This window comes from Styela clava, chromosome 9, assembly GCF_964204865.1.
Source record: "Styela clava chromosome 9, kaStyClav1.hap1.2, whole genome shotgun sequence".
Classification (NCBI taxonomy): domain Eukaryota; kingdom Metazoa; phylum Chordata; class Ascidiacea; order Stolidobranchia; family Styelidae; genus Styela; species Styela clava.
Genome location: NC_135258.1, coordinates 14,686,923 through 14,802,423, shown reverse-complemented (window position 1 = coordinate 14,802,423; position 115,501 = coordinate 14,686,923). Strand labels below are relative to the sequence as shown.

The 115,501-nt window shown below is 33.8% G+C and overlaps 13 protein-coding genes across 16 annotated transcripts; 4 read left to right on the top strand and 9 right to left on the bottom strand.

Moving 5' to 3' along the window:
• The first annotated feature begins 1,636 nt into the window (after positions 1-1,636).
• Positions 1,637-17,182, top strand: LOC120339672 (ras-related and estrogen-regulated growth inhibitor-like). The gene is made up of 4 exons (XM_039407837.2): positions 1,637-1,839; positions 4,180-4,236; positions 13,925-13,998; positions 14,602-17,182. Exons 1-4 carry the CDS (start codon positions 1,776-1,778, stop codon positions 15,226-15,228), a joined length of 822 nt encoding a protein of 273 aa, XP_039263771.2. The 5' UTR covers positions 1,637-1,775; the 3' UTR covers positions 15,229-17,182.
• A 998-nt stretch (positions 17,183-18,180) lies between these two features.
• Positions 18,181-36,554, bottom strand: LOC120338759 (PHD finger protein 12-like). Its single transcript, XM_039406697.2, has 17 exons — positions 36,331-36,554; positions 35,907-36,091; positions 35,404-35,482; positions 34,939-35,096; positions 31,420-31,600; positions 30,434-30,566; positions 30,107-30,230; positions 29,063-29,195; positions 27,757-27,866; positions 26,107-27,104; positions 25,827-25,916; positions 25,322-25,428; positions 24,345-24,712; positions 23,805-23,907; positions 23,221-23,425; positions 22,412-22,543; positions 18,181-22,067 (listed from the first exon to the last, which is right to left on the bottom strand). The coding sequence occupies exons 1-17, from the start codon at positions 36,379-36,381 to the stop codon at positions 20,767-20,769; spliced, it is 4,458 nt and encodes a 1,485-aa protein (XP_039262631.2). The 5' UTR covers positions 36,382-36,554; the 3' UTR covers positions 18,181-20,766.
• Positions 36,555-39,903: 3,349 nt separating this feature from the next.
• Positions 39,904-43,107, bottom strand: LOC120339861 (uncharacterized). The gene is made up of 5 exons (XM_039408084.2): positions 42,048-43,107; positions 41,450-41,553; positions 41,234-41,291; positions 40,597-40,715; positions 39,904-40,162 (listed from the first exon to the last, which is right to left on the bottom strand). Exons 1-5 carry the CDS (start codon positions 42,051-42,053, stop codon positions 39,934-39,936), a joined length of 516 nt encoding a protein of 171 aa, XP_039264018.1. The 5' UTR covers positions 42,054-43,107; the 3' UTR covers positions 39,904-39,933.
• A 10,972-nt stretch (positions 43,108-54,079) lies between these two features.
• LOC120339530 (uncharacterized) lies at positions 54,080-60,329 on the top strand. Its single transcript, XM_039407678.2, has 4 exons — positions 54,080-55,387; positions 55,818-56,273; positions 57,467-57,745; positions 58,879-60,329. The coding sequence occupies exons 1-4, from the start codon at positions 54,111-54,113 to the stop codon at positions 59,444-59,446; spliced, it is 2,580 nt and encodes an 859-aa protein (XP_039263612.2). The 5' UTR covers positions 54,080-54,110; the 3' UTR covers positions 59,447-60,329.
• A 218-nt stretch (positions 60,330-60,547) lies between these two features.
• LOC120339531 (claudin-15-like) lies at positions 60,548-62,749 on the bottom strand. Its single transcript, XM_039407679.2, has 6 exons — positions 62,451-62,749; positions 62,136-62,235; positions 61,717-61,881; positions 61,323-61,494; positions 60,976-61,067; positions 60,548-60,897 (listed from the first exon to the last, which is right to left on the bottom strand). The coding sequence occupies exons 1-6, from the start codon at positions 62,583-62,585 to the stop codon at positions 60,797-60,799; spliced, it is 765 nt and encodes a 254-aa protein (XP_039263613.2). The 5' UTR covers positions 62,586-62,749; the 3' UTR covers positions 60,548-60,796.
• A 433-nt stretch (positions 62,750-63,182) lies between these two features.
• Positions 63,183-64,935, bottom strand: LOC120339532 (uncharacterized). Of its 2 annotated transcripts, none has more exons than XM_039407682.2 (6): positions 64,880-64,935; positions 64,474-64,565; positions 64,241-64,396; positions 64,011-64,163; positions 63,827-63,941; positions 63,183-63,410 (listed from the first exon to the last, which is right to left on the bottom strand). In XM_039407682.2, exons 2-6 carry the CDS (start codon positions 64,544-64,546, stop codon positions 63,275-63,277), a joined length of 633 nt encoding a protein of 210 aa, XP_039263616.2. In that variant the 5' UTR covers positions 64,547-64,565; positions 64,880-64,935; the 3' UTR covers positions 63,183-63,274. The 2 variants fall into 2 exon arrangements, with proteins under 2 accessions (XP_039263616.2, XP_039263614.2); XM_039407680.2 differs by lacking the exon at positions 64,880-64,935 and adding an exon at positions 64,688-64,719.
• A 129-nt stretch (positions 64,936-65,064) lies between these two features.
• Positions 65,065-69,200, bottom strand: LOC120339674 (uncharacterized). The gene is made up of 3 exons (XM_039407841.2): positions 67,878-69,200; positions 67,048-67,189; positions 65,065-66,814 (listed from the first exon to the last, which is right to left on the bottom strand). Exons 1-3 carry the CDS (start codon positions 68,088-68,090, stop codon positions 66,642-66,644), a joined length of 528 nt encoding a protein of 175 aa, XP_039263775.1. The 5' UTR covers positions 68,091-69,200; the 3' UTR covers positions 65,065-66,641.
• A 147-nt stretch (positions 69,201-69,347) lies between these two features.
• Positions 69,348-71,018, bottom strand: LOC120339673 (dnaJ homolog subfamily B member 1-like). Its single transcript, XM_039407838.2, has 3 exons — positions 70,258-71,018; positions 69,909-70,061; positions 69,348-69,708 (listed from the first exon to the last, which is right to left on the bottom strand). Exons 1-3 carry the CDS (start codon positions 70,933-70,935, stop codon positions 69,481-69,483), a joined length of 1,059 nt encoding a protein of 352 aa, XP_039263772.2. The 5' UTR covers positions 70,936-71,018; the 3' UTR covers positions 69,348-69,480.
• A 2,485-nt stretch (positions 71,019-73,503) lies between these two features.
• Positions 73,504-86,188, bottom strand: LOC120339017 (rab11 family-interacting protein 2-like). 2 transcript variants are annotated; one of them, XM_039407057.2, is made up of 11 exons: positions 85,971-86,188; positions 85,303-85,447; positions 84,770-84,859; positions 84,052-84,185; positions 83,494-83,611; positions 83,082-83,203; positions 80,225-80,371; positions 78,571-78,688; positions 76,634-76,763; positions 76,240-76,355; positions 73,504-74,792 (listed from the first exon to the last, which is right to left on the bottom strand). In XM_039407057.2, exons 1-11 carry the CDS (start codon positions 86,152-86,154, stop codon positions 74,681-74,683), a joined length of 1,416 nt encoding a protein of 471 aa, XP_039262991.2. In that variant the 5' UTR covers positions 86,155-86,188; the 3' UTR covers positions 73,504-74,680. The 2 variants fall into 2 exon arrangements, with proteins under 2 accessions (XP_039262991.2, XP_039262992.2); XM_039407058.2 differs by lacking the exon at positions 80,225-80,371.
• A 3,226-nt stretch (positions 86,189-89,414) lies between these two features.
• On the bottom strand, positions 89,415-96,030 carry LOC120339317 (uncharacterized). Of its 2 annotated transcripts, XM_039407416.2 has the most exons (6): positions 95,983-96,030; positions 95,308-95,655; positions 93,885-94,054; positions 92,076-92,173; positions 91,318-91,462; positions 89,415-91,013 (listed from the first exon to the last, which is right to left on the bottom strand). In XM_039407416.2, exons 2-6 carry the CDS (start codon positions 95,605-95,607, stop codon positions 90,116-90,118), a joined length of 1,611 nt encoding a protein of 536 aa, XP_039263350.2. In that variant the 5' UTR covers positions 95,608-95,655; positions 95,983-96,030; the 3' UTR covers positions 89,415-90,115. The 2 variants fall into 2 exon arrangements, with proteins under 2 accessions (XP_039263350.2, XP_039263348.2); XM_039407414.2 differs by lacking the exon at positions 95,983-96,030 and having other exon boundaries at positions 89,418-91,013; positions 95,308-95,753.
• A 549-nt stretch (positions 96,031-96,579) lies between these two features.
• On the bottom strand, positions 96,580-98,889 carry LOC120338931 (pachytene checkpoint protein 2 homolog). The gene has a single exon (XM_039406942.2). It carries the CDS (start codon positions 98,860-98,862, stop codon positions 97,624-97,626), a length of 1,239 nt encoding a protein of 412 aa, XP_039262876.2. The 5' UTR covers positions 98,863-98,889; the 3' UTR covers positions 96,580-97,623.
• A 6,475-nt stretch (positions 98,890-105,364) lies between these two features.
• Positions 105,365-107,864, top strand: LOC120339157 (partner of Y14 and mago-like). The gene has a single exon (XM_078115966.1). It carries the CDS (start codon positions 105,444-105,446, stop codon positions 106,116-106,118), a length of 675 nt encoding a protein of 224 aa, XP_077972092.1. The 5' UTR covers positions 105,365-105,443; the 3' UTR covers positions 106,119-107,864.
• Positions 107,864-115,144, top strand: LOC120339561 (protein FAM50A-like). The gene is made up of 10 exons (XM_039407718.2): positions 107,864-108,022; positions 108,501-108,585; positions 108,843-108,936; positions 109,333-109,430; positions 109,514-109,590; positions 110,290-110,356; positions 110,436-110,497; positions 111,274-111,358; positions 113,430-113,596; positions 114,237-115,144. The coding sequence occupies exons 1-10, from the start codon at positions 107,912-107,914 to the stop codon at positions 114,366-114,368; spliced, it is 978 nt and encodes a 325-aa protein (XP_039263652.1). The 5' UTR covers positions 107,864-107,911; the 3' UTR covers positions 114,369-115,144.
• The last annotated feature ends 357 nt before the right edge of the window (positions 115,145-115,501 follow it).

The window sequence follows — 115,501 nt, the reverse complement described above, 5'->3', positions numbered from 1 at the left end:
GCTTAAAGTACTAATTATGTATTCATAACCATCAATCCGTTGACACAAACACTATTGTTTATGATATTCTGTCGCGACTCTGGCATGCGATCTCTCTGCTTTCGTGAGGGAAATTTGAACAGATAAAGAATTCGGATGTTTTTATTTATTAGATACTATTTTTAATTTGTAATTGGGGTGGCGGATGTTTTGAAAAATATTTCATATTTAAAAAATATATATATTCTTGAGTGGTAGACGAACGACGCAGCAAGACTTTGATTTTATTGTAACAGTCAATATTTTTGATGCTATATATATTATAATATGCTAATATAATATTCCATACACTACAGTAGAAAGATATTTCATTTTATTTAAAAAATATTACAAGTTTTAGCTCTTCAAACCAGCCTACATTAAATCGAGTGAGACGGATTTCAAAGCACGATATTTGTATACCCAAGAAACTTGAACAAAAAGTATTCTGCAGTGTGTATGACTTATAAATATGGAAAATCAAACAACTCTTCTTTTATAAGGAAGATAATTGTTTTCAACTTATTGTAAGAATAAACAATCTCAAATCGGATTCAGAGGCGTTGGTACTAACGTTTTAGACCACCTATACAACAATATATTCCCACATTACAGTAACTCATTATGGCGATCCGCTTATCGAGTTTGTCTTTATGTAGAAGACAAGTAACAAAAAGATAATATGTTACATGTTAATCATTTTTAAATTACTGTATTATTAATTATTTTGGATTTGTCGACCAAAATATCGTAAGAAAATTATATCTGTAACGTTATCCATCTTTCACTTGAGTCCATATCTTTTGTAAGTGTTGACATGTTTGACCCAATTTTCCCACTTTTACTGCGGAAGTCACATTTTTCTTAAGTGGTTTGTAAAGTATGTTTTGTGCTACACCAGATTATTTGTAACTTTGTCAGGGGGATTTTATGTAATCTTGTTTCAGAAATGGATAATCCGAAATCGGTCACAAAAGCTATTAGAAAAAATGTAAATTGTAGTAAATTTTAATGATTTTCAACGCAAGCTTATATTTACTTAAAATTTGAACTTCTTAATTGTAAAGCTTTTTCGTGGATGTTACGTGGTATTATCTCCCTATTCGCAATTTTACAGCAAATATAAAATACTTTAAATAATATTGTAACTTGCACATTTAATTTACATACAATTTTGAAACGCATGGTACCCGTATTTTATAGCAGGCTACATTTGTGCCATCGGAAAAAATTGTAACGACTACTTTCATTTCATCGTCAAGATTTTGAGACCTAATATTTAGTAAAGCATTTACGACTACAAATCTACTGCCAATAATTGAAAATTGCATCGGTGGTTAGAAAAATAAACATGAACTATGAGAACTATGAAATAACCATAAAAATTGAATTTTTATTAGTAATTTCACCCAATCGTATGAACAATTCTTCATCAAGCATGATTCATAGACGGACCGCGCTTCAACGGCGCGTTCCATCAATGAATTATCCTTGGCCGTGTATATTGCCTAACATAATATCGCATTGACGACAAAAGAGAAAAACCATAAATCAAACGATATTCTTCGCCGTCGTTGAGAGCAGTTCAAATATATATATAGCGGGGTCCCATCTGCCTAGCAGTTAGTCTTAGTCTAGCGCTCTTCAATGTCGGTCGGGAGCGCAGAGAAGTCGACCAGAACTTGAAATCTGGGCTGAGGTCTATATCGGAAGAGACGCTTGTGGATATTACCAATTGAAACTATATTTATGCGAAGATGTCGCCTAACGCAGATAGTCTACGAATTATGGTGGTAGGATCGAAGCACGTTGGCAAAACAGGTATGTAGATTTTGAAACTTTACTTCGAGTTTTTCGGTTTCGATTTTAAGTTACATCTTTTACATTACAGTAAGGTTGCTTTTCATAGTAAGAGTACTATATTGTTCATAAAGGCAATGTAGTAGACTAAATTTCGCGTAATTAGGCCGGGTGAATATTCATCGAAGTACCGGTAACCTAAATGTTAAATTCCATCTCGCCTAATTTACAGACAGACAAGCATTGGTAACAGTAAATACAGATTGGTTTTGGATGCAGCAATTTACCACAAATTATATTTTACATCTTAATTACATCTATTTAGCGCTGAAGCTCATAAGTTGTTATTGAATAATACCTCACACTTTGACAATATATAATTGGCCGAAGTAATACATTTATGCTGACTCATAAGTGAAGATATTATTGAATTGTTCAACTTACAAGCACCGTTGTGCACCGTTTCAAGTTGTCGTTTGACAGAAAAAGAGATTCCCGCAGTATGTACATACATAACATTTTATTGTGTTATACAAAATAAAAATTGATTGCCTAATGACGAGTTGCCATCCGTTTTTTACAAAAAATTAATCGATAGTAGTATATCTATAAATCAGCAGTATCCATTGGTAGAGTGAGTGCTATGTGGATAATAATTACATTGTACTATACAGTACTTATACTAAACTTCAATACTGTTCATCTTATCCGTACAGTTGAGGATAGAAGCTTTCTTGTACCTGTATAATGTAAATATAGCGGTTAAAAATCCTACAAGTGAAACATAGGAAACAAACAAAAAGCCGCCATAGATTGTTTTCTGTATTAATACTACAGAAACGCCCACCCAATGTACACTTCGCTTTAAAAGATGTGTCACTCGCTTACAATAAGTGTGACATTTTGACAAGAATAGGTGTGTCCCTTATTTATATATTGTCTGTTACTTAACTATTTGTTGGCAACGTTGATAACATGTTTGACTGGATATTTAAATAACCAAAAATCAAAACGAGACATAGTCTCTATAGAATCATGATCATGTATACCTTATGTTTGTTCTGTGTATTATACACTCTATTCTTCATTGGAAAGAAGGCTTGTTTAGTTATTTTACATTCACAACTGATTGGATTTATTTTTCATTTTACTAGGCATGCTTGGTCAATAGTTTTATGTTACATGGAGATGTTTAGTAATATTTACTGAATATTTTTCTACAGATTTCTATGTTAATATTAAAATTCCATATGGAATATTGTTTGCTTAAATGTTACAAATTAAACAATTCATAAGTTATAAGATAGTATAGTGTCGTACATTCAATACGATAGACCAAACGGTTCTCACATGTTTTTACTTTTTTGTGTTGGGTTTTCAAGGTTAACAACTGTACAGTATAAAATCATCTACTGCCGAAGTATATGAATCAAGATGGCGGGCACCGGATCGTAATATGTTTACCAGGTTAGGGTTAGGCCATAATTTCAGGTGAAAATACTACGGGAGTCACTTGGCTAGTCCCCGAACTCGTAATAGAACTAAAATAAGGGAAATTGGAATAAAATTATGGCCTAACCCTGATCTGGTACACAAACTACGTCCCGTGTCCGCCATCTTGGTTCACATACTTCGAGAGTACCCAAAATCGATCACATTTACACCGTAATATGCTCAAATTTAAGACGGATTCAATTATAAGATAACAAAAACATTGTAAATTTTAGCGCCATGTTAAATTCAAAATTATTGCTGTACCATAAATAGTGTGTATGGATACAATCGTACTGAACATATTTTCAACTCAAAAATTAATAAATAAATATCTTCATTCTTATAATTTTATTTCACAAAAAATCACGACATGAACTCCATTTGAAAAATAGCGAAATTCGTTGAATTTATTAATGCTATAAAACTGGCTTGAGAAGATAAAAAGCCCATATGAAAAAAAAATAGAAAGTGGAATACATTTCCTTTTTGGAATTGAATCACCTTTCATTACAAGTATGTTTTGTACTCTTTCACAATAAATTTTAACAATTCGACTTCATCATCTAGTCAAGCTGTTATAAAACAAACACGAAAAACAAAAACATGAAAGCATAGAATTGACGTATAAATTTTTCATAACGTCATTTCGAACAAGTTTCTCATAACTAACTAATATTCAGTCATACTATGCGTAGACTACTATTACTCAGACTATTTAAAGGATGCTCCTTGTATGTCCCAGTATAATTCGTGAATAATCGAATCTGAGAAAGTATAAACAATTTCTCAATCAAGTACAGTCCATATTTGATATTTTTTGCAATTATTAATTCAATAAAATGATGTCATTCTTATTATATTTTACAGCATTGGTGGTCAAATATTTGACAGGAAGATTTATAGGAGAATACAATTCAGATGTTGGTAAGAATATCAATGATATTTTATGCAAAACAGTATAACTAGGTTGGATGTACTATCTAACTATATTCTACACCGAAAATATTATGTACGTATTATCTAAATAAAATAAGTAGCTTTCTGTGTATATGATGTACATGAACTTGTCCGTGCAGTACATCTTATAGGGAAACTTTGAATACTTAGCGCAACAGTTATTGATAAAAGCATATTTATATGAAACATTAAAAAGATTTTAAGTCACCATCAATAGACTTGCTCAAAACTTACATAGACAGTGTGTAAAATGAGGAAACTGAAAATGCAATTTGACAGTCTTTCCTCGTTTGCGGGGCAGATAACTCGTGTCTTCCACTATTGTTTATGCTTAGCTAGGCGATGGATATTACAAATAATAAAGTCCTGATTCTCGTTGGTAATTGGAATTACCAAACATTTTTAGTTATTGCATCATTTTTCTTCGATATTCTTACACATTCTCATGAAATATTTCTCGCCAAGCATAATTCAGAGCTGTATTTGTTACATATCATGTATCTTGGATATTTTTATCATTGTATATTATATGATTTCCAAGGTGCATTCGACAGTATTTTTGAATCTCAGATCTAGTTATACCTACGTTTTTAATATAATGCCTGGTAAATATTGGAATGGTTTAGAAATTGGTCACCTTTGTCAGCTTGTATACACTATGACTAACACATGAACCAATATTTAGCTAAACCTCATAAACTCCCAATTTTTACGAAGTAGTTAACGACCGGTAGTATTCTATGAGTTTTACAATGTCGGTTATATCCGAAAGCAATACAAAATTTCCGATGTAAAATTGATATTTATATGTTGTGGGAGGAGTTATACGGATAATTAAAGCCTAATCCGGAAGATGACTATACCATATACCTGAAAAGTATTGTATTTTTTTTTATTTAGTCAAGCAATCAATTGCCATTCGGAACAAATGAATGTATTTAATAGTCATCATCTGATATATGCCAAATTTACAGAAAAAAATGATATATTGCACATCAAAACCATTATTATGATTACGTGCTTTCATAAAAGAGTCTTTTTCCATAACATAAATTTTAAATTTTATTTAAACTTCGTTATGGCATCGCTGTGCTAAAGGAAGGAACATGCGTCACCGCCAGTTTGAGAATATAAAAACTCCTACAGATTTGTATTATTCACTTCGTTTGCATGTACTGGTTATGATACTGAAAATTATGCCAGATGAATAAGACATTCATTAGCTTCCTAAGTTAGAGATTCGGTATGTTGTGAATGTAGTATTGAATAATATGAACATGGAGAATACGAATCTATTTAATTGTCTGTCATTGATTGATACCAGACAAAAGTTTTATTTTGCGATGATTTTGTCTTGGCTGTGCTTTTATTTTGAATTTGTTTTATAGGCAAGTTTGTTATAAGGGCACACGGACATCCCGACAAACAGTACGATATAGTTACTCATTGTATTACACTGTAGTTTATTGTTAGCAGCTATTTACAAAATATAACACTATATGTGTTTTTATATTCGTAACAATAAAATTTTGTTATGCCGTAGCTTACTCTATGCAATCACCATTGTTCGAGTATTAACCGTGGATAATATCTACTATTTAAACGCGTTTATAGTTGGGTCATGATAAATATTTTTGTTGCTTACATATCAATATTCATAAAGTTTTATTGGTGCAATAACGCGAATTACATTTCATGTCAAATCATATCATAGATCCTTTCTCATTACTTTTTTATTTTATTATTGGCACCTATAAAATTATTCACTATGTACTTGTATGACATCACTTTAATCATTGACGCCACCAATTTGCATCCAGGTCATATAATTCTGAATAACGTCATGATTACGTCAAATGCCCTTTCTTCCTTATGGCCTGCTTGTCAGTAAATTGTTGATTTTGTCGCTTGGTCCTTGGTATCTGAAGAACTTTTATTTTATGAATTCGCGATACAATGATCGCTGGCTTGCATGTTCAAGAATGTCCATCTGTAAAGTTTAAATTTCAATACCAACTTTTTGCGTGAAAAGTGTTTCTTGAAACTTTGTTTTTGTCGAATTTGCATCCACCGAACAGTTTCTCCGTCACAAGGAATTGGAAATGCGTTAATCAACTAAGTATCTATCTAACAATGACTAAGTGGCAACAATGAATCCATATTCAAATCTTTGCTAGTCTGTATTTGGTACTCCTGAAGTATGCGTGCCAAGATGGCGGACACCGGAACGTAGTATGTGTACCAGCTTAGGCTTAGTCCCTAATTTTATTCCAATTTTCCTTATTTTAGTCCCATTACGCGTTCGGGGACTAGCCAAGTGACTCACGTAGTATTTGTACCTAAAATTACGGCCGTACTACGTTCCGGTGTCCACCATATTGGTACGCATACTTCAGGAGTACTCTGTATTTCACTTTGCCTTTTTTGAAATTCAGTCATCTTTCATTTTTAATTGAAGACTTCTTGTAGCATCGCAATGGGCGAACTTGCTTAAAAATATCATTATTGGAATGTTGTATAATCTATAATACTTTAAGTTTCCAGGACATTTCGTGGAGAAAAATCCAAAGTTATGCATAATCTAGTTGACAGACAGTCTAGATTGCACATACCCTATCACATGCCTCCAGTCACTTTACGGTTTTTATTCACAGACCTACTTGTTATGCTAATAGGCTATTTTCGCAGATGTTCAACCAAAGTGTTCAAAGCGAATCGATTTCCCGCTTTGTCAAATTCTGGAATAATTTTAAACTCAAGGAAAGTGGGAAAGTGAATAAGATTATGCTTATTATGAAGATGTAGCAATATTTTCTAACGGAACATGAACCATTTTCTAAATATTCTGATTATATTAATAGTTGTAATTAAACATGTAGTATAATTACTAAAATATTTCAATGTATAGAAACTTTGCACAATAATTATTTTTTGACGATATGGCCTTCTACGTTTCTTATTTGGCACGATATCGATTAAATTTTCCGGTACTCAACTTGATGCATGTTTTACGAATTTTCGATTAGATAGGGTTACATTCAAGTATTGGAAAATGTCTTGAAACAGCGTGCAACTGTTATATCAGAACTTAACATATGCAGTTACTTACATATTTTGAACCCCAGGCAAATGTGATCAGCACCCAATCCGGAATTAAAATTTTGATGTGTAATAAAGCAATAGTCATGCGTGCTTAGTGCCTTTGTAGAGCAAAACGCTACCCTAGTATTTATAATTATAAACTTGATTTAACATTATGTATGTAAGTCCCAAGTGTGGACCTATGAATCGTTTTGTTATTATTATGGGGTTGTTCTTGTTGGTATTTTTCTTCTTGTTGTTATGTGAAAAAAAAAATTTCTTTGATCACTGGATTTGTAACAAATTAACCAATAATTTGGATAATGGAAGTCAAATTCTATATAATAATTGACGTAATCGAAATATTGAAGAGATCTTTCTAGTCTTTCTCGTGTATGAGAAAATGGATATTTTCCCATGTCGGGTGACCCATAAACAACCGAAATATTGAAGAGATCTTTCTAGATCATTCGAAATATTGAGTCTAGATCTTTCTCGTGTATGAGAAAATGGATATTTCCCATGTCAGGTAACCTATAAACAAGTGTAATTATTGTAAGAAGGGTACCGAACATTCTAGATATGAGCAAAAATTGCTCCGTGGGAAACGAGATTTTTGGATAATAAAGAAAGGTACCGTTTTTGGCGAGCGAGATGAAAAAGATGTTACCGTTTAAATAGACATTTTGATCGTGGTTTTCAGGGCTTTTTCTATTTCAATTCGTTCGATACAACAATGCTAATTCATCACCGACTTGGTTTTCACGATTGTGAGTGTGTTTTATTGTAAGTAAATTTATTGTGATATATTATCCGTGGAAATAAAAATCTTTACAGGCAAATTGGTCAGATCCTTACTGTTATATAAAATTAACAGATATCTCAATTTGAACACGTAACCTACTATATATTCTGTTTTTGGAGTCAGATACTTATCTAATTCGCTTAATTAGAAAGCAAAGACAGCAGAAGTTACAGATTATATATCAGTCAGTTCTATTAGATTCTTTTTGTGTGTGTGTGTGTGTATGTGTGTGCGAAGACATTATCAAAATTAAAAATTGCGCACCTCGTGGCGGTTCCGCACTCGCGGTCGTTGATATCTGGTAGTCAGCAGGCGAAGTCGAGAAGACTACGGTACCGGTAATTAACTGTAAAAGATCCGATACGCATACTACATCGTTTTGGTCCTTGTGTCCATATATTTGAGCATTGTTTCCTTGTTGGTGATGTTAAATTGTATTGACAATGATGTTTATCCCTTCCGGAAATTCATTTTTCTAAACTTTATTTTTTCTTATTTAATTTATTTTAAGTTTATACCAGTCAGTATAAAAATACCCTACGTCGCAAAACTGTCCCCATTCAGTTATCACAATGTTCTCCATTGATAAGGGTTTCTGTTCAATTCAATATTTATCAAAAGGGCGCGGAAAATCAGCACTTGTACAAAGCTATCGTTTGACCTCAAAGTCGGTAAATAAAAAGATCACAGGAACAGCGTGGGTAGTATTTGTAGTTTAATGCCACAAAAGTACAAAATTAAATTTTATTTCACCCATTCCAAGCTTGATCAGATCAGATACAACTATAAAAATGCTTTCGTAAAGTTGAACGGGACACTGTTTAAAAAGTTGTAAATTGATTTGTAATTCTAGGCTGTTAAAAATATTGTATAAAAAGCTAGATTAGTGGCTGAATCATTTCTAATGAATGTGCAATCTTTCTAGTACATGATTATTTATCGACCATACTTTTTGTAACTAGTGTCACAATGAAACCATATAAATAACTGTCAAATGCTAGACAATTTTCCGCGTATTTGTAGCAGTGTTGTATAGACCGGTAAGCATACTCATTGTTAAACGTTTATCACTCGATTAAGCGATTTATAAATGTCATTCATTGTAGATTAGTTCCTAATATTTGTAAAATCTATGTTTGGTTTGAAATACCACAAAGTTAAATATAGAATTCAAAGGATAAGATAATAATTCTGATAAATTTTTAGAGTAAGTATGCTACCACTTTCCTGTGCGATATAATACCATCACGAGTTTATTGTTTTATTCAAGCTATTGTGAGGGAATTACAAAATGCCCATTTCGATCTAATATACGATATCGTATATCGATTCAATTTGTAAAAATATACGAAGGAATAGGTTAAATTGGTGAAAATCTCGTAAGTTATGCTTACGCGAGGAGCCTACGAGAATCGTCTGTCTGTCTTCTCATATATAATGACATAACAACCAGGAAAAGTTGGCTTTAATGCTGTCAATTTGATCCAAAAACGTTTCTTATCTTCGCCTGCATAATATTCATTAGTGACTTGAATACTTACCGTTGATGACATTCAATATTTTATGATTGACAGAGATGGAAATGCGATTTTACGTTTCCTTACCTGGTTAACACACTGTTCATTCATTACAAAAGCTTTTAAGCCTTTCAACAAAGTAACCACTTGTCACATATTATCTGAGTTAAAAAATATTAGGAGATCAAATCAGATTCAGTTATTAATATTGATTTCGTTTAATATCACAATGTCTGTTAGAATAAAATTAAAATTCAACTTGATAATGGCTTACCAGTTGTAGAAATGTAGAACTACTATTTCAAAAGGCAGTGTAAAATTGCAACAAAAAATTCAAATCGAATATTAGAATTTACAACGAACTAAAACTAGGTTGGGCCACCTTATTTTGCAAGGGTATACATTCCACGCGATGATACCAGTCATACAGGTGACTTTTTCTCGCGTAAATTATTTGCTAATAAACGTTTGTCGCTTGGGGTGTTATAATACTATCTCTACAAATCATTATATTGCGGCACGAATGGCAAATAAAATTCCAGGGAAAGTCAATATATGGGCGACAGAATGTCTACTTCAAAAGTTATTGCCAAATAAAATTATTTAACAAAAGTAAATCCCGTCTCAGCATATTATCGTTGTTCTTGTCTCAAGTACGCGATGGAAAAATTGATGCCAATATCTAAAAATGCGTATAAATCTTTGGGTTTCATACATACTTATTTTCTGTTTCAATTAATTAACATCATTTGTTTTTCACCGCTTAATCTTGAAAACATTCGTTTTGACATATTTTTTAAAAATTTTACCCAAAAATCGAATGGTATTTTCGTTCATCGGATTCTCTAAAAAATTCACGTTTATGTTTTTTTACTTTACAATTATCTTATTTTTGGGTATTTTCAACTGACTCATATTGTCTTAATTTTTGATGTATCGTTTAGGTTCAATATATCAAAATTACTCATATTTTTCATTTCAACCTCTTTAGGACTTAAAAATAGGATACCTTGAGATTTTTTTTATTTAGAAAAGTGTATTTGCCGTAAATTTGCTATTATCTGTATAAGTCTGTCTGGAAACGAACCCAATTATTCCTTCGAAAATCGCGATAAAAAAATTCGGATTCCTTAAAATAAAAATAGGAAATCTCTTAATTTTTTTATTAGAAATAGTGTATTTTTATATTTTGAATAATCGAATGCATCTTTTCTGTAAAATTTCCCATTTCGCTATAAATCTGTTTTAAACCAACCTAATTACTCATTTGAAAATCAAAATGAACAACAAAACAGAATTCTTGAAACATTAACTATGCATAGTTTCTGCAAATCGACCCAAAGACAAATAAACTCGAATCTAAAAATGCAAGCAAACATCTGTGGAATTCAACTTCTTCATAAACAACGTTTTATCAGCCTGATTCAACCTCAATATATCTTATCGAATTGTCAATAAAAATATTTGCAAAAATTTATCGGGTATTTATTTTTCAATTAGTTGTTTGACCAAATATTGAAAGCTTCAGAGTCCTCAATCAAATCATGGCAGTTTAATGGAAGGCAACAACCAAAGGGTTTGTCATTATTGGAAATAAAAGGAACATTAAAATAAGTAACATCATTGATGCGTTACCCATGATTTTGTGAATTATTTCATTTAAATTTTAAAACCTAAAGTTCAATTTTGAAAATTGAAAAAACACAATTATGTATGGCTGGTTATCACTTGTGGAAACGTGGTTCTGGAACAATTTATATGTTTTCTAGTCGAAACACATTAGGCAATATATTCCAAATGTGGTTTCCCGCTTCTTCAATCTTAATTACGTTTTGTTAACATTAACGAACGTTATGGTTTTGTACTCTCTCACAAGTGAAAATAATTAGTGAAAAAAATTATTTAATTCATGAGTGTAACGCAAATGCTGAGAGTTTAAACATTTTTTATGAATATTATATTTGTTTTAAATTTTCATTGCTCCACCTCCAAACAATGCTTAAAAAAATTACAATTTGCAAAATTTTGTTTATGGCTTATTTACTTCCAAATTTTAACATGTATATTCGCTCATCCTAAAAAATAGAATAATATTTATTTTGGTTTCTTTCGCACAAAAAATTGTGCGAAAGAATATTCAACAAATCACTCAAAATCAAATTAGATTTGTAACTGTTACAAATAATCTTGGGTGCGTGAAACTTATGAATATTTTTATTTGGTGAAGCGGTATTGTTTGCAAATTTATTACACATTGAAAAACTCGAAAATATAAATTTTAGGCTAAATGATATTAGTCGTCAAAATGGCTGATGAAACTGTTGTTTTGAATATTGCCGCCTATTGTTAGTACAGTCCGCGTATACGGTATCATTTCAATTAAAATACTTCCTGTCATCTCAATCTATTTTAAAATATTCATAAACAGTTCAAAAATATCAATTAATCATTTCAACTTTCTTAAAATATAAAATAGATGGGTCTTCCATTATACTATACCCAGAAACTTGGGTAATTCGACACTTATGATTGATATGGGGCTTATAAAGAAACTTGGAACGCGTCAAAACAGTATCGTACCGTAATCCCCGATATTACCAAATTTTTATTATCTACGAAGTTTTGTATTATTTAATATTTTCTTTCAAGCATGATTTATATTAAATAATCGTTGATAGCATAAATAATTTCATATCTTTTGATTTTAGAGCAGATTTAATCATTTTAAATTTATTTATTCATTCCGCTAACAATACCCTGCTATCCAACAGCGTGGATGTAAGTAAAATCCGGTAAAATCGAATAAAACTAGCAGCTGAGTTCGTGATAAAAATTTCGTATTTAACAAGGATTAGGCTGGAAATACCCGTGACTAAGATCAGGCAGTATGATAAATCTATTACTATAAATGCTTGCAAAAGTTGATACAACAACTCTTCGTATGATGGGAGTTGAACTATGCCGCATATGAGTTACCCTATTTAAAGTAAAAATCCGAAAGTGCAGAAGTCGAAAGGGAAAATAAATTAGAGATAATTAACCATCAAATGAACATGATCATGACGGAAAAGATTCCAAACATTTTCATATATAATATCTTTAATGCACCTGCATTAGGCAATGGTTGATGGAAAAGACGAAGGATTATTTTCAGTGATGAATGACAATTGGATGTATTCCGTTTTTTATGGATATTTACTCGCTTTAAGCCTTTTAGCGAGTGATAAAATTAAATATCAGGCCTTGTGTAGGCCATGACTATTCCTCGTTTAAAAGTACGATATATCCAACGATCATACGTCTTAGAATAAAAGATAATATATATATATACTATGATAAACACCAGAACTAATCTATGGTGCACAAGTAAAAGCATACATGTGGTATGATGATAACCAGTTTGTACACCTGGTGAAGCGGTTACCAATGGGATGAGGGTCGTTTTAAGTGCGTTTACTCAAGGCACGGTCACAAGCAAACTGATGCCCCATCAGTGATATATGATTTAAAAAACCTCTCACGCCACAGGAGCGAAAGTGCAGACAAAACCCAGCTAAGTGAAAAAATATAGTACTTGTATAAAAGTGACTCCCCACATGTCGTGAGATATCACTGGCTGCTTGTATGGGACTATGTTTGAAGCAAAATGCGTGAATAGCCGTCGTATACAAATAGTTGTGAAATGTTATACAAACCCCCCAATTATTTTGGAATATCACAAATTGAGGCAAATTGCTATAAAAATAGCTGGACGACTATAATCAACATAACATAAAAAAGTATCTTATCTATTAATGTATTCAAACTTCAATATTGGCATTGAAAAGCAAAGAAGCATCGTCGGTCGACCATTTACTATTCTAAATTCCGTTATAAAATATCATGGTCAAATATCTGATCTAAACCGTGAAATAAGTCTATTCTACGCTCATTGACCTATAGTTGCTAGAAATTACTATCTAAACTATTTTTGTGTGATATCTTCAAATTGTTCGTGGCAGGTTTAAACTCTCTGAAATTGGGGTGTGTGTTAACAAGTGCTTCCAAAAATAGCATACTTCAGCCCTAAATTTAGCTTCTCAATATTGCCTTATATTCATTGGTCTTAAAGAGGTTTAGCGAATTTGAATTTCGAGTATGGGGGTTGATTATGTCGCTCTGAATAGGGTTGTAAACCTCATTAAGTAGTAATTATTATAATAAAATATTATTGCATTGTAAATTTATTGACCGTCACGTGCTTTGTGTTCAGAGACGAAATACGACAGCAAAATAATAATTGACGGAGAAGAAATTCAAATGGAAATAATGGATTCTATTAGACAGGTGAATAAATATATTATTACCAGTAGTTTTGATCGATTCAAGTCATTATTGTCAAAGATACAAATAAGATAAAATAATTCACACAAAGCAAAGGTCCTTACGGAAATGCTCTTATCATAAAAATGTCATAGACAAACGTTGTCGTTGAGGGTCAATAGAATCAAAAACCCATTTTTGAATCTATGAAAGTCCGTTGTAATACTTATAAAATGTGCTGCATTTACGTCGATACATTTATCAGATTTTGCAAGCCTGGAACAATCACATAATATGTGACATGTAGTATTATGTCATATGAGAGTGACTAAGTATAAAAAAGAAGAACAGTTTTTGTGATTGAGAGCATTCATGGCCAATAATTTTTTTTCGCAATCTGCTAGTGATTATCGAGATGGTCTCAGATATTCTAACCGGAGTGCATTTAAAGCGCGCAAGGTATATGCATTACTGAGAATCACGATGCATCCAAGAGGCATAGAGAAGATTGGAAACACATGCAATAAACAGTATAATTCCCATAGCTCTATCATGAATAGATTTGAAAATTTAAGATTTTAGAATTAAAACAATTTTTATTAATTCTTTTTATTTTGAATTTTTCAGGATGAAAACCTCGTAAGATGGGCTGACGGTTTTATGATTGTTTATGACGTAACCGATCAAAAAAGCTTTGACAAAATCGGACAAATCAGAAAAGACTTGGAAAACGTTAAATCAGCGAAAAACATGTCCTATGTAGTGGTGGGAAACAAAACCGATTTACAACACTGCCGGCAAGTTACTATAGACATGGCAGAACATGTATGTATAAACATGTCTGTTGCTCATTATGAGTGCTGCGCTTGTGCTGCAAACGATGAAGACTATACAATAAGCCTTCGAGAAGCATTTGAAGAACTTTGTCGCGAAATTCAACATAGAAGAAGACTTAATTCACAAGCTCGTCGGCGGAGACGGAGTAGTTTAAGCCAAGTCAAACAAAGTTTCAAATTTTTGGTAAATTCAAATAAGAACAAGACATTGCTTGCTCCGCCAAGTATAAGCAGTGGATCTCTAAGCAGCCGTAGGGGAAGCGCCGCCTCTACCGGTCGCAGAGATAGTCTAGGAAGACTTCTTGAATCGTCAAATTTAAAACAACATAATGGTATCGATGAGATGCCTAAAGCCAGAGCATCGACACTGGGAAGGTCTGTGGGTAGTTATTATTCTGGGTTGGCAGTGAAACTGTAGTAACCCCCTAAATCAAAATAAACTTGATGAGCAACCAACAACACGCGGTATTTGTTGAATTCCATTTTTTTTTTCTTCACAAGCACTTTTAAATGATGTACAAGTTTGATTGCTATTGTTAGGGTTGTGGAGTCGGAGTAACAGTCTACTAGTGTTTCGATGTCATAGTCGATTTCATATTTTAAAATTCAGCTATCCAGAATCTGAATTTCAGTTGAAATGCTAAACTCATTTGATAGTGACAAAGGATTAGCATGGGAAATTTATGTTATCTACAACTCAAATCGCATTGTTTTGCCAGCAGATCGGAGCCGGAGTCGGAAATTTTTGCCATCCGGGGTCGAATGAAAATACTTCGGATTGCACAGCCCTGAAGCTAATAGTGTTGCGTTCGCGTCTTCCCTGAGCTTGTAAAGTTCAATACCATCGGTTTTACCGAGCCACCCACACCGAATATTTAATGGCTATGGTCAAACCGTAACTGCTCACTTTATGTTCCAAGTTTTTCCATTCTGTTTTCAATCTAAATTGAGCTTAAATTAATATATTTTAATGTACTGTACTTTAAAAGTATTTCACATGGGGTCATGGAATAATTATTTTGCCCGGCACACGAATGTATTTTGACATGGACTATCCTGCCAATGTTTTTATGTTGCAAACTTCGATTTCAAATCGGGCGTTTCAAACTTTTGATTTACACTCACTCATGCGTGACGTTTTTGGGCGGTAAAATTCATGGTTGCGTGTGTGTGGCATTTTATATTTCCCACTATATTCTGCGGTTCGGTAATATGATTAGCGAAATAAATTGAGAACCACAAATTGAATTTATACCAGGCATGAATCATCCGTAAACCGATAATATATCGTGGTTTAATTATGGCTCATATAAAATCATGAATACTGATGCTACACCGGTCGGTCTATCGCTAGGTGAAAAAGTTGTTGTCAAGTTCGTCTCAATTAGATAACCGATAATTTAATTGGTGGTAAGGATATAGTTAGCGTGTCCAGTATTTACAAGTGCATAAAACGATGCATGTATGACACGGCATTCCTTTAGTTTATATACAGCTGGTGACTACCCTCAACTTTGTGGGGTGTCATTTTTGGTTATTGAGAATAGCCAATCCAAAATTGTCTTTTTCTCGGCCCACACATGACTTTGTTATATATTTGAACAGGTATTTTCTTACCATCACATTTTTGTGGGTTTGAATATCATGAATACTGTCTATTTTGGGGGACCAAGAACATACTATTTACCATAAATTACCCTTTCAGTTTTATTGGATGCTGACCTATTTATTAGAATCCTGTCCATATTTTTAAGTCTCGGATAGTCGACATACGTTTCGCACAAAACTCTTAAAATTCATACAATCGAAATTAGTACTTTTCAGTGTAGTGTTGAAGTTTGAAGTTTTCATGAGAGCTATCAAATTTTATGAAGTTATATATGGCATAGTACTTTTTTTACAAGTAAATCCTTTTAGGAAATATAAAATTGAAATTAATGGAAGGCAGAATTCTGGGATATCACACAATGTATTATGGCCCTCACCACAATCCAATTTGGTATCTCAAATTTGTCATACATGAAATGCAAATCCATCACAGGGATATATTTTTGGCTTTATCTTGTTTGACATAGCTTGTTCCAATCAGCAAGGCTGAGTATACGATTTCTGTTGTTGCTGATATTGATCATAAAAATTTGTTGTCATTTCTTGTACAATTTTCGAATCAGTTTTACTGCTTTTTTATATATTTTACAACAACGTAATGAATATGTACTGTGAAATTCAATTTTTGTTTTTATACTTAATTTTCTTCAAATAAGGAATGTATCTCTACATCGTGCTTGACTAGATTTGTTAGTTATTAGCAAATGCAGGGTTATCGTTTTTACCATCTTAACGGATGAGTTTGCGCGTCTCGCACACCCACTTACCCCCATATTCATCATAATTACCTTGAGTTAATAGCTCGGACGCTCAAATTCATGCTGTCAGTTTTTGGCTGAATTTGCTTCTGCAACAATTTCGAATCGACGTGTATTGGTTTACTCCACTCGCAACTTTATGGCAATTCACCGTGCGTTTATTTAAGTGAACATGTTGCCACGCTTTCGAGTATTCCATGCGTGATTGTGATATATCCTTGAACTCACTTTTTTATGCGTGAATTAGAAATTGTTATTTTTAAAGTCTTCAAGCAAGTTTCAATTTGAAATAATCGCTCGTTGAAGATCTCGGGTTGAACTTTAATGACCTCTTTCTCGCCGAGGGTGAGATAAATCGGGTACGCAATGCCCGGTCAGTATGATTGCGTACACTCCTTATTTATCAATGACCGACTGTTTGGATACATATATGTGATATGACGGGCGTCAGAATAAGTCTTGAACTCGTTCAAAAATCAAGTTCAAATTGGTGTCTAGGAGAGAATTTTGTTTTCCTTACATCTTTACAAGGAAAAGCATTTGCCATGCTCGCCTAGACGTAGGCGAAAGATTCGAGTTAGCAACTGACTAAAACATAAAAATCCCGCCTGTGATACCGCAAATACTTTTATTAGGCAAGCTAAGGCGATCTGTATGTGTACAAGGTCACGTACGGCAAACGAAAACCAAGCGCCTATGGAAGAAAGTTATGCTCTCGATGTGAGTTGAATATGTCTTGAAAGAAATTAGGAGCTGGGATTATCGCCAGCCACTTGCCATTTTCCCGTTTCAAATTTGCCACCACGCTCCGTTTACCAACATAACTTTTAGTTTATTGAAATCGTAGCAGAAACTATTTTGATCCCAGAGTCGGGGAATAAAATTTTAATCTGTCACTGACGAATTGAACCTCCTCAAAAGCAAAGCTTTCGCCCACCTGGACAAAACTAGTAATAAATAATAACCCTTCTGTCGTAACATATCTATAAAACAAGATCGGAAAATACAAACAGCTTTTCAAATGTATTGAAACAACAAAAAAATACAACATAATTTTTATAAAAAAAAGCTGTCAAGAAAACAGAAATTGAAGCGATAGAGGAAATAGAAACGCAAAAATGCATTTAGTAGTATAATACAACGCCCAGGAAAGGCACAAAAATGGGGTGGTACTGTAGTGAAATTGATGTGCAGTCGATCATGCGGTTGGCATGTAACTTCTTCGTGGTAAATTAGAACTGATAACAGTCAAGAAATTTTTGAAGATAACCTGTTAAATCCTACGAAAATTTCGAATGAACGATCATATTGGGAAACGCATAAAAATTATTAACGACTGAGTCACCATTAATAACTAAGAAATAAAGCATTCAAATTTCCATCAAAAATATATGTATTTATAATATATATAATACAATACCTCATTTAATGCTGTTTTTATTCCTGTCATTTGTTATGATACAATATTTTACAATAAGACGAGATAAGATACGATTTTAATTAGAGTTCAACCATAAGAGAGAATACGTTTCAGAAGAATTACGCAATCGCCGATCAAAGATACCGGATTCGAAGGACTCCGTACACCACTTCGTTCAGGCAGTGATAGGAGATAAGATACGATTTAAATTAGAGTTCAACCATAAGAGAGAATACGTTTCAGAAGAATCACGCAATCGCCGATCAAAGATACCGGATTCGAAGGACTCCGTACACCACTTCGTTCAGGCAGTGATAGGGTGGGAAGGCTATTTTTCCACATATTCCTTAACAAAACACCAACACGCCCTGAAGGAGGCACTAAACAAGCAAACATTGATAGGTAGAAAACTACATTGTTTTGTAGATAACGAAATCTACTTTTATCTATATGGCCCACCCAATTTTAAAAGGCATATAGGGAGGTGATGGAACAAACTATTCGAAAAAGAGTGGATCTGAACCTACATACTGTATGGTTAAAGCATTGTTCAGTTCAAAAATGTGTTAATATATAAGTCAGATTGATCGCCGAAGCCAAATTCAGCTTAAAAAAAATATTCAACCTAACATTTCCAACAGAAAAATATATTTGAAAACATCTGTTAAATTTACTTGAATTTCTTAATACTTTTTGAGAAAATCACCATCCTTGTGATTTCAAACCTAATACATTTGTCAGAGGCTCTAAAATCTAAAGGATTAAAACTGGAAATAGGATAAAAATTATGAAACGAAAAATATTTGAAATGAAATTGAAAAAAGTCTGTCGTGACGAAGTGAAGTACAACAAAACGATTGAAAATTGGCATGAATGGAACAAAAAAGAGCTAAGCTATAAAAAGTACAAAATAGGACCAATTTGCAGAATATAAAAGAAAAGGAAAGTACAGAATGCAACAAACAAAAACAAGTACTTCGAATAACTCATTTGCTATTACTTAGCTTTACCCTGAAAATGCAATGCAATAGGCTTTTTATTTTTAAAAAACACAACCTTGACCTCTGAACTTTGGTACAATGGCAACATGTTTAGTATGGGATTCAATATCATTGATTCAAGTGTATTGGTAATAGGGCTGGGCATTTCGAATCGAATAGTAAATTATTCGAATCGGTTCAGACGGGAATTTCGAATCGCCGCCATCTTGTTTTTTATCTTTCCGCTAATGGTCGAGGCGAATTCCCCAATTTTTTTTTCATTGAAATCATATTTTTTTCAACGAAATTCTAACATATGACTATTTTCTGTAGTGAGTTATTGATAAAACGTGTTTGTTATTCTGTGTGAACGCTCAGTAATCTATCTGAGTGATTTATTCTATGTCTTCAGTAATTCATTTGTTGAGAGGACCAATTACTATGATAAAGTCGCCTACAATTTTATATTTTCAAGTATTCGAGATTCGATTCGATTCGAAAAAATTATTCGATTCGATTCTGAAATCACAAGGTATTCGAAAATGCCCAGCCCTAATTGGTAATGATCGCAGTATTTATACAAAGATGCCCAGATTGAAATTAATTTCTAATATACCTTTGAAATTGGTTATATTTAGTATATGGGGGACCAAAGATACTAGTTTAGAAGAGATTCAATTATCATTGAATTAGCGTTTAATTTACCATTTTATCATTATTTTTCAATTATTCCAGCGAAATCAAAGCTTTGTGTCAACTTTTCTCTTGTATAATGTAGAAATATCATGAACTAGGATTTTACTGTGAAAATACTTCAATATAATAAATTGGTTCTCTTAAAATAAGCTTTTTAATATTATCACAAAAAAATTCATATTTCAAGCAATCCGACAATCATCAGTCTTAAAATGTTTCAAAAATTTTTCGACAACTATAGAAAACCAAGAAATAAGTTTCCCGGTTCTGAATGTTTATTGATTGTTTCGAATGTTCAGTTTGTAAATTCACCTTATTTGGCTTCCATAGCCGTATCTGGATGTATTCATAAAATGATATATTTACCCCAGAAAATTTTTTACTCAGAGCATATTTCATCATGGTGTATTATTTACGACATGGCAGTGGTTGAAACTTGTAACTAATATGTAGAATTTGTATTATTTATTTCGGTGCAAATAATATATTTTGTTTTATGCTTGTTTCATTACAACATCCGCAAGTTGCATCAGTGATGATGCATTTGTGGTATAATAATCGTTATTCATGTCTTGCCGCCTGTGTAAGTCTACGGTAGCCGACTCTTTGTTGTTAGGTATAGGTGATGGTTTCACAACAGATACATTTTGTGATTGTTCGTGATGTACCCTCGTAATGTTTTGTATTAAAACTGGTAAATTACGTTTAGAATTTTTCAATTTCTCTTTGGATGGACTTTCAAAATCGTCAAGTGTTTCAGTGCACATGAGTTCCATTAGTGATCGACTACGCTGCCTTTGTGCCGCTGCGATGTCTTCAGACTGGAATTTGGCAGGAGAATCTTCTATAAAACTGGATGAAGCGGATGTATCAAAGTCCTCCGTGCAAACATCGACTGGAGGTGTCCCAACTTCGTCATTTTCCGATCCTACATCACTGAATTCGCACTCTGCTTCGCCTACAGAAACCGGGCTGCTACGACTCGTGGTTGAAGCGCTACTTGGAGGTCTTTTTGGTTCTAAGTTATTCACATTCAATTTTCGTTCAATGGCTGCCTCCATGATGCTACGAAATGCTGAAGGTGACGAACTTCGATTTCCGACAGAGCCATCATCACTTTCAGAATTTCTTCCCCGGACACCAAGCCTTGCACGTCTTGCAACCTGCCGTGCAGAAAATCTAGTGGCTTTTGGTGCATCAGAAGCACTTGTATCACTGTCGTTAGGATCAGTATTTACAGTTTCTTCATTACTTCGCATTTTGTCTTCAACCTTATGAACGATCGCAACAGGAGATTTGCTTCGAACTTCATTTTTCTCTTCTTTTAAAGGTTCGAATGCTAGTTTTATATGTTCTTTGTGAAGAGATTGTGTGAACTTCTGAGCAGAGAACACCTTTTGCTTCTTTCTGCCTAAATTTCCTTTTGCCAAATCTTTTTTGGATATCACCTTATTCTCAACTTTCTGATATCCCACTGTCTTATACTTTTTAGGACCTTTCGAAGTCATTTCAAATCTTTGACGCATCGGATTGATAACTTTTTTATGATCCACCATTTTGATTTGGGAAATACCTTGTTTGATGGGTTTGTTGACGTTCGGTTTAGTCTTCGTTAATCCTTTACGTTTCTTGATTTGATAAAACGATATTTTTTCAGCAGTTCTCTTCCAACGTGAAGGACTTATTGAAGTCTTTTGTTTTACAGTTAATTTACTTGTTGAAAATTCAGACATACTGAAGACGAACTTGTGACATCCAAAGCGAATAACGGAACCATGGTTGAGAATCGCCCCACCTAAATAGAAGATTCAAAATCACAGTCAAAACCGAAATTTGTTGGAGCACTTATGAGAAGAAAAAAATCGCATATACATAGTAGCAGTTGCAGAAAACCGCTAACAGTTGAAAGTTTTGTGAAATGAAAAAAGCAATCAGAGATTAATTGCTATTCGTAAACGTAACATAATAGACGCAATATGCTATTAAATGCACTAGCATGAAGAGATATGGAAGAATGTTAAATTAAAACAGGGTCAAATCAATTGAATGAAAGAAAACCATTCTTCATCAGTTTTGAATATTGATTTATTCAAAACAAATTTCAAACATATCTTAAAAATTGAATCAGTTGTAGCGTACCTTCCCATCCACATTTTTCTTTTCTTTTGTTTGGGCATTCACATGCTGTAGGTAATTTCGGTACTTTTAGTGCCATCACTTTATCTGATGAAAACCCCCTTGTAGTTCGTTGATGACCAGAAGTTTCTTTGTCTGTGGAGAAAAAATGAAAACCGTTAATATAACAAAAAGAAACTGAACACAGGAACAAGTTAATACTTACAATAGCAAAGTGCAAATAATACCTAGCCCGAAAGATTAGAATTATTGCAAGGGTGGGTGGGAAACTAAACACAGGAACTAGGTATTTACTGACAAGAGTAAAGCAGCAAATAATTCCTAGTCCAAAAGATAAGAATTAGTGTAAGGGCAAGCTGGGCTGCTGATCAGGTTGCCATATTTGAACTAGTTAGTAACTAAACGACAGGCAGTGTTGGACTTGTAACAAAGCCATTTCACTGATTCTTCTCCTCTCCATACATAAGCAAAAAAGTTTCACTGTCAATTTTGAAGTAGTGGCATTATGACAATTTGCAACTTCAAAAAAAAAAGTGGCAAAAATGATGTTAGGATAAGAACTGTTAGAGAAAGTGTTTTCGAACTCAATCGCAAAAAGGTACCAACTTCTAAAAGCTGTGGTTAACTCTTTCTCTAAAGACTTAGACTCGATCTCTTCAAGTTAATCAATTAGGGACACAGAGAAAAAGAAGTACTACATGGCTTCATTTCATGGTAAATTAATCATGAATTGAGATCCTTAAGTCAAAGATGGGTTGCAAATCTACCATTACATGGAGCATTATGGTATATCATATAAAACAACATTATACCTTTATTTTTCCCTTTTTTGATGATCGACCGAACAGTTTTGGCTAGTTTTAAACTTTGAGGTGAATGTAATTTGTGACCACTGCTTATTTTGTGATATTTATTTGCTTGCTTGTTTGATGGAGACGATGTATCGATTCCATATGTGTAACCGTTAACAGACGTCCCATGGCAGCTGTAGTTGAGAAGTTCGTAGCGTTGACTGACCTGAAATAAAGTTTGTTGATTAATGTTAGTATCCAGGGTATCTTTTTTCACATTCACAATATTTCAAGCAAATAATACAATGTATCATTTTTTTTTTCAATTTTTAATATAAATTTAAAAGTTTCAAGTTAAATTTGTATATTTGAAACTCCGTTAAATTTGATTCTGTCTGTAAAATTTGATAGCTTTCTTTTATAGTTTTGAGTCCAGTTTCCGCAAAACAGCATTCGGGGTAACAGTCACTTGATTCGCTTTGTCAGAGAATATGTCAAACACAATGAAGATCAAACATAATTGATAATTGGTAGCTACTCAAGTAAAATTAGTACTGTGCCTAGGTAAGAAATTGAGAACAAATCAATACGCAACAATATCTTACCTCATCATAAAATATCCTTGCATGTATAGGCGAAACGAATTTACAATGGTTGTGATTATTTAAAATTAAATCACATTGCGACGATGTTCCTATAGTACATGACCTGAAAAGTAGATGGAAAAAATATATAAAAAAGTTATCTTGAAAATAAAAATCTTAAGAATATTTTGCCTGAGAAAACTAGGACACAAGAGCTGGATGTTCAAAATTTCAATGAATACAAAGAGAAAAACAATAACTGTCAAGGAATTCGGAAATCAATTCATCTTTTCTCATCAAATTAAACCCATACACTCTACATCTTAAGACACGAGAAAGCAAGATGCATTTTCAATAATAGAGTACACCGTACAGTATAATTCTGCACTCTGCACACAATTTAGACTCAAGAAAAACAATGGCAAACTACATAGTCAAATTTCAATATATATTCCATAATCTGTACATAAATTGCACTGAAACATATTTCTGATTTCCAAGTATATTTCAAGTCAAGTATTCATTAATAAGAAAACAAATGAACAGAGGAACAACAGTTACCTGAATGAAATCTTATGGATCTCATGAACATCCAAATTAACAGAAGATAAACAAGCTCTTGATGCATACGGTTGTGTATTGGATTTCTGTCTTTCTTTACTTGACAAAATTTCAGTTTTGAGGGAAGATGTATCTTTTTCTGGCATGTCCACCTCCATCGGCTTTTCTTCAATAACATTTTCACATGGAACTGGGTCGTGTTTGATCATCGTTCTTGAGTCTGTAGTTTGCTCAGTCATGTTTACTGAGACTGGAGTTGACGATTCTATTTTGATTTGTTGATTGTGTTGCAATTCGAATGTTTTTTGACCATTGTCTGCTTTTGTCAATAGATTAGAGACAGTTTGGGAAATCTCTTGACTGTTCGCCTAAATAATAATATTAAACATGGTATTTATTCGACATACGGTGACAACAAGATTCGCAGGAAGTTTTGAAACCACAATTATACACAAACATTCGAAGCCTCATTCAGACATAGGATTAGGTGAGAGGAACGATATAAAACCTATGTACACATACCATGTACACAAGTATAAGTCATGCCAAAGTCCATGCTTCCGAAAACAAATAACTGGCTAACTAATCCTATACCTAACATGGACTGGTCACCTGACGAGAGGCCGTAGTTCGCCATATGATAAAATCGTCTTATCGTCTTTCTTCTCCCCCGAGATAAATATGTAAATCCTATCGTAATTATCATTACATTATGGGTAAGGTATGCTAATCATTCGAACCAACCAAAACTCAAACTGTCTTGTGCACACAAAGCCTGTAGGCTAATTGCCATGTCGCAATATTATTATTTTGTTTCAAATACATAACTTCATGTCTATCATGAATTCATGATATACCGGTATATAATTTAATAAACCACTAGTAGTAATAAAATCAAGTTAGCACATTACATTGAATACCTCTGCCGAGTTTTACCCAAACAAAGTAATACATAAATAAAATATACAAGATCCTACCTGGGCTATATTGCCACCCAATTGTTGAAATCTCTGTAAAGCCAACAATCTGATGAGATTTTCATCCAAAAACTTCAGTGGATCTGATGGGCATAATTCTGATTTTTCTGCAATGCAAAATATGAAAGTAATCCTCAATAGCATAGTGGTAAACGCTCAGATGAATACAAATAGCATTTTTAAAGTTTTACGTTGCTTTCGAATAAATGTAGCGATAACTTTTCACTCCGAACTATCGATATTTGAAATGAAGCACTTTTACCAACCATACAGGATAATAAGATATGGGAATTGCAAAGTTCCTAACATGTAACATGTGAACATGTTAGGTAGGAATTACATATCACCCCACAAGAACACAGTCTGAGAGTCCAAAGAGCCAGCTCACAGGATTTAAACTTTATATAATAGAAACAATGATCTTGGGTATAAAAACACTGAAATTTATAATATTTTCGTTCTATGAATTTGCGTTGTATTTAAGAAACTAAGATCTTCAGTTTACCTTTTTCTTCAGTTTTTTTACAATCACCATCATTGTAATCATTTTTTATTGATTGGAATAGAGTCTCATTCTGTGTGACCTGCGTATTCACTGTAAAAAGATAGAGCTCAATTATATAAAATGTTTGAAATGTGCTGATGTTTTGAAAAAATAACCAAAATTTGGAATATATCTGAAATTCTACGGAAGATTAACTGTAAAGGGAACTGTTAAAGGGAGAAGGAAAAAAGGAAAAGGGGGAAAAATTAGTAATAGGAATGAAAAATTTCCTATTATTCACCTCTGACTTCACTATCTTTATTCTGTGATTTGTATATATTTTCATCCCAACCATTGGTAATAATGTTATCTATCTCATCTTTAGCTTCAAGGTTGTCTTCAGACGTATCACTATGAACAACACGACCATTCAGTGTAACCTTATCCATAGAAATATTCTTATCTGTTGAAGAATACAAATTCCCATTGCAGAGTGGTGATTCATCTGGAGAGCAGATGACGTTTTCACCACCATTACAAATTATTTTTTGTTGTTTCGCTGGGCTGGGATATCCTGGATCAGAATTTCTCCGTTTGAGAGATTTTTTATTTTGTTTCATTGTAACAGTTTTATCGCAATTTTCAGCGATTGGCGAAAGCGACATCGCACTATTAGGTCTTGTAGTTCCGTTAGTAAGATTTGATTTCTTTATTGGACAGGATTTTGAATTTATTTGTCCATTAATCACTTCTTTAGCAATAGCTTTTAAAGATTTTGGGAAGTTTTCATGTTCGTGTTGTTTCGTGGAAGGTTTCAGTGATTTACTACTATATTCATACATGTCTTCAGAGTCTAAATTAGACAATGGTGACATGGATTCGGTGCCGCTCATTTCCGTGGCACTATGTGAAGTCGTGGCATCAACATTTGGTGCAGAGTTCAACTTTGATTTCTCTAAAAGTAATGCTGCTTCAGATTGTAAACTTATAACTGCTTTAAGCCAAATTTCTTGATCAGATGTCAGATCATTTTGTGGCATGGCATTGGAGTCATCATAAGTTCGTAATGATGCCATATTGTTGTGGTGTATTGATGCCACTCCACTGGTCGAAGAAACAGAAAGATTTGAATTTGTAATCACTAAAGGTTCTCTAGTGTGCATTCCTATCGATTTGAGATATTTCTCTGAGGGAGGAGGTAGAGATGGAGAAGGTTGAGTATAATGATCTTTGATTGACTGAGGGACTTTCATTCTGCTGAATACAGGTTGCTGTATTTTATCTTGAAGGGGAAGAGACCTGAAAAAGAGAGCGTTAGAATAACATAGTTAACACCAACTTTCTGATGTAACCCCGAGTTCATGAACAACTTCGAACTAAGTGAAATAATTGGATTAAAGGCAGACAAAAAAAATTATACATTGGAATTTGCTTGCCATTAAGCGCTGATTGCCCTAAATAGGAGTAGCTGCGTAGACACACAGTTTCAAATTCTGCAAAGAATGATAATGTGGCCGAGGATTGTTGGGCTTCTAGTTCGGAAGCAGGATGATTCATTAACCCATTGGTCAGTACTCCTTTTGCCACAAAAGTCCATGCATCCAGTAAGATCAACTGGGTAACTGAACATGAAGCTGTAGCACAATTTATAATCAGGCCACATTATTGGTCTTTTTTTTTTCAAAATTACAAATGTGCGAAAATTGAACATTACATCATCCAATTATCACAGCTATAACCAAATCAAGTTTTTTAGGTAAGACCACACTGAACCCCAATATGAAAGTGTGTCCACTGTTCTGCATTACACTCAACAGGAAAATTATTTTTGTGTGTGCAATTGCAGGCAAAATGCTATATTGCTATGCCTAAGCAACTTTTAGCAGGCATTAACCTGAAAGCATCTGCATTGTGTTAATAAAATATGTTATTAATCATTATAGAATCTTACCTGTGCATTTTCCCCAAAAACTCAAGTTTAATACGATGCTGATTAATTTTTGAGCTATATTTGTTTAATATTTTAATTCTTTCAGACATTGATTGTCGATGTTCTTTCAACTGCAAATAAAATATATGATCATATTAATACTAAGTAAACTACACGCTGCTTTACAAATTGATGGTAAAAATAAGTGGCCACTAAGCAACGTAGTTCCTAATATTTGTTTCACTATGAGGCATTATGCATTAAAGCAGGGGTCGGCAAACTGCAGCTAATTTGTTGTGGCCCTCGAACGACCTGACAATTAATATATAAAACAAAAATTTAACCTAAAATTATTATCGTCTCTACACTGACCTTATGTGACAACAAATGCTGCTGTATGTAGGACGCTTGTTTTGTAATATATAGCAAGTAGCAACAGTTGTATGTCGTTCGAGTCAATGTTGGTTTTTAAAATTTAAAAATGTCTGGGAAACAGAGGGAAGTTCGCGACGAGGGTCGAACACTCCAAAAGTGTTTGGACCGAAAAATAATTTTTATCCTTACGCATTTCTAAAACAGTTTGCTCGATATGTCCAGTCAGCATCATAGATATCAAGGGATTCAATGTTAAACTCGTTACGAAACGTGTCTTTGAAAATTCGACCACCAGACCGAGGACTGCCCCACAGCTCATCTGTGCGACAGTGCAAAACATGTAATCTACACGTTCAGAAGCTCATATTGCTATGAGCAAGTTTATCTAAAATGCATAACACTTGGAATAAATTTCGCACTCGCTTGTCAGATCGTCATTTGGACGCGTACCGAGGGCAAGTTGCCATAAAAACATCATCCTTCACATCGATAATAAGTAATTGAAACAATGCATTGTTTAATATTATATTAAAAAACGCCACATACACATATCATTATGGCAGGCTTTTAACGCAGCAATAGAAGATGCAAATGCGCGATAATTTTAAGTTTAATGTGGAGATTGTTCGAAGGCGGAATATATTGTGGCCCGTGAGCTACCGAAAAAGTTGATATTTGGCCCGCATGTACAAAAAGTTTGCCGACCACTGCATTATAGGAATTCAATCTTTTGAATAAAGAGTACTTAGAGACTATTCCTCTGTCGAACCAATTTAGAATGTATTCAAAATCCCATATTTGAAAATATTTTTAGAATGGATTCGGAATTGTATATTGTTCAGTTTTGCCCCCTCTATCAACATTGACCAAATTATGGTAAAAAGTTCAGCTACAAACATAATCTAGCTCACAAGATTAAATACTCAGACTGCTAGTATAAAAAGTTCCTAACCAAAGCTGATTCTGCGTGGTTCGGACACATCCATCTACTACCAGGTGGATTGGTTAGTGGTGGATCAAGACAATCAAGATGAAACAAAAGAGGACAATAGTCACAACTGATCAGGATTCTCTTTTGACATGATCTAGAAAAAATAAAAACATTTCCTCAGTCGTACTTTATATATATATTAACAAGGAATGTAGTGTTTATACAACTGATTGCACTGCATTCAATTGATACACGCTATATACTGATTTTACTATATACTACCCGAAGTGAGTAATTTTAAAGTGAGATAATAGCACAAATAGGGGCATCTCATTATTAAAGCATATAATGAGGACTACTATAAGTCAGGGTCGCGCGACATTTTTTGTCGGTGGGCCATATAAATAATAACCAACTTCAGACATCTAGCTGGACCACCCGAAAAGTTGAGCAGCAAAACGGCGAAAAATTTAACGCAGCAACAAGAGAAAAAAATTATGAATTTTCATCCATGTGAGCGCCCTTTCAAACATAAACTGTTGGATTAGGATTTTATGCTTGATAGAGTGTTGACAAGAGTCACACAAAATGTCTTGGTGGGCCAGGCTTTGGCCCGCGAGCCGTCGAGATTCATATTATTGCATTTTGCCATTTTTCTATTATATTTATGACATGAACATGATTGGAAATCATATTTTTGTTTAAGAAAATATAAATATAGACCGCATCATAGTTCTACTGGGATGGATCTTCATTACATAAATGGAGAACACAAAGATCCATGGAATATTAATAAAATGAAGGAAAAAAAGACAATTTAAACCAAAGCAACTTATCCTCAGGTAATCCTCCAAATCATTACAAATTCCACGAGGATGTCAATAAATCAAGGTACAGATTTTTTTTTCGGAGGGGGGATGGGGGTCAATTTACTCAAGGTCATGCATAGTCACTCAGAAATGTAAGAGATGGATATCTGAGCGAATTTATGGACGACCACAAAACTGCTGAGAGCTACTGAGACTATTGATTATTATAGTCTAGAACTAAGCGTTAGTTACTTACCTTCCACATAAAAAACAAACTTTAGCAGGAAGAGTTACAAGACCATTGTGATCTAGTTCATGTGGTTGAGATTTTTTTGTGCGTCCGGGACCTCTATCATTGAACTTTCTCCCTCTTCTGGTGCCTGTGATTGAGAGAATGAATAGATTGAAAAATTTAGGTCACAATTACAGATTTTCGAAAGTCTCTCAAAATATCACACAAAAATAAAAAATACATTTTGAATATATCTTGCATATTTTGAGTTATTCTGTTGACAATTAGGAGGTATAAACACCAACTAAGTTTTGGAATAAATTGTTACAACCAAAAATTTAAATTACTAACCAGGCAAAGGTTCATTTGGCACCAGTTCATTAGGAATCTTGAATAAAGATGTATTATGTAAACATGCTGCTTTTATCAACATTGCAAAAGGACTTTCTTTGCTGATTTTCGGTAGTGCTGCTTCCTTGGCCTCCTATATTATAGTAAAGATGAAGAGAAATTGTCGAAAATGATTTTATAATAGGAGAGATAATGGGTAGCAATTAACCATTAAATTTAGAATAGGATAGGGTTCCATATTTATCCCAAGAGAGGAAAGCCAGTAAGACAGCTTAATTACGTGGTGAATTTTTGTTCGATTACCAGTCCGGGTATTTGAATAGTTAACCAGTTATTTGTTCCAGATGCAAGGACATATTGGTGAAGGAAGCCAGAACTGACCTACCCTACAACAATGACGAGACCTGCAATTATCTCACACATAATTTTTCCCCACAGCAGTCGAACCTGCAAACCCATGCAGGGTAATCAGAGGCGTGATAGCGTATTCTTAACACTCGACAAGGACATGTCAGACCAACTGTTAGCTGTCTGTCAAAGTCAAACTTATTACACTTATAACCAGTGGTACTAGTACTACAGATATTTGAACACCCCTTTGTTTCATCAGTAAAAATTGAGTAAACGGTTCCAAAACTAAAAAGGGGAATAAATTATTTAGAGCGGATGAATTGAAATAGAATGTTAAGTCTCTATAAAATTCAAAATTGAGAGATACATTGGAGTTATTCAAGTATTTTTCAATAATATCCAAGCAAATAGAAAACAATGGACACCATAAGATAATCATATGTAATGACTCTAAAATAGTGAAATATATCTTTGAATGAACACTATCCATTAGATATGAACATAAACAGTTGAATACTTTATCCCTACAGCAAGTAGATTACAGGTACGTTTTTAGAGGCGAGGCGTCCATAAGTAAGCCTCAGGCAAAACTGTCATTTTTCGAACAAAATATAAATATGCTCATTTCGTCACACCTGTATAGCAGCCTGCTGTCCTCTTGTCATAAGTTTAATCACATTTTTTCTCCAATCTTTGTTATTTGTATTAGAATTAGGTTTAACATCCTGTGGAGAAGGATTGTTGTTATTGTTGTTTGTAGCAGATGGTGATCTCACTGTTTTCTTTTTAACTGGTACCATGGCAACTGCTCCAGACCTATTGTGTGAATAGAAATAAAGAAAATTTATTATTACTTATAAAACAAATCATATTGCGATATTGAATAAAAATGTATTTAACTCGACAAATAATGATAATGCATTAACTGCTAACACTGATCAGGTGCACTGGAAACAGTGATGTCCAGAAAGAATCCATTATCAACAAGTTGTTATTTTTTAATATATGGAATATTATTAAACATCATCATTTAAAAATCGTCATTTCGAAGTATAAAATTGAAATGAATTCAACTATCAACTATCCATCTAACTCACTAATAAAACTTTTTTCTAAATGAAAATTTGCTCAAAGCAGGGTCATACAAACAAGAAAATTGTAAGAGATTGATTTCTGAGTGAAATTACTCAAGACCACCAAAGGGTCAATAGCTACTGAGAATATAAATCACTGTAACGTAGAAGTAAATATGTGCGTTAGTAAATACTGATTGACGTGGGACTGAAGCTGTTCATGTCAAAACGAACAGAAAAATAGCTTCGAGGTGATGAATTCCACATAACTGAAGTTATATATATTGACTTTCCTAATGTTAATCTCTTATAATTATGTGTGAGCTTTCTAAAAGCAATGACCGGAGCACTCAACTTAAATTAGAATGATTACTAGAAGAAAATTGCATAAAAGTGCTATATATTACAGATTTATCCTTATGGACAGATGTCAGTAGCTAGAGGTAGACAAAACACTTGAAACAATTCAAATATACACCAAGTAGAATTGTTCCTTGAATATGGCTTACTCGAAAAATCAATATTTTTAAGATGTATTCACATAAAGAACAGTTTTGGGTATTCCCAATCGAAACCATTCTTTGTATATTGCTGCATGATAAATTAACAAGTTAGATTGTCATTTATTAGGAATATACTCTCTCCAGAATAGGTGACAAATTTTTATCCTTTCATTAAATAAAATAAACATAATAACAAATTAATAAAATAGGACTGGATAGGCGCGTTGCAATATCTGAATTAACAATAATAAAAGAGAGATTGATCTCTGATGTTGCCATAGATTACATATAAAAATCAAGAAAATTACAACATGCCCAGATCAAAAACTAGTTTAGTCCAGTATTTTCTAGTTTAATTGAATGATAATAAGCTCGCTTATGAATCTGGTATGAAATATCAACTTAGTTAAACGAATTCTGAATGGCCATGAATTTTAATTAGATATTGGATATGATTAGTCCCATATTGTCCTATTACGTTCTTGTAAATAATTCTGATCTTCCTGATATCAATATAGAATTACTATACAAGGTTAGCAGATTTTATTGATTTTTTAGTAGTGCATGGAAATGATATACCATACTTAATTTGAACCCTACTGTTGGGAGAAATTACATGAGCATTATAGAATATAGTTCTTGAATAAAATAATATGTCACATAAAATACTTCATCCCTGACTGAACACTAATGTACCACAAAATATTTTTTTCTTTTAAAAAGCAAATTTTAAACTGACAAAAAATCAATACTAATCATTACATGATTTTATGATATTTATAAGGTTATTATTTAATAATACTGTATCATCTAAGAATAAAGCTAATTAATTCAGAATATTCAGGTAATAATGGCATTGGAACAAGTTAGACATAATAATAATAAAATTTAATGATTTTTTTCACAATATTCCTTCTACAGTAATCAAACAGTTTTATGTACCGGTATATCTACTACATATAACAGGCCTAATGAAATAATTCTTTAAAGTCATAATAATATTTGATAATGCATTCACTAAATACAGATTTGGGTGGCTTGGGAAATAATAAGTGGCAATTTATCCAACTTCACTTCTCCAAAAAATGATTGATAAAATTTATTCAAATTTTGATATAATACATTCTTTATCCAAACATAAAGAAACGTGCACGCATGGCTGATGGAAAGTGTACTCCGTTTGACACCCTTGGCATAGAAAAAATACACAACTTCATGAATACCAACATGTTTTCTCTACATGGAGGTTGAGTGTGCAAACAGGAAACCAAACTTGAGTGAATGGTTTGTCTGCTGCAATGTGCTCAATACCAAAAACACACGGGAGCATGTACTGACTACTAAGGAAAGAAGTGACGTTAATTAAGTAGCAAATGTCCAAGAACATTTTTGCCTGTTTTCATATTCTTTATAATTTAAATAAGAGCATATAAATCAGTATACCATGAAATCAAATATTCTTTCAGGTATGATTAGGTTGAAATAGGATAGAGATAGTTCACCAGCAACTAAGCTAATTTGAAAATATTCCCAAATTAAACCTTTCGATGTTTAAACTATATATAAATTCACACTGATATTTGTTAGAAATCTCATTAAAACCTAAAATTTATTAACATGTCCAAACACTTCCAAGGCACAGCCATGTCATTTGTAGTTGGATGTAATAGTGTATGTACGGATATTCGACCAAATTGTGGGCACAGCCTGATATCCTTTTCAGTACGGAGCTATAAATTGTACAATACTGATATTTGACCAAACTTTGAGCATAGACTTATATCCTATTTATTATCGGGCTAAAAAATTGTGCAATATAAGAGTTATACTTATACAGGGTGTTCCAAAAGTAGGGTTACAATAAGAATACTGTACATATAAAAATGTATGTAATATTTGCTTGGATATTAACAAAATCATTTTGCACTTCTGCATTATGTTTTACGATTAGCAGAGATAGTACAGAGCATACTGGACCATTTAAATGATTTTAAAATATTAATCACATAATTGTTCATTTTATATTATTTTTAGTTGTACTCCAACGATTCAAAATATTTGAAAGTAAAATACTTTCAGAAACATCTTTCCATCTGAATAAATCAATGAAAAGCAATAATTTATCTCATGTTCAGTGACACATCAAACAAAAGTGATGTAAAACAAGCTTAAGGTAATGTAAATAGATATAGGTATCATTGACTAAATATGATCGAAAAAATGAGGCTTTTCTATCATATTTGCAAGACTTCTAAAAGCATTTGTGAACAGTTCACTATAATTTGAAATTCATTAATTACTTCATATTAATTTTGGGTATTTGGATTTGTTACGTAAACAAAAAGTTACTTTGTTGCCATCCATGAATATTAGACATATACTACTCTGGTATTGACTAAGGCATTGTAGAATATTAGGTATCTAAAACTGAAACGGGTCATCAGTTGGTGCAGTGGCCTTCTGTTGTAGCCACTGCCATCGCTATCTAATCTAATTTTCTTTTGTTTCTTTGAAAAACAAGATTTATGGATAATAAATCCTAATTGATAATGACATTAGATAAAGGGGCTTGACGTACTTTTCAGGCATAATTTTTGAAGTTGTAGTATTTTCAGTTGGCTTTTTCACGTCTGTATTCGTTTGTTTACTTTCTTCATCTTCTGATTTTAAATCTTCTTTTAATAATGCCATTGCGGCGGGGGTCAGGGTGTGCCGATGGTGACCTTCTTCTTTATTCTGAAAATAACAAAAAATTATATATTCACCCACAAAAAAAAAGAAAATTGATCTTTGTTTGAAGTAACTCAAAAAAAGTCTTGTGTTTGCCACAGCTGCTTTGATAGGATAACATTTGTGCTGTTCTATTACGTCAGAAACCAATTAAATGTGACTGACTGACTGATCAAACTGATCATATCTTATTAACAAGACAGTGAACAATTCTTCCATTTTATGCTTCATGTATTTCAAGTAGAATTGGTACCAAGTAGGCTACTTATGCACAGCATCATAGCAATAAAAAATCTATTCTCATTAGACATACCTTGACATTCCCTGTAACCACACATCTATGACAAGCCCATTCACCAGGTGGCACCATGTCTTCTTCTAAAGGTGGGTTGCTGCCGAATAAACAAAAACAGATGAACATAAATAGTGATTACAGTTTTTTTGAGGTTACAATGAGACATGTTTTCACGAAATAAAAATCTTTATATAGTTCTAAGTAGATGTTTTACTGTCAATACAAAAATACAGTCCAGCAACTCATACTCCTAAATAGAGATTTAAAAACTCAAACCAGTCATATAAATAGTTGCATCATCAGCAAATCATTACATATCCGAAAACTTAAAATAGCTCTTTTTCTATAGGCCTAGTTAATTTTGTTTTACAGTTGGTGCAGCAGCCTAGCGGTTTGAGCTGGGTGTATGAATAAGAACAGTAGCTCCCTCATATCAGCAGTTGACTTTATCGAAGACATGGGAATGCTTCATAAATTAAATTAAAAACCATAGGATATGAGTAAATGCAATATATACCAACCAGCATTGTAAATGAAAAGCCGCCGGACATCGATCACAACAAAGTAAATCTCCTCCTTCCCCACAAGCATCACAAGTTTCATGATTGCAACGTTTTCTCCACATTTCACGTTCTGCAGCTTTTAATCTTTTTTCTCGACGAATGCTTTCTTCACTTTGAGGCGGAGCAACAAGAGCCTGAATTTTCTAGAAAAAGAATGAATGGCATTGATAAAATATATTATTAAATATAGTCAATATAGACACATTTTTGTTAAATAGTTTAAAATTTAATTTTGTATAAAATTGCCCTCGATCATTTGAATTGTCCGGAGTATATTGAATAAATTCATATAGCTAATTAAATTTTTCTCAACTAGTAAAAATAACAGGGTAAATATAAACGAACCACAAGTTCGATGCAATAAATAGTAACATCAAATTACCTCCATAAGACCTCCTGTGTAGTCTATATCATAGCACTGTAGATGCGACATCGTGATTATTATAGCAGTGGTACATTCATTCAATTTCTTCCCATTTATGCACTTAAATTATTACTCCTCAAAATTCAGTAAATATGGTTTGAGTGGATGAAGCCTCAAAATGACTATTCCTTTAACAACTATAACAAATTCTGGTTAACGATGGTATACTTAAAAAAAATTACATTATTCAAAGTTTAGTCTACCAACTACATTGACGCCTACGAGCTGATTATTTTAATTGCAAAATTCCTTATCATGACCAACTGACCAATCAAATACAAGTGAGACTGTGAGATGGTAGAAAAATAAAAAGCTATTATTACAGTATTAATATGTTCCGTACTTTTTCTAGATTAGATCAAAACACTTTTGCAGATGAAAATATAAAATATTTTTGATTTTACTGAGAGAATGACCCTGTGCTATGACCAAAGTCCAAGTTACCCCCTTCATTTTGTCATGATCTATATCCAGATATCTGTATACCTGTATAGCCAAGGAGCCAGGAGCCAAAAATTGCAAGCGTGCCATAAAAGTTACATTTTATGAACAATATTTCTGTATTTACAGTATTACAAAAGCATAAGTAGAAATAATAAGCCTTTTGCCAAAACAAATTCAATCACAATCGCAACAAATTCAATCACAATCGCAACAAATTCCTTGAGCTATTTTTACCTAAAACATCAAAATGAATTTAGTTTGGTTGTGGCAGCATCAGGCAGGCCAGAGTGAATTACCAACAGACCGGATTTGGCATGCGAGTTGTAGTTTGGCGTACTACTAAAACTTTTTTCTTTGGCGAATCAGTGAATGAGATTATGTTTTTTTCTCAGAAATCCAATGGCTAAATAGTCAGATAGTGACATTAAAGAACACAAAAATATAGATAAACACTCTCTGCTGATGAACCAGCGTGCATTAATGCAGAAGACATTTTGCAATTGCACAGGCCTTCAATCAGTTACTGTAATAGCATGACTGCATGGCAAAAAGATGGAAACCAGGAAACAGGGGAAAACAGAATGATGGACCCTAATACAAAATTGGTGTTACCATGTTTTGTTTAACCAAACGTTCAAACAAAAATTATAGTTACAGACTTACAGTCACGGATCGGATCTTATGGTATAACAGTCTAGCTAGTGCGATAAAAAAATTGGTGGACCGATATCCGAAAAATACTACTGCTACCACGCCTTAACACTTAGTTATATTCAACATAAAGGTATAAAAAGGCTCCCAACTTAACGCTACCAGTACAACAATATATATTCAGCAGTGAATGCCACGAATGGTACACCGCCCTCAGCGTATATAAGGAAACCACCATTATACAGAGACATGAAGGAAAACCATCGAAATTATTCCCGCACCAGACAGACAAATTCATTAAAATAAACAAACATAACAACCTCGCGCCATCGTCATCATCAAAATATCACATATATTTATAAAACATATGATTCGTATTTTGGTTGATCTGGTACATGTAATATTATATAATTGCATATTAGCATATTGCGTTCTTTCAAATTAATTTTATTTCCATGCATTCCGTTGAAATTACATAAAATACGTCACGGATAATAAATATCCTCTTTACCATGGCATGTCGAAGTGTAGTCTCAAATTAGCCTTCCTACCTTTGACCCTGAATATTGCCGCTCACTTTATTTTTATTCGCGGTCAAGTTCAGCTCCAAACCAAAAAAATTTTATACTCACATTGGCACATAGAGTTCAAATTTATCTAACCAGAAATTGGTCAAGTAGCATAAATTTAGACGGTAGAAGTGTATTAGTATTTATTTACGGTAGAGGTTATCGACCAGCGGTTACGTGAATCAAACTGGCAAACTCTACGACTACGTCAATCGAAACTGGGTACCATTACCCAAGATCTAACGATAAGAAATTTTTTTTGAAATGCTAGTATTCCATTCCCTTATGGGCTGAGTCGCATCAAAAACGTCATTTGACTGATTCAAGTATTTTTTGAACTCCATCATCTCCATTCCAATCAGATTGTACATAGTGTATATAGGTTTTTAAACAATGCGCACTGTGAGTTTAATAAAGCAGAACTTGTGTCAATTCATTTATTTATGTATTTGTATAGTAAATGACTCAGATGACTGTAAATGGTGAAAAGGGTTGGTAGCATAAAAGTCATATTAGGAGTGTCAAATTAGGGCTGGAAAAATACGGACAATGTCTTTCCAAATCGGGATGGTGTAATACGGTCAGTGCATGTCGAATTGAGGCTAGATACGGTCAGTGCATGTGGGCAACTTGATTTCATTCGACACTACCAATTGATATGACTATACTACCGATGATGGGCAGAATGAAAAATCAGTACAGCTTATAGTTCAACATTAGGTGTTCTTTACTCTACTTTTAGATTATTCCCTGTAAATATAAGTTATATGGGCTATGGGTATATATGTTATTGCGAAACACTCGAAGTCACACTTTCATTCTCACTTTTAATGCCCTCGTGTGTAATATTTTGCTTGATGTGTAGTCTGTATTCATTCAAAACAATAATAGTCAATTTATCACTTGTGCCACTTTGGTTAAGACTAAGTGTTGTAGTTGTAGGCATAATTATTCCCCTGGCCATTTGATAGATTATATTCTCACCCCTAATGCCTGTGCCTATTCCATGGTATTAATTAAATTTACGTGTAAATATATATATGTATTTAAAACCCACAAATAAGCATATATTATATTTATGACCGAACCCTAATTTCAATATTGAAATGAATGCATTTTTTATCGTTACCACCCAGCAACCTATCAAAAACGTTTGATTTATTTATTTCATTATTAATATTTATATATTATGTGTTTTCTGCTTTGACGAAGAAAAAAATAAATTCTCTTTCCCTCAAAATTTGACTGAAATTGCTCGGCCCTTTGTCCGTTACTGGTCCAGTGAACTATGGAAATAGTTGAAAAATAATTTGTTGTGCCGTGTGCGTGGACTTAATGCATGCGTTTGAAGGACGACAAACAGCTATGCGAATCACCCGGTAGCAGCAAAGAGTCTACTAGCTGGCGCATAATCGTTTTCACAGAATTCGAACCTGCGACTTCACAAAGGGTAATCAGATAAGATATATTTTTAATCAATAAATAGCGATAAGAATATTCAATAAATACAAATTATTCACAATAATGTTTATAATAATAATTAACAGTTAAGAAGAAAGAATACAAGTGTTCAAATGTTAGAATGCAACATGACGAACATCGTGATTCATGTACAAACAGCAATCACTTAAATGTAGTATATCGTTAGTCAATGTGACTCAATCTAGTAAGTTATATTATTATGACTCGATTCCTTCCTTTAATTTCGTTGAAAAGGTGTATAATCACAATAATATTTTCACAAAAAATTGAATAAATGACAATATATATATATATATTTAAATATTGCAATATATATAATAAATAAAAATAATAATTATTCTAAATCGTATACCGTAATCATAAAATTTGCAAAGGTTTGGTCATATTAATCTAAAAACAAGTAGAATTCAACTTGTCAGATCCCAAATGGTCTATAAACACAAGTGCATCCAACGGAAACTTTAATAAATCTTGGACGAAATCCGTCTTCAGGTCTATAAACTTTCTTTTTTATGTAAACAGCTTTGCTATAATGTTGTGGCATAATTGTTGGCTGTCCATTTTTGGACCTTCTCACACAGTGTAAACATGAACAACATACAACAGGGAAGGCTTGTGGTAATCGAGAGGGATCATAGTCCATCCTGAAATATACATAAAATAGATATTTTTCACAATTATGAATTTATAGCCTTCGTATATTCGACAAAACCCCGACTTTTCTGACTGAGCGGTGCATACAGGTGCAGTCAAAAATTTTTGAACTTTTCTATTTAGCTAAGGAATACAAAAATGTTGGAGTCACAATACGATGTAATTGACATTCCATGCTATACTTTAAGTATTTTTCAGTGCAGCTGGTTAGCTAATACAATATGGCTATTAACGTATAACTGTGATATCTTATTCTATAGTTGTGTTTGCGTCGCAAGAATCTACCAACTTGAGAACCAGTTTGTTTGGTGCAGATTGTTTCGTGTTTTTCAAACAGTAAATGATATTTCAACATAACAAATTGTATTTTTTAAATAAATATTAAATTTTACTAATATTTAACTAACTAGAAGCAAAAAACTACCTTGTAACCCAGGGAGAAATGCTATTTTTCGATCTCTTCCCGCTGAGTTTAGAAAATGCCGTTAGTCCCATCATATATGGACAGTGTTTTGGCGAATCAATCATTGTCGAACAATCAACCTGCAACATATAAATATTTTATTTTATCAGGAACTAGCTTGAGAATACAGATCAGAATACAGGATAAATAGCTTAAGAATGCGTATTAAAATGCAGGACAAAGACCAGACATTTTTTATGGGTTTTGCATGTTCTAGCTTTATTTATTCAACTTTGTTGTAATTTCGTCGATTCACTTAAGACATAGATGCAAGCTTCAATTTGAAATTAGAAAACTCGATAATTAATAACGGCAAACTATTAGGTAATGTCACAATAATCAGCATCATACTCGTGTTCGAGGGTTTAATTCTAATTTCAATTATTAATGCTCGGGAATAAAGGTCGATTATCTACGGTTCAATCAAGAATAGCATGCTGCAAACTTTATTCAATAAAAAGAATCTATTAATTAAAAGAAAACTGGAAAGTAAAGTGAAGAATTCGGGGTTGCGGTTAGAAAGAAACCATAAAGAAACGATTAGCATTAAAATTAATGACATATATATATATATATGATATAGAGAATGAAAACATACCGGCTGTTTCACTAATTTTCTATATTTCGTTCGATGTGTTGATTCAGTTTCGTTACCACTGTTTAAATAAAAAAAAAGTATTAAATACTTCAACTTAGGGTCAGCACAACACATGAGGAATCTAGTTCTAATAAGATTCAAAGTGATCCACAGGTATCAGCATAATTTGAACTTTGTATTTTTTTTGTCGAGATTACTGAATTAAAATTGCTTTACCTTGATAGGAAGAGAGCTTTTGTTTCAGAAATTCGACGTGAGAAGCCCATACTGAATTTGCTTAATAAAACTCCAAGAAGAAGTAAGCTGAGATCGGGAAGAATCTGAAAAACACATTGATAAGTTGTTTCGTCGAGGCAAGCATAAACTTTTACGTTTTGTGGCACTAACTTCTGGCGAACCATAATATTTCAGCCATTATTAACTTTAGAATATTAAAATTGCCGACTCGCACATATACATTATATTTCTATTTTTATCCATATTACATCGCTAATGCTTTATCTGACTGATATCTTATATACAGCATGGGTCAAGAGCCTCGGTGACCTAACAGGTCATGTATACTGACCCTCACAAATAATGATAACCAAATCGTATTGAATTATTATTTTATGTTTCTGTTGCTTCAATTGTTTTATAGTGTTGACATTATTAGTGAAATAAAATCTCTCTCTCGCTCTCTCTCTCGGCTTGGTAAAAAAGCTTTATTGATTCATGCACATTTCATTATCACTATACAGTATATTGTTTAGTACTATTAGGATCCACATCATATGCATCTTTTATTTTTTCCCTATATTCATGGATAACTTACCCTCATATTTTAAAAAAGATCGTGATCGTTGAGAGAGTATAGGAAGTTGTTATACAGACTGCACTTTTCGTTTAATGACAATTCGCTTCAATTCCCACGTTTTATAGTCTCCTCCTCGCTCAAGATGTGAGCATCCTGTATAATCTTCATCTGTCTTCTTTTCTATTTTTTCTTCAATTATACACTTGTAAAACGTAATGCAATCATAAATATTCTTTCATGCGTCATTACCTCTCTTCAAAACGAACCGCCTGTTTCTTGGTGACACTTGATAAAATCCCATTTGAAGCAGCCACGCATCTTCTTTAGCAGTTAGAAAAACCAAACGGTGCTACTGGTATTTTGCAATCATTCTAATTCTTGAGACTTGAATAGCTGATTTTTTCAAAGCTATAAAGCCTGATATACGTGAAAACTATACTGACTCTGTAACATCGAAATATAATTGACGAGCTGCACATTTTTGCAACAACTCTCACGGAGGCTATGTTGTTATTCAACATCGTAGATGATCAGTTATTCTGGTATTAAGATATAAATAGGTGCTGCGGTGGTATGTCACGCAAACATTATTTTATATTTAGAAAGCTCATGCATAAAAATTCAGTGCATTTTAATCATGAAATGGATCTGGAGATTCCTGAATTAAATTGTTGAGTTTTTTTATATTGATGTATTAGAATAATGTTAATTGTACGCGCCTTAAATATAACAATACACAGTCGAGTGAGAATAAGATACACGGGGTCAGGGTTTGACGTAATTGCCAGGTAAATGTTGAAAACTTTTGTTATAATGAAATTCTCTATATCATTTAGGTATCAATGACGTCTATGGTGGCTCATCGTTGTCACTAGTAAAATTTTTGACAAATTAAAAAACTAAAATAAAAAACCGGAAATGAAAAGGCGGCCCATCGTTGTCAACCTTTCTTATTTTCATTTTAGTTGCGTTTTTTTTTTTAATTTTTTTTTTGCATTTTTATTCCGTTTTTATTTTCGTTTTTATTTTTTGTTTTTGTTTTTACAAAAAAAATTTTATTTTTATTTTCAGTTTTTTATTTTTCAAATTTTACTAGTGACAACGATGGGCCACCATAGACGTCTATGTCCACTGACATTTTTCAATTTTATGAATATCTTCCGGAGCATTTTTCGTTTATTGGAAAGAATCTAGGTGTTGGTAGAGCTGAAGTGAATCATTGATATATTTTTTATTCAATTATTTGGATAATTTTAATTAATTTTCATTTAACACTAGGGTTGGGCATTACGAATCGAATAGTAAGTCATTCGAATCGTTTAAGACAAAAATTTAGAATCGCCGTCATCTTTATTTTGCCAAAGGTTAAGGTGAATCCCTCTTTACTTATCGATCTTAAGATCGGTAAGTATGTTGATAGGTATTTGTCTGTCTGTGTCTGTTTGTTTGTCCGTTAGATGAACGCGATATCTCGCGAAGTTGAATCTGTTCCAAATTTTGCATGTGCATTCATCATATCTCGAACCAGAAGATTAATGATTTTGGATGAATTATGTCGTATAATTAGCGAGTTATTAATTAATTAGTGATATTCCGACCGATATTCTTGTTTTTTTATTAAGGCTATATTTTTCAAATGAAATACTTACTTTTCTTTCTAGTGAGTTATTATTGAAACATGTTTCTATTAATGTGAATGCTCAGCGAACTGTCTGAGTGCTGGATTCTATGTTTTCAGTGATTTATGTGCCTGGAGGACCTATTACAATAAAAAAAATCCTATGCAATTACATATATTTTAAGTATTCGAGACTCTATTGAAAAGTATTCGATTCGATTCTGAAATCATCACGTATTTGAAAATGCCCATCCCCATCTACCATAAAAGTATACTAATATATATATATAGAATAAATTTCTCAATCAAAGTATTTTTACAATTTCTGGATATCGCAACAAAATATTATTTGTAATGATTATCCATTTTTGTTCAATTTCATGTATTTGGACGGACGCATCACATGCGCGTTTTTCATTCATTTTTCCAGCTTTGAAAACTGTATGTACATCGCTGTTTGTTCCGTCTTTTGAAATCCAAGAAAAAGTAAAAATTGAAATTAATGATAGCAAGTTTTTAACAGAAAGAGAACATATTTGGTCTTTGCCCAATTTTTTAAATTCCATGACATATTTTTATTTCATAAATTTGCAACACAAATTTGGTAGATGGGAGAGGAAAATATATATGTTTTGTTTCTGAATGGGGCAAAAATGGATAAGACGAAAGCTTATCATCTCGGAACAATCGCGAGAAAAATCTCCGCGTGGAATGAACATGCATTACCACGGTTTTCAAATAAATAAAAACTTAAGGGCTTTTGTGTTCTAAAGTATGTTAATTTCCAAAGTTGCCAATAGACTATAAGCGAACAAGTACGACAATACTTGTGAGACTATACACGGGATGTTTTTAGTGTGTTTTCAACTTCCCATAAATAAGCCCCCGAAAGATGATTGCACTTATATCCAAGCGTACCGCGTCTTTGGTCTCGCGTTACAGACTCATCCTGCGTCATTTTTTAATTAACAAATCTTCTCATCGTACGCGAACATACATAACGTTCCGTAAGTACGTCAAAACGTCTTGTCAGATACGCAACCCAAGGGGAAAGTAACATGCTATCATAGCAAGAAAACAGAGGTCACTGATGTAATTTATCTTGACATCTTGTACTTTGTCACCATGATCAAATGACGAATGAAACGTTGTGAAGCAAGCTAAAAATGAGTTTTTACAAGTGATACGTATGAAACCAGACTACTAAAATATCTCAAATCTCCCTTTTACTGCATTTTTAATTATTAAGTAATCAAAATAGCTTAAAATTATTTAATCATAAATTATTATGTATTGAATATTAATGAGTTTTGTGATAATGCTGAACTAAAGTCATCTCTATTATTTTCAGCTAACAACATGGTTGAAGATTATTACTGACGTGACTTTTTTGTTTTGGAATATTTTCGTTGTGTATTCTAATTCAATTTGGGCATCTATTTCAATATTACGCTGCCTCTGTTAAAAGAAAGAAAGGCGTTAAAATTTTCAACAAAGAATAAAAGTAATTTTTCTGGAGTATATATAATGACCTGAATTTTACCTCAACATTGATCTGACAAAGATCTGTGCACGTGTTACGAGGTTTATCAGTACAAGTATATTAAGAGAAAATTAATTATTAAATATGCATCGAGACAAAAGCCAAAAAAGAAAAATTAGGCAATCTAATGAATTAAAATCTTCCGATAAAAATACAAAAATTTCAACAATAAATTAGCACTAAAACAAGAGAGCGATGCTCAAATATAAGAACACGGAGCAAATCCGTCACAGCGCAAATTTTGATGACGTCATCGCACACAACAACAAGCTTTAGCCACTGAAAATTTGGATTTAATCGGCACTTGTGCAAACTTGTAGCCACATTTTATTTATTTATTGTAATTTTATTTATTTATTGTTTTTCAATAAATAGTCAATTGGTAAAAAACTAAACTCAAAATAATGTTTGCATTTATAAGTAATTTATGTTCAAACACTCACGTTAGTATTTGACTTTTGACCCCAACCATTTTGTTTAACGATTTGAATAAAATTTTATAGAAATTTAAAGTGCTTTGAATTGTTAAATTTTTTATGGATTTATTTCGATCTTACAAAATGCTATCCAAATGCTTACGTCAATCAATTTAAATCCTTCATATCTCCAGTTCGATTTTGCGATTTCGGTGCTCAGACACATTTCCATATCAGTCGCGTAGGTTACCGTCACTGCGGTTGGGTATTGGACCTTTGTGTCTATATATTTGAGCTCTGCTCTCTTGTTTCCTGTTTTAGAAATGAACACATACTTGACTGGCTACTAAATCAAAACAGTCAGGAATATTTTAATAGGGAAAACTACATGTAACGTGAATAATTTGATACCACTTCGTTTTGGCTTTCGTGTCCATATATTTGAGTATATTCAGTCATCTAGTCAAGCTAATACCTAGAAACACCTACTGATCGGTGAAGTGATTCCGTTTATTAGATTGAACACAAATGCCACAAATTGTTAACACCAGCATAAATAAATGTGTTCCGCGAGATGGCGTTGTTGAACACTGTTTGACAATGATGCCACGCTCAATCAGATAGCGTTCTTCTCCTTTTGATCAGCATTTCTTTTTGAGCGACCAACTTAATGAATTATATGTTTTCTCTACCCAATGGTGCAGTCACCTGGTGGTCCACATCTCTGCACTGCTGCCAAGAGTTCAGGATAAAAAGTTAATCAGGATAAAAATTTATCATTTATTACACAAAAACCCAAAGTATGAAAAAAAGTTAACACAGTGAAAACTGTTCAAGTTGCTAGCATAAAGCAGAAGTTAGAAGATCAAAAAGATTTTGATACTTTGATGCTCCAAAAAAATTATTTTCATTTCTTAATTGGATGACCATATTATGACATACACTTACAGTTCTGGCGATACGTTTATTTATACAATATGCTTGTTGTATGAAATTTGGACTTCGTTCAACTTTAGTTATTAAAGGACATACTAAGTTGGGAGTTATAAAAATTACAAGAATATGCCCATGAAGAAATAATTTACAGGTGTAGAACAATTGACTTTTTTTTCAAATTGTATTGACTATGAAATAAGTAGATATAAAACTCTTCGCATAAGTCACTATCAAATTCAAAGGGGTTCAATATACAACCATTGACGAATGAGCCATCATATCCCATCAAATCCGCCCTTGTCAATGATGTATTGCGTATAGTGATATATTTTATAGGATATCAATGAATTGAATCTCAGCAAATAGTATGCATGACGGTAATAGGCCAGTAACTTTGATATGAAGTTGCTAAAATGTTGTTCATTTAAAAAAAAATGCTTACAACAGACGAAAAGCTGCAAAAATAAAAAATAAATAAGGAATGAAATACCGATACAACTCTTTTTCTGAAAATGTTAAATTGCCAGATGTTTTAAGGAAAATGAAGCGGCACAAATGAGACAAATTACATGTTTTATTTTCATTAAAAATGCATAAGTTTTAATGAAGCCCTGTGACCAACGGAAACTTACCAGACACAATTTATCTGCAAGAGAGTTGAAATTATAATCATGGTGCTTTCTCCACCGATCAGTCTAACCATAGGTAAAAATATGTTCGTAATCATTTGTTCCAGGTACAAGAGGATAAGGAAGTCTATAGGGTTTCAATTTGCGTCTAATTAGTGTTTCTCTTTAGGACTAAAAATAGCGCTTTCAAATACAAAGTAATTCGTACCGAAAGAAAACACACAATGTCAGACATGAAATATAAACTATAACAATACAAATTATGCCATATTTACATTGCTTGATTTTGTTTAGGTTAAATAGGATGAGTTACCAACATCTAATTGGTCTCGTTTTCTCCAATTGAAGCGTGTTTCTAGACTTCATAAAACATCATCCAATTATAAAAAAAAAGTTGGGTGAGTGGATTCAAAAAGAACCCACATCGTCAGCAATAAAACAAGAGAGCAGTGTTTGAATATATCGACACGAAGAGCCAATGATCAACTGCAGTCCCAGTAGCCTAGGCATACATTGAATCCGTTATCTTATCCTTCAAAATTTTCAAGTCAAACCTGAAAATCAAGTTTTACAGCGGTAGCAATACACAACCAGACATTAGTATCGGGGAAGCCGTAGTTGAGCAGTGGGTAGCGGCTTGGGTATGAATGAGGCGCCCAATGTCACGCGGTGGCGCCATATTCATAAAAAGAATGTCAAAAGTTTGGCGATAGTAACAGCATCCTTCAACTACCTTTGAGTACTAAAAATTGAGAATCGATTTGTCCGCAAGAGGAAGAAAAACACAAATAGTAGGATAACGACAATAAGACTTTAGCAAAACGATTCATATGCGCATGCTTCGGGTTCACAAATTAATTCGATGAATACGCTCGTCGTTATGATATTTACATACAAATCCATAGAATATGTTCTTTACATATCATTGACCATCAAAGGCGAAAATGAAATAAAAACTAAAACGTTGGAATTCATAGTTTAATAGTCACTATTACACGATTTTCTCAAGTACACACGATTCCTTTTCCTATCCGGTTTATATACAAAGAAAAGTGAAGCAAATCCAATTCCGGTTCTGACAAGAAATTAGGCATTACCTACGGAATAGCGGCACATTTTATGTGTTCGTTATGCAAAATACAAATTATAACATTCTGCTGTGTTACATATTCCCAAATGTATATTTCACAACAATATAACATCCCACAAAGGATTCGTTTACAAATATGATAAATATACGCTTATGCCTCGTCATTGCAACATAATATATGATTAAATTGTTGTTGACACATTCTTCACTTTATGCCTCTAGGTGCATTATTTCAAGTAATCGCATATCTACAAATAAACGCACGATAACAGAAAAACTGGCGTAAACCGCGTCTCAAACAAGAAGATAAAATATATGATTCATCGAACTAAGGTGCGACGAAAGTTAATCATCATTTGAGTGTTATCGCCGGGGAGTTGAACGTGGCTATTCACCTATATGAAAAACAACGATAGAAAAAAAAAGTGTAAAGTAGAAATATAGGGTTTGAAAAAGGAAAACTATATTAGCTACTAGATTTGAACTAATGAGTTGTTGGTAAAGCCAACTAAGTTGTTTGGATTACCAGGACGATATGTTTTTTTCATAAATATTGAATGTGTAAAACGATGATATATATTTCAATTTTTTTTTTGAGTTAATACAAAGTCAGCAAAAACCTACAGGACACACAAACCTGTCCTACTTTCATCAGTATTGATTATTACGTATTTTACCTTCTGATAAAGTGGAAGCCATAAATCGTCATCACTACTAAATAAAAATCGTTAATTTGACAATCTTATGCTACAGTAGATACGCATTTCCTACTAAGATAGCAATTATTACGCAAAATTTTGGTCACGTAAGAACTTGTGATTAGTTTTATTCTAGGAGTTCAAATGGAGAAATTAATTTATATATATTAGAGTAGAAATCAATGTCATGTATGTATCTTTTTAGCAAAGCTTATATTGGATATTACATATATATGTGTCTACAGCAAGACAGAAAAGGTCCGATCTTACCAAATAATTGGATGCAATAGCTGTCAAAGCAATCTCTATATGTTTACTTCGAGTTTTCTTCTGAGCCAAGACCAGTCATTTTTTATGACAGAAAAATAAAACTCAAGAAAGTGTCAACTGTAAATGCAGTAATTGATCTTCGCTGTCAGCTAATTATGTATGGAGTTTAGACATACGCGTGACTAAACCTAACAAATACAGCTATTATTTCATTGATTGGTAGATTGTGAAAAATTTCGCGTTCACGCTTTTTTATTTACCAATAATGAAAGGTTTGGTTTAAAGATTACGACCATAAATGACCGCAGCTGCGTTTATTTGCTTACGATGTATTCGCGAGATAGTTTCATAATTTAGCTATCTTCCGGTAATTTAGTTGTCACTACAAGGGTGTAAATGGGTTTTCCGATGATAAAGATTTAATAAAATAAACTTGGCTTATCGTAATATTATTATTAGTCTATTGAAATATTTTGTGACTTTTTGTGAACTGTTTTTTCACCAAAAAAGTTCCAAACAAACAATGACATGTATATATAGAGAGAGTTTTTTTGATTGTAAAAAGTGTAAAATTAGTCTTGTTAAACCTGTTTAATTGTAGATTAGTTGACACCCAAATTATGTCTTTCCAAAAAATATAAAACTCGAAAAGCAGTTAATTGAACTGATGTAAAGACATTAAGTAATAGCAAACATAAAAAAATAAGCAAAAATTCTGAATTTCTGTTGTTTATAACCTACATAAAAATGTGAGAATTTTCTAATTTTTTGATAGCTTCGAAAGCATGTCCTCATTTTGTCCGTACATTTGTTTTGAACAATTACATTAAGCCTATATCGTATCGCGACCCTTGTCAAAACAATTTAAAATTTCTCATTATCAGAAAACACATCACATGCTTTCTCGTTCTTGAGAAATTACGTGGGTCGGAATCATGTTATTGCGTCTAATTTCCTGCGTGCTACAAACGACGCTAAGTGCTGTTTGAATGCAGTTGTGACGCCCAACACGCACAAAGTTGTCGTCATAATGTTTTTGCAATGACACGCTCGTTAAAAATTTAGAAGCTCCAATTATATAGATAAAGCAACAAGAAAATTTACAAAATATTTCAAAAAACGTTTTTGCATTTTGCATTTTATGAAATATAAAACGCTGGTTAGATTAGAATCTGTGGCAAAATCCGTATTTCCTAAGTACCGACAGTGAATAAAGCACGTAATGTAAGTTTTATTGGTGTGCTAATGCACTACATTCAATTTCTATATTATGGTAGTGAATTTTCTGTAATTTTTTGTACTGCGCGATTGCACCCCACATGTTACAATCCAAAAATCGAAACTCTTTGTTTTATAATTAAATTACCCGATTTGAAAAAATAAAGTTTTTTAAGATTCTATAGTCTTTTATTTGAAAAATATTTCACTCGTATTTTTTGGCCAAGCTTCAACCAAAGATAATGATTGCATGAACCGCAAAAAACAACTGAGAATTAGATATTGTGTTATGTTTAAAAGTTAGACACTGTGAAATCATATTTACATCAGTGTATTTTACTATAGTGTCTGCTTTTGTGATAGGGAATGATTAAATATTAAAGATTATAAGATTTAATTCAATTTTAGTTTTTTTGTCCAAATCGGTATCGCTGAAAATCGTTTGAAGCAAGTCACATATAATTACCCAAAATCGATCGGCAGTTTGTGGGTCATATATAAGTTTTTGTCGAAGGTTATTGTAGGTTTAATCTGAATGCTTTTCACTATGTAAATTGATAAATGATAAGTTCTAGAGTTGATAATTTAGATAGGTTATGAATAACCAATCGTTCAACTTTGTATAAATGTTGTCACTAATTTCATTTCAAAAAATGATATTGTAGTAATGTTAGAATTAGCCATGTCTAATTAATACGCGCGTCAAATTGTGGAAATTTAATAGTTTTCAAGTACTGTATGCTTACAGTATATGTCGTCGATCGTTGCTATAGATAAATTAATTAATCGTAGCTAAGAAAATAGAAGAGAAAACAGCACGAAGTTGTTAGAACACAATAATTGAAATCGTTCCAAAAACCACTTAAGATTGCTTTCAGAATGTAATATTTATAACGTGCACGTGAGTTTCAGTCTCAATTATTATTCTGCAGCAATGCAAGACTCATGCTGAAGTTGATGAAACATAGAAATTTTTTAAACGAGAAATAGTCAGTGCTAATGTAAATATTAGACTTTTTACGTTCATTACCAAGATGAAAGGGAGTAGAATAACGCGATGTTTCTGACTAAATAAAGAGAAATGTTCTGGTAGTATGAGAAAAGTGGGAGAATAACTCTGTATGTTGTTTAGTACATAATCTGTGTGTGATACAACATTTTTATGACGCGCACCATACAAGTTTCGGCAAAAGTAATCATTTATAAATTTAGTCAAACAAATCATACTGAGATGAAAATATATATATTTGTGAGTCGTGACATATTGTGGCGTAGCAAAAAATATTAAATATCACTTAATTTAATTTATTGTAACGGATATATGAATGGGAAGCCGACAATCGAAAAGCAGTTTTTCATTTTATTATGACTATAAAAATACATCTCCAGCAAAATAACATATTGTTGTACTGTATGTTATTATTTGTTGTATTTCTGGTTCGGCCTATTTTATTACATTTCAAATATGTGACGTGGTGTTTTATCACACAGTTATTCTAAAACTTCAACTCAAGAAGAATTACACCCAGAGATTATAAATTGAGAAGATAAAGTAGTAATATAGCAAAATGCCAAACTGCGAAAAAAATCATTTCTATTTTTAAAATTTTATCATTCGCCGACACGAAATTAAGAAAGTTACATTGGGATTAAATTGTTTCTTTTTTTAGAAAAAAATCGAAAACGCCGATTTAGTGATGACGCATATCAGTTAATTTTCATTTCTATAAATAGGAAATATAAATTAAATGTTTGTTAGTAAAATTACAATGTTGTTGAATTACCAGCGGGAAAGTGTTAGTGAATGATTATAGTTTTCTGGTTATTCATACTTGATTCAATTCTTTTACAAAATACAATTTGATTCAACTTAAATTTCTTAGGAATGTATATATATGCTACAGATTATGTTGAAGATACGAATGTATGAAACGACAGGAGAATAGAATATTGTTATGAGAAAATATTCTTTGTTAAATTCTTGAGGCACTTTTCTACCAAAATTTAAAATTGTAATGATTCTAATAATTTATATAGAACATGGGAGTCTCAGAGGGTGAACAGAGGCGATTTGAATTGAATTTGAAACAAATGATCTCTGCCCGACAAATTGTTCCTTTTTCTAAATGAAAATATAACCAGATTTTATTTTTCAAGCCTCAGTTTAATTTCTATTTCTGATAATTTGCATTTAAAAACAATTCTTCTGTTTAAAACAATGGTGCCATCAGGAATGGCGTCATCACATTTGCATATCACCCCCCAAATGATTTTATGAATAAGCTACTGCTTGTATATAATAGAATGAATAATGAACAACTTATTTAAAATTTATTTGTAGTTTCTACGTCGACTTAAAAAATCCCCATTCATTCTAAATGGCGTTGACTTTTATTTCACCACAAACAAACATTTCGTAACATTGTAAATTATACATACGTTTAAAAACCGATATCTTCAACTAAACTTGGCCACTAGACGTAGTACGTCATTTAGTCGAAATTCATATAACCCCCATGTTTTTCCGTGTATTACGGATACAAAAAATCAATTATGACTACAAGGACAGGCTTAGTGTTAGATTTAGTTTGACAGCCTTAAATTTACCCAAAACGACTTGAACTATCGACGGAATTTGGTGTCCAATAACAGAAAGTGCACTGTTAGAAATCATGTACATTTTTTATGAATTTACAATGTCTTCAGATGATTTATATTATTTACTATTCATTCTGGAATCCAATTTGAATCCAAATTTTAAAATACAGTTATGCATTTTATTATTTCATCCATGGGTATTAAAAATATTCTGATTAGTCATTTTCGAATATTTCATAAATTGTTTTTCTTCAAGAACGTAAACAAGAAGTAGCATCAATTTAGATTCATAAAACTGTTAGAAGCAGTAAATACCCTCTAATGCAAATGGATTGAGCAATATAAATTAATTTGAATACGTTGTTCGCCAGACAAACTTTGTTACTATATTTTAGGCATTTTCAAATTATTTGTATTTGTATGAACACTTTCCCAAATCAGGGTCAGAAGAATTTAAACAAAATGATCAAACCTCGTTTGCTGGGGTGATGTCAAAAATAACCACCGACGTTCTAAAAGCTGCAGTTCAGTGTGAGGTTAAATGGTGTTGAGTTCGTCTCAACGCATGCCAAACAAAAACAGAATATTCATAGAATAGTCACGATATTATGCAAATAAATAGACGAGTCCAGTAAAAAGCAAAAGAAATATTACTACGACAACGTGCTACAACTTATTACACGTTGATCACAATCATCGATCTGATTGATTAATCATTATTAAACATGATGCTGTGGTATGGTGAGTGATAGGCAAAACAATATTTTAAAACAACTACAACAAAAAATAACAATAGCATAGGCTCTTTCTATTAGCATGGTTATTTAAATTCAGAGTGCGAGGCAGCAGCAGACCGCATGGCCAACTGTATATATCACGGATGTGAAAACCAGTACTTTATAGTTTAACTCATGCTTAATTTCGTAAATATTCTTACCCGTATATTATTACTACATATGTATGATAACAACAGTTCCTGGATAGTCGATGCACCGTATTGATGATTTTGACTAAAAGGTGTTCTAGCAATAAAATAAAATCTGATTTTATGACAGGTTCTTTAACATGCGTCTGTTATTCCAAATTGTAATTTTGATATACGTTTTTGAAGACTCAATATGTTCATTTGCAATACAAAACATAAATGCAAAGAACCGACAAGAAAATGCGATAACAAGAAATGTGGCAACTGTAGCAAATATTGAAGATGACGATACGATAATTCGAACGCAATCGACGCCTATTGTTCAGTCGACAAACAACGAAAACAGAGCTAATAAAACGACAAATCCATCTTGGAATTCAACTTGTTTGAATGATAGATTTCGCCGTGGAAGAGAATCAATTTTAAATTATCTCCTCCGACTTCAATTGTGTGATATTTTAGATGGCGGTCAAAGGTTACCAAACGCTTGTGACACAAAGAAAGAAGCTGTTACAGAATATTACAACGTTGCTTATTTAAAGTTTTGTCATATATTTGTTTATGAAAACGTATGCGCGAAAGAAATAAAAAACTGGAGAAATGTAGATCCATTTTTGAAAGAAAATATAAACATACGTTCCGAGGGGTCTGGATTAGACTCAATATCTTTACAAAATTCTGCCAACGCTGCGTCTCTGGAAAGACGAGTTACCAAATTTTTCCATGGTCAGGACTTGGGATTGATAAATCAAGCATGTAAAAGTATCGAAGACTACATGGAGACGTTGAGTCGACATGAAGTGTATAAAAACACTGAAAAAAGTTTTGAATTCAATCTGAAAGCATCGGCGTACTCGGAAAAATATTTTGAAGAGGGTGTCAAAAAAGACAATGTCACCGTTCCTGTCGTTCTATTCGCTGAATGGTATTTCCCGATTATTCCATTTTGTGAAGCGTTTACGTGCGGAATATCTTATGAAAAATATTTGGAGGAACCTATGACGGTTTACAACTGTATGCCGAAATATTGCAGACCGATGGTAATATTCAGCATTGTTTTTGATGCTATTCTCGCTGTTTTGATAATCCTTGCAAACAGCTTGGTGTTAGGCGTTGCTGCCCGTACAAAAATCATGCGAAACATTCCAGGATACTTTAAAATATCACTTGCATTGGCAGATATCGTCGTCGGAGTCTTCGTTTTGCCTACATGTATATTTACAACGTATACTATGTACATCGCCCCCTTGCCTTTCCGCTACCCAGGACAACGTCCTAGTCTAAGCGACTACATGGTTCGGCCTCTGATAAACTTTGTGGGTTTTTTCGTTGTTCTATCGTTCGCTGTGTCCATATATACAATGGCTGTTGCAAGCATTGACAGATATCTGGCAATAACAAAGCCTTTTCAGTACAGGTAATGCAACCTTGTTTGCTATGTAATATTTTTTATATAATTTAGGGTTCATTTTTTTCTGATAGCTCTAGGTGAACTCAAACGAACTTCGTACAAAATGCATCTAATTTTTTAGCGGTGTCTGAATTGTAAGACCTAACATCATTGGAGCAAAGACAATAGATCGATGTGGTGCTTAACTAAAAACCACCTAACTGATAAAATTCACTTACGTTGGAGTGATTTCCCATTCATTTGTGTTTGTATGGAACAAGTTTGCATATAGGCTACTCACTCAAAAGCGAAAAAGCCTTACAGTAAAAAAATGCCACGTTCAAAACGCCACTGCAAATTGCAAAAACAACAAGTAATCAGACCAGTTCACCACTCAGTTCAAATAATATAATTATAAAATACTTAAAATGAACGTTTTTCAACTTTTATTTTTCAGGCAAGGCGCCTATCTGACCAAAAAACGTTGTGCACTCGCCTTTGCTCTTATTTGGTTTATCGGAATCCTTGTGGCAGTATATCCTTTCTTTACGAACGAACCATACAGTGTATCAGCATTCAATCTCATTCTCTCTGCTGGGATCACATCCTCCATTGTATACGCCATAGCATTACTCGTCCCACTATTGGCGGTATGGTTTTTGAATGGAGCTATGTTGAGGCAAGTTTGCGCTGATGGGGAAAAGAGACGAAGCATCAGGGCTACATCTGTTATAGAGAATTCTGCCAGCCCCCAACATTCATTGAAAAAGAGACAAAGTTCAAGTTCAAACTCTCATATAGAAAACGAAATTGACAGCACAAATGAAAAAGCAACAGACTCGCCTGTTACAACAATTACGGATTGTAATATGGAAATTGAGACTTCGCAAACTGAAAAAAGAACTGTGACGAGGTAAGGATTTATTTATTCTTAATTATTTCTTGAAAACAAGCTTAGAATTATTTAAAAATATTTTGTAAAATAATATCGCTCTGTAGCATATATCACGTAGACGTACACACGCCCACTGACTCACTCGTTTATTGTTCTTAAATTCTTGAGAACCCGCTTCTGATTCTTATAACATGCAATGCGCCTCGTCATGGCAGACCTGACGAGCTCGTAATTGCATGTGGTCTGCTTCGAGGTCCTCCAATCAGTATTTAAATGTCAGACATCCTGAAAAACATAGAAATAGAAACCGGTCTCAGAGACAAAATTTCATTCAGAATTGCAAATCTCCTTATTAGTCAGTTTCGTACACAGTACTGACTCCGCTTCGCCTTTTTTACATGATTTGAAATATTCAAATTTACGCTAAGATTTCACCCAAACAAGTAATAATTTCTAGAAGACAATTAGCAAATGTTTATTACTCCGAGTAGTAAGCTGAATTGTTGTGATATTACGTGCTGGTTCCAGAGAAACTGAATAACGTCAATTCTCAATGCAAATGCCAAACAGACAGTCTTCTTACGCGCGAGCGCATTATAGTTTTCTGAAACTTTCTTCATTCAATTGTCGTCATCCAAATTTGTTTCATTATTAGGTAGAAATAATATGACTTCCCGATATAAATTTATAGTTTGCTTTATTGCTGTGGCTATGGGAAGTTTAGCATTAACAAGATTCAAAAAACTGGATACTTACAAAACACCGGATTTCAATTCAATTTCTGTTACCTGCTGGATATATCCGTTTCATTGTTCAGCTCAAATTGCTTTACTTTGAATATTATTTAAATGAATAATGTAAAAGCAAAATAAGAGAGCACTGCTCAAATATACATATAGGGACGAAGGTCACTTATCGGTACCGATACGATATGGCCAAGAAAATCATAGAAGCGGACACATGAGACGCTGAGGCTGAAGGACATTGTCTCTTTTTCGCGCTTACTCCTTCCCCATCTTTTCATCTTTTTGAATTGGTAAAGGCTGGGTTTGAAACGAGTTTTAAAAACTTCTGTTCTCAGATATATGTTTTCTGTTATGGCCCTGTTTGGAAATCACCAAATTGCGCCCGTGAACAAAGTTGCTGTACTTGTTCATCCAGCATCTAACATTAGTAGGAACATATTATTAAATTTTATTCATATATTTCAGGAACGTGTCAACATCTAGCGTTGGTTACCATAAAAACGAAAAACGTACGAGTGGAACTGTAGGAGACGGAATCATTGAACGCATGAAGCGAAGTAGAGGCAGGAGGAACATTTCTTCAGCATTTCAAAAAAAGCCATTTTCGAGACAATCCAGTATTCCTAATTCAGCTGCGAGTGTAGAAAGAAGACTTGCTCGAACTCTATCCATAATGATTGGAGCTTTCACCTTGGCGTTAATGCCAAACATAGCAACGATGATTGCCAATGCCGTCGCATCTGGGTAAGCAAAAATTGATGAATATTGATATTGAATTGATGATATTCGAGCAATGCTTAAACATATGGACACCCACAACAAACGTCATCACACAAAACTTCGAAGTGAAAAACGAGCCGACAGATAAATAAATAGCCACAACAACATGCTTTAACCACTGAAATTTCAAAACAATTAGTGCCGTAGGCTAGTTGAAGAGAAAAACGATTATTTTCACAGCAACAACATATCAACAAAACGATCCATAGGTCCATTTCGTGTCCAATAATCACACTAATTACGTCACTTATCACACGTCTACGCGCGGTAAATAGAAACTCTCGGGACTAGATTGCAGCTAAGAAGGAACAGTTAATTTTGATTTACTTTATTATTTTGCAACATGTCGCAAGAAGTAATTGATAAATTACAGGTTTAAACGTTGAAGTAGGATGCTAAAAAGTGCAATAATAAGATTTAATGACTTTGTAACGTATTATTTCATGCTTCGTAGTAAGAGCATCTTTTTGCAATTACTTGGCATTATAAATCTTAAGAATTTTTTTCAACAAACTTATGCTCTATGACGTTTTTATAATGTTTACATTGCAAAATGATTGCGGCGTCATGAGGATGTTGCGTTAAGCTTAATTCCACTGTACGGTACACAATGTCATGCAGTACCGTACAATTTGACAACGGACAATTTTCTCCAAAAATTTCAATCGTTTTAAGAAATATACTGTTTTCGGAGAATTATTATTGCGGCCATGTATTCTTCGGTATCAAACAACCTACGGTAATGGTTGCCTGTCAATGTTTATGGGTGATAATGATTAATTTCAACTTCTTAACGAAGGCTTATGCGCTGTTTCGTCGCGGCTTAAAATATTATCTGATTTATTTACCAAATGCTCGGCCTTCGGCTATTTGGATACATCGATGCCGTCAAGTGAAGTGATACATCAGCGTTTTGATTAATTGTAGTTTTGTAAAATTTGGTTTTGTAATAAAATTAAAAACGTTTCATACCAGCTACACAACTTGTGTACTGACCATCAATGGCTATTCAAGTGCAAGAAATGTTCTTTTATTACTGTCCAACACAGTACTTGCCAGTTGAATATGTAACACCCGATATTTTTATATTTTTTCAGTAACAATTCTCCCAAAACATCAGTTCGGTTGGCGTCAACTTTATATGTTGCTTCGCGTATTCTGCTTTCAAACTCATTTTGGAACTGTATTATATACAGTATACGAAATCGTCACTTTCGACGAGCGATGTGGGCAATATTTCTGTGTAAAAAAGAAAAAATTGACCGGAAATTACGTCAAAGTTTGTCAATGTCTCAATGGAAGCGGAGAAGTGCAATGGGGTCATCTAGCGGATCAAATTCACACGATAAACTCCCAGTATCAAAGACTAGTAGCACGGCTTCTAGCTATCAAGGTGGTGATTACAGACGAAGTACTATGATGTGGTCGCTCGCGTCTAATTCTCCTTGTCCCTCTAGAAAAGGAAGCTCTGACGTATTAGGACAACGGCCAGCAGTATCTCGAAGTATTTCTACTGGTACAGAAGCTAAAAAACCAACAGGCATTTTGAAAAATCCAATCACAAGAAGTGAGTCTGCACCAGAATCAGTACAATGCACAAAGTTAATCATTCCTACTGTCACTGTTGACACGATACAAGAACATGCTGATATTGCGGAAAGATGATAAATTAATCGCGTGAACGTATGCTCGTGCGAAACGGTCCGAACGGGATAGTATGGTGGCAGGCAATGGAGGTCAGAGATTTGAAGATCAAGTCAATTGTAATTCAGATGTCAACCAAACCGGAGTGAGTATTTCAAGATATATGTTTATCATTTCAAACATTCCGCAATAGCCTACCTCGCCGACTACCAGACTACTGGTGTGGACTGCATATCCACGGAACTTTTGTCTTGTCAAAAACAAAGTACTGGTGTTTGTCCTATGGTAGTTGTTTAGACGATTTGGTCCATACCGTGAATACCTTATTCAAAGTAGTCATAATTAAATACATAATCTACCTGAATTCAGCTTAAATATCGATGCACACCCACTGCATATAGCCGTTGTACAAACCCATAGCCATGCTAAGTTGAAAGCCATATGAAAAGGAGATTGCCTTTTATCGGACACGAAATGGCCCAATGGATAGTTTTATAATTGTGTTTTTGTTGTAAAAAAAATGATTTTCTCTTCTACGGCAGGAACAATTGCTTTAAAATTTCCAGTGCTGTCGCTAGAAGGGCATTGCTTTTATTTATTTCACAAATATCTGTTGGTTCTATGAGATTCGTTTTTTACTTCGAAGTTTTGCATGATGGCGTCATAAAGATTAAAGATTGCGTGCCGTGGTTCCGTGATCACATCTCACATTTGAGCATTGCTCTCTTGTTTTTGTACGATATCAGATTAATTTGAAATTGGTGCTTTTTATATAAAAATCTATGTAATATAATGCTTGATACCTCGTAATGTGACAATGTGGCGAAATTGCGACCAAGAATTGTAGATATAGTAAAAGTTGTATATTTCTATGTTAGCGTCAACAATAAAGTGCGATATCGTCTTTTTGTGTTTTTGTATCAGGATTACAGATTTATGACCCAGTTGGAATATGTGCAAACACAACTCTGCAAGCGAGAGCATTGGCTATTGGAGTAAGAAAAGCTTTTGCCCTTAGTCTCCTATTTAGCCCGATAAAGTCAATACATTTCCTGGGTTATGTCTGCATTTTTCCAGCATTGAAAAACTGGTAATGGTTTTTGCAAAACAATACTCTCCATAGCCATTTATAGCACGCTTTTAATGCATTAAATGATGGTTTTATCTCTGCTTGAGTTATATCATTAAAATACTGCACCAATACTGAGCAAGTAATATGTCAACAAACATTCATTCAAATATACTGAAACAGACTGAAAATGTTTGCAATGAAAAAAAAAAAGGAATATACGAGATATTAAAATAGCTGGCTTTGTCCAAGGAACCAATACAAAATATAGAAGCATGATCAGTGAGGACGTATGGATATTTTTACATATAAGTAACTCTTCTATCAGGCATTGTATGAAAATTTCTGTCAATAAAAGACACTTCAGTCACAAATTCATCACTGTCAGCAGGTCTTGTCGAATCTGAAAACAATTGAAATTCGTTAATATGATTACGTCAATATATACACATAAAAAACGTGAAATGGATGTGGAACTCACTTCTAGTGCCACTGAATTCATTTCTGCCTGAATTGCCGGAATTCGTGTTTTGTCGATCTGCACTGTTGTTGAATTCTACAATAGCCACATCACTAAAATGAAAATAACAAATTATACGCTCAGATTTTAAAAGAATTTTCGAAAAGCAATCGCCCTAAAATGTTTGAAGACCAAAATGTCTTGTGAAACGTAATTTCCGTTTGCCTATAGAGAACAAACACTGTTTAATGCATTTTTATATCACATAAAATTTTTACACGAGCTATTATTTTATTTGGACCTGCTAATATTTGTTTGTGTGTTACCTAACATATTGATAATTTCATTATCGAAAACGAAAAATGTACCGTTTTTCCATCGATGAGCCTGCGAACAAAAGTGCGGTAGTAATGTACGCCATCACTGAGGCTCCCCAACCGGTGAAAATCCCGACGGAAAATTCTGATTGCATTTCGTTTTTCCATACAGCATTCAACACATCGATTGCATACCAAGTCACTGCGGCAAGGCAGCATGTGCCTACCAAAGAATTATTTAATTCTAATTTTACATAGAGAGTGTAATTATAAGTAGAATAATAAATATTAGAATATTAAATAAAATACTGTGTTAAAAATATCGGTTGGGCAATATATATGTAGGTTTTATCTGACGTCGGTCGGTCAATAGCTTGTTCTTCAAAAAATGTCAATGCTGAAGATGCTAAATAAACATTTTAATCTATAAAATTTGTCTACAAACCTGATAGAAGCCAGAGTGTAGCAGAAATTCTGGCAAATTTAGCCTTTTTTTCTACATCCAGATTCATCAGCAAAACGCACTTCATTGCCAAGCAATGCAAGAACAATGACGCACCACTCAACAAACAAGATCCAATCATCAGTCCTCTGCATACATTTCTCTGAGCTAGGCAGCAAAATGGGTTTAATGTCATTTGGAAGAAAACTTTATGCTAACTTTTATGCCAGTAGAATTGCTCCAATCAGAAAATATCATATTTGAACACCCTGATTCGATACAGTTGATGGTTTGCTATCGGAAAACTTTTAAAACAATCATAAATAATCCACAATTCAGTAATATTATTGCATAAGCCATCGAAATTATAAAAACTTGCAATTCTTTTTTTTTAATTTAATTTTCTATTTCTGATTCATTACCGCCGTGGGGTCCAAGAAGCGAACCCGAAAGCCATTTTCCACAAAGTCCGGTTGAACTACAAAACGTCCACAATCCATAACAATTTTCATATGGAGATATCTAAAATAAAAATGAAAAACAGGTTCACCCTATAAAGAATAACAAAGTTTCGTCGATTTCTTATTTATTGCCCCATATTTTTACCGTTACCTCATATCTTTATAAATAATTTCCCTGTCGAGATCATAAAATCCTACTCGGAAGCGAACAAATCTCGACTGAGCTTCATTTTTTATCTTTAGTTATCTTTAGGAACTACTGAAGGAAATACTTACTGAAGCTTCGGCGTATAGAACATACCAACACGGGGTCAGTGTTACGTAAATAAAACAAATCAGACTGGACAAACCGGTCAAAAATGCTAAAATAATCAAACTGCTGCCAGGACCAAAGTCTGTAAACTGCGTCATGGTCGTGAATATTTAAAGCTGAATCCTTACTCTCGCTCAAATTTCAAATGAATGAATTCCTTGTGTCAAATGAAGTCTTCGAAACCGTTCGTAATTCTTTCCGATATTTTATGAACTTGACATACTGTTGTCAATGACGCCAATCACCTCCTCAATTACCGAACGTGTGATAGTTGTAAATCATATTCATAATCGCTGAGTCAGCGCGAAAAAGACAGCAAGACAGTTTGTAATTCGAAGCCAGTTTCGCGCCTGGTCAACGTGACTATTACCAATTTCAGGGTAACGGATAATAAAATTTCAAGCTAGGAATGGTATGTTAGCCAAATAGCAGTGGATAATTACAAATTGATGGCAATGCGTACAAGTTATTGCTTGCCGACAAGAGAGGCCTGCTCTATAGCTGGATTGAGGTAAGCTCCATAATATAACGTATTACCAAGTTTTCAGCAATCATTGAATCGGATTGTTACATCCCTGTTAATCCTAGCACAAATGATATTATATTGAGCATATAAAGTAAACGCGTATCGATCATTATAACTTTAGACTGTGACAACTCGCGAATTGTCTATGAAAAATAAATCAATTTACGACTTCAAACATTACCGTGAAATTTATTTTCATAATGGTGCAATAAAAATATTGAAACAAATAATAAAATTAAATGAAAAAACGATAAGAATCAATTAAAACAAGAAACGACGTCTTGTTGTGGAAGGCTGCATCCAACGTCGCACTGTTGCTGATGGCTGTGGCGAAAAACACCGAGGTCCAGCAAGCCAAATTTCAACCCAACAGCATCTGAATCGTGTGCACTGCTCTCTGCAATATTAGTAATAGTTTGACATTAGAGTTTCTGTCACGGTGTTATAATATATCGCGTAGACAAAGGTTACTATCGTGGCTGAAAGCAATGAATACTCAATTTGTAATAAAGGGCATCGGTATCGCAGACCGGCTTCGCTCGACACGCATCGATATTATTATAATGTGCTTATTCGGGCCAAATCATTTCTCAAGTTTTTAATCAGTCAGTCCCAGGGGTTTCTAATAAAATAACTGTTAGTACTTATTACACTCTTGGTGAGACAATATTCAATACAAAATACCGTAAATTGGTTTTTAATCGTCTTTCATGTATTATGCCTGCTTGTTTCTGGACAAGCCGGCAACAACGAAACAAAATTCGTTTATACCTTATATCCATACTACTTCTGCAAAAAGAAATAGTAACTTACTGAGTTGTTCTGACTCCTCCACACCTCTTTCGTTGAAACGGATCCACACGATCGCAGTTTTGCTGAGAAACGCTATTCAGTCCTACGCTGAAACCGGTGAATGCGATGACTCTGACTGTAGAAAATATTAGTTATTGGTTAACGTAGTCGTAGAGAATAAGTTCATAATGTAACGTAAACAAACCTTTTCGCATGAAACACTTTGGCGCACCATACGAATCTTCATCATAGCAACAACCGTTACCGGAACACATGCTTCTTGACACATAAATATGTGAAGCAAAACACGGCATACGATCTTCTGGTAGTACTTGGCATTCTGGATGAGGACACCTGCCTAAAGATATATATATATACAAGGTGATGGAAGAAGAAACAAAACTAAGGATTTTATAGAGATGAATGTAAACTAACCCTGTGGGAGACTCAACGGATAAAAGCACCATATCGTGTCGTAAACTGAGTTATCAAAACAACAACCAAGAGCTAAGCAGTTGTCTCTCTTGTTTTCCTTTGGTGAACAATCTCTTCTCTGATCTCGCCGCATTGCGCATTGGTAGTCTGAACATTCTGAAAGCGAAATTTTACAAAATTACTTTATATGAATAAATCCTGTTTCTTTCATTTTATTTTGAATGTAATCTTACCTGACGATAAATATGCGGCACAGTATCTAACGTAACAACAGAAAATTATAGCTGCGGTATAGCTGGCTTTCATGATGGTTATATTAGAGACCCTTCAGAAATAAAAATCAAATTGTTATACACAACATCGATCTCATAATATTACCTTACCATGTTAGGTTTTGTACTTTGCTTGTGAACTATATTTATATTTAACATATTAAAATACCGCCACCTGGATACTTTGGACATATTTTGCAGTATGCTAATGGAAAAAAAATAACATTCGTCATTATTTTCAATTTCAAGTATTTGAAAAGGAATCCAAAAAATAAAACTATATATGTAGATCACTCTTGAGCCAAAATATAGCTCGGCTCCTATAATCTGTGATCACATGCTTCAATTACCACAACAGAAAGCTCACCACGGGCTCTAACACGTACAGCCTCTCATCTCTGATTTCGTTGTCATCAAATGAGTCGATAATGGAGATTATATTGTTGCCACTCATATTTCACCCCTAGGCATTAAATCGAAAGTAGGGAAAACTATAATCCCTTGCCATTGTTTTATTACGTGAAGCATCGTGAATATGTCGTGGAGTGTTTATGTGACAAATTAGTTTAAATGTAAAATTAATCGGATTGAAATTAAACAATATAAATATTATTTCCTAAATCTCGAAATCAATTTGTTGTGATACAAAGCATTTATACGGTTGTTTACGTTGTCCAACAACTGGTTCCGAAATGTCGATGTATTGGTAAATATTGTAATACAAAATCCTGAATATATACATATTAAATTACAGCTTCGCGATACATATATGTACAAATAAATAAGATGTACTCCCGAAAGCTAATTTTAATTATCGCAAAGACTAGTTTGACTGTAGGCACCTTCCTAAAACATGGAGAAGTATCGTCTCTGTCTAAAGTTTGACTGTACTGGCAAAGCTCCGGATTCGAATGCGAAATTCGAAAATATTAAGTTCTAGTAAGCTGTGATGAATATAATAATTGCATGGGACACATTAATATTAATTATTGATTTTAAAACAGTATTCACATGTAAACCTTCTTCATTAATGCTTCCCCATTAATATAAATTTATTTTTTATTTACTCAATGCCGAATAATTTCATCTTTGCTAATTTTGAAGCAAGGAGCAAACCCTTCCAGAAGTAGAAATATCATCATCACAGTGTACACCATCTATCCTGCCTGGCGGATCCTACGGAGTGTGATTTGATCATTTATTCTCTAGAATTTAAGACGGTGAATAGACGGGCCAAAAACGCTCCCCAAGCACAATTCTAGATATTTTGAGATTCCAAAAACATGATCACAATAAACACCAAAGGAAATACATTCAATACCAATCGGGTTTTTCGTCAGTTGCACTGTAGCTTTAGTTATGAAGTGCCACTGCTATACATATAAATATATAATAAACCGAGATTTGAATATAAATTCCACATGCCACCATCCATAGAATATACTGTAATGGAGTTGCATTGTTATGCATAGTTCATGTGCTTTCCCATTTGCAATATATATATATAGACTGTCAGGCAATCTACTCAAGCATGCAATGCTTGTTGTAAAACAAATGAAAGGCACTTGCAGATTCTCATATTTTTTACCAAATCTTACAATACATATTTTACACCACCTTTCCTCCGAAATCATGAAAAGTTAAGTTTTAGCAATATTTTATAAAAAGTATTTACACCAATAGAATAAACCAGAAATACTGTGTTTATCATTAAAATACATGTATATATATAAATATATAGACTAACAAACGATTGTGCACCGAGATAAAGCAAGAGCTGGTTCTTAAATGTACAAAACATATTTTTGATACACATATTTTTATGCACGTAAAATTGTTTTCCATGCAATAAAATGTGATTATGATGGCTCACTTGAAAAAATTTGTTTTTATGAATACCTTTTTATGCACTATATTTGAGGCTGATCATAATAACACTCGAACACGGAAATTTAGATTATACCATTACCTTACTTGCTTGATTGTTTTACGATATATATCACTCCGGTAATCGTATTGAATATAATAAATATTATTGCAATATTTTATTAGCATTTAGTTCGATTCAAAATGCCGCAAACATATATATTAAAAATATTAACTTGGAATGACTAAATTCATTGAAATAATTATTTAAGAGCACAACTAATCATTACAATAATGGAAAAAAATGCAATAATCGTGATAGCACCTAAAAATGGGAAAATATCAAAGCATCCTCTGTAGACGGACAATCCCAATCCTCCACATGCAATTAATGCAATAATAACAAATAGTCCGACGATTGAATATTGCTGTTTTTCTTAAAATAAAAACGTTTGATTAGAAAATGATGTTTCCGTACATCAAATAGTCCTCTCTGTTTTCCACATCTGAATTTTGGTGATCACGTGGCTGGATATATACAATTTTATGAACAAGTATGCTTTAACCTTTAGACTTTTCAAAACTCAATAGTATTCATTCTGACATAGTTTGGGAAAGCCCGAGTTTCATCTCCGCGCTGGTTAAAAACTTAACAAGCAATATACGTACTTGAAATGATAATATCATTGCTCCTGGCTGGGACGCTCGATTGCTGCCGTAAATATTGACTTGAAGGCAGTGGCGGCAAGACATGATTTTTGGTCAAAGTATCGTGTGTTGCTTTACTGTTAGTAACAGATCCAGTTGAACGCTAAAAATTCAAAATTCATCATTAATCAATATTAAAAGGTAAGTAACCAGATTCGTATAAACATATTCTTGGTTTAATTTTTTATTTATTAAATCCAGATGAAATCATATTAGGCAGAAAGAGCAACGTTTTTTGCAAATGAGTCTTATTTGTGCTGGAAAACTTTTGAATAGGCAAGTTTAGTGACGCCATACCTGACAACATCATTGACAATTGCAAGCGAATTGTTTCCGATACGCGAAAATACAAAATATTTACAAAGTTAGAAGTCTAAAAAGTTTTGGTGCTCCTGAAGTATGCGCGCCAAGATGTCGCATAACCTGAACCCTAAACTGGTACACAACCTGAGTTCAGGTTGTGCGCCATCTTGGTGCGCATACTTCAGGAGGTCCAAAGTTTTAATAAATTTTAATGTATTGTAACATTACCAATAACTCTAAACAACAAATAATTGTACGTTTCATTTGAAATGTTATATAAAATTAACGCCCTTGTTACTGTGAGCCTCAAACCCGTAAAGTTTGATTATACTTTATGAGTTCAAATAACTGAATAGCTAGCGAAGTAAAGTTTATTATATATATAAGAAGTTATTATCTTTTCAATCTTAATTACCAAACGACTTCTTGGGAATTTAACAAATGGAAACTATTATCAAAAATAATTTAAATCAATATACATTGCATACATTTTTCCACGCGTTCGTATTGTGAAAAATATTTTCAGCTTCGTGATGGAATAAAGTGCCGTAGTCCTCTGTCTGCCTGTTATCATTCGTAGGCTCAAGTGTATAATCCGATGACATAGGTTGAGAATCTATGGTATTTTCTACCGTTGTCTCGAGTGTGTATGAATTCGAAAAACTTCTGACTTTTGAAGATAATTCGTTATGATAAGCCATGCTGAGGCGTTACAGTTTCTTTCTAACAATTATCACGCAATAGAGATGGTTATCCAGCCAAAAAGATTCTGTGAACACACGAAGTCCACGAAATCATATCTCAATCTTCCATAAAGACTACACATAGATTCAGCTAAATTCTATATAAGAATAAGATGAAGGTTACATTTATTTGACGAAAGTAGAAATCAAAACTAGAAGTAGTGGGAAAATTCAACTTTCAAGTTGATCACGATTAGAAATGATCAAGAATGCAAAGACAAACAAATTATTTATCCGCTCATATAACGCTTGCACATGGCCTGTTTAATCTGTACGTAATCAGTAATCCATTGCAACCAATATTCCTTTATGGTCATACAGATAGCGGCATCATATAACAACCCCTATTCCAAACTATTACTACTGCCACATCACAAAATCGTAACACATCAAAATATACACATGAAAGAAAATGGTATACCCTTTATCTCTCTCATTTCATGGTCTGTAGCTATAAATGTACACACTGCTACAAATTTTGTAGTAACACATAGCTAATGCTCCAAATATGATGCAACAAATTCATATGTAATTAAAAGGCTTATAATCTTTTCAATGTTTGCGTGGAGATACAATTTCCTATGAGAGCATTTCAGCATTACGTGAAGTATATATATTAATTTAATTACTTACAGATTCTAATAGATTGTTCCGTTTTATTTCAATGTGTGGACGCCCTTGTGATTTTCAAAACATTCAAATGAAATGCCTATGACGACCAATCAAGCAGAAAGGAAGGTAATTGAAATTACCCAACCGCTCAGCTGTTCAAGTGCAAATCGCATGATAAGGTAAACACAAATAATAAAAAAATTTACCTACTGGGATGTACTATCCAAGAGCGATTATCATGTGGCACTATTGTAAAAAAGTATATACGCACTCAATACGCAAAGTCTCGGTATCGAATTCATACCACCTGGCGATCAGCAGTGAAACCGTAATATAATATCACAAACACTAACGCATTTGTTCTGGGTCGGTTAAAACACTAAGCATCTTCATTCGCTTTTGGTTGGAGGGTATGCACCAAAAGCACATTTTGTAGGCTCGTACGCTTACTGACAGTATAAATTCACTAATCTGAAAAACGTTGAAGATTTCAGCAAGTAGACTCTCGATAGGCGTAGTAATTTCGTTATTCATGTCTCGGACGGGATTGCACTTCTCCTCGCACAATAATATGTTCCCGAAACTCAAAGCGACAGGTACGAATCAACTTTTCAAAGCATTTTATTCAAGAAAGAAAACGAAACAGATAGACTTCAAAATAATTCTGATTACAAAGAAATAAGATAAAAAAGTGCGTAGAAAATATAATAAAAAGTAAAATGAAGAGAACACTGAATTACGGTAAAACGTCTTTCAAAGTCGTTTTCTGTCTTGAATTCAAATAGTCCGGAAATTTTATAAGATATTTCACGATTAAGTTACCACGCTTGTGTGGTTGTTTTGGTATCGGTAGACCCTCATCTGGGATGATTTTAACTGTATCTGGCTTGACGACGTCATGGCAGTTAAGCGTGACATATCGGCCTTCCAGTGTTGGTATTCGCAATGTTGTTCCAGTCAATGCCTGAAAAGGAGTAAAAAATAAGGTCAATAAAACTTGAAAACAAATAATTATATGAATTAGCCAACAAAAATTCGCATTAATGTTCTGTAAACGAATGTTGAAAGGTCGATTATATTCAACGCAGCGAATTTGACGAAAAGTTGGCTCAATATTTTGATAGTTTTACCAAAGTGTTGATATTTACAATTATGTACACTTACTTCTTTTAAAGTTATCGCTTTGTGGTAAATAATGTTGCTTCCTTCTCTGGTGAAAGTAGAATGAGGTAAATCTTTCAATGTAAAAACAATATCGGATGCAACAGCACCAGGTCGCTCGTCGCCTTCTTTCGGGAACGTTATTTTTGTCCCTTCCTGTAATAAATAAAAACAGTTATGATAAAATCATTTCGTATTTAAGGGTAGTGCACGACATATACAAATTGAGCGCTTGAAAATAGTTTTTCCAATAGCTTATAATTGAAAATGCTTTACACACATGATTAGCTTTTTGGTGCAAAATATTGAAATAAAGGCCTGATTTAGTTTTAATTTTTTGAAAAGTACGAACCTTCCATCCTTTTTTAATGTCTATTGTGAGAAGTTTCTCGTCTAGTCTCGTCGAAGCACCGTCTGGATTGAGTCTTTTCCTCGTTATTTTTATTTTCTTTGTGCACCCTTTCAATATGTCTTCAAGAGATACTTTTAGATCACGCATGATCGGTGGGTCTTGTGGTTTTGGACGATTAAATGAAGACTGTCCTCCGTGCCCCATATTTGTGAAAACCTGAGTATTTCCACCACCGCCAAATCTACTTCCAAACCCAGGTCCAAAGTGCCCGCCGATGTCTTCGCCTTCCATAAAAATATCTGAAAATCCACCGCCGCCTTTTCCAAAGTTTGCAAAGGGATTCGAGCTTCCGAAAAATGCCTCAAATGTTGCTCTTGGGTCGACGTTTGAATAAGTGTAAGTAAATCCGTCGCCTCCACTTCCGCCACCCATTCCACCATTTAGTCCTTGTTCCCCATGACGATCGTACGTTTCCCTCTTTTTGGAATCGCTCAATACCTCATAAGCTTCAGCAACTTTCTTGAATTTTTCCTCAGCGCCTGGGGATTTATTTTTGTCCGGGTGGTATTTGAGAGCTAATTTTCTATATGCTTTCTTTATTTCATCTTCTGTGGCGGTTTTTGAAACTCCGAGAGTAGCATAAAAGTCTTTTGGTCCTTTAGTCTTCATGTTGCTCATTGACAGATCAGGTAAGATTTATACGAATTGTACTTTAAATACGTACAATAACTACAGCCAAACTAGTCGACACTCTTTCTGAAATGAGAAGCATGGGGCTCGCGTGTTTTGTATAATAAAGAAATAGAAAATTCTCGAATTCTCTCCTATTTTCACAGCAATTCCGGGTCATTCTCGCTTAGACGCCACTTCTCTCGTTTTATGACGTCGATCGACAACAGCTGCCGGTTCATTCATAACCGAACGTCATCACGTTCTAGAAATATCATTAGCCAAAGCGTCGGCATAAGCCTTGGCCACATTACTCAAATGTAACGGCCCACGAGAGTTCGGGATCCGTGACTCATATTTTTTATTAGCACAATTGAATATTGAATATGGGCGTCAAAAAATATAATGTTTAGTGTTTACTCTGATGATAGTGTGCTGGAAAATTCTGAATATAAATTTACTGAACACAAAGTTTGATATACAGCTTGTACAGATGAGTAACAAAAATAATACGTTTTTATGTCGATTGCATTTAAATATATAAATGATTTTTCATTAAACTGATAATCGTGAAATAGTTCTACGTAAAGGGGCCTCAACTTCTGAATAAATTTAAAGTTCGACGTGTACTACATTTACATAGTGAAAGAGAAGATGATAGAAAAATATTATTCTTGGAAAATTGTGTAGAATATAATTTTTGTATACCTAAAGTATGGCTGGCCTGGAAGAGACCGCTCCGGGCGGCACGTTGTAGCACAGGTTCGGCAACCTTTTGTCGCTCGCGGCCAAATTTAAGGGTTGCAAGTCATTGACGGGCCGCACATATTTTTAGAAAGTTGAAAACCGAACGGTTGATACTTCTTATAATAAAAATCAAGCAGTGATACATCTCTCGAATAGAATATAGATTTATTTCATTCGAATATTTTTAAGCGCCATTGAACCATTGGCATCAACTTTTCTGCGTTATGTTGCCATTTGTCTAATTATAATCAAACTATAGTCTCATTGAACGAGTAATTGCGAATTTTATACTTGTTAGATTATAATATATTTTAGTCTACACGTGTCTCACAATAAATTCTGTTACGTAAGGAATATATTCGTCAAAACAGCTGTTTTGTTACTATACTTCAGTGAAGCGTCGCGGGCCGGATTATATTAATCCGCGGGCCGTAGGTTGCCGACCCCTGTTGTAGCGAATCCAGATACCAACGTATTTGATGTTTTCAATGTCAAATCAGTCTGTCAAGTTCAAACATTTTACCCTTACTTGACCTTCAATTTATTTTCGTGTATAACAACATCTATAATTTGTTTACCCCCACAGAGTTATTTTTGAAGTTAGGCATAAGGCGCATGATTAGAAACTCGCTCAAAGCAGAAGAAAAGTTTGGCACGTCTCTGATTACGACTCACCTGTTTGTTTTAGAAGCCTTTTATAGTAAATCAGGCCCCTATTTTATATTCACTTGCTTTTGAAGCAATGAAATTTTTAGTCCATTCCGAATCCATGGCCACTTTGGAGTATACTGCTTCAAGTCCCCATTACCTGCAACGCCATTCCCAAATCAGTGATTTCCAACCTTTTTTGTTACATTCTCTCTTAGCCTATTTTGGAACTTTTCATTCCCCCCTAGCTATGTATAAAAAGTATTTTATTCATTCAATCTTTAATGGATCCTTAAGGGGGCGCACTTTTAAACTTCGCAATGGGCACAATTTTTCGTAGATACGCGAAAGACATTATCGAAATAATATTATGCGCTAATTAGACTTTACAAAACATGGTTATATTTCAAAGCATTTCGCGTTTCGTGCCTTTGTCTAATAACCACCGCACGTCAAACTTATTACGTCAAGATGATTCCATCCGATATTTCGTACTCATGTACTAAAGTTATAATTTTAAATAGCTTTCTGTTATCTGAAATTACTCTAGTTCGATTGAGAAAACTTATCTATTCCGGAAATAATGCCCCATATTGTCTCCCAGAATCAGCATTTCTGAATGAATAAACGTGTATATGTCGGAACCACCATCTTCAGCAATTTGTGTTCTTAAAGGCCCTGGATTTAAATATTTGTTACGGTAGAGAGAAAATACAATGAGAAAGCTCAATCATATGGCGAACCACGGCCTCTAGCCCGGTTACCACTCCATGTCGGGTATGGTATCGGTTTGGCCAGTCATTTGTTTCAGATGCATGGATCTTGGAGGAGGAAGACCACCGTCCGGCGGCGAGGAAGACCACCGTCCGGCGGCGAGGAGTCCAGTAGTTCTCTCGCATATAATTATCCCCCACGTGCGAACCCACGCAAGTTATCTACAGGTTCGATGACGGACGTAATCCAAACGCTTAGCACGATGCGCCACAGCGCCGAGAAGACTGGTTAGTTATTCTCATTCTAGACTTGGGACCACAAACTAACGAGACTCCTTTCCACCATAAAGCAGTCTGTTCATTTTCCCCAACCTCAAGAGAGTTGTAAAATCACATCCTATACGTAATTTATGATACATGTATATCGTGTAAAACGTGCCCAGGTAACGCCTTAAGTTTGAACATCGTGTATTTTGTTAAGAATTATATTAACAAAAAGCTCCCACAAAAATATCATGGTAGAAGGTATAATAAAAGATGCTTATAACGCTCTTGGCTTGTCATCATATATCCCACAGAAAAGTAATTGTTACCCTTGAATAATATATTCGACAATCGTCTTTTCTTAGGCCGATATGCGATCAAAGCATGCTGTTTACGGTCGAGCAAATAGCTGAAAGTGCACCATGTTTCATAAGGTAGTAAAAAATAAGATAAAAAAAACAGACAAAGAAAAATTGAAAAGACAACATATAATAAAAGCAAATGAAAACATGGCCATGTAATTTTGGGTAAGTTACCTTAATCACAACTTATGGCATAAAATTCGATCAAACAACAATCACTGTCAACTAATATATGATATAAAACAATATCAATTTCGACATAGGTAAGGAACATTGAAAAAAAAAGAAAATAACTAGGTAGGACGGAATCATATGTACCAGAAGGTTATAAAATATATTGGCAGAAGGAAAGAAAGCCATTTATCCATTACTTTCAATCCTATATTTATACCGTTATCACTTTTGAAATGATATATACCACCAACCGGTGCATGCGACCGCCAGCTTTATTCATGTTGCGGATGCCCTTATGAAGTTCGAAACCCGGAAAAATACAGTTTTATTTACACCAGTTGTGCTCTATATATCATCAACAAAAAGATCACTTTCGTAATGAGCTCCCAATTGTGCAATAAACATGGCAAAGTTCTTGGGCAAGTAAAAAATCCTCATAAGAACCCATATTGTGTACTAAATAGCAAACATTTCTTGATAGGAAAAAAGTGAAATGGCGTAGGAAATGGCACAAACAAGTGTGATAAATAAAAAATTAGTTAATGCAGTCAATAACACCAATCATGGCTAAATTACAAAAAAATTTGTGCCAGTCATTTTAGTTCGAAAAAAAAAATTAACTTGCTAACGGTAGTCATATCTATATCATCAAAATATAGTCGACCAAGCATGGATCTCAAAAGGCAAAGGTATATTAAACAATAGATCTCACTAGGGATGTAACAAATCTTTCAATAAGTTTATTAAATTCATGTATTATATCATCTAACTATTTATTATTTTTGTAAAAATGGGAAAAATTAAATTGATTTTTTACAAAAAGTAAAGTATAAAATATGAAGTCTTTTAGAATTTCGTTGATCTTTGGCTTCCAGACCTCTTTGAAGATCGGTCCAGAATTTGTGGTGTGCATACCATCACTCTAACGAGTAGAGAGTCAATGTAGTCTTCAAGTTCTCTGGATAATAAAAAAATATGTTGGTGAGTTACGTATAGGCCTAATAACTATATCACTATCCAAAAAATTGGCGTGGCGGAGTGGCTCAGCGTGCTAAGCGTTAAGAATAGGCTCGGCACCGCACCTCTGATTACGCTTCGTGGGTTCGAATCCCATGCGGGAATAGTTATGTGCGATAGGATTGCTGGACTCCTCACCGCCGTAGGGTGGTTCACGTAACCGCTGGCCGGTTACGGCTTCCCCCACCATCAATTCCATGCTTCCAAAAACAAAGTAACTAATCCCATATCCGGCATGGAATGGTAACCGAGAGGCCGTGGTTCGCCATATGGTTTAGCCGTGTTATCGACTTTCCTCTCCCCCAGGATAAATATGTAAATGCTATCCTATATCGATTCCCCTTTATATGGTAGCCACAGCCCACAGCACATTCATGAAATTGAAAGATGGGGCTGTTATCAGTTCTATGATTGCTCCCTTCAACTATGAAGAATAGTTCTTTGTTCAGCAATCAGATTTTGCTTGTGTGTAATTACCAAGATAAGAACCTTCTTTTACTTCTTGGTGAGTGCATGTGACATTCTCCCAAAATGAATCCTACAAAGGCTAAGTGATGTGTTATAACACAGAAATTTATGTGATTCTATCACAGATTACACTATGTAAGCCAAAACAAAACCCAAGAGAATAGCTAATCTCCAAGCAGTTGGTTAATCTGAGACCTTTTAGTGGTAAGTAACATATTACTCATACCAGGAACTTAGCCAGATATTTTCATAGAAGGGGGGGGTTCTGAAAATTCTATTTGCCAAGTTGGATCGAAACAGCTGGCGAGTCCGACAGAGCGCCGGAAAATAACTGTTTTCATGAGTCTTGAGAGTTTAAAAGGCGTTTCAAGCTACGAAAAATTGCTATGTATGATACAGAAAGATGCTATTATTTTTTTTTACATTTCGAGGGGGGGGACCCCCTAGCTACGCCTCTGACTCATAAGCATATACATTAAAGTAACCACATTTATCGAATTTAGTTTAGGATGGAATTTACATTTTTATCCTGGGGGAGCGTAAGTTCAATAAGACGACTTAATCTTATGGCGAACCACAGCCTTTCATTCGGTTACCAGTTCATGACGGGTGCGGAATTAGTGTGCCATTTATCTGTTCTGGTTGCATGGACTTGATGGTGGAGGGAGCATTAAACCAACCAGTGGCTACCTGAACCACCCTACGACAGCGAGAAGTTCAGCATTCCTTGTGCACATAATTAACCCTCAAAGGATTTGAACCTGCAAACCCATGCTGGGTGATCAGATGTGCAATGGCAAGCGGCAAGCGCATCCCTAACGTTTAGCAAGATGCGCCACACCGCTGAGCCAACGCTAATCAAAAATACGAGTTGGGTGAAAATGTCCGATTGTTTTAATTATATATATAACACATCTCACCGAATCTGTTCACTTTTGCTTGAAAGTACGTTATGCTGTTTGATACAAAGTTTGAGTAATTCCTCCCTGCTCATTTGCTGAAAAGTAGCTGTTGGATCTTCTGGTATAGGCGAAACCTATAAATTTAAGGTCAAAAGTTAATGAAAAGACACTGACAAGTACAAATTAGATTTCATAACATGTCTGAGGTCTGAATCGTGAAGTTGCCTAATAATAAATTAGTATAAAATTAGGCTAAATCCAGATGTCTTTGACAAGCTTCAAAAACCAATAATTCTATTTGGAATATTTGAAATTGATAATAGCCGTAATCTGCAATGTATATTTCGGATAATCCTGATCAAGTACATGTTGTAAATAAATGGTTCTAAACAAATAAAACTTAATCACTCACCTTACATAATTCCTTCACATCAAGCCTATAATAACTTTTAGGTTTATAAACAATAGAAAGAGAAGATGGTGTTGTGATTGTATTTGTTGACAATGTATTCAGGCTCTTTGAATTTGAGAAGTTGTCATTGCTATGATGAAAAAATATACAATTAAAAAGTTCAGTAATTCATCTTGATTCTACATTAGCACAAGATTTTGTGTTGCTGATTTTTTTTGTTTTGTTGCATTTGGTTAATCTGTTAACGAGGCAACAGTTTGAAATATCAAACCAAATACACTTTGGATAAATGTGAAATCCTCTTCAGGATTAGACAAAACTAATAACTTTCTATATCATATATACTTTTAAAGTCGTCATGGAATTGTTTTATATTTGATATGGATAAACTATATGGTGAAAAAAAATTGTGATATATTTGAATCGATTTATACAGCTATCACAAGTTAAATAAGCCTGTATTAGTCTGAACGTCAGTTACCAATAAATCTTAATCAAATTTCTTCAAATATGAAAATTCTAATACATTTTAAAAATCAATATTTACAAGAATGATTATATATACTTTCAACTTCTGGTATATTGAACATTCAAAATTGCTAATGTGATTTTTTACTTGATAACTAATGATGACACTACAATTTATTTTATCACAATCTGCCACAAGTTTCACTTTCGGTTATGCGGAGGAATTGTTATATTTGACATTATCAATATGTAAATCTCAGTCGTTGGGAATTTTCAACTTAAAGATGTGTATCGATCATTTTAAACCTAACATAATTAGCTGTTTCATCCCACGCAATCCAAGTAGGAAAGTATGGACATGATCATGAAAGGCTAAAAACCGCTTGTCTGCGAATGACGTAGCATGCACATGAAAATCTTTTCTTGGAATGCTTGGTTAGAAATACTGTGGTACATTGTAGAAGTGTTCGTATTTTTGTATACAATTTAGCATGGGAGAAAATGCCAATTTTACGATAGATTTTATGTAACAGTTTGAAAATTTGAATGCAGAAATTCTGTTATTCTGACAGCTAATAAGAATATTGAATAAGTATTACTGGACACAGATTGTACATAAAAACTATTTTACTAAAATTTTTTTGTTGTGGGAAAGTCGCTTTTTTTGCAACCAACAAACCAAATATTAGGTACCGGTGTATGAAGTAGAAAAAGTTGCTTGCAAGCTTTTATTTTATTTTGTCCAAATTCCTGGGGTACTATGGAACCATATGATTCACCCCAAAATTTGCTTTTTTTTTTAATTAAAGAGGAACAGATTTTCTTCAGGCATACTATTCCACTGTAATTTTCAGCAAACCTTGTGTTCTAAGGCCTTATCATAAACATACAAATATTTCAGTATTGCTCTCACGTCTTCTGAGTGCAATAATCAAAATACTTTAAACCAAATTATAAGCCTCTAATCAACTCACACACTAGATATTTAAAACTTGTTAATACCCACTTGAATAAGGTGCAACACACTTGTCAAACCAGTAGCTAGCTATTCAAATCTCATACTTCAATTACTATCAATTATTGTACTACAAAATCAGATGCTGCCATATAATTTCTTATAATCAATACATCATAGGCTGTTGACAAGGGGGTGTGTCAATAAGTGCAGTATCATCAGAAAGGACACACCCACAGGACAACGACCGAGCAGTCGAATATGGAATAAACTGCATATGACGCTACAATCAAATATTGATGTAATGAATTTAATTTAATTATCATATAAATAAACTGATGCTTCTGTTTCTATTTACACAAAATATGTTGAGAATAGAAAGCATATAAACATGCCATACTATATATATATATATATATATATATACACACATGGTTTCGAAATGACTATAACAAATCATTTAAGGCAGTCAAAAGATTCAAACCTAAATATATATAGCAGAGAAACAACTTACTGTGATGCATGTAATTGATCCATGTTTTCATATTGTCCAAAATCGAGATTTTCTGATGATCCAGTTTTATTCAAATTTTCGGCAGACGTCGTCAAACTGTTATTACCAGAATCAGTTCCTGAGATAACAGAAAATAGAATAATTAATTTCAAATATTCTTTTTTGATATCCACAAAGCTATATTGCAAAAGGCTTGGATAAAACGTACGTTGAACAAAACTAGAGGCCAAAAAGTGCAATTATAAGAAAATTCATATGCCCTGGCATATTACAGGCATATATTTAGCCATCTATATTTAATGACTTGGTTGCATTTGATCATAAAACCAAATTGATTGTCATATAAAATGACAATCAATCTCTTAGGATTTTAATAGTAATTTGAAAAAGGCAACACAGCCTATCATTTACAGCACCCGTGGTACAGATTTAATGTTTCAATGATGCCGTTAGAAGGTATAATATATAATTATATGAGGCAGGTATTAAATTACATTTAAAATTAAAAAAATGTATCCCTCAGGAATGAGGTCAAAAATTGATTGTATTCAACTCATTAATCAAATGATCCATTTATCAAAATGGGCCATGGCCCCTAGAGATTGAGTTCTCAAATTTCTGTTTTCAAAATTACCGTACAAAATAAGTCAATTTTAAAATTAAATAGGAGGGGCATTTTTGCCATAAGATTTGAAAGCTTGATTCGTATATTTTTAAAATGAACAGAATATTCAAATAGATTCGAAACTAATTACATTCAATATTTAAATTCTTGATTTTAGAAATAATGTGGAATATTTCCATTTCATAAATAATCTTTCACAATATGAGCACAATGGTGTTATACATTTCTACATGTTCACTGTTGAACACAACCTAATTTGATATTCCATATTCAAGAATATGATTACAGAATGTATTACTAATGGTAGATTATTTGGCCTTGGCCTTTTTTTAGGAGCACGTCATACCAATAATGAATAAACTACAATTTAACAAGGTTTGGTAAATCCACTCCAACACACCCATGAAACGTTTTATTTATACAAAGTCGAATATGAGTATTGCTCTTTTTTGATGCCTAATTATGGCTTATGCCCGCTCCAAAGTTGGGATGTTCAAAATAAATTTCAGCTATCAATTCTGTGAACAAATAGGTATTAGGTAGGTAACTCAATGCCAAGTAACTGAATCATTACAAACTGATGTCATAACAGCGGCTTATTTATAAATAACGTTTTTGTTTTAATTGCATTACAAGTTAACAGCAGATAATCTTTCATATTTCTGAAAAAGCTTCGAACTTGATATTTATTAAGTGCCAAAGTAACGGTTCTTCGAAAAAAAAGTAAAGTCAGGCAATTTAACATATCTATTATTCACAGCTAGGATCACTGTAATGTAATCAATTAGCATTACATTCCCGACTTTACATGTGAAAAAACAATGAATATAGAGAAAACTTAAATCCAAGTTGAATTAGTAAACAACATAACAAGCAAACAAAAAATATGATTTCAATAAAGCAAGGCAAAATGAATCTCACTACACATGCAAATTATCAATTTCAAACAAGCATTGACCATTGAAAAAGCTTTCTCCAATGGATAATGCTTGTATTAAGTTTGATACTAGGAAAACCACTACGCCGCACCTGATATATAAATATGGGGACCATTAATACAAACAGGGTTGGTCGTAGAAGCTGAGCGTTCACGCTCTGTTAGAGCAAGTAAAGATGAATCAGGCATGGATCTGTTTCTCACGTGCTGTTTTCGAACGCCGAGTGTAGCAAGTGAACCTAGAACACCAAGTTAACCTATATTCACCAATGAACATAGCATAACAAAACACCATTATGATAGAGACATGCAAAATGTAGAATAAAGGAAAAGATAATATTTCATAAAAAAATAATGCAGTTAGACAAAGGAAGATATTGAGTTTAGATTGAATAGGATCTTACCAGTTCAGCATAGTGAGCATATTTTTGTTAGAGCCTGAGTAAGGCTGCACGGTTAGGCAGGACATTAGACTAACTAATTTGTGATTCCATTATATTCATATAAATCTGTACAATTATATTTACAAAAATATAAAAAAAATCATAAAAATTTAGGTTATGAATGCGGGCCCAAAGCCTTTAATAATGTGAAATGACAACATATTCAACACATCGGACTTGATATAAAACTAGAAAAGTACTATTTATTATTATAATATATAGCAAGAAACCTTGGCCACAAATATATTTATCATATATCATAAAACCTATTTTAAATTCTCTAATGTGGCTAGGTATGTTTTTCACACACCTAACCCTAATCACTCATATTCATTTTAATGTGGGTGTGACCCAATGGAATTTTAAACTAATGAATTTAGTTAATACCGTTATACCAATTAAAATTCCATCAAAACATACACTGGTGGGTCATATACATAAATGTTAAAATGAAATGCTAAACATAATTCCTTCCACCACCTTAACCAGAGTGTAATAAATTGTATAGTCAATACAGAACCAAAAAGATTCCGATCCTTTCAAATAAAATACTCCTTACATATCGTGAGGTATCAGTGGCTCTTTGTATAAGTATTCGTTTGGAGAGAAAGGTGTGAATAAAAACCATATAAAAAAATTATTCGAATAAATTATCATTATTTCTCACAAGCCAAGCGGCAGTGACATTCAATTCATGCAGCAATGAATGTTAGTGAAAAGTAGCTCATTCGGCCAAGCATATGATTGTGATATTGCACATATAATGTGTGAATCCCATGCTATATAATAAAAGACATAACTTTTATGTCTTTGATATGAAAAACAAAATCAGAAACAAAGAAATGCCACCCATGCACGTATGAGAGAAAACAAAAATAGTAACAGGGAAATAAAATACTTCTCAATTGGAGAATAAACAAGAAATTACAAATATCAAATATTTTCTGATTTGATATTAAAATAAAAACAGATATAAGTGATGAAATTTGCCAATATGTCAAAATTTTTTACACCCTCTCAAACGTAGTTTGAAAAGAATTATCGTTAAAGACTTTGCTTGCATTGCTGGAATGGTTAGGTAAATCTGAATTTATGACCCAAATGAGGCTATTTCTATTCAAAGCATTCTCATTTAACTGGAGAATGTATCGTTATGCGGTTAAAAACATGAATTTTATTCATGCCCAGAAAAAAAAATTGGCTGATAATTATAGAATAGTCAAATGCTATAGCAGGATGTAATCAAATCGTTATTTCCAGATTCTAGATTCCGTATGAAACGATAAAGCTATACAGGATATCCTTTAATCACCAGTAATAAGTACGATGAATTGTGATCTATATAACATGATCTACAATCCGCAAATTTTCTTTCGATATAGGGTTTACAAAATATATATCAATCTCAATATTGTCCTCAACGGAAATACTATATTTGTAAAATCTAAATATTTTCTGTGGTTATGATTTCAACTTATATATGATCATTTTGCTACAACAGTAGTTGAGAAACTCAAACTGAGAGCATTTGAGGAACATTACATAAGCATAGCATTCCATATTTGAACTCATGGTTAGAAAAAAAAACAAGAAAATAAAAATTTGTGTGTTTAGCTTTTTCATTTGAAATTTTTGTTAAAAAGTTGCCTTCTATGTTTCAACCATTTGGTTGAAAATTTGTTTCTGAAATACCTCAGAAAAACCATCGTATTCACTTAGTAGAAGTATGAATTATAACAATAATAATCATAATGTAAATCTTTAAAAGTGATATTTTTTTAGTACGCTTGAAACACTGAGACGAATATAAAAAGATCAATAATGTCTGCAATATTATTGATTAATAAGCGACATGACTTGTTGTGTGAAAAAATAGCACGATTTCGGAAGTGTCTGTATTTTGTTTACTACCATCCAAATTTGCCACATTCATTCACAAAAAATTTATGCAGCATGTAAGGTCAACCCCGTTCTAGAAATGTTAAGAGCAGGTCAGTTTCTTATTTTTTCAGCATAAAGTTTTCAAAGAATTATATCCGAATAAAATGGTATTCAAAAAACATGTTTTTTAATCTCGAAAATATAAATTATCAAAAACTATACCCCCATCTACTCGTAATTGTGGCTTGTGAGAAATTTTATATTAATTAAGTTAGTGATATTTTAAAATTGTTTTTGCAGAATTTCAAAAATCTAAATTATAAATTTAACAAAATGTATCCATTTTGGAACAAACAAAATTCCACTTATGTTTGACATACTATTTATTAAATCTCTATCTTTATAAATAATATAGAATAACAAAAAGAAAAATTAAAATCAAGAAGATAATCCTATTAGATTACCTCTAACTAAATAACTGAAGATTGGAAATTCCCTATAACCAGACATTTTGCCAGAGGAAAAAAGGCCTGAGGGAAGTCAGTCTTCAGTATTGTCAATACTTGGTTAAGTAACTCAAAATACACAGTTTCACAGCGAAATTTAAAACAAATTTTAATCTTACTTCCGCCAGAACTTGATCTCTTTAAACTGGAAGCACTTGCTACTTTTCTCATTTCAGGTTTGTTTAAAACTTCTACACTTGTGGCCTTCTTGTTACCGCCAAGACCAATTCGGTTTGACAATCTAAAAATATACATTGAGTATAGGAAGTGAATTAATGAGCTCCATTTCACTCTGAACAATGATCTATGTAAGCAGCCAAAGTAAGATGCTACTTCATTTTGGAATGACCACAATCTTTACGATTAGGCATTGCCCATCAAATTTTTATTACACACTGGGTGATACGGTGGGCATGGGATTTAAAACGAAGATTTTAACCTATAATGCTGTTACAAGAACTGTAACTTTCCCAATGGACAGTCTCATCAAGTAACATTTCAAAAATGCTAAATCAATACATTGACGCTTACTTCACTAATCCTCTTGCTGAAGCTACCGGATTAACATCAGCAATTGAAAATCGTTTCTTATTTCGAGCTCCGTCACTCGCACTTGATGGTGTTCTGTGTAGATTATCCATAGATTGGCCTGAATATGAATCAAATAACTGATTTGAAATCAAAATTAATTTAATCTAAAAGTTATACCTAAGTAAAAGTAATAAGTGAGCATTAGCAAATAGAAAACAAAAATCTCTCCAATAAATGTTCCAATGCTCCTCTTAATCTCTCCAATAAACATGCCTATTTCTTTATCAAAATCTGTCCTTCCAATTTATATTTACCAACTTTTAAGCAAGTTTGCTTGTGCAGATCATAAGTAAATCAGATTGATGATTATGTCCGATGCAAAATTTCAATGACACATTCCAATTTATTTAATACAGGACTCTAAACAAACAGACCACCCTGGGAGAGAGAGTAAACAGTACACAGGGAGAGATAAGAAATCCTCGCATAAGACATATGAAGTAAACATGTGTAAAAGGGTAAATTTCCGACATATACAAACTCAATGAATGTTGTTACCTTTTCTCATAGAAAAACTATCGCTTCCAACACCAGAATCTTCATCTTCTGATCTTCTTCGTAATTTTTGTCCTAATTTTGAAGTTATCTGTCGTAAATTCTTGGGACTTTTCTTGTCCGGAAGAAGACTCAACCTGAATGGAAATTGGTCATTGATAAAATACTAGGAATTCACTTATAATTTAACCTTAAAATTATTTCCATATTTTTTGTCATGAGGTCAACTTGACTATCAATTGGGGTACGTAAGACTAACTTCCATCCTTCTTATATGAAAAGAGGTAGGTTAATCCACATGCATATAATAATGCAAGGATACTGCAGTAAGAATCAAGATGGCTCCATAAGATTTTAAAGTATTACATGACATAGAAACCAACTCAGCTAGCAAATAAAGATGAATATATACAAATATTTAATCATAGTTCATAATTATAGCCTTGTAATTAATTATAAATTTGAACAATCATTAATAAGGATTTTATTCGAAAATAATCAATATTATTTAGCTGTGAAAATGTCAAATTTTATAGGAGTGTAATTTCTATTGTCCTAATTCCTATCTAAATAGTATATATTACAGATGTAACAAACTAAATTTACACCCATAGTCTGTCTATTCAAGTGTCTTTCGGGCAGCATCTTATCAAATCATGTAAATGAAATTTCCTGGTAGTCTATGATATAAATACATGAAGCACAAAATAATAGCACAAACCTGTCTTTACATATGAATTTTAATCCAATTTCGACTTCTCCCCTCTGTTTCTTCTCTTTCTTTGGATTTTTGTGCTCAAGATTATACCATCTAGAAATAATTGAATATCTTATTATACTTCCATAATCAGGCATAATTACAGTAAATAAGATAATAACGCAAGTACAAGACCAAAGCACAATATAGTCAGGAACCAACAGCCATACAAATAAAGTATTAAGTATATGAAAATTGTCATAAATCCCATTTGTGATGTCTCTATATTTTTTCTTTCATAGACAAGAAAAGTGAGCACTTATTTATAGGATATGATGCCAAATCTAGCAACAGCTGAGAAGCATAAAAAAACGGTTTGGATATTACATGCTACTTCACCTATTATAATGAAAATGAGTGCATTTGTAGATCTGACTTAATTACACTCACTTTCCGATGTCAGGCATAAAGAAGAACAAAGGCCAACAAATATTAAAAATATGTGAAAATTTTGAAAAAGGAATCTCTCATGAGGACAACACCAAAAAAATACTAACTTCCTAATTTCTTTGTGATCATTTATGCCTATATCTTTGAGAGGAATTTTGATGAGTCCGATGAAATCATCATTTTGTAACCCAAATTTTCCATGTTGTTTGTTGTAAACTGTAATTGTTACCGTCAGTTTATCGAGCACTCCACCTGAAAACAAAAAGTATGAATCATTTTATAATCTTTACAATTGTAATATAATTCTGAAACAAATTTCACACACCGCTGATTTTTTTATGAATCAAACCAAATTCTACAGTAAACAATAATATTACGAAGAAAAAAAATAAGTTTTCAAGAACAACAGCCAAGATAAAATATTCAGAATACCAGATTTTCTTCACTTTACAACTCTCAAAATAGGTTTATTCATTTTAAAAATTTATTGACATATAGTTTTCGAGTTTGTTTATGGTTCAATTTTAATCTGCTTTGCTAAGAAATCTAAATCTAATGAGTCAGAACAGAGAAATTCATGTTTTTACAACCATCTTTTGTTTGGCAAAACAAAACAACAACAGATCTGTATATGATAGAAACAATTTTACCTTTGTTGAGACATATTTTGATGCGCTTATTAAAAGATATCGATAATAGCAAGCAGTAAATACAAACAAGATTATTTCTACTAGAAAAAAGATGCAAAAAATGTATATCAATATTATAAACCAACCTTGGGGTAGTGCATATTGACATTCTTGATTCCACATAGGTGAATTAGATTTTTCAACTACATTAGTAGCATATTTTTCACCCTCAAATTCCATTGTAGCATAAGCATCATTACTGCCTTTACCTTTTATTAAAAGGTTTTTGGCACGATGTACAATCACGCATATGTCTGTCGGACTAAACATTTTTACACAATACAATACAGAACACTAAATAGTAAAATAAATATACTGTTAGTTAGCGTATAATATATTTTTGACAACAAAGGAAGCTTCACTCCATTATCCAATAGCTTTCTCTGAATATATATTTAAATATGATATCATTGGTATATCCTTTCTATTTCTGTATTTATTACACCTGACTAGCAAATTGTGGTTTTGACCATACTTCTACATAAAATAATAATAGAAACACTATAATAACAAAGCCTAATTTTTAAACCATACCAATAACCACTTCAATAACTAATTCAAACTACACTATGAACATTCCACTTCAAATGCCTACCATAACAAACATACAGAATTAGGAGTTATAAAACAACAATGCAATTTGAATGAATGATAATACTGTAAAAGATACGGTACAGATGCAAAAACCGGAAACTGAAAGTGTGCATAGTTATACAGAAATTAAAACCTCCCGAAATATGAATTTAATCAACCTGCTACACGAGGAAACTGAATTAATAATAATACAAAAACTGACTATAACTATTAGTATGGTACAAACTCTGTCTGTATGTGTTCCCAAAACAAACTTGAGTTACTATGCCCAACGGTCAGACGATATCCTATATACAGATATATCCCTGTCAGTCACCTGATACAAAACGTCAAAGTAAAGCTAAGTAAAATTCTGAACTATAAATAGGTTGGCAGATGTCGTCACTCCCACCGAGTTAAAATTTAACAAAACCCAAGGCGCTAGATCCAATCATTCAAGCCCGAACAACATACCGTATAACTGTATAATATCGTACAATATCGACGCAATTCAGTAATGAATCTTCCGAAGTATAATTTCACTCGGCTGTTTTCTCAACCGAAACCCCCGCTAATACATTTGTTATTGATTAGTGCGACTACACAACATGATTTAGCTTCGCATTTTCACAAAAACGTTTCATTCGAGTTCGTTCATATTAATTTCTATTTAACAGTTAGCATAAATGTGCCAATTCAACGCCATTCACTTTAATGAGTAAGTTTCGCATATATAACATACAAAAATGCCTACAATCGTTATCGCGCCTTACACTGCCATAAATCTATAAATAAACTACCACTTCAAAACAATCAAAATGTGCCGATATCGCCTCATCACGATGCCCTGGTTATTTGCTAAGCCTTCCGGCGAAGTCATTCGAAAAATAAAAGAGCTCACTCGGAACACTAACAATCGCATACAGGAACTATTAAGTCTTATCAGAGATAATAAAATATCCTCAGAAGGATTAGTCATCCGTTTATAGCTTCGAACTCGATTGAAAATGGCACAAAATAGCCGACAAGCGTTTCACAGAAATCAGCTGACGCCCGCGAGAGAAATTATTCGACCGTAAGCACTGTCTGACGTCATTGACATGGCAACGACGCAAACAAACGTCACTAATAACACCTGTGCGTCTCGAATCGTCATAAACGCGTTCTTGATCTGATTCTGAACTAAAAGGAAGGGCCTACGTCACCATGAAAATAAATGGTACATTAGCGTTTGAAATTCCCATCTCTTGGGAAAGTTTTTCACACTCGTAAACATTTCTTTTGACTGAAACTAACGGATATTTTGTACAAATCCCCGCCACTATAATGCAAAAAATGGGAGATTTGAGAAAAACACCTCCGCCACGTTTTTAAATAACAAATTAGTAAATGTTCACTGGATAATTACTAATTTTATTATTTTGAGCGTTGGCGGGGATGTTTCTTTGGCGGGTGATTTGATTTGAACATGAGATACAAACAAACTTACCGTAATATTTTACAGTTCTGGTATACAACGGCTTACGTGAGAGCATTGAAAACTTTACCTTGTGTATTTCGCATTTGCCGAAAAAAATACTGAATAATTTAACCGACAATAAAAAATAGCTTCGACGGAATTTAGGTTGGTTTTGGAACGCAGCGTGGTTTCTCAAATTGTATTCACGTGGTTGACAATTAAGTGCGAGAGAATTGACAGGCTTCTCTCTATCACAGGTTGGTTTGCTGGACTTCAGACCACCAGAGGTTGGTTTACTGGACTTCAGACCACCAGAAGTTGGTTTGCCTACTAATCACTTACCATAAATCCATTTCATCTGGAACGATTACGCCAGATAAATAAACTGGCTATAACTATTCCGGACTCATAACTACGAGGCCGTCGTTGACTACATTATTAAAGCCTGTTGCTATCCGCTTTCATCAATGCGGCTTGATAGTTAATCGATGCATAGAATCAAAATTAATTTATTTCTTACAGTTACGAGATGGCCGAGCATGCATAACTTGAAGTAGAGAGGCTTCAACCTTGCATAAGTTACAAATAATGCCGGGTAGCCGTGGAATGATTAAAATGATTAATGAATGTGTACTTTGCAGAAAAACTTATTTTTATTAGACATCGATCGTTAATTTCATCCACAAAGTCACCGAGGTATTTCAGGTTAAATTTAAAATATAACCTGAGTGTGAAAATTTTGTGCTCATGCACTATTTTTGATTACGGATATTTCGATTACAAATAACTCGGCCTTTGGTAAGCAAACCTTATCCAAATAAGGTAAAAATTTCCACTTACATTTTGGAAAGCAAAAAGTAAACTAGGCTTATTAATTTACATTATATCAGTGTTGAAGAGTATAATAAACAGAGATCTGTTTCTATTTCTACCATAGAATTATGCAAGTAAATTCTGCAGGTCAAATGGGAAGCAAGTTTTTTACAATCTTCTAAAAAACAAATATCTACCATAAAGAAGTATTTTCAGAAATACAACATATATATCAATAACAGATATCCGATATACATCCAAACGCCGACTGTCGCAAATACATGTAAAGGAAATTACCAAAAGTTCCAAAAACATGGGAACGGTCAAGTTGATTATTGGTCGTGAACACTTTGAACAGGCTATAGATGTGAGTTAAGTTGCTCACACGGCACATCATAATTTACTCGTCTACTGTTAAAAGAGTTTTCATGACAAATACCTCACCACAAAAACTTATTACGTATAATGTCACTAATTGCGAATTGTTGCGTCTTCAAGCTTTAGTCATCATCACCATAAAATTCATACATCCAATAAGTTTGATATATGTCTTCGATTGAAATTTCCTCGCGAAAGGAAATGAGAAAGTTATCATCAACTGGCTCTAACATGCGCGAGTGCTATACTACAAACGTCATAGACTAGATGTTTTCTAGCCCTTGCCTTGCAACTTGTCATTCGACATTATTTCTGAACCCACATGGAGTGCATCATCTGTGAGGCAGTATATAACAACGGTATATAATTTTAAGTGCAGAAAATGAGTTGTTATAATTGACTATCGTGCAGTGAAAACAAATATATATTTAAACACTTATGCTTCTTCTGAAAAAATTGCGAAGGGCAATATTTTGTTTGTTAAATGCGTAAAATTACACCTACGCAGTAGTAAAGTGACAAAGTAAAACAAAGGTAAAATTAACTTAATTCATAAATTATTAATAATATCAACCACATTAATCTATTTTAGGCCAGCAGTTACTCCCACACGAATCTCAATTTGAAAAAGAAAAAAAAAAGTACGGCTGAAATAGTGCCATAATATATTATGTCACACAAATTTAATCATTCTAGAAGTTGACGAAGTAAATAATTGCGAGGAATAAAAATTAGATCTTATTTTCAGCAAATCTTTACAATCAGCAAAATTGAAGATGAAGTACCATCGTTACGAAAATAGGGAACATTAATAAGGACTTATGGGATTGCTAATTGGACGGAAAACTACATCAGCCAGAACTGGGCACAAAAAGTGCAATGCTACTTAAAAGTCTGCATGACGGGATAATAGAAATTATTTTCAATACATCTCATCGGTAATTGCAAAAATATAAAGTATTTGATTCAAGGACGGTCGGAATGAAATACAAAACACGATTCAATGAATCATCTTTTATTTTTCCGTTTAGAACCTGGAAAATGATCGGGAAGGTATTTTCTTCTCTTCTTCATTTCTTCTTTAACGTTAAGACCAAATTTCATATTGACTGCTGGTCCCCATATTTCATCGTTATCTAAATACAAAGCCTTTGTAATAAGGTCGTGAACTTCGCGTCCCAGGGTGCGTGGATCTTCAAAGGTCCTCACGGCAAATAAAGCATACGGTTCTTGCCTCGAAATCGCCAGCAGTAATCGTAATTCTATAAGTAGTGATGTTGCGGACGGTTTGAACTCCTCCATTTTACTTATTTCGTTGAAGCTTTGTCTCATTTTAATACAATGGCAGTCATCTCCCTCTAAAAACCGCTTTTTGATTCCTTCGTCCGCACCGCCAATGTATATCTGACTCTGACTTCCCATTTCAGAAAGGGTTTCCGAAGTCGTTTCCTTTATTACCAGTATATACATTGAACTAGGAGTTTCGTAAGGCGAAAAGTTCACATTTAGAGGTTCACAAAGTTTACGCAATAGCGTTTTTACTTTGGGATCGATCCACTTTAACTCGGGAGGAAATTCTGGTCCGAGTACATCGTGCTGTTCTTCCAGCATAGCCCATCTTTGCCATTTGAATTTCGGTTCATCTCTTGGGCGGATCGGAGGAACATCTTCGTCGCCCGCTGCTTGTTTGTCGGCAAACGGGTCTTTCTTTCCGTAAATGCATTTTGGTGCGAAATCCTCACTATCCACAGCATCTTTTTTTAATCGCTGTCGGAAATTTTCGAGTACAACTTTATGTTCGTATAATAAAGTTTGCACGTATGCTTTTCGTACATTTCCTTTACGGAAATGCTTCTCAAGCTTGTAGAAATCAAAAGGTTCAACTTCGCCCGAGCTTGTATTCCATCTGGATTATATAAAAAGCGGATTACATTTCCAATAAATCGCGCAGCGCCAAATAACAGGATGCAGTAATCTTTACAATAATATATTAATTATCGTGAATTCAATTTATGACATCACAAATGCTTAGAAAGCTTTCGCCTAAACTTTCTAATTTTGAAATTGATTTCAATTATATTTTGGCGATTTATACATGTTCCAATTCATAGAATAAAAACCGTACAAAGCCACAGTTGCTTTTTGTCAGAAAGTTTGTTGAAAATACTGATAATTCAAATTCTTGGGCTGGTAATTTTTAAACAGCTCACCTTATATTATATTGCTGCTTTATTAAATTTGAAGCAATTTTCTTCGGGGTTTTTGGTCTCAGGACTCCTAAAATATCTGTTGGATTTTTTGCTACATTCACGCATTCTTGAAGTTTTGCTTTTTCGGCAAATTCTAACGAATTTCCTAAAACGGATGAAAATATTTTTACTCTTTGCTGAAAAAAAAAATTTATAGCTGGCCTCTTTTAAAATAGGAAATCTTTACTGTGAAGATAAGAGCATTCGTACAGGTAAAACCGAAGCACACCGCCACCATCCCATGTCAAAATGTTCGGTGATCATGCCAGATCAAATTAATTGTAGCTAAGAAATGATATTCATGTACTTCGTATTATTTTCAAATTTTTAGTAAACGTTTTTTTTTTATTAAACGCGAATGGCTTTGCGAACTTGATAAATGAAATGGTGGTATACCATTCATGGGCAAAGCCCTGCTGTATTGTGCACTAAAATTTAACATTAAAAACGTCTATGTAAATTGTCAGGCAAACTTTATAAGTGAGAGAGCTACACAGCAGTGAAGGTGTTTAAAATTGATTGAAGTTCTACAGATCGAACCTTTAGATGTTGTGAAAAAATTTGCACTGTTCTTACTTGATCATGGGCGAATTAGAATATTTAACGTTCAATAACAAAAAATAATATTTCAAAATGTATTTGGTCTCGGCTTTCTCGGTCTAAAACATTGGTTATGTTTGAGAGCCTATATTGTAAGTTCAATATTTAAAGGAACCAACCATTTTCTGTTTGTACTTTCGGAATATATTTCGTCAAATCTCGGCATTGTAGAATTTGTTCAAGTTTTCCATCCTTTTCTCCGTCGCCGCCAACTTGCCTGAAAAAATAAATAATATTGTATATTGGAGATAGTATCTACAACTTACAACTAAAAATTGTACTATGACTATTTACATTCATCAGTTTTTTCAGACAGCGATCAGAAGAACTTACTGAAACTTCTATTGGAAGCTTCTAAATTCATATAAGGAATCTGGCAGTTCTTCCAAATAAGGAATATTTTATCGTTGCTGCGTGTCTACTATTGATAAAGCGCAAAATACAATCTTTGGTAAACATCAAAATGTACCAAAAGATATTTGGAGTGCGCATATCATTTATAAGTAACCAATATTTTTGCTTGGGATTGTTCCGCGGGCTGCGGTATACTTACTTTTTTGGAGAATTACAATTTACATTTCGAAATAAGCATATGTGAATGATAAGTTACTAACGTATGAAACTCAAATAGGCTCAACGGAATCGTGATTCATATGAACCATTTACGGGTTTGTAAGATCAACAAAAGTACACGATTGTGACGATGAACAATGGATTGAATGTAAAGAAGCCGAACATAACAAAAGGCTGAAATACAACGATGCTCAGCAAACGATTACAATTGTTATTATAACTGGTGGGAGTGCCATAGTGTCATATAGTAATGGTATCGATACAAAATAATTTTATTAATAGCTAGCAGAAATAGGATACTACTCATGTCAATACAATTTGCTGACGCTCTAATTGCGGTTTTAATTTATTCCTTCCTATTTCATCGATTGACTTTTTGGTGGAAAACAAAATCATAAGTAAATCTATCTAGTATATTCATTTCCTTTTCTGAAAAGTTCAGATGTTAAGCGGAGCATGTATGTAACGAACTTAATAAAAATGTACCTATTTGTAATAACACAACAATAGTATACTTAAATGTTCACCCTGTGAGCATATTATTTAACGCGAGTAATCCCTATCGTGCTAACAACTCATATAACAATGCGTATTTACTCATATCAATAAAATAGAGCAGTCAAAGAATTGTGACGTCACAAAGGTATAAAACAATAATTCAATTTAAAGTTAACGAATGTACCACAGAAAATTATATACAGATTTATTTAAAAATTTATTTCTAATTTAGAATTTTAGATAGTCCTCGTTAATGAATGGCGGTTTAAGTGTGGGTCCTTGAAAGTCATTCAAAATCAAGGGCTATTCACTTAATACCACAAAAAGCGTGGATTTACAATCTTTATTCTCCAAAATATAATGTTACATGTGTTTACTGATTCAGTGCCATGACCATTCGGGTTATCCAATCAAATAACAAATGTCATTCCAAGTTTTATTGAATCGAAGTTAAAGCGGCCTGGGATGTTGATAATTAAGCACAGCTCGAAAACAAAATTGGATATTTTAATTGGGCAAGATGAAAGCCACTAATCGATCGGCGATGTTTCTTATCTATGTCGCATTCGGGACTGAATATGATATAAAAACACCTTCCTAGCAAGCCAATCGACTATCAAAAACACAATGTCAATGCCAAATTTTATATAACGCTCCTCCAGCGGGAAAACGACGAAAAGCGTTTTGTTGACATATATGTCAAAAATTAATTGTTTAACGTTAACGTCGGAAAATTCCATTTTTGATAAATAAGTCAAGGGAATTTGACATAAAACTACTGAATAGCGCCTAATCGGCTCTCACATTATTATTATTTTTCTTTGCGCACATTTCAGCCGATATAATATTCAATTCACCTCAAGTCAAGCGTCATCGTAATATTGTTGTTTCCAAACAATGCTTCTTCAAATTTGAGCAAAATAGCTTTCTTTATTAATAGATGTTGCTTCTGTTTTTTGTCAAGAGACAAAGCTTCCAACAGTTGAGCGATGTCGGACAACGGCTTCTTTGTTTTCTTCTTTTTATCCTGTTACACACATTGTAGTATTTATTGTGAATAACTTACATACATATGACGAGAATGGAACTATAACTAACACTAATATGTCGAAAACGTAATGGTCTTTCAATTCAAGCTCCTTCATTATTTAGACATTTTGGAATGATATGTATAATACAGTTGTCGTGAATAGGATGAATATTCAATGACCAAAAGAAATGCCTGACTGTCTTTTTAAGAACTCTAATTCAATGTGCTCGAGCGACGAGCACCATTATGTATGAGCGTGTTTATTACTTTGAGAATGTATTTCATTTTCCTTGAACAAACCCGATGTCCAACGTGGAAATATAAATCGACGAACGTCAATTCAAATTCAAAATAAAATCGACAGACTGATGGCCGTTTCGAAATATTAATTCTTATCCAATATTTGCTCCACTGTACGTTCAGAAAACTTTGAAAACGAATAGGTCAACTATACAGTACAAATATTTAGAGATTATTAAATATTAATAAAATGGCTAAACCGCTTTGGGCAGATTCCAATAGAACAAATTATATAGGACAATGCAACAATTTTATTGGGTTGATATTCTATCTTGTCAACCAGAGGGTTTGAAATGGCGGTTTTACACAAAAATCATCATCAATAAAAAAAACAATCTTCAATACCAGTATTGATTGTTAGTAACAGTCGACAAACTTTGTTCATGAAAGCGCAGGCCGCTTTATTGATGAAATATAAACGCAACAAAAGACTTGCGCTGCTCAAATATTGCGTGTTTTAATTTAGGAGGATCGTGTACTCATTCGTTGAGCTAATAAAATGAGGATCAAAGGTGATTCGCATCCGTAAATTATGGTTCAACTACTGCCCGCGTGTGAACGTACAAAATGAGTCATAAGTTTTTCTGACAAGCGGAACAGTCAGGTTCGCGAATGATTTACCAATAAGTACAGCACACAGTTATCACCGATGTTTGTTTTTCGTCTTGAGAAGGCCGTATTGTGTATCATTCTCACACACAATAGAAAGATAAATGTCACAAATTGAAGAGGATGAAAGTAAATTATGCGAGCGGTAGAGCAAAGGCTATAAATTTGAACATAAAAAAGTTTTAAAATTCGGAGCTGTTTTTTTCATACAATTACCAATAACTGAATACCATGGAGTCGTTTAAATTTAAAAACTGCCAGCATTCTGCGTGCTAAATTTTTCGAAACAAAATGTTGGCATTTTTTATTATGCCTTTCATTTTCATCTTGTCCCATCTTACCTTTCGTTTAGGAGAATCTTCGTCCTCTTCATCAAGCTCTTCTTCACTATTCTCGTCATCTTCCTCTTCTTCTTCCTCCTCCTCCTCTTCTTCTTCTTCCTCGGCTCTTTCTGCCGCCAACTTTGCATCATGTTCCACCGCTGTTTGTATTCCAGTTTTCAGTCTCTCTGCTGTGAATATTAAATCTCTGTACATTTCGACGAGTGTTGCATCAACATTTTCGTTGGCGTCGATGTTCAGAATGTTTTTAAGAAGACTGCTTTCCGAAGTACCGTGGAAATTCACGCCATTTGTCGCCATGTTTTCAACAGTATTTTCCTAATTATGTAGCTATGCTCATGTCTGAATCTAAATAGGATACTAGGTTTTATTAGTGGAGGATATTGGATAATTTATTAAGTATCCTCATGTCTGAATGCGATGTTACCGTAAATTGCTCTATGCTTGGCTTTATTCTATTGGATAATTTCATTAATAATAAAATCTAAGCTTTTAAAAAATTAGCCCGTTGTGCAACTACCCATACGCTTCGATGTATTTAATATTCCACTGGTCCGTAACTTGATATCTTCGTCAACGCGTTTAACAAAGCACGATGTACCTTATTCTTTACAATACAAGTTATTATCATGACATAGGCATATTGAAAGCAAACTAATAAGCGGAATATCTCACCTACAAAACCAAAATTCGAGGTCTAACATACCATAGCATAATCGCCGCTTTACAGAAAACTGAAATATTCAGAACAAGAAATGTTACTACTGTTTTGTAACAATTGTCCTTGTTTGACAACGACCATGGTTACCAACCTACCAGAGGAAGAACAGTGCTCTTGGATGACAACTAGCGACAAAGCCATTTCGAGATGTGCACCTTCACTGCTTTTGCTTAGATTGCGTGCAATCTTTTCGAATACATATGCTCTATTACCTCCACGGGATTCGAACCCGGATGATCAATGCTTGGGTCGCATGGAACCAGGTTCTGTGGATGTGATCAGTATTACAATTTTACACATGCCCTCTGAACTATACAATAAATCAGATGTAAAGTGTTGAATAGTAGAAAAAAAAATTTTTATTACCCTGACTTTTTTTCTGTCTTTATTCTATAATTTCATATTGTGATAATCCATGCTGACAGTTTGATCAGAGCGTAAATAAAATAGTCCGGAGCCTCGATGACCTGTAAAGGTCTCGCATACTGACCATCAGGATTCAATGTTTAAATATTCACTGCACTGTATTTTCATGAAAATATGTACCATGGTCCTTTTTCAATATTGTTTTGTGGAAATAAAATCTCTCTCTCGCACACTAAGCACTATTGACTGAAGTCAAGATACACAATTCACTTCGAGGAGTCAAAATTGGTTTCATAAACACGGGAAGTCTGTGAACCATAGAAAAACAATATGATTTCGACGTTCCAGAGTCTCTCAACCCCAGCTGATAAGTTTATCCGTCACAATAAATAGTTATGGGTCGTTAGCACAAGCCTCAACTGAGGGGTTCGCACATTTTTTCGATCAGGGGCCAAAAATGTTACCCACCTAGACTGGCGTGCCATGTATTTTAAGTATGATGTAAAGAGTTACATTTCATGAACAATGTTTACATTATGGAAATCATGGAAAAATGGATGATGGGGGTGACAAATTCTTTATTGCATGTATAACCTAACCATGTATATCATATTATTATTGTAGTGTTGTCCATACTTTTTGATAACAATTTAATTGTGTTATTTTTTATTATTAAAAGAAATGCATGTATATATTTCCGAGTTAGGTCTCGATTTTAATGATTGCAAGAAAACTGTAAAGTAAAATGGAACCAAGATATCTTGAAAGAATCAACAAAGGCAGAATTATCACACTTGCATTTAATTTCATGCACAACACGAAAACAACTTGTTTAAAACTTGGGAGGATACTCATACATAACACTTTATAAACATTGTGTAATGAAGGCAATCAATAGCCCAAATAAATAACCTTTTATGAACTTTTCATATTAAATTTCTAAGATGCTACAACACAACTCGACATAAATCATAGTATCACTGTTTTGATATATTATTTCCTGCAAAATGCATTTTTTTAATTTGGGGTTGATTTCTAATTTTGTTGGACTGAGTGTTTTAGGCAACACTGATTCTTACAAAAAAGAAACAAACTTATTTTGGTAGAATTACATATATTGCCTCAGCAAGATCTACTCCCAAGACTTTAACATAGAATTTTTATCAACCGAACTTCAAATAGAAGTTATTTATACTACAATTGCTATGAAACAATGTGGTAAGCAATGTTTAATCGTATGCTAAATCTTTCAACTCTTGAAATTTCAAGTCCACAGCTTTGGATAATTCTGACAGAAAAACTTTCATCGTACAGACTTTTGGTTCAATAAACATCGCTTGAGTAATGAAAGGAAGCTTGCGTAAGGCCCTGCCACTAAGTCCAGAACATTTTTTAGATATTCTTTTCAGTTCTTCAGAATATCCCTTGTTTTCATAATCTACATCTTCAGGGTGAACCCAGTCAAATGGGTGAATATATTGTCTTGGAAAAATGACATTCACTCTTATAAGTTCAAGGATACAAGAACGTAATATTTCATATATGGCGGAAACTGATGGCAATCCAATGTACTGCTTTATGTCGGCACGATCAACGAAAGCCATGTCAAGTTTTCCAGTAACATTTGAAGTTGTCATTATAACAACATTTGGATATTCCTTAATTTTATCAATTTGAGTCAGCAATGCATTAACAACTCTAATCGAGTCAGAAGGCTCAGTACCAGAATCATGAGAAGCCCTGGCACAAGTCAAGCTCTCGACTTCATCAATTAGAACGCAAACAAAACTGTCACCATCTTGGACTAGTTCTTCTATTTTAGCAAACATTTTTCGGACCAAATTTCCACTTTCAGAAAACCATTTCGAAAACAAGCTGTGACTATTTATTTCAAGTAATGATCCTTGCTGAAATCTATGTGACAATCGAATACAAATTTTTTGAGCAAGTGCCTTGCACAAAGACGTTTTTCCAGTACCAGGTGGACCATGTAATAACACGACTCTATTACAAGAAATTAAATTTGAATCAACACCTTTATCCGCATAAAACAATATTGTTTCAATATAACGCAAGAGATTGTTTTTAATATCTGTGTCAAATTTGAGAGTTTCCCAAAGCCCTTGTAAATTTGTTGATGGCAGCATCAAATGTGATGCAGCAGGAAGGTCTTTATCATCACCATTTTCAAGCATTTCATCAGCTGCTTCCAAATCATATAGCTTGTATACATGATAATGATATTTTAATCCATTTCTGATGTCATATCCATTTTCATTAGTATGTTGATGGTTTGATGTTGATATTGACAAAACGTTCTGATTTAATACAGGATCAGAAAATTTGTATTTCTCTGATCCTAACTCGAAGCCAATATTATGTTGATATTTTTCCACTGCTGCTATAATAGTTTTATTACTCTCTACACATTCTGGTCTAAGAAGAATTTCCACATGAACAAGAGCCATCTAAAAAAACAAATACTGTATTAAGTCACTTAGAATAGAACAATTCACAATTACAGCTGTACAGTGTTACGAATATTTTTTTTAAATATATGAAAACTTAAGAAAATTGAATACTACTGTACTAGCAAAAAGAATACAAATGGCCTACAGCAATATGACTCGTATGAGTATTTTATTAAGTCAGGAAGTAGACTAACTTTTAATCATACCCAATCGAAACTTCAATTCTGTAATTGCAGAATAGGAGTGACACTGTAACTGTGTTAACTACAGCTAGTTTATAAGTTATGGTCTAGCTGTAGTTTACGGGTATAGTCAGATACCGGTACCAGTAGTGTATGATTAAGTTGCCTAACTCACTAATGCACTATCAGACTATGGGTTTTCCTCTCCCAGTACGTGGTGAACGAAATTATTATGATTACATAGAACTGTAGAAAGTTGCAAATATGGTACAGACTTGATGTATTTCAGTTAAAGATGTACCGTACCGGTATGATGCCAAACCACTGCACTGTACCTGGTTCGGGCAGTACGGTACGGTAACTAATAAATAGCCTAGGATACAAATAAATCGTGATAACCTATTCAGCCTTCCTCATCGTCATAGCTGGCATAGACCTAACGTTACCAGCTACCATATTTTGCTAAAGAACCGAATATCATACAATTGTATACCATTTACGGTACAGTATAGTAATATCCGATCATAGAAGTCTCGAAGAATTCAGCTATGAAAGAAGAACAATAATATATGCTGATTATGGAGTCGAAATAAACTTATACTTATACTTATTATTATAAAAAAGAATATGAGGGCCGCTCACTGTTCGTCATACTCTCTCCTGTTGACTAACAAATTTGAAGTTCGCGCCACAGCAATGACGCAATGAAACTTGGGATTTAAATTCCGTGTTCCGTATTCGTATAAAAGTTGTTGGGAAAATTGATATATAGCGCAAAAACATAAAATAATATGTGTTAGGAACTAACTGAGAGAAGGCAGGAACGACTAGATACAATTTAAAAGAATGAGAACAGCCGTGTGCAACAGGCGGCCCGCGGGCAAGCTGTTTAGTCAATCAATCAATTTTATTTGGTCACTCTGATAGAAACGAAAAACAAAACAACAACAAACGAACAAACAAAATACAGAGGACACGCATAACTTAATAAAGAAGTTAAACTCGTGTTAAAGTAACGTGTTTAGGGCCCGTTCACGAAAAACAGTCAAAACACAATAAAACAAAAACACGATATAAAATCGGGCAATACTTTAAAATTGAATTTAAAATGTGAGACGTGTGTGTGTAACACAACAGTGCTTTTCCTACAAAACTTTGAAATAATACACACTCGCTGACGTAAAACGGTGATGCTGTAGGCCTAGTTCAATTTCATTAAATCTTACAAAAATAACACAGTGACAAAAAAATGGTTACTGAAAAAACAAGCTCGATAAATAGATTGAATGTTTCATAGCAGTCTATGCACAAATCATGGATTGGGGTATCGGGTTCTTTTGCCGTTTTCGATTAGTTCAATTCAAAATCATTGTATCCGTTTCAATGCTTTCAACATTAATTTCAAATTTCCACGAACAACTACTATTCCAACAGGTGCAGTGGTCCCATCTTTTCTGCCTCTGTTATAAGTATAAGTTTATTTCGACTCCATAATCAGCAAAACAATAAAATGAATGGTAAAAATAAATAAATAAAAACTGATTATGAAATTAGGAGAGCGAACAAAACCTTAGATAAGGTTTAAAACGTACAGAATGTATATAAGATGGAAGGTTTTGCCAAGAAGATGTGGTACGTATTCACTCACCTAAAATAATTGAAATATTTCACACACGCTCACACACACAACCATATAGAAGTTATTAAGTAAAGGGAACATGAAAAATTACATACTGGTAGTTGATAAAAAATAAAAACTAATAAAAAATAAAAGTTAATAAAAAATAAAGATGTACCTGTTCCACCATCCACAACTAGATTCAGTGTGGCACTTGTTAACATAGTTTTCCACATCAAAGATAAAATCCTAATCTGACAGTTTATGTTTAACAAGCGGCTCACATGGGTAAAAACACATAATGTTTTTGCACTTTTCGCTGCGTCAAATCTTCCGCCGCTTTGCCCAGTACCTTTATTGCTGTGGGTTGAGGCTAAGCGAAAGCATTCTCTTCTCTTGCCTTTGCCTTCCGGCAGGGGTCGGCAACTTTTTGTCACTCGCTAGCCAAAATTAAGAGTTGTAAGTCATTAGCGGGCCGCACATATTTTTAGAAAGATAAAAACCGAACGAATGGTCGATGAATCATACTTTTCCACACAGATCAGAAGTTAAATTTAAGCAGCGCGCGAAGACTGCACCAACTCGTGAACTCAACTTGGTCGTCTCACTTGAAGAAAAAAATTACAAATGACATTTAATGTGACACTTTATGTTGCATCACGCTTTTCTAAATGGGACACTGGATGAAGCCAAGATTGAAACATTTTATAAATGGGAATCACTAATCCGAGTTCTCAGATTGTTATTTCTGATGTTAATTTTCAAAAATAGTTGTTCGCATCCATATGTACTTCCAAACATCGATGTGAATTTTTTCGAATGGTTTGTCAAATTTGGATATAGTTTACTATGAAGAAGACACTTTTTATAACAAAAATCACGCAGCGATACATCTCTCGAATGGAATATATATATATATATATACTGTATATTTATTTCCTCATTGCATTGCTTCTCAAAAAATGCCATTTGAATAATTTCTTCGCCATTGAAGAACCCTCTGTACTTAGCATCAACTTTTCTGCGTTTTGTTGCCATTTGTCTAATTATAATTAAAGTATAGGCTCATTAAACGAGTAATTGTGAATTATATACTTGTTAGGTTATAATATATATAATTTAGTCTGCACGTATCGCACAATAAATTCAGTTACGTAAAAATAAAATCGTCAAAACAGATGTTTTGTTACTATAATTCAGTCAAGCGTCGCGGGCCGGATTATATTACTCCGCGGGCCGTAGGTTGCCGACCCCTGCCTTACTGCTAACGCTCTGCCCGCGGCGTTCTGGTTGTCGATATTGTATTTTGGCATTTGCAGTAAGATACAAACTTTTACGTTTTTTTTTGGCAATATTATGCTCCATCCGTGAGACTGATAACCCGACATTTTTTGGCTCACTAATAATTATTTCCCCAAATAAACCAACCGAGCTAGATGAAATTGAGCGCTTGAAAAGCTTGGAGACCTTGACAACAAAATACGTCTTTGGAGAGCTTTTTCAAGAATATCGTCAGATATCAGTGGCTGCTTGTCCTTGTTCCTGTTTAGAGAGAAAGGCGCGAGTCAACTTCGTCCTGAAAAATCATTGCCCTCCTCCCCAATTCTTGGCTTGGCTACGCTCTTTTCGTTGCTTCGGCATTTTGCCATCAGATGAATTCACCTCGATTCTTTATATAGTACTTCATTCGATGCAAGAACCGGTTTTGGAAAAATGGTACAAGGTTTTTTTTTGATGTGATAATTTTTATTTGCTCAACTATTTGTCTGAAGCAATAAGAAATTACTAAAGTCATTTGTCATGCGGTTATTGCAAAACCTGATAAGCGCAACCGCAACATCTTTATACAGTATAGTACTGAGCTTTTGTGTGACTAAACAGTCACCTAAAGTCCTAAAGTACGTGATTCATGCCTTCGGTGAATATGCAGAAGTTTGAATGCCTAGACGTAATAATTGACAACTCGCAATGGAAGTTTTAGACAATAATATGACAATCACTCGACAGTTTTCTTTATTTTTAAACATGGAACGCCGATATATAATTGTACCTTTAAATTTGGAAATAAATTTTCCATATTCATATACTTGCACATCTCACTAATCAGTTATCACCTGTTAGTCGTTGGTTATCACACACGCAACGGCTATTTTGCACGGTGTTGGGTTTGTGAGCAAATTGCAGCTAATCTGATAACGAAGGGAGACCCCTGAATAATGACCCGTCGCCCATATTCATGTTTATTTGTTTTCCTTCTCTTTTAGTGGATGCACGCGTTCAATAAGTCCTGAACTCATATTTAGTTTGTTTGTTTTTTCATTATTTTTCCCTTTTTATTTTCTGTAAATTGTTTTATTTTTGTGAATGAATCGAAATAAGATTCATACAACAATCTCGCAAATGGGTATTTTCTTGGGGTTGAAGGTCATGGAGCCAACCATTCCATTTCTTACCCTGTTTCAGTGTTGCCTTGTGAGAGATAATTTACGTATAATTTATACCTGATTATTGTTATTCGTTTATTATATTATGATTTTTATTTATTGCATAATCCACATTGTGGAATCATAAAAAAAAATATATATATAATTTAAATGTAATAAATACCCATTTAGATGATAGAATATTTTCTAGATTATTTTAGCATTCATTTAAATATATTTGGATTATTTTGGCGAAAAATGGTATTTTGCATTGTTTTTCTAGTGGCAAAGAAGTGAAGTGCAGTTCATGTCTGCATGTAGACCAGTAGACGTAGTCACATAACTTGCTTATAAATTATAAATACCAAAGATAATAAATCACTCATTATATCACAAGCATACCGTAACTACCGGTATGCTGTGTGTCAACTAGTCTAAGTGCTGAAGTGTGTTAGTAGTATCGCTATTTCGATACAAAAAAAACAATTACAGTAAAATATGAAAATTCAATGTCTGAATTTTCTATTTAGCCTACTTACTGACTTACAGGATCTTCAATAGATAGATTGATTTATTTGAAGACTCAAATAAATAAAAGGAGAAAGCGAGCAAAATCTTTAAAAAAGTTCAAAACATGAGAAATATTATGTACATATTATATCAGTATATATATCGGTATATAGCCAATATATAGTCTATACAATATTATACAATAAACACAAACCTTGTAAAACAAGGCAAGGGCCATAAAGTCAGAAAGTATATTGTTTCTTTGTATTATTCAATATTAGTGTATTTGGTATTCGGAGATTGCAGAGAGAAAAAATTTCTTCCATAAATATTGGGTAATTGTCTAATGTCCTTTCCAGTGCGGTGTGGCTCATTGTGCTAAGCGTTAGGAATACGCTCGCCACCGCATCTCTAATTACTTTACGTGGGTTCGCAGGTTCTAATCCAGTGGTTCTTAAAGTATGGGTCGCGACCCAAACATGGGTCGCGGAAGGTTTAAAAATGGGTCGCGACAAGGTCGTCAATGCAAGGGCAATCTAAGAGGAGAAGGACGAATTTTCAGCTTTCCCAATGTTTCAATTCAGCTTCTAAACTCTGGTATTTAAAAATAATGAAATAAAAAATTTCATTCACGGAAAGAACTGTCTTGAGCTCATTGTTACATCACAATTCTGATATGCCAGTCACGTGTATTATTTTTATGGCATCGGTAACCATGCACGTCGCTTGTCGTTGTGTTGACCGCATGGAATGTCGTCTTAGTGGATTAAAATAACCAAAAATGGGTGTCATTTTGGTAATGAAAATTGTAATAGACGACGCAATGAAAAAGCTCGCTTCTCGACATTAGATTATTCAATATCTAGAGAAAATGTGACTTCATCTCGAGGCACCATTTACCGCGAACGAAGCAGTGCGTGCACATGTGACGAGTAAAAAGTTGTATATTGCGAGAGATACCGAAGGCCAGCTAGGATGTCGTGTTTGCGACGGACAGCGGACGCCTTTTCTGCTACAATTCCCGACAAGGCACTTGTGCGAGCGAGGATATTTGGCACTGACGGTTATCAAAACTAAGCTCGCAATCGCTTCGATACCCGTGACAACTTGCGCATTGCGTTAAGTAAATTAGAGCTGTGTATTGAAGATATAATGAAAAAGTAAATTTCAGTTTCATCAATCTCACTGAGTCAATGGACTGTTTCTGATAAATAGTTGTCTGTATTTGAGTCAAACTGTACTAACATTAAAAACACATTTTGCGTTTTTTAGGATTGGGTCGCGAGTATTCATAAAACTCAGATTTGGGTCGCGCTCGAAAAAGTTTAAGAACCACTGTTCTAATCCCATGTGGGGGTCATGTGCGAGAGTATTGCTGGACTCCTCGCCGCTGTAGGGTGGTTCACGTAACCCCTGGGATTACGGCTTCCTCCACCATCAAGTCCATGCTTCTGAAAACAAATAACTAACTAATCCCATACCCGTCATGGAATGGTAACCGGACGAGATGCCGTGGTTCGCTACATGGTCAAGCCATCTTATGGACTTTCCTCTCCCCCGGGATAAATATGTAAATCCTATCCTACTTGGGCCTAGAGTAGTGACGTAATTTTTTGATGGCGGAGTCAGGTGGGGGTTAGGATTAACATGACACAAAAATCGTTATGCTACGCCCACTAGACTGACTAGAGGTACGAGTCCGAATACTTAACAGTAACACTCATGATATTAAGATTGATTGTTGAATTTGGGATTCCTATTACTGTTTCATTAACTTTCTCATTATTGAATATAGCATAGGCGCTCTGTATAATCTAATAATAATCAAGCAATCAGACAGCAGCGATGGCGGAACAAAAATTTGAAGTATCACAAGCTGCAGGAATTGTGCGTGATGCACAAGGATTTGCATTCATTCCTGCAACTCAACGTCCAGATGGTTCATGGAGAAAAGCAAGACGAGTGAAAGATGGTTATGTCCCTGATGAAGACGTAGCTCGGTACAAAAACAGAGCAGCAAGAAACCGAGCGAATGCTCCAGCATGCCCCGGCTTATCTTCCAATCCCAATCCTGTTTCCATGATAAAATCGACTGAACGAACGACTTTAGAAAAACTCAGTTCTCCAATTGAAAGTGCTTCTGCAGATAATAAAAATTTATCCAAATCAGCGAAAAAGAACTTGAAACGTAAAGAACAACGTCAGAAGAAGCAAAACGAGATGACGAAAGCTTCTGTTATTGCGCAATATGAAACGGTTAAAACGGAAAATGTTACAGATGGTACTAAAAGTATAAATGAAAAACTTGCTTCTGTTGCAATTAATGATATCAGTCAAAGTCAAGATGACGACAGTGCGAAAAAAATTAAAAACCTAAAAAAGAAACTTAGACAAATTCAAGAACTCAAAGAAAAAATAGACTCTGGGGTAATAGAGAATCCTGATAAAATGCAACTTGAAAAAATTGCTAAACAAGATGGTCTCGAAGCAGAACTATGGGAATTAGAAAAAGGTTCTTAGAATTGCTATAGGTTCCCATTTTAGTGACGCTGCATTGAATTTGTTCGAAACATGTTCTGCAATTTAGCATTGATATATAAAAAATGATATTGGTATCCCATAATATCCAAATGTCATATTGGTTATTGCATTAATCTAACCCAGGGGTGTGCAACATTTTTGTCGGTGGGCCACATAACCAACATCTAATCTAACTGGGCCACACGAAAACAAGAGAATGCGACTATCGCTTAGCCCTGCAGTAATGAAAGGCATCGAGAAAAACAGCAAAAAATTTAGTGCAGCGAAAAAAGCAAAAAAACTTCTATCTTTACTCATCTTAGTGACTTTTAAAACAATAACAGTCGGATTATAATTTCATGCTTAACGGGAAATAGTTTAAATGTTGACAAGAGTTACATTAAAATGCTCAGCGGTCTCAGTTGTGGCCCACGTCGCACCTGTTGCACACCTCTGGTCTAAACGCACGTATGTTGGCATTACATATTGAAGACTCCATTGGTGTTGCATGACCATCATTTGACCCAGGAAGAAAAAACAAAGGAGTTGTTAACTTTATATATTATCATTAAACTTTGTTGAGATGGTATGTTAAAGATATTGGGTATAAGCCTGCTTGTCATCTGACCTAAGAAGAAAAAATGGAGTTTAAAACTGTGCAGTCTTTATATCCTTAATGAATTCGGTAGAAAAAAAATTATCATCTTTTTTCCAGCAAGCATTTGTGCATTATGTTTGGAAGTTTCCCTGTAATGTGTGTTTCTTAGTATATTCTATCCATCTCAGTATGCTATTATTTTTTGCTCTCTTTCACCTCCATACAATTCAAACTGATGAAATTCTTTATTTGGAACTGTCTAGATTTTAAAACTTAGAATCTGTATACTACATCAGACATATAAATTGAAAATCTTGATTGATTGGGCTGTCCAATATTTTACACTATACAAGATTAAATACTTCCTAATTACATTAAGACATTTTTGACAGTTTAAAAAAGTTGAGTTACAAATTTGAATACACAAAGTAAGTGATATTTGAAAATTAAAGATGAAACTGTATATGAAATGTATTCAAATTGTATATGAAATATATAAAAGTTCAATCTTCCAAATTTGAAATACAATTTCCAAAATTTATTATTTATTAATTTTTTTTGCGTAATCTTACAAAGTAAATTAATGTAAAAAGTATGAATTAAAATTGATTTCAGATAAGAATCCTTAAATGACATACTACTGTATTTTCCAGGAACTTTTTTAAAACTGATTTTTCAACTGTATTGTAATATTTTAACTCAAGCCTCGTTTCAATCATTACTTACTACCAAATAATGTACCAATAATTCTATATAAAGGTCAGTTTATACTTCTGCGTGAGTGTCTGCGACCTTGCTTTGAGTAAATTTTCATGGAAAAAATATTGGAGACAGACATTCGATCTATGAGAATGATTTGTTTATTTTTGTAATAGTTACTTTTTAATCATCAATATATTATTTTTGTTACTTATTCATATTTTGACACACAAAATTTATTTAACAACATAGGCAAACTGACAGCTTGGCTGAGAGTTCTTTGTTTGTATTGTTCAGAAATGATCTTTTGGGGAATTACAATACTTTTAGACTTGTTAGTATGGTGTGATACGATTTTCGCTATTTGTTTGGTTGATTGTCATGGCTCTCAATTCCAGCAATCATTAATAAATATGAGTTATTATCATTTGATAGCCTTATTTTACAGAGATTTGATCTAGTAAATTCAATCTTTGTTAATTTATCCAACAAAAACATGGCGCAATACAAAGGAGCAGCAAGTGAAGGTACACGGGCAATGCATATGCAGAAAAAAAGAGATAAAGAAAAGGAAAAATTAGAACTCATGAGAGCAAAGATTGTTAATGTAAGTAAAGTGTCATCATTCGCACTTGTTGAAGTATTTTTCTTATTATGCGTTTTCATGCTTTCTCTCAGAATATTACGTTTTACAAGCAGCGTTCAGTGGGGGGACCTACTTTATTTTAGAATAAACTGAATATTCATTAGCCGTTGTCCTGGATTAGTTGGGGGGGGGGGTGAATGCGAGATCATTACCCTGCAACTTCAACATGTTTAGACATCTCCAGATAGTTTTTTGTTATAATCAATGTTTTCGCGTCAAAATTATGTTTTATGTTGAAATCTTACAAACTTAAATTTAGCATATGATATATTCTTGGTGCTTGACACTTTGTGCTTTAAAACACACTTGCTATAATCTATATTAATAATTAATCAATTGCATTGTGGAAGATCTTATATACCAGGGAAAGATGGAACAAATAGTTTATAGATTCTGATTGTATTTATTGTGTTATGTCAACTTCTTTATTTCGTTTCAGGAAAATGCAATCAAATCAAACATACATAATAAATTTTCTGCCCATTATGATGCAGTCGAAGCAGAACTCAAGTCCAGTACAATTGGTGAGTTTTTTTGACTTTTTCTAAAATTGACATCTCAGATTTTGAACAGGGATAGCTTAAATATTGGTAACCCCCACTTTATTAAATTAACATTATTAAATTAAATGATCAGTATACACATGTTTCTCAAAGCACATGCAAGCAAAAAAGTTTGAGAAGCACTGCTCTATTGGTATGGCCATTTGCTGCTATTTACTGCTTGTGGCCAATTTTTAAAATATTACAACTTGAAAAGTTATCAAGCCATTTTTTTATAGGTCTTGTAACACTGACTGAAATGAAAGCAAGACAAGATCTTCTTGTAAAAGAAAGGGAAAAACAAATTGCAACTTCAAATGAAGAAGCAAGATTGTAAGTTCAGATTTTGTTTTCTCTGATATATTTCTCAATGTGTGTATCAACAAGAAACACGCTGTTGTTTCTTTTAATACAATCATTCTAAGATAGAAAATTTTACTACGAACATAATTCCGGAAATCAGGAAAAATGTCTTCTGACAAGTATTGAAATATTTGTGGTGTTTCACACTTCCTAGTCTCTAGATAAGATAGCCACTTGGATAAGATAACCACTTATTCCTCAAAAACATCAAGATTTGAGAAGACAACTATTATTCATTCAGTTAAGCATACCCAATTAAATTGATTATGATAACGCCCAAACTGAGATAGTTGGGAAACCAAGATTTGAACCTGCTGTCTCCAAATTACGTAGTAATAAATGTACCGGTAATTTATTGCTCTTCAGAAAAAAGAAAGAAAAAGAGAAAAAACGGAAAGCGGAAAAACAGATTCAAAAATCGACTCTATCATTTGATCCAGAAGATGAGGAAGAGGAGGAGGAAGGTATGTATTTCTTCTGTCGTTGCTAGTTTAAGAGTCTTGTTCTGAGCTGTCACAAGATAAAATCACTTTTTCACTTTATACAGAAGAAATAGCAATTAAGAAAAAACCTAAGAAAAATCCAGACGTTGATACTAGTTTTCTACCTGATCGAGACAGAGAGGTAAGCACATTCACTGAAATTTGTTTCCTTTTTTCCACTTTTTCACCAACGGACAATATTTGGATCTTGTCTTAATTGAGCATGATAATATGTATTGTATAATAGTCAATGACACTCATCCAAATCATTCTGTTCTCAATTTCAATTTTTTATACAATGCTTATTAAAGGCTTCCACTCTGAACATGGCTCTGTACAAGCAGAGGTACGGTAACTGTATAGATAAGGAAGTACTATTTTTTGGAATCAACTCGTTCAATCCACATTTTGTCATAAATGTGGGATAAATATTTATTTATAAACAAATACAAAACTATTAGGTCACAGGTATGGGTTAAATCAGAGGTTCTCAGCCTTTTTCGATATACTCTTTTGGGTCTCTTCACTCTTCTCTCATTATACATTTGTACCGTTATTTGGGTCAATGTTTAAAAGATTCTTAGCATGTGTTACCCGCGACTTGCACTCTGGCTTTTGTATAATTTATAATGTGTCCATAAAATTGTATTGTAAAAGAAGTATTAACTAAACAATATTATTTAAACTGCATGAAACACAAAGTATTTCTTCTGTCCTTATTCCTCTGCTACTGGGAAATGAGATATGGTAAAGTGAAATCTCAATTCCCATTTCATGCTGACCTTGTTCTACTCCTAAACCGCACTGAAAACAAAACATACTAAAGTTTTTCTTTGTCTAGGCCGCTGAAAACAGATTACGAGAAGAATTAAGGCAGGAATGGCAAGAAAAACAAGAAACAATTAAAAGTTTGTGATATCTAATAGATCTGATCATTGTTTATTGGACTGATTATTCATTTTCGATAATTATTTTCACCATCTTTAGATGAAGAAATTGAAATCACGTATAGTTACTGGGATGGATCTGGCCATCGAAAGAAGACAAAGGTGGAGTACAATATTTTTTATTCGAAGTTATTTTTTCAATCAGGACTCTATTACAAACAGCGACTAAGATGCGACAAGCTAGCTGTATACTGTTGTCACTTGGCAGTATTCCTTTTTTCATAATAATGTCAGTAGTTAGTTGTATGTTGATAGGATTTGGAATAGTTTCAATGTACAATTTTTCAGCAGTCATGCTGGTATGGTGATCATGCATTTGCTCACCTCTTGCTGTTATATTTTTTGGTGAAAGAACAAAATAGATGTTTTTATATACTAGAAAATGCAGAGTTGGGTTTTAGGTTTAAGCTGCAGTTCTAGGTTTAAGCTGTTGATGGGCGCCAGATACTTCCAGTCACTTCTTTGCTCATGTTTTTTTATTGGCCTTAACAAAGCAGGTTATCTCAAAGCAAAGTTAACTACCATGCTGATATGCCAAGAGCTTTTGACACTATGTTGTTAGCGGGGAATTACTGTACACGTTTGTAAATACCAATTGACCAGAGTCTTGGGAGAAAATCAGGTCATAACTATCAGGAAAACAGAATGTACGGGTATAAGAAAGTGGGATTGAGATGATATTTTTGTCTCTTTTTGTTTAAATGTCCTTCCATAAAAAGCACCATTTTTGGTACTCTTAACCAATAATTAAGGCTGTATGGTGTTAAAGAACATTGCAGACTGAAAGCCACATCATATTGATTACAATAACAGTGGATGTTCGAGAAAATATTCCTTGCATATTGAAAGTTGGTTTATTCTGTTTATTTTATTTTCAGATGAAAAAGGGGAACAGCATTCAGCAATTCCTTATTAAATGTCTTGAACAATTAAGAAAAGATTTCAGTGAACTTCGATCGGCAGGTTAGTATCTAGAACAGGGGTGCACAACACGAGTGCTAAATGTGACATGCCATAAGATTGCATGTGGTTGTGTCATAATATTTTAAATGAGCAAATTTATTCGAACATGCCTAGCTCACGGTTTTATCAGAATCTAGCAAGTAGTCTTATTGTCTGATTTTACAACTTTTTTATCAACACCTTAACATTCTTCTGTTGTCAGGAAAGCTCTGAGGCTATCCCATTAGCTTTTTTAAGGTTAAGACTTGGTAGTATTTCTAACGCTGATAAAAGATGAAAGCACTTGAAAGGACTAAAATCTTCCTGTTTTGGCATTGCTTACCCAATTTGTTACACTTCGGATGAGGTGGAGGGCATGGGATTCGAACTTAGGATTTTAACCTGTCATACCATCATAGTGAAATTTACCCACTAGGCTATCACGCATACGACATAAAGTGTATAAAAAATCCATTGCATTGTATTATTGACTGGGTTTACTGAATTTAAATTGTTTGCCACATTCACCTTTTCCATTTTCCAGTCCATTTTCATTATATTTAGAAAATTACAATAGGCTATCGGCAGTGGCGTAACTACCCATTGGATCTTGTGGATAAATCCAGGGGTGGCACGTTGCTGGGCGGCAAAATGTGGCAAAACGTTTTAAACGAAGCGGAAAAACGTTTTAAATGAACCAAGGCAGTCACATTAAACGACCTAATTTATCAATGCAGCAAAAAAATTACACAAGATATACGTCTAAACCAGGTGTTTTATGGCTCGTGGACCCCTTCCAGCGCCTATTTACACTCGCGGTCTTCGTGTTCGCCATTCCAAAAAACGAAACGTGTTGGATTGTATTATGTGTTTACGATCTATTATGGAATGCAAAAGCAAACCACAGCAAAGAAACCGATGCCAACGTCTTTCACCGGGGTTGATTTTTGTCTCGGTATTTTGGAGTTCAGATGGACGTAATGATTTATTGCTCATTACATACGAGCAATGCCAGCATCAATCACATTCTCTGGCATCTCAATTTACTTTGGTAAAGTCAATGGAACTGTTGTTGTTGTTGTTAGTACATCTTTCTGTGCTTGAAGGCCCAGGAACGCAGCTATTCATGTGTTCATCCAAAACGGTACTGTAGTTCAATTTTCGTAATTGCATCTATAATACGCTAGCGAAGTTTATCTCGCAGTCGAGTGGAACTGCCATTCTGTATGTTAGACCAGGCGGCCTACCGGCGAACTATTTTCATTGTAGATTTCAAATTCCATTATGATCAAACAATTCACGCACAAGAAAGTGAATACAACCTGTGATCGCAAATAATCCAATTCAGGTAATGAAACTGCCGTGGAAAGTATGCAAACGAAGTCGCTATATAATAAATTATTAGTCTTGTGTCGTGGCACCCCTCAAACTGCTTCGTGGCCCCTGTATGTAGGGAGCCCTCGGGTGAGAACCACTGCACTAGTACAATCAAGTGATTTTACATTTAAAAATGACGCTACAGCGCTGGACGTAATGCAGTGGTTTGCAAACATCGTTTATGTGAATCAACACCTTATTTATTCACGATTCTCAAGCTTTACCTCACCGTTGCCGTTTCTTTCACAAGCTACGAATAACGAAGTCAAAATCTAAGTTGATAAAGTTTTACTTGAGATTGACTATGGGAGAAAGCAGGCTGCCTGTGCGAGCAATACTGCCCATTGAAAGTGATTTAGTCAAGACATTATCTTTTGACGATTTAATTTCTGGATTTGCTTCAATGAAAACTAGACATTGAATTTGGAACTTTCGATAAAATTTACTATTCACTGCTTTAATTCTTCTGTTGTGTGGAATTTCATTCAGCTTTTACGACGGTGTTGAGGGGACGGCATTTTGCGCAAAGATCCATGGGCGCCACATTGCGCTGTTACGCCACTGGCTATCGGCTATGAGAATTTGATGTATGTATGGCTAATATAAATCTGCCAATGAACCTCCAAGCTCCAAGATTAGGCTCATCTTGCTATAGCAAATTAAATTGCGTGCTTTTGCCTGAATCTATCTCAGAAAAACATTTACGTATTTCTAGGTGTTGAACATATTATGTACATTAAAGAAGACTTGATTATTCCACATCATTATACATTTTATGATTTTATTGTAACAAAAGCTCGAGGAAAGAGTGGAGCTTTGTTTTCATTTGATGTTCATGATGATATAAGATTGATAAGCGATGCAACTGTTGAGAAAGATGAGGTATGATTTACACTTTTACAGAATAGGATTTACATATTTAGGAAAGCCGACAAATTGGCTTAGTCGCACCTCTCGTCCACTTACCAGTCCATTCTGGGTGTGAGATTAGTCGGCCAGTTATTTTTTTCCGGAAGCATGGCCCTTAATGGTATAGCAGTCTCGACTACATGAACCAACCTATGCCGGCGAGGAGTCCAGCATTCCTCTCGCACATGTTAGTGCTGATTCGATGATAATTTAATTTTCTCTCACTAGCCAATATTGAGGGTTTTTCGCAATATTGAAAAATAAAATATCATCCTTTCAATGCAAATGCCTCGAGTATCTGAATATAAGATGTCAGCTCTATGTGCTTAGTTTAATGTTATTCTCCAAAACGAGTTTTTATGCTTCATCTTTTTAGATTTTGTCAAACAAGTATATATCCCAATATTGTATAAACTTTGTTACGAACCTGCGGTTAAAAAGTATAGAAGAAACCATGCCCATAGTGTGAACTACTTGACTGAAGTTGTTGACAATATCTTTTTAAGAACTAGATTAATAAGCCTTCTTTTTATATTGGTGAATCACCATTTTTCAGCATGATTCATAGATTCGTTTTCATATCCATGTATGCTCAAGGTATGTTTCATTTCAGTCGCATGCTGGGAAGGTTGTTCTCCGACAATGGTATGAAAAGAATAAACACATATTTCCTGCAAGTAGATGGGAACCTTACGATCCAGAGAAAAAATGGGATAAGTATACGACAAAGGGTTCCAGTTCATGAAGAATGCAATTTTGCAGTGTTGGATTCATGGCCAGCCTCCAAGTTTTTGGGATGGATAACACAACGCGTAAAGCTGTTTTAACGCTACTTGCCATTGAATTTGAACTGGGCTTGGGGTGGGATCTTTATGCATTGCAGTTGATACTAATATGCCTGATTACATGTCCACTAGAACCGGTCTAGCGGACTATAAAAGGAAACTATTTCAGCATAATAAAGCAAGACTAAAAAGCGTTAGTCTCGTCTTGTAACTCAAGCTAATATCTTCAGTAAAATCGAACATTTACAGTTTTGGAGTTACGGTGAAATGCCATTTGAATGTTTTAAAGACTGATGCGTTTTAACAGTTTTACTGTTAACAAATTTCTTCAATAATTTAATAACAATAACTTCAATACTGTTAATATTGTTTTTCACACATGCCATCATTAAGAACTGTGTACTTAGTGACATGGCGAAATACCGATACCAGTACGGTAGCTGTGCCTCAAACAACCACGGGTCGGATCATGCCCTTTACAGTTTTCAAGGCCCTGAGATCTCAATTAAGACCTTGGTGCCCTATTATAAGAAGTAATAATAATAATGTACAGTGCAATGATGAAACCAGTCTTCATGTTATTTAAAATTAAATATAGAGTTTCGAAATTCATTACTGATTGACGGCCAAATTATGATTAATTTGCATGATGTGTTTTGAAAATTTTTTCCATGCCTACAAACATTTATAGAAGTTTATGATGATACTTACGAAAAAAAGGCTTCATGTTTTGCAACAGTATTTTGCTCTGTTTGTAAGCAATTCACTGATAACTAACATTCCTTCCTCCAAAAGAACCAACCGGGATAAATTAAATTGCGGTCAAACGTTTGAAAGACTTGTGCTTTTTAACAGTGTTACTGTTGAAAATTATCAGTCATTAAATTTGTTAACTAGCATTCCACCGAAACTCCAATACAGACATCTAGTCTTAGTCCATGGCCAACTGCACACTTCGTCGTCCAATGAGCATATATATATGCACATTGCTTGGTCAGACCCCTTACGTCGACTGCCGACGTCATCGGGCACATAGCTCGCGCACGGTCAGATTTCCATCGTAATTACATGGTCAAAACGCTGGGCGGGAAAC

Excerpts from the sequence above, each read along its gene's own strand:
- LOC120339672 (XM_039407837.2), top strand. The coding sequence starts at position 1,776 with ATGTCGCCTAACGCAGATAGTCTACGAATTATGGTGGTAGGATCGAAG. Across the intron at positions 4,237-13,924 it reads AGAATACAATTCAGATGTTG|AGACGAAATACGACAGCAAA; the intron begins GTAAGAATATCA and ends CTTTGTGTTCAG. Across the intron at positions 13,999-14,601 it reads TAATGGATTCTATTAGACAG|GATGAAAACCTCGTAAGATG; the intron begins GTGAATAAATAT and ends TGAATTTTTCAG.
- LOC120338759 (XM_039406697.2), bottom strand. The coding sequence starts at position 36,381 with ATGTCGCATCTACAGTGCTATGATATAGACTACACAGGAGGTCTTATG. Across the intron at positions 25,429-25,826 it reads TAAAAAAACTGAAGAAAAAG|AAAAATCAGAATTATGCCCA; the intron begins GTAAACTGAAGA and ends TTTGCATTGCAG. Across the intron at positions 24,713-25,321 it reads TGGGTGGCAATATAGCCCAG|GCGAACAGTCAAGAGATTTC; the intron begins GTAGGATCTTGT and ends ATTATTATTTAG.
- LOC120339861 (XM_039408084.2), bottom strand. Across the intron at positions 40,716-41,233 it reads GAAAATTAGTGAAACAGCCG|GTTGATTGTTCGACAATGAT; the intron begins GTATGTTTTCAT and ends TATATGTTGCAG. Across the intron at positions 40,163-40,596 it reads ATTTCTCCCTGGGTTACAAG|GATGGACTATGATCCCTCTC; the intron begins GTAGTTTTTTGC and ends TGTATATTTCAG.
- LOC120339530 (XM_039407678.2), top strand. The coding sequence starts at position 54,111 with ATGCGTCTGTTATTCCAAATTGTAATTTTGATATACGTTTTTGAAGAC. Across the intron at positions 55,388-55,817 it reads ACAAAGCCTTTTCAGTACAG|GCAAGGCGCCTATCTGACCA; the intron begins GTAATGCAACCT and ends TTTATTTTTCAG. Across the intron at positions 56,274-57,466 it reads GAAAAAAGAACTGTGACGAG|GAACGTGTCAACATCTAGCG; the intron begins GTAAGGATTTAT and ends CATATATTTCAG.
- LOC120339531 (XM_039407679.2), bottom strand. The coding sequence starts at position 62,585 with ATGACGCAGTTTACAGACTTTGGTCCTGGCAGCAGTTTGATTATTTTA. Across the intron at positions 61,495-61,716 it reads TACACTCTGGCTTCTATCAG|GCACATGCTGCCTTGCCGCA; the intron begins GTTTGTAGACAA and ends ATTCTTTGGTAG. Across the intron at positions 60,898-60,975 it reads TGAATTCAGTGGCACTAGAA|ATTCGACAAGACCTGCTGAC; the intron begins GTGAGTTCCACA and ends AATTGTTTTCAG.
- LOC120339532 (XM_039407680.2), bottom strand. Across the intron at positions 64,397-64,473 it reads TGCCGCATATTTATCGTCAG|AATGTTCAGACTACCAATGC; the intron begins GTAAGATTACAT and ends TTTCGCTTTCAG. Across the intron at positions 63,411-63,826 it reads GGAGGAGTCAGAACAACTCA|AGAGCAGTGCACACGATTCA; the intron begins GTAAGTTACTAT and ends CTAATATTGCAG.
- LOC120339674 (XM_039407841.2), bottom strand. The coding sequence starts at position 68,090 with ATGGCTTATCATAACGAATTATCTTCAAAAGTCAGAAGTTTTTCGAAT. Across the intron at positions 67,190-67,877 it reads ATACGAACGCGTGGAAAAAT|CGTTCAACTGGATCTGTTAC; the intron begins GTATGCAATGTA and ends TTGAATTTTTAG. Across the intron at positions 66,815-67,047 it reads CAATGATATTATCATTTCAA|AAAAACAGCAATATTCAATC; the intron begins GTACGTATATTG and ends TTTTATTTTAAG.
- LOC120339673 (XM_039407838.2), bottom strand. The coding sequence starts at position 70,935 with ATGAGCAACATGAAGACTAAAGGACCAAAAGACTTTTATGCTACTCTC. Across the intron at positions 70,062-70,257 it reads ACATTAAAAAAGGATGGAAG|GAAGGGACAAAAATAACGTT; the intron begins GTTCGTACTTTT and ends TATTTATTACAG. Across the intron at positions 69,709-69,908 it reads AAGCGATAACTTTAAAAGAA|GCATTGACTGGAACAACATT; the intron begins GTAAGTGTACAT and ends ACTCCTTTTCAG.
- LOC120339017 (XM_039407057.2), bottom strand. The coding sequence starts at position 86,154 with ATGTTTAGTCCGACAGACATATGCGTGATTGTACATCGTGCCAAAAAC. Across the intron at positions 80,372-83,081 it reads GAGATCAAGTTCTGGCGGAA|GTTCACTTGCTACACTCGGC; the intron begins GTAAGATTAAAA and ends TTGGTGTTCTAG. Across the intron at positions 78,689-80,224 it reads TCCCCATATTTATATATCAG|GAACTGATTCTGGTAATAAC; the intron begins GTGCGGCGTAGT and ends CTGTTATCTCAG.
- LOC120339317 (XM_039407416.2), bottom strand. The coding sequence starts at position 95,607 with ATGGCGACAAATGGCGTGAATTTCCACGGTACTTCGGAAAGCAGTCTT. Across the intron at positions 94,055-95,307 it reads AAGATTCTCCTAAACGAAAG|GATAAAAAGAAGAAAACAAA; the intron begins GTAAGATGGGAC and ends TGTGTGTAACAG. Across the intron at positions 92,174-93,884 it reads ACGATGACGCTTGACTTGAG|GCAAGTTGGCGGCGACGGAG; the intron begins GTGAATTGAATA and ends TTATTTTTTCAG.
- LOC120338931 (XM_039406942.2), bottom strand. The coding sequence starts at position 98,862 with ATGGCTCTTGTTCATGTGGAAATTCTTCTTAGACCAGAATGTGTAGAG.
- LOC120339157 (XM_078115966.1), top strand. The coding sequence starts at position 105,444 with ATGGCGGAACAAAAATTTGAAGTATCACAAGCTGCAGGAATTGTGCGT.
- LOC120339561 (XM_039407718.2), top strand. The coding sequence starts at position 107,912 with ATGGCGCAATACAAAGGAGCAGCAAGTGAAGGTACACGGGCAATGCAT. Across the intron at positions 108,023-108,500 it reads TGAGAGCAAAGATTGTTAAT|GAAAATGCAATCAAATCAAA; the intron begins GTAAGTAAAGTG and ends ATTTCGTTTCAG. Across the intron at positions 109,591-110,289 it reads TACCTGATCGAGACAGAGAG|GCCGCTGAAAACAGATTACG; the intron begins GTAAGCACATTC and ends TTCTTTGTCTAG.